Source organism: Equus quagga, chromosome 5, assembly GCF_021613505.1.
Source record: "Equus quagga isolate Etosha38 chromosome 5, UCLA_HA_Equagga_1.0, whole genome shotgun sequence".
Lineage (NCBI taxonomy): Eukaryota > Metazoa > Chordata > Mammalia > Perissodactyla > Equidae > Equus > Equus quagga.
In genome coordinates, this window is record NC_060271.1 from 101,494 (window position 1) to 245,672 (window position 144,179).

Sequence of the window (144,179 nt, forward strand, 5' to 3'; positions counted from 1 at the left end):
CTAATCACCCCTTTTGCCCTCACCCCCTTCCCCTATGGTAACCACCAATCCGATCTCCATTGCTATGTGTTTGTTTGTCGTTGTTTTTATCTTCTACTTATGAGTGAGATCATATGGTATTTGACTTTCTCCCTCCGACTGATTTCACTCAGCATAATACCCTCATGGACCATACATGTGGTCACAAATGGCTGGATTTCATCATTTATTATGGCTGAGTATTATTCCATTGTGTATAAATACCACATCTTCTTTATCCATTCGTCCCTTGATGGGCACCTAGGTTGCTTTCAAGTCTTGGGTATTGTGTATAATGCTGCAATGAACATAGCGGTGCATGTATCTTTACGTCTTTGCATTTTCAAGTTCTTTGGATAAATATCCAGCAGTGGAATAACTGGGTCATATGGTAGATCTATTCTTAATTTTCTGCGGATACTCCATACTGCTTTCCATAGTGGCTGCACCAGTTTGCACTCTCACCAGCACCACACGATAGTTGCCTTCTCTCGATATCCTCTCCAACACTTGTTTCCTGTTTTGTTAATTATAGCCATTCTGACTGGAGTGAGGCGATACCTCATTGTAGTTTTGATTTGCCTTTCCCTGATAGCTAATGATGTTGAGCATCTTTTCATATGACTGTTGGCCATCCAAATATCTTCTTTGGAGAAATCTCTGTTCAGATCTTTTGCCCATTTTGTAATTGGATTGTTGTTTTTTTTGTTGTTGAGATGTATGAGTTCTTTGTATATTTTGGATATTAACGCCTCATCTGACATATGGTTTTCAAATATCTTCTCCCAATCGATAGGCTGTCTTTTCATTTTGTTGATGGTTTCCCTTGCTGTGCAGAAGCTTTTAGTTTGATGTAGTCCCATTTGTTCATTTTTTCTTTTGTTTCCCTTGCCTGGTCAGACATGGTACTTGAAAATATGCTGCTGATACCGATGTCAAAGAGCATACTGCCTATGTTTTCTTTGAGACGTTTCATTGTTTGGGGTCTTACATTCAAGTCTTTAATCCATTTTGTGTTGATATTTGTGCACCGGCTGTAAGGTGATGGTCTACTTTCATTCTTTTGCATGTGGCTGTCCAGTTTTCCCAATACGATTTATTGAAGAGACTCTCCTTTCTCCATTGTATGCTCTTGGCTCCCTTGTCGAATATTAGTTGTCCATAAATATGTGGGTTTATTTCTGGGCTCTCAAATCTGTTCCATTGATCTATGTGTCTGTTTTTGTGCCAGTACCATGCTGTTTTGGTTACTATAGCTTTGTAGTATATTTTGAAATCAGGGAGTGTGATACCTCCAGCTTTGTTCTTTTTTCTAAGGAATCCTTTGGCTATACGGGGTCTTTTGTTGTTCCATATAAATTTTAGGATTCTTTGTTCTGTTTCTGTGAAAAATGTTGTTGGAACTTTGATAGGGATTGCGCTGAATCTGTAGATTGCTCTAGGAAGTATGAACATTTTAACAATGTTAATTCTTCCAATCCAAGAGCACAGAATATCTTTCCATTTCTTTGTGCCTTCTTCAATTTCTTTCAACAATGTTTTATACTTTTATACGTTTTGGTATACAGATCTTTCACCTCTTTGGTTAAGTCCATTCCTAGGTATCTTATTCTTTTTGTTGCCATTGTAAATGCGATTATATTCTTAATTTCTCTTTCCGCTACTTAGTTGTTAGTGTAGAGAAACGCAACCGATTTTTGTTTGTTGATTTTGTATTCCATGACTTGACTGTATTCCTTTATTGTTTCTAAAAGTTTTTTAGTGGATTCTTTTGGGTTTTCTATATATAAAGTCATGTCATCTGCAAACAGTGACAGTTTCACTTCTTCTTTTCCAATATGGATCTCTTTTATTTCTTTTTCTTGCCTGATTGCTCTGGCTAGGACTTCCAATACTATGTTAAATAAGAATGGTGACAGTGTGCCTCCTTGTCTGGCTCCTGTTCTTAGAGGGATACCTTTCCATTTTTCTCCATTGAGAATGATATTTGCTGTGGGTTTGTCATATATGCCCTTTATTATGTTGAGGTATTTTCCTTCTATACCCATTTTATTTAGAGTTATTACCATACATGGATGCTGTATTTTGTCAAATGCTTTCTCTGCATCTATTGAGATGATCATGTGATTTTTGTTATTCATTTTGTTAATATGGTGTATCACATTAATAGATTTGTGGATGTTAAACCATCACTGAATACCTGGAATTAAATCCACTTGATCATGATGTATGATCTTTCTAACGTATTGTTGTATTCGAGTTGCTAGAATTTTGTTGAGGATTTTTCCATCGATGTTCATCAGTGATATTGGCCTGTAATTTTCTATTTTCTGTTGTCCTTTTCTGGTTTTGGTATCAGGATAATGTTGGCTTCGTAGAATGAATTAGGAAGTCTCCCCTCCTCTTCAAATTTTTAGGAGAGTTTGAGGAGGATAGGTATTAACTCTTTGAATGTAGGTAGAATTCACCAGGGAAGCCATCTGGTCCTGGACTTTGATTTCTTGGGAGGTTTTTGATTGCTGTTTCGATCTCCTTACTGGTGATCGATCTATTCAAATTCTCTAATTCTTCTTGGTCCAGTTTTGGAAGGTTGTATGTTTCTAAGAATTTATCCATTTCTTCTAGATTATCCAATTTGTTGGCATATAACTTTTCATAGTACTGTCTTATAATCTTTTGTATTTCTGAGGTGTCCATTGTAATCTCTCCTCTTTCATTTCTGATTTTATTTATGTGAGCCTTCTCTCTTTTTTTCTTGGTGAGTCTAGCTAAGGGTTTGTCAATTTTGTTTATCTTTTCAAAGAATCAGCTCGTGGTTTCATTAATTTTTTCTATTTTCTTTAGTATTTATTTTGTTTATTTCTGCTCTGATTTTTATTATTTCCTTCCTTCTGCTGATTTTGAGCTTTGTTTGTTCTTTTCCCAGTACCTTTAGATGTACTGCATTTAGATGCTTTTAAATTGTCTATTTGGGATTTTTCTTATTTGTTGAGGTAGGCCTGAATTGCTATAAACTTCCCTCTTAGAACCGCGTTTGTTGTATCCCACAGATTTTGGCATGTCATATTTTCATTTTCATTTGTCTGCAGGAACTTTTTGATTTCTTCATTGACCCAATTGTTGTTCAGTAGCATTTTGTTTAATCTCCACATTTTTGTGGATATTCTGGTCTTCTTCCTGTAGTTGATTTCTAGTTTCATACCTTTGTGGTCAGAAAAGATGAATGGTATTATTTCGATCTTCTTAAATTTATTGAGACTTGTTTTGTGGCCTAATATGTGATCAATCCTGGAGACTGTTCCACGTGCATTTGAAAAGAATGTGTATTCTGTGGTTTTTGGATGGAATATTTTATTTATATCCACTAAGTCCATCTGGTCTAATGTGTCACTTAAGGCAAGTGTTTCCTTACTGATCTTCTGTTTGGATGATCTATCCATTGGTGTAAGTGGACTGTTACTGTAAGTAACTGTAAGTGGAGTGTAAGTAGTGTTACTACTATTATTGTGTTGCTGTCTATTTCTCCTTTTATGTCTGTTCATAGTTGCTTTATATATTTAGGTGCTCCTATGTTGGATGCATCGATATTTACAAGTGTTATATTTTCTTGTTGGATTGTTCCCTTTATCATTATGTAGTGCCCGTCTTTGTCTCTTGTTACAGTTTTTGATTTAAAGTCTATTTTGTCTGATATAAGTATTGCTACCCCCAGTTTCTTTTCTTTGCCATTTGCATGGAATATCTTTTTCCATCCTTTCACTTCCAGTTTGTGAGTGTCTTTAGGTCTGAAGTATGTCTCTTGTATGGAGCATATATATGGCTCTTATTTTTTAATCCAATTGGCCACCCTATGCATTTGATTGGAGCATTTAGTACATGGACATTTAAAGTAGCTATTGATAAATAGGTATTTATTGCCATTTTGTCACTTTTTTTTCTGGATGTTTTAGTAGTTCTTCTCTATCCCTTTCTTTTTCTCTTGCTCTCTTCCCTTGTGGTTTGATGACTATCTTTAGTGATATGTTTGATTTTTTTTGTCTTAAGTTTTTTACTTATTTATTATAGGGTTCTTATTTGTGATTACCATGAGGATCCTATTTAATATTCTATGTATATAACTGTCTATATCGAGTTGATAGACTCTTTAGTTTGACCTCTTTCTAAAAGCTCTACTTTTTCACTCCCCTCCTCCCACATTTTATGTTTTTGAAATCATGTATATTCTCTTGTTTAGTGTGTCTCTATCCTTTACCCTCTTATCATTGAAATAGGTGATTTTAGTACATTTGACTTTTAACGTTCATATTATCTTCACAGGTAGTTGATCTGCTACGTTTACTATATTTTTACCTTTACAAGTAATTTTTTTGCCTGTTTTTTTTGTGTGTGTGTTTTTGATAATTTTTTTAATACCTATGTGTGGTCATTTCTTTCCCACTTAAATAAGTCCCTTCAGCATTTCTTGTAGAACTGGTTTCTTGGTGATAAACTGCTTAAGTTTTTTGCTTGTCTGGAAAGCTCTTTATCTCTCGTTCCATTCTGAATGACAACCTTGATGGATAGAGTACTCTTGGCTGTAGGTTTTTTCCTTTTAGAACTTTAAATAGGCTGTGCTATTCTCTTCTTGCCTGTAGGATCTCGGGTGAGAGGTCTGCTGATCACCTTATGGGCTTTCCTTTGTATGTCACTTGTGGCCTTTCTCTTGCTGCCTTTAGGATTCTCTCTTTATCTTCAATTTTGGACATTTTAATTATAATATGTCTTGGTGTGAGCCTCTTTGGGCTTGTTTGGAGCTCTCTGTGCTTCCTGGACTTGAATGTCTGTTTCCTTCCTTAGGTTAGGGAAATTTTCTATTATTTCTTCAAATAAAGTTTCTGCCCCTTTGTCTATCTCTTCTCCTTCTAGGACACCTATAATATGAATGTTAGCATGCTTGATATTGTCCCAGAGTTCCCTTAGACTGTTCTCATTCTGTCTAATTCTTTTGTCTGTTCAGCTTGTGTGATTTCCTCTAGTCTTTTGTCTAGCTCGCTGATCTGTTCTTCTGCATCCTGTACTCTGCTATTGGGTCCCTCTAGTGAATTGATAATTTCCAGTATTCTATTCTTCATTTCTGATTGATTCTTTTATATATTTCCCAGTTCTTTGCTGATGAGTTTCTGTGTTCATCCAGTCTTCTCCTAATATCTGTGAGCATCCTTATCAGATTTTGTTTGAACTTTTTGTTGAGTAGGTCACTTATTTCTGTTTCATTTAGCCCTTTTTGGGGGGTTTTGTCCTGTTCCCTTGCTTGGAAAGTATTCCTTCCTCTCCTCATTATGCCTATTTCTCTGTGCTTATTTCTATGTATTAGGTGAGTCCACTATGTCTCCTGATATTGGAGAAGTGGCCTATGTATGAGATGCCTTATGAGGCCCAGGAGTATGCTTCCCTCTTGTCCCCAGTCCAAATGATCCAGGAGTGACCCCTTTGTGGGCTACTTGTGTCTTTCTGCTGTGGCAGGGTTGCTTCCACTGCATGTACACAGGGAGTCTAGTCTTTCCTTTCCTGGCCAGCTGTTTGTAAATCTGGTTTGGGGAGACTCAGCACCATTGGCTACAAAGATTATCAGCACACTCCTGTTGTAGTTTTCCTTTAATTGGGTTGGTACCCAGTATAGCTGGTTGATAGGCTCAGGGGCTTACATTTGTGATAGGCCTCAGGCCTACAAGGCTGTTGTCAGTTCTCTTAGGAGTGCAGCTGAGTGGGGCTGGACTGAGGCACAGGAGCACTCAATTGTTTCAGGCTTTGGAAGGTGGGGTTGATCCTTTTTATGGCTATTTGTGAAGCACAGGTCTTCTGCTGCAGATAAGCTTCATCTCCCACAGGACCACACACACCCTCAACACAATCCTGGTCCTTGCACACTTCCCAACTCCCTGGAGCATACCCTGATGCCACTCTTCAGAGGCAGCCACCTCTCCATCAATGCCCCCAAGAGTCCACCTGGTCTTCACACAAGCCCTGCCCCACAGAGGTGGACACACTCCCCTGCCTGTAGAGGATCAAGGTCCCCAGTCAATGCAGGCTGAAAAGTAGCCTAGGGGCTTCCTGGGAGGTGGGGCCAGTCCCTAGGGCGGGTTGCCTGCCCTGGCTGAGCTGGATTAAGTCTGTGCTCTAGTGGGTGTGGCAGACCCCTGGGCTAACAGGCCAAGGGATCAACCTCAATGGCACCCACTGGGATCTGTGTCAGCACGCCTGGGCCAGGTCAGAACAATGGCCCCCACCAATGTCTCAGTCTCTGGAGAGACCCCTCCTCTCACTAAGATGCCTCCAGAGCACACCAGGTGTCTCAGAAGACTGTCAGCCTTCTCTCTGGTGATTTTAGGTTGCTGCAATGAGTGAGTTTGTGCATGGGCCCTTTAAGACCCGGGTCTTTTTGGCTTTAGGAAGATAGCTTTTCTAGGGGTATCCTCGCTTCAGTTAATAGCCAGCAAAGCCAGACAGTAAGACCCCCGTCTCAGTTGGGCTGAGTCTGAAGGATAATTATAGCAGTATTGGCCCCCATTCCAGGCCTCATTCCTCCAGGGAGGGCTGCATACCTTAGGGTGGCTCCCGCCTGGCAAGTTGAGAAGCTTTGCTACTCCCAAAGGTGGCTTTTTTCCTCTCCAGCAGGAATTTCTGCCTTTTCCACCTTAGTCAGGACTGTCCCTTCTTGTGGGGGTTCTTTTCATCCAGTTTTCAGTTTTCTATCCAGGGTAATTTTTCCAAAATAGTTGTAACCTGGTTGTGTTAATGGGAGGAGATGAGTTCAGAGTCTGCTTATGCCACCATATTGATGAGATCCTAATTTCCTCTCTATTGTCCACAGTTTGCCTGTTACTTCATTACTTTAGAACCTAGAATGTGTCGCATCCTTATTAGGTATTAGGAACACCAAGATGAAGAAAGAACAATTGTGTCCTTCCCTAAATTAGTGAATATTCTATTGAGTGGTGTGCAAGTTGTCTCTGTTTCTTTATCAAAGTTAGAATCACATTAAAGGTAGATTCCAGCACTTGGAATGAAAACTTCATATTTTATTTCAGAATTTTAGGATGTCTATTGTATTCACTCATTCATTCACTTATTCATCATTCATTCCATCAGTCAGCTGACAAATGTCTTTTGAACACTGACTCTTTCACGGATATTATTTTAGAGGTCGTTAATACAAACTATTTAGTCATATCATTTTCACTGATAAAGCTTATAGACTAGAAAATTCCAGACAGAAAGCAAAATGTTATCAGTATTTATTACAATATTTATTTTTGCTTGAAGAAAGATCACAGGATTATATGAAAAAATATATTTTCCATCCCAATAATTTCTAATAAAAACTAGAATTAGGACAAGGTGCATGATGAGTGCTTTATGAGTTTCCATAAAAAATTGATATTCAGTGTCATTACAACCATTCACATTTTGAATTTATGTTGTACATTCTCCGATTTTTATGGCAAATACATGAAGGCTTATCGTTGACACAAAAATTGAGGTTTTGCAAGCCAGCCCTGATGGCCTAGCAGTTAAAGTTCAGCATGCTCCACTTTGGTGGCCTGGGTTCAGTTCCCAGGCATGGAACCACATCACTGATCTGTCGGTAGCCATTCTGTGATGGCAGTCACATAGGAGAACTTCCAACTAGAATATATAACTATGCCTTGGGGCTTTGAGGAAGAAAAAAAAGAGGAAGATTGGCAACAGATGTTGCTTTGGTGAATCTTTCCCAGTGAAAAAAGAGGAAAAAAGAAAAAATATAATCTTATATTAATGAAAAAAAGAATGGAGGTTTTGCAATTAATTTTATTCATAATATTCACATTAAAATTGAACATTGGGGCCAGAATCCTGTGGTTTGTAACTGCTGGATTTTCTTCCATCTCGGGCAGCAGCATTTCCCAGCAAATGTAGGAGTAAAATTTGAAACACACAAACAAAAGGTAGAATCATGTGATTGTTATTCAAAATGATCACCTAAGAGAGTCCTTTGTCTACCTCCTATGTTTTCACTCTTTGGATGAAATTGTGAGTGGAGATTTGACTAGTGAGCACTCCACTTACCTTTCTTTCCCTGGGGACTGAGACCTTTACGTGGGAATCCTGGTTCTCATTCAGGGAATAGGGCCATAAATAAACATATTTCAGTGTGAAGGTCTTCAGGGACTTCAGACACGTAAAATTATTTTGCATGTTTCATGCAGCAACCTGAGGAATCGGTCTCAACGGATCTCTGTGTACAGTTAGGTTAAACCAAACAATTTACTTATTACTAGTTCTATACATGAAGACCAAGTACCTTGAAAGTTCTATCAATCCAAATCAGACTCAGGACTGAAATGATATCTGCTCTAGTCTCTTTCCCTGAACTGAAACCTCTGCTCACTGATTGCTAAGTGGAAGTGAAGGTGATATGACCTAAACAATAGAGTCCAGCATCTCTTCTGATAAATTAGACTCCTTGAACACTTATACAGAATAGTGAATAGTCACTACAGGGAGTATGTTTCACCTTAGTATAAAGAGGAATGTCATCTGCCTTTGAATTGGCAGGATTGATGGATGTTTTAGACTAGAGGATAATCTTCTTAAGTGTCTTTAGAACATAAGATTCTATGTCTCCAAGAAAGACTTAGTAAATGACTTAACATCAATAAAAACAAGCTTTCCTTTTGCCCAGAGTGATAAATCTTAGATAGAAGGATTCCCAGTGTCAACAGTCAGTCTCTATGTCGCTGGTGGACACTGAGAGCTCATATCGAGATGCAGTTTGTCCCTAATACAACCTAGCTTTAAATAAGTTTCAGACAAATTCTACAGTTAGAGACCAATGGAACATGCTCTTGAAATCATTTCAGAAGCTATTTAAAAATTAATTTCCGATATTATTTCCCATCCACAACTGTAACATAAAATGATTAACATTAGGTAGTTTTTACAGTTTTATTCATTGAGAATTTATTATTTTGTAACCTATAACATATTTCTTTTCATAACAAACTTGAAGAAAACTGTATGTGAAAAATTAAAATAAGTCATCAGGAACAAATGCAAAATCAAACAAGATTCTGAAGGAACAGGAGAAAACTGGGGCCGTTGTACAGAATCTTTATTTCAGTGACATATACTTACTGAATAAAAAGCAACCCTAGATTTGCCACCAGTTATATTTCAGTAGAAGAGGGAATTTTAATAGGTAAGGATATTTGCAAACAGGCCTGTTGATCTAGTGGTTATGACTTGGTGCTCTCACTGCTGTGGCCTGGGTTCATTTCCAGCCAGGGAACCACAAAACCTGTCAGTTTTCATACTGTGTATGCTAGTGCAGTTCTTTTTAGATTTGGTGGGAGGAGACAAAAGATACAGGATAACTGATGTAATGCCATCGGACAAGCTCCAGATACAAGCATTTTTTTCAAGGCTCCAGCTAGAATGTTGTCTAAGCAAAGATGCTGATGCTCCAGTCAGGGATATTGATGCTGAGTGTCTTCCTCAGATATTAACAATTTCTGATAGGGCTTCCAGTTATCCAGTATTGTGATATAATCACTATCTCTTATTATCAAGCCTCCATAGAGTGTTATTTGTGCTATACATAAGTGTGGCCTCATTTGACTAATATTGTACAAGAGACTAGGATTGTCAGAGTGGAAATTGCCCCAAGAGCAGACCCTGAAGCAAGGATTTGAGTATATGATGTTTATTTGGTAGGTGATTCTGGGAAGCAAAAATGAGGGAATGTAGAATGTGAGACGGAGAAGGGAGAAAGTTAGTGAAGTATGTAATAAAGTACAGATTACTGCTGTGAACAAGTAAGGATTCATCGTTTGAGATGCTTTGATGTATCCTTCAGAACACTTCTACACTTCTAGGAATTGTTTGAAACAAGACTAGCAAAGCTTCCCTGTTTATACATTGGTTCCTGGCCCTTACTGGTTGAGTACTGCTCCTTGACACATGAAATCTCAGGCAATTCCAAACTGTTTTGCATATGGCCTGAGCAAGCTCTCAACACACTCTGTCCTCAGGAAAAAGAAGTGAAGTGCTTGAAATGGAAGCTGCCAGCATTCTGGAAAATGTCTACCACGGCTGTAGGCCAAGTCAGATGTGGCCCAAAGTGACAATGGATGAGGAGACAGATGTGTCTGCTACCATCATGTTTGCAAAAGTAAGGTGATGGCAAAGCCAAAATAATATAGAACGAACTTTTAACTTAGGCTAATATGTCTACGGCACCACAATAATAGGATGTTCAGAAAAACTCCTGCATGTGGCTCTTTAATATCGTCTCCATCAGTGACTTTGAAGTCAATGCTGAGCAGTCTAGACACAGGCTTTCACATCCATGTGATGAAGAGCAACTATTCCTGAGAGACCTGCAAGTGATGTTTCCCCAGGAGAGCTTTTAAACATTTCACTAGGTCTGGGAAAGAATATCTAATACACACATTCAAGCAAAGTACACGGTGGAGAAAAGCTCTGGCCTCTAAATGTTTAGGATCGTCTTCGTAAGAGCCATTACACACACTGCAGCTCATGCCTTCACTCAGGCTCTCACACACCTATGATGAAGGAAAAATATTGGTGTCCTCACCATGCCAGGAGCTGGAAGTGACATTTTCCTAGGAGATCTTTTCAATATTTCACTAGGGAAAGAACATCTATAACACATATTCAAGGAAAGCACTCTCTGCTGAAAAGCGCGGACTTCAACTTGTTTCAGAGCATCTAGGTAAGTGCCTCACACATTGCAGTTCACAGACTTCACTCAAGCTCTCTCTCATATCTCAAGAAATTGCATTCCTGTTGAACTGAGCTTCCCATAGCTGCGAGGGGACTTCTTACAAGGAGAGCTTGAAAACCTTGCACTATTGCTGGAGCAGATTATCTGTAACTTTTGTACAAGGTGGGCACACGCTTTAGAAAATCTCCTGCTGGTGGCTCTTTAATATCGCCTTCATAAGTGACTTTTAATTCAACAGTGAGCAGTCTATACACAGGATCTCACACCCATGTGACGAATGGAAACAATTGTCACAGACTAGTTACTGGGAGGAACTAATTGGGAGTTTGTTGAACTTTTCTAAGTTCTTCAGACCAGGTGGGGGTTTGAGGCCCCACTGAAGTCCCTGAGTGTGTCTTTGTGTTGGGTCTGTGATTGAAGAAAGGGTCTCCTTCGATGAGGTTAAACCACCCCTGAAGGCACTGAGTCTGTGTTTGTGTTGGGCCTGTGACCAGAGGACGGTTCCCCTTAGATGGGGTCAAGCCCCCTCTGGAGTTGCTGAGTCTGTCCTTTTTGGTCATTTGTTTTTGTCGAGGATGTTAAACATCCATCTTGTTTTTCCACAGTCTGGCTTTTCTGGACTCCTAGGTCTCCTTTTGTTTGCCTTGCCCTCACTATTAATGGTCCCTGGGTGAAACCCAGCACCCACCAGTTTTCTTTTCCCTTTAAGGATTTAATGATTTGGCCTGGATCTCGTTTCAGGCTATTAAGGTGCTAAACCACTTCTAGGCACAGCCTTGTGGCATCTGCATCATCGCTAACCCACAAGTTGTGCCTGGAAGTTTGGAAAAGATGCTTGAATATGGGGGGAGCAAGCTCCATCCCAGAGGAAAGCCCATTGTGCTGCATCCTCCAGAGTTGGAAGGCCTTAGGTGTTCCCCACTGACCTGAGAGGAGATGATGCTTTTATTTAATTAAGCCTGGTCACAATATTCACTGGAAAATGGGGAAAGATGGCCAGAGAATGGGACCCTAGGTGTTAACACCATACTACAATTAGATCTAATTTGTAAGAGAAACAAGAAACAGGAATAAATTCCTTATGTCTGATGCTTCATGGTGATGCTGACCCTAATATGAGTTGCCCTACATTAAACCCAGCATAAATGGGGTTAAACCCAAAGCACTCTTTCTCTGCTTACTTCCTGGCTCCAGAATCCACTATCAGCCATGGAGACAAACAGCCAATGTCGCCCACCTGCATTCCTTATCATCTCCTCCTCCTCCCTGCAAACAGTGTCCCAGGCTGGTGGGAAAGCTCTGGCTGGCAAGGCCACTGACTCCCTACACCTCTCTACAGGCAGCCACATTCCTCACAAACCTTTAAAACCCTTCAGTTCCCCTCTTTTGGGGAGACGAGATGAAACGAGACAAATTTGAGGGCTCACTCTCATCTCCCAGCTGATGTCACCTGACATAAAAGCCCTTTCCTTGCCACAAGCCTTTATAATTGGCCCCTCTTGTATGGCGGGTAGGGAACGTTGTTTGTAGGCAGTAACAATGACACCCTGTTTCAATGGAGGGTTAAAGGGTGAATCTAAGACTTATCTTTCTGATGAGGAGGACCTGCTCCTCCAAATCAGGAAATGTGGGACTAAGAAAAGCACACCTCAGAATCCACCTCACTCACATACTCCAGCTTTGGTCTCACCACTAGACCAGCTGGTGAGCCCTGGGGAACCTCCACCTTATCCCCCTACATCACCCATGCTTGAGCCAGAGGCCAGAACAGGGCCAAGCCCCTTGCTGTTCACCCATAGTGATCCCCCTACAGGGAATTGGGCTCTGCCACAACCAAAAACCCTTCATCCTCCTCTTCGACATAGTATGACAAGATTAGGAATTAGTTACAAACCTGTGACATTGCCCTTAAGACAAATGTCTGGTGGTGAGGGGACACTTAATAATGTGCCTGTCCCTTTTTCTACCTCTGATCTGTATAATTCGAAGGCACACACGAAAGGATTGAGTGTTGAGCCAGAGGAGTTCATAAACCCGACAAAGGGAACCTTCTCCAGTCATGATCCAACCTGAGCAGATATTCAAAGCCTGCTGACTACACTCCTCATGGCTGAGAAAAAGTCATCTATTCTGTTCAAAGCTGGAGAACAAGCAGATAATGAAGATGACCCAGGATCCAACATCTGCAAGCCTAGTGAACAGGAACAGACCCAGGATGGAATCCAAATGATGCTGAGGATCAAGAAAAGCTAGGATATTTGGGGGGCCTGCTTTTGAAAGCCATGAAAAGAGTAAGCCAGCCACCCATAATATGGTTTAAATTAAGAGAGATCCAATAGGGCCCTGAGGAAAAACCCCTCTGCTCTTTGCCAGAGGCAGTGGGACTGCCTCAGGCAATACACTAACTGGGACCCTGAGGCCCGGGGTAGTAAAGTGATTCATAATCCCTATTTCAGATCTCAGAAGTGCTCCAGACACCTGTAGGAAACTCCAAAAGTTGGCTACAGGTCCTGATCCCAGTCCTACACAGCAATGAGAGGCTGGATTTAGGGTGCTCAATAACCAGCATGAAGCTGAGGATGAAAGGGAGACAACAAGATGAAAAGGCAAGCCACCCTGCTCGCTGTGGCCCTCCAGTCTCCTCAAGGTAACCTGGAGGGGAGAAAGAATATGCCATGGGTGAGTAACCCCAGTCCCCGTCAAGGGACCATAAGGCCACCAACAAAGTCGGGGGCTAATCAGTTTGCAGACTGGGCGTTGCAGTTGCAGGAAGGGCGTGTCCCCACCATCCCCAGAGAAAGAAGGAATTGAATAAGAATGAGCCATGGAAACTTCACTGGACTACAGATGAGATGTGATGGGGCTTTGGGGCTCCCAGGTTGGCTCCAGGAGTCCCAGATGACTTTGGCAGGAGGAAGAGAGCATGTTGAATCTTTGCTCAATACTCAAGCCATGTCCTCAATGTTGCATGCCCAAAAGGGGAAGCTTTCTGAAGGAAAGTGTGAGCTAAAAGAGGTCTCAGGAAAAGGAGAGGCCAAAACATTTCTGGAGCCCTTGACCCATGAAATAGGATCAAAACGGCTGAAGCATTCTTGACTGTATGTACCAGAATGCCCCCTTCCCCTTCTAGGGAGGGAGACGCCATCTAAGTTTGGGGCCTCAATAAGCTGGGAACAAGAGAAAACAGGGACCCAAGTACCCAAAAGTCGGGGAGGTGAGCTTATGGCCCTATGACAGGGTACACCAGTTCCTGAGAAGGAAGAGATTCCCCTACATGTTTTAAGCAGAGCTAAGTCAGAATTATGAGCACAAGAACAGGTGGAGTGAGTAGCTGGTGCCACGCCAGGAAAGGTAAAATGGAAGCAGGCAGGTCTTTGGTCCTGGGTAAAACATATACCCCTTGAAGTCAGAAGCCATAAAGAGGAATTTTTCACATAATCAGTAAGTTTTTAGAACAGGCAAATATAGATTTGTTCAAGACCTTAGTGCTTTCAATGCTGCACAGTCCTGGAATTATAATAGTAAATATCTTCATTTTGTTTCTGGCACACAGCTCCTAAAACTCCTGGAATTGCCAATATGAGAGCCATAGGGGAGTCTTCTGTTAGGTAGATAGTGTCAGAATTAAGTTAAATATGTTCAACTTCTTAGCCAGTAAGGGATAGAAGTTGTCTAAAGGGGATGGCTGGGTTTTGCCATCTTTTGGTCCCTGAGTTTGGATTCATTGCTAAGCCTCTCTGATAAACTACAGGGGCAGAAACAGACCCCTTTGAATGGGATAAGCTGGCCACCATGGCGAAAGGATGGCCTCCATGCTTGAGAGCTGTAGCTGCCACCTGCCTGTTAATCAAGAAAGCAGAACTGACTATGAGCCAAACTATGATGGTGTCGAACCCCCCATCAAGTCTCTAGTCTACTACAGACTAAAGGACATCTCTGGCTATCCCAGAATAGAATACTACAATATCAAGCCATGCTGCTAGTTTCCCCTAAGATTTCTTTAAAACTCTGTCATACCTTAAACCCAGCTACCCTGCTCCTTGATTCCAATAGGCCTATTAGCCATGCTTGCCCAGCAGGGATTGTTCGCCACGAGGTCTCCAGAGTGAACCATGGACTTTAAACATGGGCCAGAGATCCTTAAAATGCTAGAATTGGTCCAGGGCCCCAAGGAAGTAGATGGGCTCCACTGTAAAGGCCATCCAAGTGGGGAATCAGAGGACATAAAAAGAAATAACATGGCAGCTGCTGCTGCAAAAAGGGCCACTATGTCAGGAGATCTTTTCCATTTACCACTAATTCCCACATTGCCCTTCTCTGAATTTACATCAGTCTATCCCCCAGATGAAGTAAGGGAAGCCACTACACATGGTTATCAGTGGTCCCTGATAGTCAAGGGCTGGATGATAAACAAATGAGGGAAGATTCAAGTCCCCAAACAGACAGCTTTGGGGCTCCTTAAGAGTGCTCATGCTGTCTTAAAACTTGGAAAAGCAGTTTGTCCCAAGATCAGCTAAATCCTACTTCAGTAAGGCCTCACTTGATGTTACTAATCACACATTCTGACCTAAATTTACAAGGAGCCACCCCTTGGATCCACCACCCAGGGGTGAAAATAAAAGATGCCCACCCCTGAACATCAACAGAGATCATCACAGACAATTGAGAGCTCTGAGTTTTCCTGCAAACAACCCTCTGATTATAACCTTTATTTCAGCAACACTATCCAGATAAGAAATGACTGGCTAGGAGAGGGCGACGTCAGCAAAATGGAGGAGTGAGCTGACGCAGGACTCTCTCCCCTCCAAACTACAACCAAAACAGAACAACTGAATTTCAACCAATAACTCTAATAATACAGAGATCGTCAGAGACCCACAGCACACAATGGTGGAGGGTGGAGAGGCTGGAGCGCCCCTTGGAGGAGCTGGAACGGGGTAAGAGAGAACGTCGCTCCCTCCCCCTAGAGACTGGGATCGCTGTGGCAGGTGAGGGAAGGAGCAGGGGAGGGGCCACACAACTGCAGGATCATCCTGGACTCCCACTGCCCACGTTGTGGAAATCCACTAATGGGGGAAAGCTTTCACATGCGGGGACACCATCAAACCAGGGCCCCGGGAAACCAGAGAGCGAGAGCTGAGCAGAATCCAGATCAGCGTGCAAGAGAAAGTGTCCCTCCTCCCCCAACCCGTGCTGTGCGCTGCCATTGCGGCTGAAGGTGGAGGGCTCAGAACACACGGCTCTCGACCCCCATCTAGAGGCGACAGGCTGTAACAGCAACCGAATAATACCATCATGCACAAAAACTGCTCCTCTACCATTCAGCAATTTTTAAAAGCTCCAGACCAGAAGGAAAACAATAAAAACACAGAATTAAGTCCTGAGGACTTGGAAATAGGTAAACTAAGTGAAAATGAGTTCAGAGTAGCTATAATAAAAAACTCAATGAGGTAAAGGGAAATATAGAGAAACAAGTCAACGAGTTCTGGAGTTACTACACAGAAGAGATTGAAACTATAAACAAAAAACAATCAGAAATACTAGAGATGAAAAATACAATGGATCATATAAAACAGAAGACGGATTCCCTGAATGCATGTATAGACCCCATAGAGGAGCAAATTAGCAGAATCGAAAATAGAGAGGCTGAATGACTGCAGACAGAGGAAGAAAGAGAACTAAGAATTAAAAAGAATGAAGAAAATCTCAGAGAAATAGCGGATTCAATGAGGAAATCCAATCTAAGAATTATCGCAATCCCTGAGGGCAAGGAAAGGTAAAATGGAGCAGAAAGTGTGCTTAACGAAATTATAGAACAGAACTTCCCAAATCTAGGGATTGAGGGAGAAATGTGTGTGGAGGAAGCTTTCAGGTCTTCTAGACTTGTCAATGTAAAAAGACCTACTGCAAGGCATATTGTAGTAAAAATGGCAAAATGAATGACAAAGAAAGAATACTCAGTGCAGCAAGACAGAAGAAAATAACCTACAAAGGATCTCCTATTAAACTTTCAGTGGATTTCTCTACAGAAACCTTACAAGGTAGGAGAGAATGGAATGACATATTCAAAACTTTAAAAGATAAAAATCTTCAGCCAAGAATACTCTATCCAGCAAAAATAGCCTTCAGATAGGAGGGAGAAATTAAATCTTGTCCAGACAAACAAAAGTTTAGGGAATTTGTAACCAAAAGTCCTCCACTATGAGAAATCCTCAAGAAGGCTCTCATACCTGAAAAAAGAAAAACAGGGAGAAAGGGGTCACAAACCACGGAGTAGGGAGACAGATAGAACCAGAATAGGATAGCAAATATTCAACTATAGCATTAGGATAAAGGGAAGGAAACCACCAAAGTAAAGACGATCTTACCACTCTAACTACAAACTCATAACACGAGTTGGAATAAGAGATGTAAATAACAATTTAGGAGGGGAAGAGCAAAGGGACTAAATCAGTCTAGGCCAAGTAAGAGCCCACCAGAAAATGGACTATATTATACATGAGATTATAAATACAAACTTCAGGGTAGCCACTAAACTAAAAAACAGAACAGATACACAAAACATAAATAAGGAAAAATCTAAGAAATGCAGCATACGAAATTGCAGAAGTCAATGAGTAGACTAAAACACACAGGATGAGAAACAAAGGTAATGCAGGAAAACCAGATAATGAGTAGAAGAAGGACAGCATTAAGCCTTGATGCATCAATAATCACCCTCAATGTAAACGGACTGAACTCTCCAATAAAAAGACACAGAGTGGCAAAATGGATTAAAGAACAAGATCCAACAATCTGCTGCCTCCAGGAAACACACCTCAGCCCCAAGACAAACACAGGCTCAGAGTGAAGGGGTGGAAGACAATACTCCAAGCTAATAGCAAACAAAAGAAAGCAGGTGTTGCAATACTTATATCAGACAAAACGGATTCCAAAATAAGGCAGGTAAAGAGAGACATAGAGGGACAATATATAATGATCAAAGGGAAACTTCATCAAGAAGCAATAATGCTTATAAATATCTATGCACCCACACAGCAGCACCAAAGTTCATAAAGCAATTATTAACAGACATGAAGGAAGATGTTAAAAACAACACAATAACAGTAGGGGACCTCAACACCCCACTCACATCAATGGACAGATCATCCAGACAGAAAATCAACAAGGAAATAGTGGAGCTAAATGAAAAGCTGAAACAATTAGACTTAATAGACACATATAGAACACTTCATCCAAAAACAGCAGAATACACATTATTCTCAAGTGCGCATGGAACATTCTCAAGTGTACAACATAAGTTGGGAAACAAGGCAAGCCTCTACAAATTTAAAAAAATTGAAATAATAACAAGCACCTTCTCCAATCATAATGCTATAAACATAAAAATTAATTACAAGAAAAAAGCTGCGAATGGCACAAGGATGTGGAGACTAAACAATATGCTATTGAACAAGCAATGGATCATTGAAGAAATTAAAGAAGAAATCAAAAAATACCTGGAGACAAATGAAAACGATAACATGCCATACCAACTCATATCGGATACAGCAAAAGCTATATTAAGAGGAAAATTCATCACAATACAGGCACATCTTAACAAACAAGAAAAATCCCAAATAAGCAATCTTAAACTACACCTAACTGAATTAGCAAAAGAGGAACAAACAAAGCACAAAGTCATCAAAAGGAGAGAAATAATAAAAATCAGAGCAAAAATAAATCCTATTGAAACAAAAAGGTAGTAGAAAGGATCAATGAAACAAAGAGCTGGTTCTTTGAGATGATAAATAAAATTGACAAACCCCTAGCCAGACTTACAAAGAAAAGAAGGGAGAAAGCTCAAATAAACAAAATCAGAAATGAAAGAGGAGAAATAACAACAGACTCCGGAGAAGTACAATGGATTATAAGAGAATACTGTGAAAAACTGTATGCCAACAAAATGGATAACCTAGAGGAAATGGATAAATTCTTGGACTCCTACCATCTCCCAATGCTTAGTCAAGAAGAAGCTGACAATTTGAACAGACAAATCACGAGGAAAGAGATTGAAACAGCAGTCAAAAACATCCCAAAGAATAAAACCCAAGGACCAGATGGCTTTCCTGGGGAATTCTACCAAACTTTCAGAGAGGATCTAATACCTATCCTTTTCAAGCTATTCCTAAAAATTAGGGAGGATGGAACACTTCCTAACACATTCTACGAGGCCAACATCAAGCTCATACCAAAGCCTGACAAGGACAGCATGAAAAAGGAGAACTACAGGCCAATATCGCTGATGAACATAGATGCAAAAATTCTCAACAAAATTTTGGCAACCAGAATTCAGCAATTCATCCAAAGGATCATAAATCATGATCAAGTGGGATTCATACCAGTGACACAGGGATGGTTCAACATCCACAAATCAAGCAACGTGATCCACCACATCAACAAACTGAGGAATAAAAACCACATGATCATCTCAATAGATGCCGAGAAAGCATTTGACGAGATCCAACAGCCATTTATGATAAAAACTCTGAACAAAATGGGCATAGAAGGTCAGCACCTCAACATAATGAAGGTCATATATGACAAACCCACAGCCAACATCATACTCAATGGGCAAAAACTGAGCGCCATACCCCTGAAAACAGGAACGAGACAAGGATGCCCTCTATCACCACTCTTACTTAACATAGTACTGGAGGTCCTGGCCAGAGCAATCAGGCAAGAAAAAGGAATAAAAGGAATGCAAATAGGGCGTGAAGAAGTGAAACTCTCACTGTTTGCAGACGACATGATCTTATATATAGAAAACCCCAAAGAATCCATTGGAAAACTTTTAGAAGTAATCAACAACTACAGCAAAGTTGCAGGGTATAAAGTTAATTTGCATAAATCAGTAGCATTTCTATATTCTATTAACGAACTAACAGAAAAAGAACTCAAGAACACAATACCATTCACAATCGCAACAAAAAGAATAAAATACCTCAGGGTGAATTTAACTGAGGAAGTGAAACACCTATACAATGAAAATTACAAGGCCTTTCTGAAAGAAATGGATGATGACATAAAGAGATGGAAAGACATTCCATGTACATGGATTGGAGGAATAAACACAGTTAAAATGTCCATTCTACCTAAAGCAATCTACAGATTACGCCATCCCAATCAGAATCCCAATGACATTCTTCACAGAAATAGAACAGAGAATCCTAAAATTCATATGGGGCAACAAAAGACCCAGAATTGCTAAAGCAATCCTGAGAAAAAAGAACAAAACGGGAGGCATCACAATCCCTGACTTCAAAACATACTACAAAGCTACAGTAATCAAAACAACATGGTACTGGTACAAAAACAGGTGCACAAATCACTGGAACAGAATTGAAAGCCTAGAAATAAAACCACACATCCACGGACAGCTAATCTTCAACAAAGGAGCTGAGGGTATACAATGGAGAAAAGAAAGTCTTTTCAACAAATGGTGCTGGGAAAACTGGAAAGCCACATGGAAACAAATGAAAATTGACCATTCTTTTTCACCATTCACCAAAATAAACTCAAAATGGATCAAAGACCTAAAGGTAAGACCTGAAACCATAAGGCTTCTAGAAGAAAGTGTAGGCAGTACACGCTTTGACATCAGTTTTAAAAGGATCTTTTCGGACACCATGTCTTCTCAGAGAAGGGAAACAATAGAAAGAATAAACAAATGGGACTTCATCAGACTAAAGAGCTTCTTCAAGGCAAAGGAAAACAGGATTGAAAGAAAAAAACAACCCACTAACTGAGAAAAAATATTTGCAAGTCACATATCTGACAAAGGCTGAATATCCAAAATATATAAACAACTCACACAACTCAACAACAAAAATCAAACAACCCGATCAAAAAATGGGCTGGAGACATGATCAGATATTTCTCCAAAGAAGATTTACAGATGGCCAATAGGCACATGAAAAGATGTTCATCATCGCTGATCATCAGGGAAATGCAAATCAAAACTACACTAAGATATCACCTTACACCCACTAGAATGACAAAAATATCTAAAACTAATAGTAACAAAAGTTGGAGATGTTGTGGAGACAAAGGAACCCTCATACACTGCTGGTGGGAATGCAAACTGGTGCAGCCACTATGGGAAACAGTATGGAGATTCCTCAAAAAATTAAAAATAGAACTACCATACGACCCCACTATCCCACTCCTGGGTATCTATCCAAGGAGCTTGAAGTCAGCAATTCCAAAAGTCCTATGCACCCTAATGTTCATTGCAGCATTATTTACAATAGCCAAGACATGGAAGCAACCTAAGTGCCCATCAACAGATGATTGGATGAAGAAGATGTGGTATATATATATACAATGGAATACTACTCAGCAGTAAAAAAAGAACCAAATCGTCTCATTTGCAACAACATGGATGGACCTTGAGGGAATTATGCTAAGTGAAATAAGCCAGACAGAGAAGGACAATCTCTGTATGACTCCACTCATATGAGGGATTTAATAATGTAGAAGAACAGATTAGTGGCTACCGGGGGAAAGGTAGGGTGAGCAGTGGGCACAAAGGATGAAGGAGTGCACCTACAACACTACTGACAAGCAATAATGCACAACTGAAATTTCACAAGATTGTAACCTATCATTAGCTCAATAAAAATTAAGAAAAAAGAAAAAGTAATGACTGGCTCTCCACCCTAGGCTCTGCCCCAGATCCTAACCAACCCCATACCACTGAGGCACGGCATGTTTCCAAGGAGATTGCACATTTCTTGGAGGTGAGACTAGGTCCATCAGAGAAGGATGGGCAGCCCAGTATGGAGACTATAAAAGAGCTGGTAGAACCTGGAGGGAGGGGGCAAGTACACGCAGATTCTAAATGTGTACTAAACGCATTGAAGCTATAATATTACAGAGTTGTTATGAACAACTTGGGGCTATGCCTGAGTTTGGGGCTAGGCCCCAAACCTATTTGAGATTAGCTGGAAATTCTGCTCCTTTACTGGTCCCTATGACAATACCCGTGCTCTGCAGGAAGCAGTTACAGAAGATGGACCTTCAACCTGTGCCCTTTAAGAATGAGGAGTAGTATAAAAACTAGAGGAGGGTTTTTGTCACTGACTAGATCCCCCCAGGAACTCAAGGGTGGGTATGATATTTTAACTTTTTCCAAATTGTTCTTTTTCCTTCTGCTATGTTAAGGAGATGCCATCACCAACCACCTGGAACCAGACCAGGCCTCACCATGAGAGCTTGCCTGTGACCTTTGCGTTTGTTTTAAGGCTAACATCGCTCCAGGAGGAGCTTAGGCCTTATTGTCATCACCTGCAGTGTATGTGGAATCACATTTTCCAGCTGAGCTTGTGCAAGGGGATTCCCACCTCTCCCTTTTGAATATTCACTCCCCATCCCAAATAAATGTCCCTGCTTCCCTTTGTTTGGGGATGCCATGGCTCTAGAAGTGATTCCTCATGGTCTCCTATTTGCTGCAAATATACTTTGCTTTGTGAGACAACTACTTCTGGTGTACAGTCTAATTTAACTTGCCAGGCAAGTTAGAACCCACTTCAGTTTCCATACCACGATTCCTGAGCTAAGCTTGTCAGGAGCTGCAAGAGACATTTACCTAGGACAGCTTTTCAACATGTCGCTGAAGTCTATAAGCTCCATTCAAGGAAAGTACACTGTGTAGAAAATCCCTGGCTTCCAGCTGTTTCAGATCATCTAGGTAAGTGCCTCACCCATTGCAGTTGACAGCCTTCACTCAGGCTCTCTCTCCCATGTCATGGCAGCATGTTCCTGCTGAACTCAGCTGCCCATAGCTGTCAAGGAATTTCTTCCAAATAGAGATTCAAAACCTTTCACTACAGCTTGGACAGATTATCTGTAACTTTCATTCAATCCGGGTACACAGTTTAGAAAATCTTCTGCTTGTGGCTCTTTAATATCATCTTCATAAGTGACTTTTAATTCAATGCTGAGCAGTCGACACACAGGGTCTCACATGCATGTGAGGAGGGAAAACTATTGATGAGCTGGAAGTGACATTTTCCCTGGAAAGCTCTTAAATATTTCGCTACAGCTGGGATAGAGTATCTATAACACCAGTTCATGGAAATTATGCTGTGCAGAAGAGCTCTGGCCTGTTGCTGTTTAGGATCATCTTGGTGAGTTGCTTTGCCCACACTGCAGTTCACGGCCTTCACTCAGGCTCTGTCCCAAGTCAGGGAAGCTGCTGCTGCTGAACTCAGCTGCTCAAAGATGGGACGGGGCTTCTCCCAAGGAAAGAGTTAAAAGTTCTCACCACTGCTGGAACGGAGTGTCTGTAAGATCCACTCAGTGAGGGATCACGGGGGAAAAGAACTCCTGCTTGTAACTCTGTATGGTCTTCTTGAAAAGTGACTTTTATTACATTGCCATTTAGTACACAGACGGCTCTCACTCCCATGTGATGAAGGAAAACTATTGCTGCACTCAGCTGCCCGGAGCTGTGAAGGGACTTCATCCAAGTAGAGACTCCCAACCTTTCACTACAGCTCGGACAGGTTATCTGTAACTTTCATTCAATATGGTCCACCGTTTAGAAAAACTCCTGCTTGTGGGCTCTTTAATATCCTCTTCATAAGTGACTTTTAATTCAATACTGAACAGTCTACACACAAGTTCTCACACACATGTGATGAAGAAAAACCTTTGCTGAGCTCAGCAGGCAGGAGCTGGAAGTGACATTTTCCCAGGAGAGCTTTTAAACATTTCACTACAGCTGGGCGAGAATATCTATCAACTCCATTCAGTGAATGTACACCGTGCAGAAAAGCTCCGTCCTGTAGCTCTTTAGGGTCATACTGATAAGTTTCTTTACACACATTGCAGTTCACAGCCTTCACTCAGGCTCTCTCTCCCATGTCATGAAAGCATGTTGCTGCTGAACTCAGGAAGGCTTCCTCAGTGGTGAAGGGTTGCCTGTAGCTGTGAAGGGACCTCTTCCAAGGAGAGATCGAAAACCTTTAACTATCGCTGGGACTGATTATCTGTAACTTTCGTACAATGTGGGTACACGGTTTTGAAAAACTCCTGCTTGTGGCTGTTTAATATCCTCTTCATAATTGACTTTCTTGTCTTATTTTTTTACGGTGGTATCATTGGTTTATAACATTAGATAAGTTTCAAGTGTACATCATATTTCAAATTCTGTGTAGATTACCGCATGTTCACCAGCCAAACACTAATTACAATCCATCACCACACACACGTGCCCTAACACTCCTTTTGTTCTCTTTCCTCCCCCCTGCCCCTGTAGTAACCACCAATCCAATCTCCAATGCTATGTGTTTGTTGTTGTTTTTATCTTCTACTTCAGAGTGAGACCATATGGCATTTAACTTTCTCCAACTTATTTCACTTAGCATAATACCCTCAAGGTCCATCCATGTTGTCACAAATGGCTGGATTTCATTGTTTCTTATGGCTGAGTAGTATTCCACTGAGCATATATACCACGTCTTCCTCATCCATTCATCCCTTGAAGGGCACCTAGGTTGCACAAGTCTTGGCTATTGTGAAGAAGGCTGCAATGAACACATGGGTGCAGGTATCTTTATGCATTTGTGCTTTCAAGTTCTTTAGATAAATATCCAGCAATGGAATACCTGGATCATATGGTAGATCTATTCTTAATTTTCTGAGGAATCTCCACACTGGTTTCCATAGTGGTGGCAACAGTTTGCACTCCCACCAGCAGTGTATGAGGGTTCCTTTTTCTCTACATCCTCTCCAATACTTGTTGTTTCCTGTCTTGTTAATTATAGCCATTCTGATGGGAGAGAGGTGACATCTAATTGTAGTTTTGATTTGCCTTTCCCTGATAGTTTATGATATTGAACATCTTTTTATGAGCCTGCTGGCCATCTGTATATCTTCTTCGGAGAAATCTGTTCAGATGTCTTGCCCATTTTTTAATTGGATTGTTAGTTTTTTGTTGAGATGAATGAGCTCTTTGTATATTTTGGACATTAACCCCTTTTCTGATATATGGCTTGCAAATATCTTCTCCCAATTGTTAGGCTGTCTTTTCATTTTGTTGATGGTTTCTTTTGCTGTGCAGAAGCTTTTTAGTTTGATGTAGTCTCATTTGTTTTTCTATTGTTTCCCTTGCCCAGTCACTCATGGTATTTGAAAACAATGCTAACACTGATGTCAAAGAGCGTACTGCCTATGTTTTCTTCTAGAAGTTTAATGGTTTCATATCTTACATTCAAGTCTTTAATCCATTTTGAGTTGATTTTTGTGTATGGTATAAGATAATGATCTACTTTCATTCTTTTGCATGTGGCTGTCCAGTTTTTCCAACACCATTTATTGAAGAGACTTTCCTTTCTCCATTGTATGTTCTTCGCTCTTTTGTCAAAAATTAGTTGCCCATAAATTTGTGAGCTTATTTCTGGGCTCTCAGTTCTGTTCCATTGATCTGTGTGTCTGTTTCTGTGCCAGTACCATGCTGTTTTGGTTACAATAGTTTTGTTGTATATTTTGAGATCAGTGAGTGTGATATCTCCAACTTTGAAGAAACACTTTCTGAATTCCCTGTTTTGCTTTTGGCTTTAAGCCTGTGATACAAGGTATGCTCCTTCTAGGGTGCAAAATCAGACTGAAGTTGGCAAGACAAAGAAAACAACCCACAGAAATCAGCCCAGAGATCATTCTAAGAACACATCATACGTTAGAAAGCCTTTCCCTTTCTGATATATAAAGATTACTGGGACTGATTCCGAGCTCTACAGACTCTAACAGCTCTGTGAGTGTGTGAGGAGGATTTCAGTCTGCCCAGGAGACCTTTCTCTTCCCTCTCTTTTGATAATTCCACTGCCTGCTTCAGGAACTGCCTCCCCAAGTCTGTGTGTTCCTGCTGAGACTGTCAATCACAGTGCGTCTTTCTCTCACCTTATAATGACACTGTGCTGAGGGATGTAGGTCTGGAGCAGCCCCAGGTCATTTTTAGGGGCCCTGTAATGAAATTTCTCTGCAGCATCCATTAGGCCAATTTGAAAAGAAAAGTAAAAATAAATGGATATAGTGTAAGTGCTGGCAGTTCTAAGCCCCAGAATTGGGCCCTAAGACCCTAGTTCCTACAGCTCTTTAGACTGTATGAGGCACTCCACAGTCCTTTAAAACTAGTGCACTCAAGTTTTTGCTTAGAATGGTGTGGATTATGCTTCTTTTGTCATTTGCACCTGAAAGAATCCTGAGAAGTTAAATAACTTGTCAAATTTCCAATGGCTCCTAAATAGTAGAGTCATCCTTCAAACCCAGGTCCGTCCACCTCTACATAGTAGGCTCTTCCTACTATGCTAATTTATTCTTTACCCTACAGATGTTGTATTCTTAAAGTCTAGTTTCCTTTAAGATCAGATAAAAAAGGAAAAGAGGCTGGGGGAGGCGAGGTGGTCTGTCTAAACCCAGATTGCTTCCTGGTAGTAGGAGGAAAGTGAAACCAGCAAATATAGTAATATCCAATAAAAATTTATTTAACCCATTTTGCATGGTATTTAGTGCATATGAGCAGGAACTCAAGCTGGCAATCATACAAACTTCTACCCAAGTGCAAATCAAACATGTTAATTCTAGGAAAAAAATGGGATCAAAGTATTTTCTCTTCCTTCTGCTCTATCCAGTTGTAATGATTACATTAAAAAACAATCTTTAATACCAATGACACCAAATAAAGTGTTTAGGTTTTCTAAGTTGAATAAGAATACATCCATTTGTTTCCATTTAAAGACTACTTAATTCACTCTCTCACCAGCATATGCAAAGACAAACAAGCCCTGAAATGATGCCAGCAGTGGAGAAACTTAAATTAATGGCTTATTTTTGATAATTACTTTTAAGTCTCAAATCAAATGTTTCCTCACTTTATTTTAAATGCTTACTTCGTTTCTTTTATTATACTGACATGATTTGAAATTATCTTATTACAACCTTTTTGTTTTATTCACTTATTTGCAGGGATCTTGCCAGTTTCATTTGCCATCATATTCAACACCTGGCTTAGAGAAGCTAGAAAGTATTTAATTTTTAAAAGTACATTCTTCCAAAATAAAAGTCATTATTTTGATACCTATAAAATACACCAATAGTTTTAAACTAAAGGATGGATTATTCTGTGTTCTCCTATTAAACTGGATGTAAACCTCTTGAAAGCCCAGGTGTGAGTAGATGAGAGAGGCAACTGCATTCTCTAGTCCAGGGAAGCAAATGCCCAGCCAAGTCCCATGGTGCCCAGGCAGTGAGGCAGGAAGGCTTCCTGCTGCCAGGAGCAGCTCCCCATTCAGCAGCATTTCACAGGGACTCAGCACAAGGTTTTGTCTGAAGAAAGGGCTCCACTGCTCAGCAACACAGGCTTAGGACAGGGGAGCAGAAACAACTGTGTCTGGGGAGTTGGGAGCAAAAGAGAGCTGAAATTATTCTGTGTTCTGAATTATATTTATTTTTCCCTTTCAAAGTCAATGTGCTGTAGGTATTATTAATGTTTTTGTAGTATAATAACATTATTTCTGCCTCAATTTTAAAGATGTAAACAATTATGCCTTTTTAGAATTTTACGGATAAATGAGACATTAAGTTTTCTAGAGTTGGTAAATTTTTGCTTTTTAGCTACATCAAAAATTAAAAGTAAACTTTATATTGGAGAATTTTAGAATCTTTGGATTCAAAGATTCCTCCTCCCTCTGTGTTAATCTTTTTTGTATTTGATTCCTTTCTCTATAGAGAGAGCATATAAAAACAGGTTCAGTGCTTGCTCCCTTTCCAGGTTGCATTTTGCCTTGAGTAGATTTAAAACCAGATTAGTTGTAATAGGATTCCAGGACGTGGGCAGACGTCTACTTGTCACTGACGATCTCTCTTGCAATCAGCTCCTTCATTATTTCATTGGTGCCACCATAGATTGGCTGAACTCGGGCATCCACATAAGCTCTGGATAAATCAGAAGATGATCAAATGAGTAAAAGATATTAGAAATTATGAGTTTTGCCGCACCAGGTAAGTACTAAAGTATTCATTTAATGAAATCCAAACAATAAAATTTCTTCATATGGGCCGGCCTGGTGGCTCAGCGGTTAAGTTCGCATGTTCCACTTCTTGGTGGCCCGGGGTTTGCCGGTTCGGATCCCGGGTGCAAACATGGCACCACTTGGCAAAAGCCATGCAGTGGTAGGCGTCCCACATATAAAGTGGAGGAAGATGGGCATGGATGTTAGCTCAGGACCAGTCTTCCTCAGCAAAAAGAGGAGGATTGGCAATATTTAGCTCAGAGCTAATCTTCCTCAAAAGAAAAAATTTCTTCATAAATTACTTTTTCTCAGTATGGCATTCATCCTAGATTGGCATAATTATAAAATTCTATTAAGATAGTGACCATCTGCATAGCTTTGTTTTAGTTTGCTTAAGAGACTGCAAATTCAAAATGCCTTTTATAAACATGTTTCATTTGGTTTAATTTTGTAAAATTCAGCACATATAATAGCATCCTAAAAAAAGGTTGTCTTAATTTCTTGTTATTTTTAATGTTTCCCAAAGAAGTTTAAGTCCAGTGGTTTTATAGAAAACAAAAGAAAGTACACATTTTCTAACCTCCCTTTAGATACCCACTACCATTACTGCCACGAGGGGTATAAATTGATGCTTCAGAAAATATCACTTCCCACAAAGTTAACAATTAACTTTTTTGGAATATGATTAATAGTCACCCCAGTAATGTATGAGATTAAAACACTGAGTGGCTGAGTCCACTGCTACAAGAAAATGTTGTCAGGAATTCACCTTTGGTGGCGATGACAGCAACTATGACACTGTGTAATTGGTTTTACCTTTTCTTGTCTTATTTTATCCTCTCAGCTCTGGGAACAGGGAGGATAAATATTACTGTTTTGCAGGTAAAGGAACCGAGAGGCAAAGAAGTTAATACATTTACTAATTAATGGCTGCTATTTAATGGTGACATAACAGAGCACTGGCCACTGGAGTGAGAAGGTGGGTGTCCCAGCACGTTGGCAGGACCTTTCTTATGACAGCACAAGACTGTCATTGGCCCAGGCGGGGAGGAAGCATTATTGAGCTTTGGATTTTCCTAGTAGACAAACACAAAGGCATTTTTTTAAGCATAAAATCTGGTTTTTTAAATTTAATTTCTGAGACAAATTAAATGTGACCACTCTCTAGGAACATAAACAATTCTGGTTATTCGTCTCAATATTCGTCATGGTACCATGCAAACAGTAAGCACTCAGTAATTATTTACTGACTTGATTTACTATATTATGAAGTAATTTTAATCTCAATACCTACTTTCTGATGAAATGTGAAATCTAGAGACCTTTGTGTTTTCAAATATGATTCTTCCTTTGAAGAGATTCCACTGTTGCCCACAGAATCCAGCAACTGCATCTACTGGGCCCACCTGGCTTTGGCTTCAGCAGGCTCAGGCTGGACCGGGCGAGGCATGTGTTTCACATTAAGGAAGTTCCAGTGGAGCAGGCAATAACAGAGATCAGTAGACCTTTCATAGGTTACTAATCAAATTCAGTCGTCAACTAAAGTGCAGAAAGCAAGGCAGCAGGAGGGTGTTTAGCCCCACAGGGATGACACTCTGTATCTCTGGCTGCTCTTCCCAGCAGGGCAGGGAAGGCCTGAAAAATGGCAAACTCTAGCCCCACTTCTCACAGGCCCCAACCTAATGAGTAAGACGGAAACAGACTCACGTGCTCAAGACCAGCCCCTTAAAAATAAACAAAAATCCCAAAAACAAATAAAACGAAACAAAACAGAAAAGCAAAAACAGTACCACTTTTATCTGTGAAAACAACACTCAGCAACACACACACACACAAATAATATAGCTTAATCTGAGGACACAAAAAAAACAATTAGAAAGACTTTTTTCTATCAAATCCAAGTCTGTATACTGCCATCCGCATACTGCCTAATATGTTGGGTTAGCTTTTTTGATATTATTTACTACTTTCTCTCATTATCTTATAAAAAGTTCCTTCCCAATGTTTTGGGGAGAAAAATAGGAGTCTAGTTTAAAAGTTCATACAATCTTTGAACTAATTAGCTGGCCAAGAAGGGGAGTATTATTTCTGAAACGAACTAGAAGTCTCTCAAATTGAAACCAGGGGTTTCAAATAAGCCATCAAGCTACAATTTCTGCGCTACTGACCTGGAGGAATTGCCTCCGAGAAAAAAGACCAAGACTGATGCTACACTCTAAACCCTGCAGACAGCCAACTCCTTCCCCTGCTGTGCCTGCCTAAGAACCCAGACTAAGCTAGACAAGCGCTGAGCCACCGCACGCCTCCACGCCCAGCAGAGGTCGTGACAGCACAGTGAGGTAAAAACCCAAACATCCATTATTATTTTACTTTCTTAGCATTGTGAACATTGTCAATAAGACGAATTAATATTGTGAATAAAACATGAAAATGCACAGGAAAAATTCCAGTGATGGTCGAATTTGTGCTAGAATAACTCAAGGTTTACTTCTGGTTTCATGACTATACAAAGGCAAAAAAATAAATCTACTTCTGATTAAGGCCCATTTGAAGTAGTTCTGAAAGGATATAGCAAAATCCAAGTCCAAGGATGGATTAACAAAAGAACTCACTTAGCTACCTCAGGTATACACTCCCCAGGAAGGGAGAAGCCCTGGCTGTTGCTGAGGTTTTTTTTCTTTTTTGAGGAAGATTAGCCCTGAGCTAACACCTTCTGCCAATCCTCCTGTTTTTGCTGAGGAAGACTGGCCCTGAGCTAACATCCATGCCCATCTTCCTCTACTTTATACGTGGGACGCCTACCACAGCATGGTGTACCAAGTGGTGCCATGTCCTCACTTGGGATCCGAACTGGTGAACCCCGGGCCACTGAAGCAGAACATAGCACTTAACTGCTGCGCCACCGGGCCAGACCCCTGTTGCTGAATTTTTATAAAAGGTTATAAATTATACGCACCCTGTGATTTAAGCTTTCTGACACCCAATGGCTACAGAAAATTAGTAAATTATATCTATGCTGGAGGTTCTGTTCTTAATGTAACTTTAATAAAATGTTTATTTTCCTCATTAAGGACTATAAGCATATCAAATGTTTTCAACTACACTTGCCAAAATGACAAATATGAAAGTCAGCTTGAATACTAGTTTGATAATTTTTCCCTTTAGATACTCTGTATTTAGATTCACATTAGAAAGTTTTTAGAAGCCCGTAGCACTCTCATTCTCAGATTCAGAGCTAAATTGGACTTCTCTTCTTCCTTGGTAAAATTTTACCAACTGAAAATATTACTAAATAAGAGGAAAAATATATTTCCTAGAGTGATGAGGAGAAATGCCATGGGGGGATTATCAAGGAAAGACTGTGGCGGGGCCCAGCCCCATGGCTGAGAGGTTGAGTTCACACACTCTGCTGTGGTGGCCCAAGGTTTCTCTGGTTCAGATCCTGGGCGTGGACATGGCACCACTCATCAGGCCACGTTGAGATGGCGTCCCTCGTACTACAACTAGAAGGACCCACAACTAAAATATACAACTATATACTGGGGGGATTTGGGGAGAAAAAGCAGAAAGGAAAAAAACCCGAAAGATTGACAACAGTTGTTAACTCAGGTGCCAATCTTTAAAAAAAAAAAAAAAGACTAGAAAAGACTGTGGGAAGAGGGAAAGGAGAAATTATGATGATGGAGGAAGAAATACTGAAGATGCTGCCCCCTATTGACAACCTGGGACAATTTTGAACTAACAGGAGTATTCATACATGATACAATAAAAAAAGCATGCATTTAATTTCTTTTAATTTGAAGGACATAAAAATTCTAGTTGGAAAAAACACTTCTGATTTGTTTTTTAGAGGAAAATAAATAATCAAATATTTAAGATATGACAACTTAGATCCTTTTCATAAGCAGGTTAGTTTTTCTGTAGTGCCTTTTATTTAGTTTTAAAAAAGTGATATTTTGAAAGAAGACATATAAATGACCAACAGGTATATGAAAAGTTCAATGTCACTAATAATCTGGGACATACAAAGCAAAAGCACAATGAGTTATCACCTCACACCTGTCAAGATGGCTATTAACAAAAACACAAGAGACAAGTGTTGGCGATGATGAGGAGAATTGGAACACTTGCACACTGTCGGAGGGAATATGAAGTGGTGCAGCTGCTATGGAAAACAATGTGGAGGTTCCTCAAGAAATAAACAGAACTGGGGCTGGCCCTGTGGCTGAGTGGTTAAGTTTCCCCGCTCCACATGGCGGCCCAGGGTTTAGCTGGTTCAGATCCTGGGTGCAGACATAGCACTGCTTGTCAGGCCATGCTGAGGCAGTGTCCCACATGCCACCACTAGAAGGACCCACAACTGAAATGTACAACTATGTACTGGGGGGATTTGGGGATAAAAAGCAGGAAAAAAAAAAAAAGATTGACAACAGTTGTTAGATCAGGTGCCAATCTTTAAAAAAGAAAAACTAAAAAGAACTACCATATGATCCAGAAATGCCACTCCTAAGTGTTTACTGAAAAGAATTGAAATGAGGACCTCCAAGCAATATTAGCACTCACATTTTTATCGCAGTATGAATCACAGTAGCCAAGATGTGGAAATAACCTAAATGTCCATGGACAGAGGAATGGATAAAGAAAATGTAGTATATACATACAATGGAATCCTATTCAACCTTAAAACAGCAGGACATTCTGCAATCTGTGACAACCTGGATGAACCTGAGGGCGTGCTGCTAAGTGAAATGTCAGTCACAGAAAGACAAATACTACATGATTCCACCTATATGAGGTTCTAAAATAGACAAATACAGAGAATCAAACAGAAATGGTGGTTACCAGTGGCTAAGGGGAGGGGGAAAAGGGGAGTCGCTAATCAGTGGGCACAAAGTTTCAATTATGGAAGACAAATAAGCTCCAGAGATCTGCAATGCAACGCTGTACCTGTAGTTAACAATATGGTGCACTCAAAAATTTGCGAAGAGGGTAGATCTCATATTCAGTGTTCTTACCACAGTAAAATAAAATAAAATAATGAATAGTCAATGCAAATTAAAGGAAGAATAACAATCTATTTTTTGCCCATTAGATTAGCACAAAGTTTAAAAGGTGGTAACATTCACAGCTTAGGACGATAAGTCATCCTCAGACTTTGCATTTGAGTATGCGTTGCTACAAACTGGAGGTAATAATCTGGAAATGTATTAATATTTAAAATATGCATACTTTTGAACTAGCAATGCTACTTTTGGGGCTCTGTCCTGTGGTAATCAAAAACACATGTACCTGATAAATGTATAAAGGTGTCTGTTGTAGCATTGTTGTCATAGTAAAAAATGAGAAATAACCTGAATAATTATGGTTAATCAATAAAAGAAAATATTATTCAACTATAAAAAATTGATATTAGTCCTTCTATATAATGATTCGAATGAAGCCAAGCATCAAGCTTTAGGGTATTGGTGTCTTCACTTTCTTTAAAAATAACAAAATCCTAGGGGTGAACTGATAACATAGTTATTTCCATTGGCTTGAACACTCTGCAGTCAGTTGAAAAATGCAAAGACTTTGCACCTCCTTTCCCTCTATACCTAATGTACAATGTACAGGAAAGAAATTTTCCTTTTTCTTGCCATCATCCAGGAGAGTGTCATGCCACAACCATACTCACTTTGCAATTGGGAACTCCCACATGTATCCCCATCCTCCGTGCAGCTGGACGCAGTCATAAGCTACGCTGTTTTGTAACTCAGAGGTCCTAGACAACCAAAATAAAAAGCACAAAAGGAACACCTGAAACGGACTTTCATGAGGCGCTTCAAAGTCAGGAAACAAGTGATTTATGAGTGTTTAAATGCATACATTTGTCAAAAAATTAAAATTAGGCATATTAGTCAACCAGAGAAGATTGATATAAATTACAGATGAAATAAATCTCAGGAGAGTTTTCACACAATAAATACTGGCTGGGTTTTTGTTAAGACTGGAAACAAAATGTAGAAAGCTTAGATTATTAGATTTGGGCTACTTTAGGCCTGAAAAGGATATAATAAAAACTTGAATTTGGTCTAATTTATTTAGATTCTTTATATGATCTAACTTAACTGTATAATTTTACAGCCAACTATTTCCTTTTGCCTTTGTAATATGTCTTTTTTTTTTTTCTCCAAAGATGTCACTTCTTAACTGAAGGTTGCAATTCTGAATTTCAGTAACTAAGAAAAAATTTTTTTTTAGAGTTTTCAGAAATAAACTGAAAGTAGAAGTGAAAACTTAAGAAGGCAGACTACTCTTAAAGTACATCCCGTCATAGAGGAAACTTATTAAAGATTATTTGGGAATTATTATTCCTGAAGTATATGTGTATTAATATGAAGTACTTAATATAAGCAATTAATATGAGAAATATTCTTTTCTGATCTTATCACAGCAACCTTAATTATTAAAATCCATAAGATAACTGTAGGGATTTTTTTATCTTAACATAAAAATATTAGTTGAAAATTCTTTTCAACTTATTTTTCAATAGTGGGAAACATAAAGCAAAGATAAGTATAGACATATTTTCCTATTTAAAATCATTTTCAATTCAAGTCAAAGGACAGGTGAGGATATTCCTAAAAATACAGTAACAGTATAATAACAGACAAGATTCGGGGGCAACAATATTTGGAATTCTATAAAGTTTTGTATTTGTAAGTATTTTAGTGAAATATGTACCAGGCCATAACTAGTTGCTTCCTCTGCTTCAATATGAAATACCAATATGTCTATAAATGTGGAGTTTTCAAAGAATAATGAGGTCAATAGTTATCCAAATATCTTTTTCAAAAAATATCTAAATTTCTTTTTATACTTTTTCCAACTAGTCAAAGATCTTGCTGTAAAGGTAAATATAAAGTGTTTCCCCCAAAAGTGTAAGTTGCTAATAATTCCACTTCCATATCTATCTGGCAATTTTATTATTTTGGAATCACTGCATAAAGCACTATTCTGCATATTTCCCCGTCCTGCCTCTTACTGAACTGAACACAAGTTAGCAAATAAGGACAGGGATTTTTCTACGTTATTTTTGGGCTAATGAGATGTGACAAGGTTTGTTTTTAAAACAGAGGAAACCAAACCCACTTCCATAACCTGATTAAACTATGTTCTTGCATCTCAAAATACACAAAAGCCTTTAGGGGTCTTTTTACAATTAATTCATCTTTAATAACATTGCTAATCATGTTTAATACAAAGGAAAGTCTTTCTAAAATTAACAGGACATTTTCTCCTTTCACTTAATAGAGCAAGTGCGATTTTGATTGGATAGTCACTTCTTCCGAAATTTTTCTTTGTTTCTAGAAAACACCCAAAATAGAAAAATCCTGTCCAATCCACTCATTCCACAGATAGCAAAATGTTGGCCCAGAGAGAATTAAATTATAGTTATTTAGTGAAAGAACTTGGTCTCTATCTCAGGTCTCTAAGTTTTACTGTTCTTTTTTGGTCTCACTATACTGCCACTCCTCAGATAATCTGAAATTAAACTATTAGTTGAATGAACTTATCAGTCATCCTACTTCAGTCACTTATTATTATTTTTTTTTAAAGATTGGCACCTGAGCTAACAACTGTGGCCAATCTTCATGGATTTTTTTCTGCTTTTTCTCCCCAAATTCCCCCAGCACATAGTTGCATATTTTAGTCGTGGAGTCATTTAATATTTTATTTTCAATGGCAAGCCAAAAGTTAAATATCACTTGAATAATTTTTAGCACACTATAAATATGCTTAATAGGACTTTTCAGCATTTTTTTAAAAGTTGGCTCTTACTTCTAGTTTTCATTTACATAGCCCTCTTCCTTTGAGACCCTCAAGGCTGTTTCTAAAGTCGGAAGAACTCCATAACAGCCAGGGCAAACACCACCCTGCAATCGCTGTCGCGCGCATACCAGTATTTGGCCATGGAAGCAGTGGTGGAGTCCAGACGTCCCGCTTCATGCAGCTGGAGACAGCTGTCCACAAAAGCTCTGGTTACACAGATGTGAGTTTTCAACTCTGCTAGCTTATGCTGCACCGTCTTGAGTTTAAATGAAATGAAAGAAAAGAATGAGCATATTTTGAGTCACTTAGCACATCAAAAATTATATAATAAAAGATCTTAGAGCAAAACAAATTGGGATTCCTCAGGGGTTTTCCTCCCAAAAGAGACATAGTTAACTAAAAAGCTTAAATTTAAAAGCTACTATATTTCATTGCTAAGGAAACGTGTACTAAAAGAAAAGATGCAAAAATACATACGTAAATAACATCTTGTTTTAGATTTTAAAAATTAGACCATTTAGGGAAACTTCTTGAAAAACAGCATGACTTTAATGAGTGAGCACCATCTTGTGGTACAGTCCTTAGGATACAGCTGTCAAAAACACTGATTTTCCTCCCGGACCTAAATCCATGAAGAATTTTTCTCTATTAAGGAAATTAAGTCTACACATTTCTCTATTCTGCTTCTTTGTCTTGGAGTAAAGTAATAAAGTAACAAAATGGAGGGACAACATCAAAAATTTTATTTTTGTTTATTAGACATTATTTTACATTCCCAAGTATTTAATCCAGATCTGTAGAATGGAACAGCATAACAGAACCAGAGCACTCAAAAGATCAAAGTCCAGTTCCCGGAACCTCTCCACCTCTCCCCAGCCTCCCTCTCATGCTCTCAATAGTTTGTCTAGCACAGTCTCTAACTTGAACTGAATGGCCTGGAACTGTCAATGTTAACACACCTATATACCTCCTCCTGCTGGCCACAGACAATCAGTAGTATTCTTGGACATCATTCTATCTAGACCATCCTCAATTATTCTCAGTTGCCCTCTCTTCAATCAAATTTTCTTGCATTCCTGACTCTTGGCTCTCACACCTTGAACTTTGAGTTTACATCTGGTCTCTTTGGTACCAATTCTTGAACCTCCTGCAGGAAACTGGCTTGGATTTGAAATACTGGCTTTCCACCTTGAGTAACCTCCCAAAATACACCCTATTGTAGGTTCAAGGCCCAGCTGTGGTCAGCTGGCTCTATCTTCCTTCTGGAAATTCAGATGGAACAGAGTTTTGATCATTCTGCTGTGGAATTTATGAGTGAGAGCTTCACTGTGGCTATTCAAAGGCACGGAAGTTAGTGACAAAAGGTGGCACAGTGAAACTCAAAGGAGACGTGAAATGCACCCCATGCATGCAGTGGCAAGTCCAAAGCCGTGACTGAGTTCTCCGAGGGAGGTTTTAGGGACCAGATTCTCAGAGGATACTGGCCCTGCCTCTGCTACTGGTTACAGCAATGCTCAAACCACAAAACCAAACCTTTCCACGTCACTGTGGTGGGGACAGTTTGGGTGATTTCCATTTCTGGAAAAGAGTAGAAAAGGGGTCTAACGAGACCCAGGACCAGGCAAGCCCAGGGTGTACCAGGTGGAGCAGGAGCTCTGAAGGGCAGATGCCTCACAGGTGTGTCAGCATAGCTACTGTGCTCATGAAATCCAACCTGCTGCCTCTCCCTCGGGCTTACCCCTCCCTGTTCTAGAAACAATGTCACTGGCATCCAATGATCCTAAACCAATCAGAGGGCAGGCTGGTGTGACTCTTTTTCCACCTCTGTACCCTGGCCTCTAATTCAGAACATGCTCAGTTACATCCAAACTTTCTTTCCCCCTCATTCTTTCCCTTACTTTTTCTATCTTCTTTTCTATTCATTTATATCTAATTAGGCCAAATCTTTACTCTGTAGTCAGCACAAAGTTTCTCACTCTCACCTCACAATCCAAGTTTACTTAGAGAAAATCTAAAGATGGAACAAGACATAAAAAAGTGGAGAAACACTCCTCTATACATTGAAAACAGATGAGTATATATTCCACGAAAACCCCTGAAACTGAGCTCTAAACCTGCTCCTGGCTTAGTTCAATGACACTATCTATGATGCTTCATTCGGAAAATAAGGGGGAATCTGATAACTCTCAAGATACTTTTGCCCCCTCCTCCTGTGATGACACATTTGAGAATTTATGCACTATTTACAGTGTGAGCGAATCAAGGTCTCTAAGCCCAATTCTCTCATGTGAGACCTGTTTCTTTGGGAATGCTGGGAGCTTGTAGAAGCTGAAGTTAAATTTCAGACCAGGATGGGCTCATTTAGAATTCTTGCTTCAGTAAATTCAGTGAAGTCTACAGGCTAGAAGGAATTAATGACTCCAAGAGTATGTAATTTACTCTCTGGGGATAAAGAGATGAAATACTTACATGTCCTTGGCATTGAGTTGGGTGTTACTAAACAGATCTGGTCTTTGCTCTTCACTGTAGACACTGCATCATGCTCTCAGAAATTATTCTCTAATGAATGGTGGCTCATAATTACTCTTTCTGAATCATCAACATGTTCACAGCAGTATTTTTTTTAACATTTATTAATAGCTGCTAATACATAATACTGCTACTCATATTAAAAAAAAATTCCCCTGAAATTACTAAGTGGGTCAGATACAGTCTCTTTCAGAGTTCTGAAGGACAGAATTCTTAGAATCATAGAGTTATGGAATTGGAAGATGCTTTAGAGAGGCTGTCGAGCCCAGTACTCCCTTTACACAACACCAATAGTTGTACTCTACTAAATTGTGACTCACAAATAAAATATAAGAACTTAAGTTTACCACCTAATTTTATAGTTAATTAACCCCACATTCAAGGTCTTAAGAACTGGATATTCCCTTTCCGGAGGAAAGTCAGGAAGAAGTGTTATTTTTCACTTCTCCTATTCCTTTCCTAATACTTTGTGCCCTTAGAATCAAGAGCACGTACCACACAGGAGGTAACTAAAGCTTTCACTAGAAAAGGACATTCAATTTTCGCTTCATTATCCATAGATGAAGGCAGTGTGGGGGAGGTCTATCTACTTTAAATTTCTGCATGGTAAAACTAGCGTATGGATTAAGAGTGTAGGTTCCAGAGTCAGAATATTTTTATAATCTTGGGCAAGTTACTCAACCTCTCTCTGCCTAAACATCTTTATCTGTAAAATGAGGATAAATATAATACTTACTATATAGAGATGTTGTTAAGAAAAAAAATGGAGACGACCCATTTAGCACAGTGCCTGGCACACGGAAAGTGTCAATAAGTGACAGACATTATCATTATTTAATATTTAAATTTTACTATTTTACTGTCCATTCCATGGAAAATCATAAGGTTTGACATCAACTACGGAGAGTATGGATAAAAAGAAATGAAAATCCTGTAACTATTGCTACTTAAGTAACATGGTCTCCATTCTAGAAAAAGACAACTGTGAAACTCACCCAAAGTGTCGAGAGGCTCCAAACATTCAGAATTCAAGGATCACAGATAGGAAGTAAACTGAACAGTTCTATGGTCATAAAATGACATTTGGCCAAGTGTAATATGACATTTAAAGGTCTTCTACTTCAATTCAATAACTGGAGCCATGTGAACCCAGCTGTAGAACAGAGGAGCAGGCGCGCACTGGCCTTGCATCTCCTCTGAATACACACTGAGACTGAACAGGAAATGTTATTCAAAGATACCTATTTAGATAAAGCAAGAAGATCAGAAGAAATGTCTCAGAAATCTCAGAACCGATACATTTACCTGGAAAACAAACTATTCATACCAACCATATATCTGTGGAAGCAGAATGCTACTGCCACCTAGTGAAATTTTAGTAAACTACCTTTGAAAGAAGGCAACTATAAAATGACGCTTGCTTTCAAAAGGATTAAAACTACTCTCTTTTTGCTATCAAAATACATAGACACACACATACATATACATATATATTATTAAGTAAGTATTTTGGAAGAATCTTTTTCTACTATGGGAAAACATTATGCCAATTTTCTATTTTCTTCATAGTTAAATGTGAAATCACATTTAAGTCCGAGCTATACAGGCAATATGGGTAACATTAGTCATCTTTGTTGCAATTTCATAGGAAGTCCATAAACACAGGAATTTTAGACTTCCAAGGGGATGGAAATTATGTCTATTTGATTCACCTTTTTTTAGTATCCAGAATAGGGCTAAAGGCATGAGCATTTTAATACACATTTTTAATGTGAAAGTGGTGGTGGTTAATTTGAGAAGCAAATGATACTAATCCTACTTTGGGTACAGTTGGAAAAATCACAGAGTGATATCAGTGGTATCACTCCTTTCATATTTCTAGGAGGCTGTATTTCCAGAGTTAGACCTATCAAATTACATTTCAGCACACAACCTTTAGAAGGCAATCAATATATATGTGCCCAGTGAAACAAAAAAGAATAAATCGTGTATGTCAGTATGTCATTTCTCCATGGGAGACTGTTGGCATTTTGAGTAAGACATCAGTTGCTATACAAAGCTCTCTCTGAATTACAGGACATCTAACAACACTGGCCTCCAGGGCACTAAACACCAGTGACACCCCTGTCACAGTGCACCCCTCCCCTGACATTTCTAAGTGCCTGGGGGAAAAGGGCGGTCACTGAGAATCACTGATATGTGTAAATCAGTCATGCGTAAATGAAAGGGAACATAAGATATAACATCCTTGCTCTTAAGGAAATCAAAATTTAGGCAAGTCAAGCCATATTGTTTTTTAAAATGTTTTCTTGAGTAAGTGTGTGCCTAATTTTTATAGATTCAGAACAACTGTCTTTAGATCTATGTCAGAAAGAAAGTAAGGATGGAAAGAAGTTTTTTCAGAATGGAAAAAACTTGATGAACAGTTACTAACAAATAGTTGCCAAGATGACACGGAGTAAGTCCAGATTAGGGGTAAGAGGAATAAGTTGACAAAAAGACTCCCCTTATTGGAACAAAATGGAGGCAGGCATTAGGTAAGGGAAAAATAACAATAACGCTAACTTTAATGAGAACTTACTTTACTAAGCAGGCAATATTCTAAGCACTTTCTGTGTATTATCTCATCTAATCCTCAGAGTAACTCTACGAGGTAGCTACTGGTGTTATTCACGTCTCACAAATAGGAAAGTACTTCTGGGAGAGAACACAACCTGCCTAAACCAGAGAGATTCAAGCAGCTGTGCTAGGATCTGTACCACGCCTGAACTTAATTTCCATAATGATGGTCCTGAAAAGCTACCGAAGTGTGTCATCTCCCCCTTTCCCTTCACAAAACCTTTCAGCCAAGTCATTCTACTTAACACCATGTCCGACATGTTTGCAGTAATCGTCTTTGCTGTAGACATCTTTGCCTCAAGGATTTTCACTGCAAACATTTCTGCTGCATATAATTGGCAATAATGCAATTTTGCATAAAAGATAAAATAACTGATGAAGTTTGGTTAAGACAAAATAACTGGTGGACAATTTGATTTTATTTCTCCATTGGCACAGTACTCCCATTTTATATTTTGGTCAAATTAATAAACAGAAATTTCATTAAACTGGAATTGGGAGACCAAAAGGGGAGCTCTCTTGCCCTAGGATGATAGCAGAGCCCCACAGCAAGAAGAAAGACTTCCTCTTCCTGACCAGCAAGAAGCTCAGCCAATGAAAAGCTGCTACACATCAGCTCTCCACTCCGCCAGGGGACTCTCTGTTTACAGCAGCCCTCCCAGCTTCCCCTGCTGCGGGGGGACTTGCACATGCTCGCCAGGGTTGCAGACCCTGAATTCTAATTCTTTGTTGATCCTGAATAAACCCAACTTGGCTGGAGAAATAACTGGCTGTCTATTTATTTAAGGTCAACACATTTGGTGGCTCAAGTGTATCAAGGGATCAAGGGAAGGGATCAAGTGAATGAGGATCAAAGGAAGACCCCCTCATTCCATGACCCTGAGGCTGGTGAGCAAACAGGTGCAGTAGCCACAAAAGAGCCCAGTGAGGGACTGGCCCCATGGCTGAGTGGTTAAGTTCACATGCTCTGCTGCGGCGGCCTAGTGTTTCACCAGTTTGGATCTTGGGTGCGGACACGGCACCGCTCATCAGGCCATGCTGAGGCGGCATCCCACATGCCACAACTAGAAGGACCCACAACTAAGAATATACAACTATGTAGCAGGGGGCTTTGGGGAGAAAAAGGAAAAAACATCTTTAAAAGAAAAAAGCCCATTGAGCACACTGCTTTTCTCATCAGCTCTGGAGTTTGGGGTAAATATTTCTCCTGGATCTGAGCGTCCTCCCTCTTGACCTCCGAGGCTCTCCAGGCTTTACTCAAGATCTGTTTTAAGGCTTTGCCCTTTTCTGGCTCAGGCCTTGTTTCTCTGCAAGCAGTTGGGTGGCCCTTTAAATCAGGCTGTTCTTCTGAACTGTGCCGGCACTCACCCGCTTCCTTTTGCAATTAGATTGCTTCTGCACTTGGAACTGGTCAGCCTTTGCTGCAAACTCTTGGATTGTTCATTGGAACTGCGCTGGTTCAGCTTCCAGCCTGAGTCCCTGGGCAGCAGACTAGCCCTTGGAACTGCATTGATCAACCTTTGGTCCAACTTCCTTGTGAACCCAAGTGTTCTCTGGAACTACATTGTCCCTTGGAATTTCATTGATATGACCTGTGGTCCATCTGAATGAAACTGGACTGGTCTCTTGGGACAGGCTGGTATTAAGACTACAGGCCATTTGAGCTGTTCAAGCTGTTTGACTTGCAAGTTGTTTATTTGAGAATTATTCCTTTTCTCTAGAGAAAATCCTCTAAGGAAATGGGATCTCAGTCATCTAAATACTTTGAGACCAGCCCCACCACCAGAGGGACTCTGGCCAATTTGATGTTTAAGAACTACTGGTCCCCTGCATGCACTTTTTTTAACTAAGTGGGTGAAACTGACCAAAAGTAGTCTGGAATTACAATGGCCTTTATGTGGAATTTTCCATCTCCTCAAACTCGTTCTTCTCAAAGAACTGTAAAACTGTGGCTCTAAAATTAAGCAAATGAGTGGTATATTTAATTGGTACCTGGAGGCTTCTAAACACACACACAAAAGTCTAAAATGCCTCACTACAAGATACCATGTCTAAACTAACTGAAATAAGTAAAAACCTGAAGGAGAACAAAATGGCTTCTGCAGCCTCACGTTCCCCTCCTCCTCGTTCTTTGTCTCAGGCACCATTTTGTTTGTCTTCCCAGACTCCTCTCAGGCTCCATCCCTAGCCACCATTTTGTCCCACACCTCACCCTCGCAGCCCTTTTGTGCTCAGGCTCCACTCCCCTGTCAGTTTCCTCTTTTCCCTCTGCCTGCCCCTCTAAAATTGGACCCTCTGGGGATTCAAGTGCTAAATCCCCAATTACTATTTCTAAGTTAAATAAAGCAAATAAACAACTAGAAGGAAAGTTTAAAATAGCAATTACCCTAGACTTTAGTAATAGACAAACACACTTCAAAACTCCAAGGAGAAAACTTGCTTTTCGTTTCTGTTTGTTGAAGATTCTTGGTAAGTCACACATCCTACTCAAAAAGGGGGAAATGCAGAAATTAACGAAAGAAACCTCAATTAAATTGGAGTCAGGAAGACCTGAAGGGGGAGCTCTCATGCCCTAATATACATCATCAATTACTCCAAACAGGAAAAGACTATGCTTGCCTCTCCAGCAAGAAGTGCAACTATTTTACTACTGAAGGAAGTTTTCTATCCCCTCCTGGCAACAGCCCAGTCAATGAGCAGCACAGCCAATGAGGAGCCATCATCACCCTAAACTGTTACTTTCCTCCAATGGATGTTTGTTTAGAACAGCTCCTTCCTAGTCCTACTAATTGTCTTTAAGGTTTTGTTATATATCTGTAAGGTGGACTAGATCCTAAATTCTTCTAGTTTCCTTAAATGTCTGGCTACAACATTCCAAACTAACATTTCCAATATTTTACTACACTTGAAATATCTTTGGAAAGGACTATACCAGGTCCTCCTCACTACCTAGAGTTCAGCCAACCTTCAGGGACTTGAGCCTTAGGCACAGATCTCATAGGTAAAGAAGGCTGCACCTGACATCTGGTCCTGTACAAACCCTGGGGATCTCCGAATCAAATTGGCTAGGAAGAGAAGCAGCTGGCATCTGAGGCAGAGAGCTTTCCCAAGATGACTGGACCAGGCCTGTATACCCTCTTCCCACTGTTGCTTTTTACTTTACTTTATCTCTCTCTCTTTCTTGGAAGGACAATGCTCTTGCCCACATTTCCCAATCTTCTGCCAAAAGCAGAAACCCTGCTGATTGCTGGATTTGCCTATAGAAACCTCAGTCTGTCCAAGACAGTAATGACTCTTTAGGAATTTCGCTGGGATTCCAAATGCCATTGTCTGTTTAAGTTGTTCCACAGGCCTGTTTTATAGTCAGGGTGCTAAGCCTGCCTAAACCTGTACCTTGTTTCAATTTAACTCAGCCTTGGGAGGGAAAGAGAAGATATTTTGAATATTTGTATGAAAACTTTGATGGGACCACTAATGTATCTTGGGCCATCTGTAAATTTCTCAATATACCCATATATTTTGGCAACATCTCAGGATGTAACAACATAACATCTGAGCCTAGGTTAGAATATGTTAATACCTCTATACTGTAGCTGCCCCTGATGCAGGAAGGGTTAATAATCACTGGAAAAGGCTTGCCAACAAACTGTGACCTGGAGGTGAGAAGGCCAGTTAGCCAATGACGGGTAAGACCTCCAGGGGGAGGCAACCGAAGCCAGGCATCGGTTGCCTGGGGGCACAGATGGAGACACGATATCGGAAGCAGGAGGGTCCGTTGCCTAGGAGGTCTTGCATGCTCTGAGATAAAATATACGAGCACAGCAATAACATGATAATATCGAAACAGAGGCCAAGGGAGGGCTCCTTGAGAAATCACTAAGAATTCTTTGCATTCGCTAATTACATTGTCCAGAACACCTGTGTATGTTTAACAGCTGTAAGCTATGTATATATTGAAACGCTGGTTATAATAAACTCAGAGTGGCCATCAGCCCTCTCCACATCTATCCTGATGTGTACATTGGATTGCGACACCGACATATACCAATGAATGATTCCATAGATACCTTCACTTATGTGGGAGACTTACGTACACCCTCTGGTTATACTTTCATATGTGGAAGTTTTGATAATAGCCCTTATAATTGGGCAACTCACTACCTTGACAGCTGGAGAATACAAAGACAGTGTGCCTGTGCTGTATTAACTGTCCTACTCTCTTTACATAACCAAACACAGGCCTCTCACTGGTCTGTCCCATTAAATGTCTATAACCGCCTTAAACAAGAACCTCCAGGAGGTGTGTGTGATTCTGGGTTTGCCTCTGCAGGAAAAGCTTTCTTGTCGTGGATCAGAGTGAGTGCCAATGAACAAATGATCAGGAATCTCTCTGTGACATCAGATGAGTTGGCTGACTCCACAGCCAAAGCAAGTTCAGCTCGGCAAACACTTAACTCACTGGCCAAAGTAATTTTGAATAATTGTATAGCCCTTGATTATCTAATTGCTGAGCAGGGACGTGTCTGTGCAGTGGTGAACACCTCCTGTTGCACATGGATAAATGCCTCTGGGGAAGTAGAAACCCAATTACATAAGACTAGAGAGCAAGCACATTGGCTACACCAAGCTTAACCTACTAATCCACTGTCTTTTGATTTGAGCAGCTGGTTACATTCATGTCTGGGCTCCTGATTTAGAACCATCCTGCAAACTGGGCTTATAATATTGCTTTGAACTTTACTCTGTATATTTGTAAAATTCTGTACTTATTGCCTGTTGATGCTTTGTAAAGATTATGTACCTAATAAGGTGATGTTAGTTCAACAATTTGAAATGATTTCTGTTGCTTATGACCTTAGACAACTATAGACTTTAAGTAAGAAATTCATGAGAGTTCTGCCTCCTAACCTTCCTTGTTATTCTAATATGCCCTAAATGGTTTCCAATGACTATGCACCTTCTAACATGGAACACAACAACCAAGAGAGGTCCTTCCTGGCACTGAGGAACAAGACCACTCTGTGCAGAGAACCTGACTGTTGACCAGCAATGCTTTCAGACAAAGATCTTGATCAAAAGGAGTAAATGTGGAAATTAATAAAAGAAACCTCAACTAAATTGGAGTTGGGAGAGCCTGTAGGGGGAGCTCTCACACCCTACCATACATCATCAATTACTCTAAAAGGAAGAGACGGATGGCTTGCATCTCTGGCAGGAAGTGCAACTACTTTACCACTGAAGGATTTCTCTCTCCTCCTGGCAACAGCCCAGCCAATGAGAAGCCATCACTACCCTGAACTGTGACTCTCCTCCAAAGCACTTTAGTTTAGAATAGCCCTCCCTACTCCCCTTTTGCTCTATAAAAGCAAGCCCCTTCCTTTTTCTCTCCAGATTTGCCTATGGTTTGCCATAGCATGCACATTCCAAATTGCAATTCTTTGCCAATCCCAAATAAACCCACTTTTGCTGGAGAAATAACTGGCTGCCTATTTGCTTAAGGTTAACAGTATCATACCTGGATTTCTTTCTCCTGAAAGGGGGAAATAATATTATAATTTGAAAGTAGTCATCAGAGCCAACCAGGTGAATTAAGTGACCCTGTGATATCTTTTATTTGCTCTGTCTCTGACGGTACTAGAGCTGATTCTGGAAACACTAATCATTTGTCCCTACTGAATCAGCTACCACTCTCCTTAAGGGAAAAGTCTCCAGTTTACATTGCTAAAATTCATAGTGCACCTTCCAGCAAGATTCAAATAGATCCCTCAAAACTTCTCCCCAGAATTAACCAATACCCTATAAGTAAAGAAGCCTTTCGAGATACAAAGCCTATAATAGAAGATTACAAGGCTCAAGGCCTCATTATCTCTTGTACTAGTCCCTGTAATCCTCCTATAGTTTATCTGTGAGAAAGCCCTATGGCAGAGGATGGAGATTCATCCAGGACCTCCAAGCAATAAACACCACCATTATCCCTTGACACCCTGTTGTTCCTAACCCTCATACGCTACTAACATCATTCCCACTAGAAGCAAATTCATTACAGTTATTGATTTATGCAGTGTATTCCTTAGTATTCCAGTTGATGAAGTTAGTCAATACCTTTTTGCCTTCACTTGGCAAGGAAAACAATTCACCTGGAGGGTAATGCCTCAGGGCTTTACTGAGAGCCTTTCTCATTTCTTACAGATCCTGAGGGCTGTCTGGATGATATAAAGTCCACCAGGGCTTCTACATTTGTGCAATATGTGGATGGTTTGCTTCTTTGCTCTCCCTCCCAAGTCTCCTCACAGGAAGACAGTATCCACTTGATAAAGCTTTTAGCCTTAAAGGGACATAAGGTCACCAAGGAGAAAGTGCAGTTTTCCCAAACTCAAGTTCGATATTTAGGGCATCTGACATCAGAACAAGGTCTACACTAAATCCAGACAGGCTTCATGGTGTCCTAAGTTTCCCCAAACCTAAAACTAAGAACCAACTAAAAGGTTTTCTTGGGATAGTTTGTTACTGCTGAAACTGGATTCCAATTTTCTCTTTTACAGCCAAACGTCTGTATGTTTCACTAAAGAACAACCACCCCAACCCAATTTTACAGGAACAACTAGACAACATAGCCTTTAAGGCCTTAAAGGAGAGTTTGATGAACCCTCCTGCCCTTGACCAACTCAATTATCAGATTCCCTTTTTCCTCTTTGTATATGAAAAAGAAGGGAATGCCCTTGGGGTGCTCACCCCAAAACACAGGGACCACCATGAACCCATAGGGCATTATAGCCAGTAACTAGATCTTGTGGCATGGGGATACCCCCCTTGCCTTAGAGCCACTACTGCCATTGCTCTTTTGGTGAAGGCCACCAAGAAAATTGTTGTTGGATCCCCTTTAACCATTTTGTATCTCATGCAGTAGAAGCCCCCCTGAATTCTCACCACACTCAACTTATTTCAGCCAGCCACCCCATCTCCTATGAAATCCTTTGGTTAACTGCTCCTCAACTCTTTTTATGTTGTAATAACCTTAACCCTGCTACTCTTCTCTTCTCTTCTCTGTTCCTGACAAAGTCCCTTATGACTGCTTAACACTGACTCCTCCTGATGATCTGCAGGAAACCCCTCTGGGTAATGCCGACTTCTCATGGTTTACTGAGGGTTCTTACTTAAAGGGTGACCATGGCAAATATTGTGCTGGGTAGCCTATTGCCACTCCTTTTTATATCATTGAGGTCGCACCTTTACCTAGGGCTATTACACGCTCTTACACAGGCTCGTACTTTAGCCAGCGGCAAAACTGCCAATATTTATACTGATAGTGGATATACTTTTGGAGTAAGTAGCTCATGATTTTGGAATGTTGTGGAAGCAACATAGCTTCCTTACTTCCAGTGGAAATAAAATTAAAAATGGCCCTTATGCTCAGGAACCATTGGATGCTTTACTTTTTCCTGCCATTTTAATTATTATTAAGAGCCCAGGGCATTCTAAACCGACTCTTTAGAAGATAAGGAAAATCATCTTGCTGACATTTCCACAGTGAATGCAGCCCATAAAGGAACAAAGAGCAGCCAAACTAAGAGATATTTCCCCTAATGATAACTTAGAAAAACTCACTAGAGAAGCCAAACAATTGGGCTCAGAAAAGGAAAAACAAGATTGGAAATTCAACAATTGCTGGTTTCATAAAAAGAAGTCTGGTTCAGACTAAATAACAATGCGGTCCTACCAAAGACTCTAAAATTCCCGCTCCTGACCACTGTACACGCAAAAACCATTGGTCTACTGACAAAATGGCAGCACTTGTGAATCAATATTGATGGGGAAATATTAACAAAGCTGCCAAAAGTGCCTACCTCACTTGTCCCGCCTCTCCCAAATACAATCCAGGGAAGCTTGCTTGTACTGCTTTTGGACATTTTAAACTGCCTAATGGACCACTCGAGGTTTGACAAATGAATTTCCTACAGCTTCCCCTGTCTCATGGAGATAAATACACTGTAGTCGTGGTTGTGTGTTTTCTTACCTGACTGAAGCCTTCCCTTGCACACTGGTGCCGCCTCCTCTGCAGCCAAAGTCCTTTCAGGAAAGGATTATCCCACCTGGAGAGCTCCTCTCAAGCTTCATGGTGATCGAGGAGCCCATTTTACCAGTCAGGGACTTCAATGAGTCTGCAATGTTTGGCCAGTTTTACAACACTTTCACTGTACTTACCACCTTCAATCCTCTGGTTTAGTCGAACACACTAATAGAATTATCAAGACTCAATTGGCATAATTTGTAGAGACCCTCTAGACACCTTGGCCAAAAGCATTGCCATTGGTCCTTCTAAATCTCAGATCCACCCCCTCTGGAACTCACAAACTGTCACCCTTAGAGATAATCACAGGACGCCCAATGCACTTGGCTCCCGCCTCTTTTGACCCACAGCTGATAAAGGAGCTACACTCCAGTAATGCAAAGGCCTAATTGCTTCTACTAAAATAACCATGCTCTGGTGGAGCAGTCTTTCACAGTGCACTCCAGGGAGACAAAGACCTTAAACATCACACCTTGCAACCTGGAGATTCTGTCTATGAAAAAGACACTTCCAGAAGGACTCTCTTCAACCTCGCTGGAAAGGCCCCTGTGAGGTGCTGTTACTAACCCCTGTGCTGCCAAACTCCAGGGCCTAGACTCTTGGATTCACGTGACACACCTAAAGAAAGCACCAAGCCCTGAGTGGACCAACACATCATCTGCTGACTGAAAAGCAAAGATTTCCTGGAATTGAAGCAGGCGACCTCTGTTGAGACAGCTTTCCCAAGATGTCCAGACCAGGCACGTTGGAAGTTTGTCTGCCAAACCTTTGATGATGACTTAAGGCTTCACCTGATCTCCCATGCCTGTGATCTTGATAACACGTGGACTTTAGAAAAGAGAAATGCCTGTGAGTTCTCCCTTCTAGCCCTCCTTGTTACCTGAAGGTCAGTGACCTCAATAGGTTTCCAATCTGTGCACTTTCCCTGTGATACAACACCAAGGAAAAGTCCTTCCTGGTATTGAGGGACAAAAAGCTGCTCAAACGAGAAAAACCTGACTCTTGATCAGTGATGCTTTCAGAGAAAGATCTTGACCAAAAGGGGAAAAACGTCAAATTAATAAACAAGCCAATTCACATCAAACTCTCAATTCCTCCAATGGACTCTTCATTTACAACAGCCCCCCACTTCCTCTTCCCCTCTATAAAACAGTTTCTCCTCCCTTGCTGCTGGGGTACTTTTACATGGCTCTCCATGGTTGCAGACCCCAAATTGCAATTCTTTGCTGAACCCAAATAAACCCATTTGTGCTGGAGAAAGAACTGGCTATTCATTTGTTTAAGGTCAACATTATATAAATCTTAGCTTCACATTTCCCATAGAACTCTGGAATGTCTATCAAAGGACATGTGACAATACACCAAGAACAAACCACAGTGTAGAAGTCTTTTCATGGTGCCATACAAAGCTCAGTTACAAATATGCATCCTAGTATTTGGAAACTGATGCCTCTCTTAATGAAGGAAGAAATTTTAGTGAAAAATAAAAAGTGCAATGGATGCTGAGTGCGATGAATCAACAGGCAAAAAGAAAAAAAGTATAATACTGTGAATGAAAGACCTTGAAGACAAATACTTAGGTACAACTCACAAAATAAAATCAGTTCTTTGTGCAGTATTGCCATGATTCTAGACACATTTCAAATGTATTCAAATATTTTATATTTCACAATAAAGTTTTTTTATTCACTTTTCATTATCTCCTTTTTAATGTCTCTCTTATTTTTCATTATTTTACCTTTTACAACAAAATTGCCTTACAGCCAATTAGTTATGCAGCAAAAAGTTTGCCGCAAAAATGCTTGTGGCAAAGATGTCTACAGTAAAGCTGTTTATGGCAAAAGTACCTGGAACCCTTAAAACTTTTCAGGCAGATTTCCAACTCCAGGTTTTTTCCCAGTAAAATGTTTCACCAATTTGATGACTGCCTTGTTTATAAACTGTTCCTTCATTTAAGAAGAATCTAGAGAGTCTAAAATTGATTGGCATAGCTAGTGATTATGACCACCACATACTGAGTTCTTCTGCAAATACATTAAACTTTCTGGTAAAACCCAACCCTAATTAAACACAATCATCCACCTTCTCTCTCCTTGAACCTGGGCAGCTAAACCCTTCCAGTAAGACTGATGCACACAAAAACAGAAGGTACCACTATAAATTCATGGTCAGTAACCTCACCTGAGCCCTCGATACTGAAAGCAGGCTTATTGTGTTTCTCTAGTTAGTTCAGTCTCTCACTCTGAAAGGATATTTCAAACCTTCCTCACTCTCCTCAGACAGCTACCTGCCCTCTTCACTTACATCTCTTTCAAGAAGTGACTCTCCCTATTGTTATTTAAGGAAATGGCAGTCTTCAGAAGAAAGCTTTTGCCGTTTTCTACCAACAGAGCTGAACTCATGTCCATCCTTTCCTCTTTTCTTCCTGTTACAATGGAGGAAGCACCTCTCCTGTCCAGGTGGGAAGGCCTATCTTTCCATGTGCTTTGGCACCCACCCTCACATTTTCTCAAAGTTCATACCCAGTTAATCATCCTCTCCATATCTACAATCTTTCCCTCTTTACTAAATCCTTTCTCTAGGTATTAAAATATGCTCCAGCATTCTCATCCTAATAATAATAACAAAAAATTAACCATCTCCAAATATCTCACTTCACCCCAAAATATTTCTCCCTGACTCCTCCACCCAGTTACCACCCTTTCTCTCAATTACCATTCAGAGCCAAACTCAGGAAAGAGTTGCCTGCCATCAATATCTTTACCTCCTCATTTTCATTTCCTCCTCTACTCACTCTGGTCTGGCACCACCCCACACCAGTCAACCAATGGCTCTTATGAAATAACCTGCATATCATTCTGCCCAATCAGTACTCTTTGACCTTCACCTTATTTTCCCTCTAAGCAGCATCTGGCCCCGCCTCCTTCCTACTTGAAATCTCCTTTCTCTTGGCTCCTGTGACAACACTTACCTGATTTGCTTTCTCTTTTCTGGTCGTCCGTTCTCAGTTGTCTTTGTAAGCTCTTCCTTTCCTATTCTATCTTTAAATTGCTGCATATTTATGTTTATCCTAGACCCACTTCAGATGGGTAAACTGGTATCATCTAATACTGAACCATGACGACAAGCTTACCTGTAGATGTGCAACTGTTTTCCCAAAAGCTTTTCTTTGTTTAACATAGGTCCTCGTTTCTTCAAACATGAATTCACTGGCTGAAATTCCCAAGTCAGCAATCAATAGCCTTTCCTATAACCCAAAAATTAGGTCTTGAACATTATTCTAATTATAAAAGTGATTTCCACCTGATTTCAGTAATAATAAATGATATAAATAATCTTTATAAAACTCTTAAAGATTTATTTCTTAACTCTTTATAAGAAAAGGCTCCCATAGAGGTTTATAAGAATATTTTAACATATCTGTAATAACTCTCTAAAGCAAACCTTTACTTTTATGAATGATTGTTTTTACTATTTATAGATATATGTGTAATTTATTTAATTCTCTCTTCTCTTTACTCATCTATGAGAAAAAATTCCAAAGTTACTGACCTCTGCACATCACATTTCCTAACATATCTTTGGAAATCAACCTCTTAAAGTGCATAGCTTCAATTCTGCCTACTAGTGCAAAGGTATCCACAGTCAGTTTAATTCCATCTTGCTGGTGATTTTCATATTCTATTTCCATGCCACTGTTCCCAGCCCTTGTCCCCAGTTTCATGTTTAGCCCATGCTGTGGCAGTCACTACGTAGGTGCACCCTCTTGTGTTGACATGTGAGATCAATGATCACTCAGCAACCACACTCCAAAAGCACAGATGTGAGGGCTCACCCTGTGTGGCCAAAACTTTTCAGTCTAAATTTAACAGCTTTCCCCTTTGATTCCCAAGTATTATAGAAAAAAAAAAGACCTGCCAAATGCTTTGGCTGATACTTCCTTACATATAGCTAAGAATTCTTGACTTGTGGCTAAGAAGTTAAAATCATTGCAAGAAAGAATCACAGAACTGAAATATCTATTTTTCCCTACTCACTTATAAGCTTTGAATGGATACCCCTGGGTTCAGTTATTTACTTATCTAGCCTACAACACTCATATATATATATTTTTTACAACTTTGTTATACTCAAATGATTGGCTATATCAGAAGTTTTGTATGCACGGATTTATATAGTTCTATATTATTCTATTCCAAGTCCATGATCTAAGAGATAAAATCTTCAATACTTCTGACCTGTGGAAGCTCTCGCATGAGGTAATAGAAGCCTTTATTCTCTTCTCCAAGTAAGGCACTAGCTGGCAACCGTACATCTTCAAAGAATAATTCTGCAGTATCCTAAGAAGTCATATGATTAAGTACAGAATTATCTCATTTAAATCTCCCAATAACTCAATGAGATAATTATTATTTCCATTTAGGAAAAAAAACAAAACAAAAACAAAAACTGGAAACCACATTGGCGTGGTTCATGAACACAATTAGGAGGCGGCAGACTAGGGATTCAGGCCTAGGTCCATCCGATTCCACAACTTGTGGCTTTCCCACTGCCCCACCGCCATTCTAGTGCCCATGTTGCCCAGCTCTGTAGGCACTGAGGACTAAGGACTTCTAATGCATATGAAGTAAAACATTTTTTTTCTTTTTGGTAATGAAAAAATAAAATAATTACCAAATGGGGGCGGGCCCATGGCCAAGTGGTTAAGCTCGCACACTCTGCTTCGGTGGCCCAGGGTTTCGCCGGTTCGGATCCTGGGCGCGGACATGGCACCGTTCATCAGGCCATGCTGAGGCGGCGTCCCCCATGCCACAACTAGAAGGACCCACAACTAAAAATATACAACTAGGTACCAGGGGGCTTTGGGGAGAAAAAGGAAAAATAAAATCTAAAAAAAAATTAAAAAAAAAATAATTACCAAATAATAGAAAAAATATTTCCTGTTCTTATTTCATAATTTTCTTTAACCAATTTCATAAATAGAGGACCTATCAGCATGCAGTTAATTTTGCCATTTCTAAAGCAGATATTCAAAATTCACTTCCATTGCTCACCACCAGAAGGAGATACAGTTGCATAAATGCTGGAATAAATCTCCATTATCATTTCTGAAAAGCATATTTTGGGAATTCAGCATAAGAAGGTATGATTAGACCATATGTAGTTCTATATATAAGGCACAATCGTGCAAACCCAATTATTTATAAATAACAATTTGTTTATATTATGATTTATATTATGACTTACCTGGGCTTTTAGTCCCATTTTATGTAGCTTTCGTCCTTTGATAAATCCTTTCATTCCATTTTCCACCAGAAAAAGGCTAATGCCGTGGGCAGGAGAGCGAGCTTCACGATCTGTGACCGCCACTACGATCACAACATCACTCAGCCACCCGTTAGTGATGAACACCTGCAAAACCGCAATATATTGTGACAAGACATGCTCCGCACAACCCTCTGTCCTCTATCCAAGTATCTGCAGAGTTCATTATCCACACACGAGGTTATTACAGAGCAGGGGAAACACCCAATGCTTCAAAGATGAAGCCTATATGTTTTCTTTCCAGTATTAATATTGTAAATAATAATAAACATTAACAGATGTTATGTTTTTTCAAATTAAAACAAAATTGTCTATAAAAATGATAAACTGTATTTTAGAAAGAAGCTGCCGATAAGACAAAGGACCCTAAAATCTATAGTGCTCTAAACGGCACTATATCATTAGTCTTTGTAGTTTCAGATTTAAGTTTTGAAAAAGCATAGTTTTGATTTTCATGATGGGTGGCCTACTTTTTTCCAAATGGCCTAAATAAGGAAGATACTGATGCAGGAGGGATAAAATAACAAAAAACTCAGAGATATTAGATTATCAGGTGATATATACTCAGAAAACAAATATACCCAGAGCAAATATTAATAATTATCTTCTCATTCTGCATCTTTCTTGGGTCATCTCAACCATTTCCATGGCTGTAGTTGCCATCTATATTCCAATGACTCCCAATCTTTATCTAATGAAAATTTCTTGCTGGCTTCCAGACCTGTGTATCAATCTGCTTCTGGAGCGTTCCGCCTGATAACTCATGGGCAGAACATATTCCTTCCCACCCCTACTCCTATCTAGTCCTGAATATCAACCTATTTTCCCTACACCACTTTCACATCTTAAAATCTGTGAATAGCTCCTCATAGGCTTTTGGATAAATCCTAAACCTCAGCAGGGCATATAAAACTCATCACGAACTGTCACTAGCTTACCAGTCCTGCTACCTCTTGCCCCACTTTTCCCTCATTCCCCTTCCTCACATCAGCACTACTGAATTACTTGCTGTCCCCCATATTCCAAGGTCTTCCTTACCTACGGGTCTTTGGAAATCTTGTTTCCTCTACTTGGGAGGCCCTTTCCCAACTCTGCTAGGATGAGTCCTACTCATCCTGGACTAAGTTCAGACATCATTGCTTCCAAAAAGTCTTCCAAAATTCCCCAGGCTGGGTTAAGTGCTCCCATAGCCCTTGAATTTACCAAAATCTTAGCACTTATCAAACTGTATTCAAATGATCTCTTTTTGTCTCTATCCCTTTGAAATAGTAGAGGTACAAAGTGGTGTTGGTTACTCTCATCACCTAACATCCCTGCACTTTATGAGAAGATTTATGCTTCAAAATACAGAGTGTTGATACTTACAAATAATGGGAAATGGGCCAATGATGTTTGTGTTGTCTACATGAGAGCAAATGAAGGCAGTGGTGGTGGCACAGTTCTAAGTGATGCAACAGTAAAAGACCCTCAGCATCTCTCTGTCCTGGGAGCTCCTTCAGGGCAGCAGCCACTTCCTAGCTACACATCTATCCTCAGTGCTTAGAACAGTGTCCAGCAATAGGAGGCCTCAAGGATGTTTGTTGAATAAATGAGAAAACTATATTCCTCAAAATAATTCTGTACATCATGGTAAAAATATTTTCCTACAGTGTTGCTCCTTTATCCCACTCCCTGCTGGAAACCCCCAGGCCTCCCAACTTCCTACCTTTCTAAGATCATAATGACCATCTGCATAGCTGTCATAGTTGCATTCCTGAAATGGTACTTTCCTGTTTGTTTTCAATCACACAGCATCCAGGAATTAGTACCTGTGTGCTCTAAATCCATGGTCTCAGACGTGTATTAACTGTAGGTAATAAACAATGGAATGGAAAGAAAGGGAAGAGCAGACTACAGGGCAAAAAGTGTTCACTTGAACACTCTGATCTCCACTTGGTAAAGCTGAATGGAGTTCTCCTACAGTTCTTCAACATGATTACAGAAAGTTAACAGATTCTGAACGATTTCTGCAATAGCCTGACCTAATGTGAGTATTTCCACCATAATCGATCCCCTTTTCCAACAAAGCTATAAGGGAATTCTCTTTGTAAGAGGACACTCTTGATTTCCTTACTAATTATAACAGTCAAAACTTTTAATAGGGCTGAGATTATCCCTCCTGAGGGCCATCATCTTTTTTTTGGTATTGAAGGCCTATAACATACGCTCATGGTAGCTGTTATATAGACAGCATATCGTTATAAAGAAAAAGGAAAAAAACCTTCCATGAGACCATCATACAAATATCATTGTGAACTTCCTTTCTGGTCTTTTATCTTTTAAATTGAAATTATTCTATATTTTACATTCTATATGCATTTTCACTTAAATGTTAATATGATCTTTTCACTTAATATAATTATTTTCCTATATCATTAAAATCTTTGTCTCAATGCCTTTTTTTTTTAAGATTTGCACCTGAGCTAACATCTGTTGCCAATGTTTTTTTCCCTTCTTCTTCTTCTCCCCAAAGCCCCCCAGTACATAGTTGTATATTCTAGTTGTAGGTCCTTCCTGGTTGTGGCATGTGGGACATCGCCTCAGCATGGCCTGATGAGCAGTGCTAGGTCCACGCCCAGGATCCAAACCAGTGAAACCCTGGGCTTCCGACGCAGAGCACAAGAACTTAACCACTCAGCCGCGGGGCGGCCCCTATCTCAACGCTTTAATGGGTGCATTTTAGGTCATCTTATTGATGTACTACATTTACCTACTTATTCTTTTAAGTTCTTTCTTATTCTTAATAAAGTTTTTGAAATAGAGCCAGTGGTACTTTCCTGGGTGGTTCCCAGAGAAGACTGTGTAGAAATTAGTAACAGAAACCTTAACTAAATTGCAGTTGGGAGGGCTTGTAGGGGGCGCCCTCATCCTATCACACATGATCAATTCCACCAAACAGCAAGAGACAGAGTCCTGCATCTTCAAGAGGAAGTAAAACTACTTTACCACTGAAGGCAGGTTTCTCTCCCCTCCCAGCAACAGCTCGGGCAGTGAGACGCTGCTGCCCCCTGAACTGCTGCTCTCCCGCAGTGGACTTCAGTTTCAACAGCCCCTGCCTACTCTGCCTTTTGCTCTATAAAAGCAGCTCCCTTCTTTGTTTGCTGGGTTTGCCTTTGGTTCACCACAGCATGAACATTCTGAATTGCAATTCTTTTGGCTATTCCCAAATAAACTCCTTTTGAGGATAAAATAACAGGTAAATTTGCTTTTTAAGTTGACAAGTGTAACTGAGCAGATTGGGCCTGTTTAGAAAGCTGGAGTCACAGGAGAATATGGTTCTCATTTCACTTTTGACCAAATTTCCTGGTCTTCTGTCAAAACAAGCCCTGGGTGTGCAGAGTTAACTGGTTAAACATCAGAGTTAGCACTTGTTTATTATAATCCTTAGGATGGATAATTTAGACAAACACTTCTTAAAGTATATTTGAAAAACAGTAACTCAACATAGTCTCTAAAAAGAGAATTTCTTGGGGCATAAAACATACTGTATCCAACTTTTAGAGGTTCACAATGAATACCCCTCCATCAAAGAGTGACAAGTTGTGCACATTTCCCAAACTTATTTGATACCACAGATACTGTTTTCCTGATTATGCAACCAGATTATGGAACGGTCTTTAGAGCTGGGCTGCTCAAAATGTGTTCCTCAGACTGACATCAGTCCACAAACTGCCTTTAGTCCTTGACAGCATGAGTACGGAAATTGAAAGTGCTTAGAAAATTGTATAGCACTTTTTACCACAGCATTGGAGCTTGAGATTTTGTAAATACAAACATATTAGTCTAAAACTAATTAGAAAATTTTTTTGAATTTAAAAGAAAACAAAAATTAATCCTTTATCAGGCCTTGAAATATATTTTCAGAAGGACTGTCTTAGTGTAGCAAATGATCATCTTTTCCTCACTTAACACTCAGTCAACAACAAATATTTACTGAGTATATATACCAGACACAGTTTTAGGTTAAAAAAAAACAAAACCAAAAACCCTCTGCCATCCGTGCTATTAGACTCTAAGGGATATATTTCTTCCTAAGCCTGTCTGTAACCTTAATTGGAGGGGCTTTCCAATTTATGTGACTCTCAGAAGGACTGAAAGGCTCTCAAATTCTATCAAATATAGATTTCTCAGCTAGGATCTTCTGAAACTTCTTGATACTTATGAGAAAGTCTTTTCCCCAATTTCTCATTGCCAAGTTTATTAACCATTAACTATTGTTTCTCCCATATTTGGACAATGTGAGCCTTACCTTCCCTTCTTCTGGTTTGATAAGGGCTGTGTGGAAGCCAAAACAACACTTTCTGTATCAGTGAGGGAGCATACAAAATGGAACAGGAAGAGAAGCAGATGTCACGTAACAGCAATGTTGCAAAATTCTTATGTCTCCAAAACAAACAAATCGATCTGAGTGAACTCAAGTAAACTCAGTTCCTGTGTGAATCCATGCATCTGATGCAATCAGTGAGGAGGAGTCTTTGAGACGCTGTCACCCACAGCGTGGCTGGAGGGAAGGCTACAGAAGCCCGTCTTTACACACCTTGCTTCCATTGAGGATCCAGTCGCTTCCATCCTTTCTGGCATTTGTTCTTACTCCTTGCAAATCACTGTAATTGAAAATGAGAAGGAAAAATTCATTAATTGGTAAGAATTGAATTACACAAATACTGTTATGTAAGTACGTATATAATGTGATAATTCAAACCAGTTACACCATTCTAAAAATTGATCTCTAACTAATATTAGGAATGTTCACACAAAGGCACTGAAAAATCATGTCTGATGTATTATATTTTATACCACTTATACAAATGCATATTGATTAAGATTACATAAACTAGCCAGATTTTATAGGGCACAACGAGGCTCAACTAGCATTCAAGACCCCCAAATTGGACTCAGACGACATTTCACGGCCCACTATATCCCTGAGGTTATTTGCCAGCATCTACTAGCCTGCCTCTAGCCACCTTGGTCCCCTCCTGATCAAAAGTTTAGATTTAAAAGACTGTGTCTCAAATGGCACTTCTTCTAACAAGCCTGCTCTAAAAGTAGAATAGATTATTTTTATAAATATAATAGAACATTCACAACTAAAATACAAAAAATACACACAATATTCCAGATAAAGGAGAAAAATTATTTAAAAAATAATTTTACCTCCTGGAATGAACATTTTAAAAACACATCCTTTTAATATTTTTCTATGGAAACAGATACACTTATATATGTATTTTTATCAACTCAGAAGCATACATATGATTTTGATCTCTTAAAAATATCTAATGTTTTTCTATAAGATAATTCTTATTAGCAGCATAGAATTTCCTTGTATGGATTTATCATGATTTTTTTAAACAATCTCCTACTGTTGAACACTTAGGTAGCTTTCCATTTCCAAAATATCCTACATTGACTAGATCATGTATAAATAGTCCCCATCATGTACTGCTGTGAAAGTTTCCTGATTCCTCTTCCCGTGTAGGTCTTTGTATTCTGTACCCCATGGCACTCTGTTTATGGTTCTCTGTGTCAGGTTGAACAAGGACCCTCAGAGACAGCAGGTGCTAATCCCTGGAACTCGTCAGCGTGACCTTATATGGAAGAAGGGTCTTGCAGATGAAATTAATTCGAAGATCTTGAGATGAGGAGATTATCTTGGATTATCTGGATGGGCCCTAAGTGCAACCACAAATGTCCTTATGAGAGAGAGGCAGAGGGAGATGACACAGACTGAAGAAGAGCTGGAGCAAGGTGATCACGGAGGCAGAGGCTGGAGTGATGAGACCACACAGCAAGGGATGCTGGCAGCCACCAGGAGGTGGGAGAGGCAAGGAATGGATTCTCCCCTTGAACCTCTGGAGGGGGTCTGGCCCTTGGTTTGGGCCCATTGATACTGACTTTGGACTTCTGGCCTTCAGAACTGTGAAAGAATAAATTTCCGTTGTTTAAAGCCACCAAGTTTATGAAAATTTTTCACAGAAGCTGTAAGAAACTAATACAGTCTCCTAGAGCATTTACCTTGAATTTCAGTTATTAATAAAAATATCTCCTCTTTCCCACCTACCCCACTTATCAGACTCAGGTCTTTTGAGGAGATGGTGTATATCAAGGTCCCGTTTACGTGCCCCTCACCTAGCACAGTGCTTTGCACATAACAGCCACTCCGTAAACGTTAGTTGAATTACATTCTTAAAAATGCCAAGTGTGCAGAAAAGAGTTATTACAGCAGGCTTCAGGCTGCTATCCATGGAAAGGCCTGATTCCAAGTTTGGCTTCTGGTTGGCGTCCATGAATTCAGATTTCAGGAGAGTTCTCACCATTCCCAGAACTGGTGAGAGTGGCTCACAGTGCCTAAACTGTTTGTACCGACACTGTGGCTTATGCTGAACTCCTGCTTTCCTTCCGGCAGCCTCAACTCACGGTATACACTAGGCAGAAGGCGTCCATGTGCCAGGCTCCAATAAAGCCCCGGGCCCTGAGTCCCTAAGGAGCCATCCTGGGAAGCAGCATTCCACATGTTGTCACGACTCGCTGAAGGAGGTGAGCGGTGCTGTGTGACTCTGTTGGGCACGGACTCTTGGAGGCTGCTCCTGGGTTTCTGTGAACTTCAGTCCATGAGGCTCTTCCTTTTGCTGATTTTGTTTTGTACCCTTTCACTGTAATAAATTATAGCTGTGAGTACGATTATATGCTGAATCCTGGGACTCCTCCTAACAAATCATTGACCCTGGGAGGGGGTTCTTGGGGACACCTGACATTAGAAACAAGGCCACCTATTTGAAAGGATAAGTTAAATGACAAAAATCTGTGAATCATTCTGTAGCCTGGTTTTCAGCAAAAGGACGGATGCTCACAGGGAACATTTTAAAGCTGCACGCGGTTGTATTCTAACCTCACAATTTTCATCATAAATCAGTGTGAAGTATCAGTTACTCAAATCTGTACGTGGTTTACTAAAATTCTTCTTCTATCCAGGAACATATCGAAGGTAAAAATGATATAGCTCAGTTTGTGGAATTTTTAATAAACTTTTGAATGGTAAACATGAAGTATTAAAAATGGTTTTAAAATATACCACTTAGTGTTGCCAAGAATTCAGATCTTCACAATAATCCCATTAAGTGTCATTTTCTTGATTTCACTGATACAGACATTGAGGCTCAGAGATTGTGCTCACAATCACACAGCTGGTATCAGAGCATCAATCTGATCAATGAGCTTAGTTAAAATCCTTCATTTCTCATTGTTTGTTTTCCTCTTACATAAGGATCACAATATCTTTATATTTCCTACAGGTTATTGGGCAGGCCAAATATGGAAATCAGCATGAAAGCACACAAAATATTCTGGGATCATGCAGATGTACCTAAGTGTACATAATGGAGTCTTCTAGGTATGTGGAAGGGAAGGGCCAGGGAAGCCCTTGGTCTTTTGCGGTGAACTCAACCTCTTTCTGTGAAGGCCAGATCAAAGCGAGGACACAGGAAGCGGCCACGCCACCTCTGACAGTCCCCTCTTCTGTATTCTCTCCTTCCCAAGTGCTTTCTCTAGACTTCTCACCTCACCCCTCAACACTCTAATCCTCTCCTTCGTGGCAGCTTTTTCCACTCTCGCCGTCTCTTACTCACACGGCCCCCTGGCTCGTCTCTCTAAACATCAGACTGATCTGCTCTCCTTCCACTACTCCCACCAGCGTTCCAAACAATCTGCCTCTTCTCTCCATCCTCATCCTCAGCTTCCTTCTTAATTACATATTCCTAACCACAGACGAGGACAGAGAATTTAAATAAGCAAAAATCAAGCAAGCCTCTGTTTGTAGTGGAAGTTGGAGATAAATCAAGATCTCTCACTTATTCTGTTCCCTCTAGATGAGAGCCAACATGCAGTGGGTTGGAACTGGAACATGCTGACCAGAGAGCTAAGGTGATGTGATCAGAATATTGCGCAGTCAGCCAGTTATCTTAGAGAATTATCTTAAAAGTAAAAGAAGAAGATTAAATTCCTACTTCTTTTAGGTCACATTTTTAGGCAAGAGAAGTAAACAAAGGCCTTTTACTTTGGTAAAATTAAGTATCAGTACTGGCCTGGAATTACAGATTGTATCTGGAAAAGATAAATACAATTTAAGCATATTGCCAAGTGACACTATAGAATGTTAAGACATTTAAAAATAAACTTCAGTGTCAAAAAAGAAAATTTAAAACATTACAGCCTGATCTTTGCAGAAACAAGTCTTTGGATTTTCGATTACCGCCTCTGCCACGTCCTCAGGTCCTTCCTCTGCAGCCTCTGCCCCACTGGCCTGCAGGTCACTGCTCTCTTTCCCTAAACCATTCTCCTTACCGTGCTCGCCTGTTAAACTACTGCCCCTCTACACTGCCTTTCACCTCCCACCTCTGGAGAAGATCAGCCTGTGTTCTCAATACCATCTCACTGCCTTCCGAAGCAGCTTCCGCCCCTCATCTCCACTGAAGTCCCGATCAAAGGATCATGAGTGGCCTACCGTGACCTTTTCTCAAGTCTCAACCTCTCTGTGGCCTTCACACTACATTAACTTCTCACTCCTGTCCTATCGCCTTTTCAAACTCACTTCCCCTCATGCTCGTGATAGCACTTGTCGAGATTTCCTTCAAACTCAATCCTTCTGTCTCTGTTGCTGCATCCTGGACAGCTCCAAAGGAAACAGGACACGCAAGGTCTCCTCCTCGGCCTCCTTTCCATCCTTTCACTTCACCGCACGAGGAGCAGTTCCCGCCGTGTGGAAGTTCTTCACCCCATCCTTCCATAACTGGTTCCTTCTCATCTGTCAGATCTCAGTTTAAATATCACCACTTTTCAGAGGCCTTCCTTAGTGCTTCTACCTAAATTCGCTTTCTCTTTCCCTACCAAACACACATGCACCATTAGTCTCTAGCATAGCACTTTGTTTCCTTCACAGTACCTATCACAATTTATAATTATGAATATATTCATTTGTTTCTTTCATTCTCCTCAATAAGCACAGAGCCCACAACTATTTTGTTCACCACTGGTACACACCGAAGGCACTTACTAAGTAACTGTCAAATGACTGAATAAATGATCTTATTCCTTCCCATTGCTTCAATTCTTGCTTACATATGAATGGCTTTTAAAACCTATTGCTCCCACAGTCTGTCCCCAGAGTTCCAAATTCATATTTTTAACAGACTGCTGGACATTTCCGTTTGAATGTCACACCACATCTAAAATTCATCATGCCCCAAATTCAACCCATATCCTACCATTTTATTTTCATTACACTATGTTAATATCTCAAACACAACAGATATTACAGTCTGCTTTACTGTTATTTGCATACCATGATGCCTTATTTTCTTTTTTTTTTTTTCCTCTTTCTCCCCAAAGCCCCCAGGTACATAGTTGTATATTCTTCGTTGTGGGTCCACCTAGTTGTGGCATGTGGGACGCTGCCTCAGTGTGGTTTGATGAGCAGTGCCATGTCTGCACCCAGGATTCGAACCAATGAAACACTGGGCCGCCTGCAGCGGAGCGCACAAACTTAACCACTTGGCCACGGGGCCAGTCCCCTGAGGCCTTATTTTCTTATTGGAGTTTGAAGTTACTTGAGACTGTGAACTATGCCGTGTTCATCTGTGTATTCTTCCCAGCGTTTCGCTCAGAGTTTTTTAAAAGGAAATACTGAGAAAATATTTGCTATTAGAGCATTGCTTCCAAGACTTCAAAACCAATCAAAAGTTGAGTTACCTTCCAGCTCCAGGCTCGGTCATTGCTATGGCACCAATACACCTCCCTGCAGTCATCTGGGGGATGAAGTGCTTAATCTGCTCTTCTGAGCCATAGTTTGCAATATAGGGCATGACAATATTTGAGTGAAGACTAAAACCTGGGCCTGTACAATTTGAATATGCTCTTAGAAAGGAAAAAGAAGAAAAGTACAAAATAATTTTAAAGTACAAAATAATTTTGTTCTGTTTTTAGTTTCTTTGACTTTCAATTAAAAAACAACAAAACATTAAAGATCTTATCATGTTATGTGGTAACAGCCTGTCTTCCCCCAAACATATGAAGTTCCTAAGGTTTTTCTCTCTGTTTTTACTATTTTTTTAATTTATGGCTCTAACATAATAATAATACTCTAACAGAGCTCAATGAGCACTTATTTAGTGAATTACAAAATAAAACTTTAAAAAATATTAATCATCTACCACAGTATTACTCTAACACAGCAACAATTTTCACTTTAGCAAATTACCTTTGCCATAGGATATATTCTAACATAGCTGCAGCCATGGTGTAAATTTTGTACTTAGCTGTTTTCTTTTTAATTGATATGACATGAAAAAATCCCTTTTTTTTAATCACAGTTGTCACAATAATACTCAAGTAGCTGCAAAATATTACAAATTGCTAATGTACTGTATTGTACTAATGTACTGTACTTATTGATTCTCCCACTGCTAGACATTTAGATTGCTTCAAATCTGGGGGATTATGATCTAACATGACAATTATTGCAGTACATAGCTGCTTTTTTTCCTATCAAATTATTTTCTTAAGATAAATTCCCCAAAGTGGCATCCTAGATCAAAGAGAAGAAATATTTTCATTTTTTATATGTATCCATATTTTCAAACCTCAAAGCATTTATTGTTCTAATGTAAATGCCACTAATAGTATATGAGTATGTCACTTTCACAGCAACCTTGTCAGCACTGAGTCTTATGATTTTTCATTTTCCTTAACTTTTGTAGATACTCAAAATGATACGGCCAGGTTAATTTAATTTGCATTTGATTGGTAGTAAGGATGAACTTTTTTCATCTAAAAAAACCTATTTGCATTTCCTTTTTGATGAACTGGTTCAAATCTTTTGCCCATTTATCATCTGAAATTGTTATTTGTCCTCAAATATACAACTTTTAGTATATTTGATGGTAATATTTTTCCACTTCTTGGTTCTCTTTCAAATATCTTTTTAAATGAGGAAAATTAACCAAATGGGTCAATTAGAAATGAAGCTATCTCTTTAATTTTCAATAGCACCTATTCTAACAACTTCAAAGGGGATTTTCCTGTCTTTCTACATTCAAAACAATATGCAAGAGTACACAGGTGGTATAATCTTTCATGTTTTACACTGAATTCTCAATCTTATATGAAAATTGGAAAACATTTTTTTCCTCAGTTCAGAACAATGAGCAGTGTGCTTATAAACAAGACTCAATTTCAAAAGTCCCCATACTCACTGCTCCTCCCAGACCACAGCTGCTGCGTACACGTCCCCCCCAACGCCACCATGACGCTCTGCGACGTTGACGCCGAGCAGGCCTTGCTTCCCAGCTTTTTCCCAAAGCTCCCTACTCACTTCTCCAGCTTTCTCCCATCTGCAAATAACAAACATTTTAAAATTAGAAAACCTTTTTTCATATTATTTAAATGGTGATAATTTGAATTTATGAATGATTTTGTACAGGAATGCTCCCTTAATTTAAGATAACTGTTGTTGACATTGGCCATACCCTTGGATCTGCATGATTCTTTTACCCTTTCTCCTCCTTGTTCTCTTCCTTACCTCTTCATAGTTGCCACTTTCTTCCCCTGCCCCTGCTCTTGGCTACTTGCTAGACCTGCAAATTCATCCACTGATATTCATGGGTGTAGGTTCTCTCAGCTGGTACTCTTAGGCTGCAAGCTTAGTTGTGCCACACAGCCGTGGGGATTTGCCCAAACTGTCCCATAAAGGCAACGGCCCTCCACATATTTCCTTAAAGTGCTCAACTAAGGGGACGAGCATATACGAAAGCTGACAAGAAGGGGCAACCTCATCACAGTTTAAGCAGAAACCACAGAAGGGCAGAACCACCTTACAGTATGGCTCCGTCAAACGGACTTCTGAAAAGTTAGATGTTTGAGTAGGATTGTGCAACCTCTGCTTTCCTTCTTTAAAAATAAAAATGAGGAAAAAGATGGCTAGCTGGAGACAGGTAAAGAACCTGAGAATTCCTGTTTTTGCTTTCTGTTATTTTTCTAAGTAGTAGGTGGGTGTAGTTAGTAAGATATGGGACATTTGAAGACACTGATGAAAGGTAAATACGGGTACCTCAAGCAACCTTGAAAGAGAGAGTTTATCATGTGCTGCCTTGGCATATTTGGTCTATCGCCTAAAGCAGCTTTGGAAATATTTTATTATCAACCTCAAATTTGCCAACTTCTCTCATTTTTATTTCAAGTCCTCACCAACAATTTTTCTGGAATAAAATTTAAAATCAGTAAAGAAATAAACAAAAAAGATTCTCCTAGAGTGAAGTATATTACATTTCTTTTGTCTTTAAGAAGCTAGTTGCTTTTTACCAAAGATTAGTTACGTATGGCATCAGAATTTAGCTAGTTTTGGTCATTCTTATCAAGAAAGTATTAATAAAATCTTAATGAAAGCTATTTTTAAATAATTTTTAAAAACAATTCTAATTGCAGTAAAGTATCGGCACTGAGTAAATTTTGGAAACATAGCAAAACCCTATTTTAATAGAAATGACTGTTTTTTGGTCAAAAAAGTACATAATTAGTCATTAATTAATCAACAAATATCCAGTAATAACAATACTTTGAGGTAGCCAATTGCCTACCAAGATTTGCATTATGCTGGCCTTTTGAGCTTTTATGTATTTTAATTCATTCATAAAGCAGCAGAAGAAAGAATATGAAACTGATTAATATTTTGTGGCCACTTATCCAGAATTGTCAAAAATATTACTCTTAGATTGAGTTGCAAATTTTCAAATTTTCATTTTTTTTAAAAGATTGGCAACTGAGCTAACAACTGTTGCCAATCTTCTTTTTCTTTTTTCTGCTTTTTCTCCTGAAATCCCCCCAGTATATAGTTGTATATATTTTTTAGTTGTGGGTCCTTCTAACTGTGGCATGTGGGATGCCACCTCAACATGGCCTGACACCCAGGATCCAAACCAGTGAAACCCTGGGCTGCTAAAGCAGAGTGTGCAAACTTAACCACTCAGCCATGGGGCCAGCCCCTCATTTTTTTAAATTGAGGTATAAATGACATATAAAATTATATTAGCTTCAGGTGTACAACATAATGATTCAATATTTGTATATATTGCGATATGACCACAATAAGTCTAATTAACATCCATCCCATACATAGTTATAAATTTTTTTTTTCCTGTGATCAGGACTTTTAAGATCTACTCTCTTAGCAACATTCAAATACGCAATACAGAATTAACTATAGTCACCATGCTGTACATTCCATCCCCAGGACTTATTTATTTCATAACTGGAAGTTTGTACCTTCTGACCTCCTTCTTATTTTTTAATTGTATATTTTAAAATTCACTTGTAAAACTTAATCTTACAGTATAATTCTGAAGAGCGGTAAGAATGTTTATAAAGCATGAAACACAATATCTTTTCTGCAGAACACACAGCATTCTAGGAAATGATGCTTATTGTACCCCTACTGTACATTAAAGGAAAATGTCCACTTACTCTGCGTGATGAGGAATCACTTCTTCTTGAAAAAACTTCCTTACACTTTCCCGGAAAATGTCATGCTCTGAAGAGAAGATTCTTCTAATTCCTATATCTGTTAATTTTTTAGCAGAAGGAGTTTCTAGACGTTCCTCCCCTCCGGAATGAGAACATCTTCGAAATATATACATTAAGAGAACTCAGTGAATTGTTACTCTTCATATCCAAACTAATGTGACTGAACAACATGGGAAAACCCTGCTTTTTTTCCCCCCGAGACACTTTAGAGGCAGGTAGAAAGAGCCTGAAATTTGACCATCCTGTTCAGATTTGACTACCACTGTTGATAGGCTCTAGCTTACCTGGATGAGAATAAGAAGTAGTTCACCATTGCGGGGGCCTGGCATTGGCCATGTCAAGATATGTCTCTTTGGCATGAGGATTATTTGGGGCTGGTTACTTTTAATAAACTGGGACAGGGAAGGAGGCTCTGAGAGGTGAAACTTGCTTGCCCTTTGTTAGGAGACATTTACATTTGTAAGGATATCTTCTCCATCTGTAAAGGTGTCTCCCTCTCTGTACCAGGAAGAACAGGCTGGGATGACCTTATCTCTAGAAACTCTTAATGCCAAAGGCAAGGACGTAAATCTGCATTTGTTTACTGCACTTGTGTGGTAATCTCCCATGATTGGCTCCCCCTCCACCCACAACATCCTCCTTTGTCTTTAGCTGGATATGATATTTAAGGTGGGGGCTTCAGCGATTTTGGTGAGTTGCTCAGCTTGCCTGAGCCTCTCCCATGTATACATGTTATAAAGCTTTGTTTAATTTTCTCCTGCTATTCTGTCTCATGTGAATGTAATTCGTTCCCTGCCCAGAAGAACCCAGAGAGGGTAGAGGAAATGTCTTCCTTCCCTGCACCATCTATTCAATTCACACTCTACTTCCAAATCCATAAAGAGGGCATCATGCCAGAACCAACCACATGTTTGAGTTGAGGGAAAATAGTGTTCTCACACAATGTGGATTAAATTATGTAAAATACAAATATTACAATCAAATAATACTAAGTTTGCATGTCAGGTACAATGTTTAAGATAATGTAAACTCCCCAAATTAATATTTTATCCAGAATCATACAATTTCAAATGGTAGATGTAGAAGATACAAACTATGTTGATGTTATTGCTACATTACAGAGCCAATCTGGCTGTCAATCAAAATTAGAATGCCCACCAATCTCTGCAAGCATTAGTACGGAATTACTCAAGATCTTTGGAAGCTGACCCGTCAGCCCCCTGCCCCACCCTGAGCTTAAACTGAGACTGCTATGTAGTCCTTTAGTTCAATGCTCTTCAGATTTTTCCCCTGGGATAGTCTTGAAAAGATTTTGCAAACCTGTGTACCACTTTGTACATTTTCATGCTCACATACAAAACACTTTTTCATATACTGCCAACAAACGTTTTTTTGTTTTGCGTGAAATTCTACTTGGGTTTCTCTCTTTCTTAGTTGGACCCTACTTTTTTCTTTACTTTTTCTTTCAGTCTTTGTCCAGAAAAAGATTAGTCTTGTTAATTGGCAATTAGATTGTTTCAATCTTGTTTTCCCCTGAAATGGATTATCTTGTTCTGGTTTATGTACCTTTGCTCAAGGCTGCGGACTGAATTGTGTCCCCAAAATTTGCATGTTGAAGCTCTAGCTCCCAATGCAATCATATTTGGAGATGGGGTTTTGAGGAGGTAATCACAATTAAGTGAGATCATAAAGGTGGGGTCCCAATCTGAGAGGATTGGTGGGTTTATAAGGAAAGAGATCTCTCTGTGCACAATCACCAAAGAAAGGCTCTATCAGGACATAGGGAGAAGGCAGCCATCTACAAGCCAGGATGCAAGCCCTCAGCAGGAACTGAATTGGCCCACACCTTGATCTTGGACTATTCAGCCTCTAGAATGATGAGAAATAAATTTCTGCTGTTTAAGCCATGCAGCGCATGGTATTTTGCTATGGTGGCAAAGCTGACTAAGATACTTAATATACATTTTGTATCATTTTGCTTTAAGTTTATTTTTTATATGCAAATTTTAGTTGAGTTTTATTTGTTAACACAATCTCAGATGTCCCTGAAGTGGTAACATTTAGTTGTGAATAGTATTATACAATTTTTATATCTGGTTTATTTTTTGTCTTCAGAAACATTTTTCTGGTTGCCACTCTGTCATCCAAATCACCTTTTTTTTTTTTTTTTTTTTTTTTGAGGCAGATTAGCTCTGAGCTAACATCTACTGCCAATCCTCCTCTTTTTGCTGACGAAGACTGGCCCTGGGCTAACATCCATGCCCATCTTCCTCTACTTTATATGTGGGACGCCTGCCACAGCATGGCTTAATAAGCGGTGCATAGGTCCATACCCAGGATCTGAACTGGTGAACCCTGGCTGCCAAAGCGGAGTGCATGAACTTCACCACCACGCAACCAGACCAGCCCCAAATCATCATCTTTAATGGTATCTCCATTCACTGATTCAACAAGTACTTTCTGAGCGCCTATTACATGCCAGGCACTGTTCAGGTCACCTGGATACACCAGTGAGCAAAACAAAGATCCCCATCTTCAGGCTTACATTCTAGAAGGGCAGACTGAATAACGCTAAACGATAAAGAAGCACATTATATAATAAGTTAGAAGGGGATAAGTGCCCTGGAAAAGAACAGGAGAGCAGGGATCAGAGTGCGTGTCTGGGCCAAGGCGGGGACAGAGGCCGCAGTATGAAGCGGTGCAGTCAGGAAGGGTTAGCTAGAAAAATGAGACTTGAGCAAATGCTTCAAGATGACAGAGTTAAGCATGTGGATTTCCCGAGTAAAGGAATTTTAGGACAGGGATACCATTAGAGCAGAGGCTGTATGCAGGATGGTACCTGACCTGTTCTAGAGAGAGCAAGGAGGCCAAGTGTGGATGGAGGGAACTGAGCAATGAGAAGAGTAGCAGATGAGGTCAGAGATAACAGGGAACCGGGACGTGGAGGGGCCTTGCAGACCACTACAATGTCACATCAAACAGACCAAAATTTACTATATCCCATAACTGAAGTGATTGGTTCCAACTTCTTGCTCATAGAAATAAAACTATAATGCATACAGCTTTTCCATACTTGGGACTCTTCCTTAAGGAAAAAAGTGTGCTGAGACTTGAGACTAGAAAGCTGAGGCTTTAAGACACTAAAGCATTTGTCAAAATAATTAGTAAATAATAGAGCAAAATTTACATTCAAGTGTGCCTGCATCTTAAAATTTTATATCCCATGTTATGTTAAGGAAACCTTCCTAATATTTGTAAGTAAAATACACCAAGACACAGAAAAGTGAAAGAAGTGCCAGAAAGAATAACGACTTTCAGGTCAGTCAAAGGTGTTCAAGAGAGAACATGCAGAGGGAAGAAAGTCAGATTTGGCAGCAAGTTTGTGGGAACAGCCATTTCTTACTTTAAAGACAAGGAATCTGCACCCAATGAACTGGCCCTTTTCCTCTCTAGAGCCCAGGAAATCTGTCCTGAATAAACTGGCTATTGATTTTCTGAGGCAAAACTGCTGCTAATCTAACAGCAGGCTTTCATTATTATTTTTAAAAGCCTCATTAACATTATAAAAGGGACACAGTCTCCACCAACACCTTCAGCAACACTTGGAAGCTGGTTATAAATACACCATCTTGGACCTTACTCCAGACTACTGAATCAGACTGTACTTTAACATCCTTGAGTGATTCACACCCACATTAAAGTTTAAGAAGGCTGTTATAATAAAACTATTCAGAGGGGCCCTCAGTGCCTCCTTTTTCCAATATTCTCTACATGAGAGTAGATTTTCTTCCTATCCTTCAACCAAAATAACTTATCCCAACAGACGATGTAGAAGCAGACAGGAGAATTAGGCTGTCTTCTACTAAGCCAGACATTAAGGGATCTGCAAAAATGTAAAACAATGATACTCTTCTTATTTTTTCTTTGGAAAAAATTATTTTTCATGAAGATGTTATTTATGTTAATATGTAATGGACTTCTTAGACTTATTATGGTTACTTTTTTTTTTAAGATTTTTAAATTTTTCCTTTTTCTCCCAAAGCCCCCCAATACATAGTTGTGGGTCCTTCTAGTTGTGGCCTGTGGGATGCTGCCTCAGCACGGCTGGATGAGGGGTCCATGTACACACCTGGGATTCGAAAGGGCGAAACCCTGGGCTACTGAAGCAGAGCGCAGGAACTTTACCACTCGTCCTTGGGGCTGGCCCCTATTATGTTTACTTTTTTTTTTTTCTGCTTTATCTCCCCAACCCCCCACCCCCCGCCCTACACAGTTGCATATCTTAGTTGCATGCCCCTCTAGTTGTGGGATGTGGGACGCTGCCTCAAGGTGGCCTGACGAGCGGTGCCATGTCCGCGCCCAGGATCCGAACCCTAGGCCGCCGCAGCGGAGCGCGCCAACTTAACCACTCGGCCACGGAGCCGGTTCCATATTATGTTTACTTTTAAGTAAACTAAATATTTGTAAAATTTCTCAGTTTTGTAGATATCTGTTGATATCAATATCGATAGACACAACTCACATAAACAAAAAATCTTTGGGATCCTCTAATTTCAAGAGCACGATGGAGTCCTGATACCAAAAAGCTTGAGGATCACTGTCTTACGAAGCTCTGAGCAGAGCTTAGAAAAGCGCGTGTACCCTAAAGCCAAGTCACCTCGGGGAGGCCTCCCCAGCCCTCCTTGGAGCAGAAGGCGCTGTCCCCGCTCGCTAGGCATCTTAGAGCACAGCCCAAAGCTGCAGTGAGCAATTTATCCGACTTGTTACCCTCTCAAATAGCGAGTCCTCAGGGCTGCCAGTTTATCATGTGCCATTGGGCAGCTTTCGATCTTAGAGACACTGCTTAAGTCACTGAGCCACTTAGCAGCTCTCCACTAATTCCTCTGCATTTAATGATTAAAGCTTTTGTCACTAAATCTCCAGTTAGCGTCCTTGCCGGATGGGGCCGTCCGCCCAGCTCGGCAGGTCAGCCTGCGGCGGGCGGGCACGGTCTCAGGTCCGCGCGGCGCGGAGACCGCTCCCCCTAGACCGAGGCCCCGCTCGCCCGCCCGGCTCTGTGCAGGGGGCTCGCGGCTCCCGCGCCAGGAGACAGGGGCAGCCGCCGGCCCGCCGCGCCCCGGGAGGCCGGGAGGGAGCCCGCCGCGCGCCGCGCCCGGGAGCGGGGGGAGCCGCGGGCCCTGCGGCCGGGGGGCACTCACCGCGCGGGCAGAGGACGCAGGGCCCACCCGCCGGGCCGCAAGCGCAGGCAGCCGCGGAGGAGGCGCGCGGCCATGGCGGGGACGGGGCGGCCGCGAGTCCTTAGTGACCCGCCAGGAGCCCAGCTGTCCGCCTGGCTCGCGCGGCCCCGCCCTGGTGGCGCCCGCCCCGGGGGCCGAGCCAGACGGGCCACGGTACGCGCAGTGGGCGGGCGGCGACACGCCCGGCTGGCGTCCTATCGCCCGGAAGACTGAACCCGCAGAGCGGTGACCGCCGCAGCAGTCTTCCGTGTTCGGCTCAGCCGCCCTTTCCGAGCCGCGGCGAGAAGCGGCTGTGCGCGCCCGAGCCTCCCGAGGGAGCGAGCACAGGCCCGTGGAAAGTTAGCTGAGGTGTGCTCTGCAACGTCGGGAGGTGACTGACTTCACGCGGACAGCTGTGCAAACACTGCTTTCAAAGAGTTGTGCTATTGTCATTCTTTCCTTGCAGAAATTAGTGTCCGCTTCCTGGAAAAAAAGATTCAACTATATTTAAAAACTTCAGTTCTCCAATAATATTTCATTTGAATTCATCTTGCCATTTCCTGTTTCTTCATTCATCAAATGCTGTTTTATAATCTACATTTCAGTTGAATGAAGTCTGAGACATTGCGATTTACGGATTTCGTTTTTTGGTAAAAGGAAATCTGCGCAGGCGGTTAACTCGTTTGGGGTCTGCAGAGCACATTTCTGCAGGACTTGAGGGCATTGTAATAGTCAAGGACAGTTATCGAGGGCCTGAAACGGTTCAAGCGAAAAAGACGTTTTGTGTGAGAAATCAAGAAATAACTAACAATGCAGAATATAAAAAAGAAGATTAAAAGAAAAAGTTTCCTTCCAAACAGAAGCATGTGAGTATCAGTTGGCAGGGGGAGCGCAGGGCTCTGGACAGGCTTGCTAGAATTCTGGACTTGCTGGCTGGCAGTCTTACCTACCTGGACCATTAGGAGTTTGTGTTGTCGACGAACCAATCTATAAATGAAAATTTGGGTGAGTTTATTCCGAGCTTAAATTTTAGGATTATAACCCGGGAGAGTCTTTCCACAAAGGAACAGAGCACTCCAAAGAAGCGGGGGTACACAGGATGGTTATATACCCTCAAAGAGGGTGTTTCACATATGATTGAAATGTCCCTCCCACAATAGTCACAAGATTGCCCTGTGGGCACAGCACTTGATGGACACAGCAGGTAGTGGGTCTGCTGTCTTGGTGGGTGTAGCAGGAGGCAAGTCTATTGTCTCCAGCTGGGCGGTCCCAGGTGAGCACAGCAAGCAGCTTCTAGCCTAAGGAAAGACTCTTAATCCTTAAGGAGACACCAAATTGGGAGGGGGAGGAAAGTTGCACCTTTATCTCAAGGGCCTTTTGCTCTTCCCATAGGGAATCTCTAAAGCAGATATACAATGCCTGCTCAACAGCCTCGGGCAGGCCCTTTTAGAAAGACAAGGTCAGGCTGAATTAGGTTTATACCAAATGGCTTCCTCATATTCTCCAATATATCCTATTACTTGCCATTTTTATTTGTCAGTGTCAGGGTATTTACTAGCTTCATGGGACCAAACTCTTTTTCCAGATCAAGTAACCTGCTAGTATGGGGCAATAAGAGACCCTTCTCTGCATGGTCTTGCTAAGCCACTGAAAAATGAAGATGACAATAAGACGCTATTTCAGTGTGCCTGAGTGGTCTGAGAGTCACTCCAGCAGCAGCACTTGCTGAATCAGAGTCTCTGACGATGAGGTCCAGATATAGTTAACACGTCTCACAACGGATTTTGTTTTGCAGTCTTGATTCACTTTATTTTTCTTGTATAAAAACACTATGTGGCAGCCACAGCTACAGCTTGGATGCTCTACACCGAGACTCTGCTGTGGGTCTTGACTAGTGGGTCTTGACTAGAAGGTCAGTGAACTTCTCTTAGGGAGATTCGTGAAGACCATCTCTTTCCAGAGTGGTGGGATGAGAGCTGTGGATCTTGGAGAGGGCAGCAAAGGGGGCCTTGGCAAAGTTGCCCAGGGTGGCAGCACAGCCTCTGGCCTTGGTGTAGCAGTTGTCCGTACCACTCATCCTCAGCAGCTCCTTGAGCCCAGGTGCCGGGATGATGCCAGTGCCTCCAGGGGCGTCGATGAGGCACACCAGCACAGAGACCCCAAGAGGTGTCTGTCACCTTGCAAGGGATGATGTGGGGCTTGCCAAACTTGATCCACTTGTGGCCTCGCCACCCTGCGTCTATGGAGTTGTGGGCCAGGACGGTGGCCCAGTGCATGGCAACGGCTACCTCCCTGGAGCACTTACCACCCAGACCAACATGGCCATTGTAGTCCCTGATGGTGACAAATGCTTGAACTTGGTCTGCTGGCCAGTGCAGGTTTGCTTTTGTAGGGGCCTAATCTTCCAAACCTTGTCTTTGAGGGCTGTCTCCAGAACAAGGTTGGTGACCTCAGACTCTTTGATGGGGAGAAGAGATAGACCTCCTGCAAGGACTTTATCTTCATGTCCTGACCATGAGGCCCAGCTTAGTTATGAGGAGCCACCTCTTGTCCTTGGCTTTGCCTCAGAGAGCTCTTTGATGTCAAGCCCTGCCCAGACCATGTCCCTTCAACCCTATTGTGTATTTCCTAAGAACAAAGGAGTTTTCTTAACAACTCCAGCACAGCTATCAAATGTAGAAATTTAACCATGATATAATATTCTTTTTTTTTTTTGAGGAAGATTAGCCCTGAGCTAACATCTGCTGCCAATCCTCCTCGTTTTGCTGAGGAAGACTGACCCTGAGCTAACATCCGTGTCCATCTTCCTCCACTTTGTATGTGGGACGCATCCCACAGCATGGCTTGCCAAGCAGTGCCATGTCTGCATCTGGGATCCGAATCAGGTTAATAGAATCTGCTTCTGGAATATTTTCAAGTCAGCTTCAAGTGGACTTTTATACAAAGGTCATTAGAACACTCAAGAGGACACAGAGCTGGGTTTTTTATCATGTAGTATGAACTGTTTTGTGCTTGCTTGCAAATACATGTTTAATACATTCTGTACAAGGGGTAGAATTTGGTCTGAGACTTGCTTTTATTATAACCTGTCGTCAAAGTGTGAGGAAATGGACAAGTTTCACCAGTCTCAAGTACTGGTGGTTCTACCTCTACTCTTTTTCAGACATTGCTTTCTTTACATTCCCACTATCCCTGAAGGAGGCTGGGCTTGTGCTGTTGCCTGGCATTGGGCCCGGCATTGGTCACAGTGCTGGGTGTGTAGCTGGAAGCTGCAAAGCCGAGGACAGTGGCTGTACCAGAAGGGAATACAGCTAGGGTGGCAGCAAAAGCTGACCAGGTGCTAGTATGGGTGCCCAAGGTGGAAGGTGTGGGTGATGAATCCCCAAAAGCTGCCCATGTGGTGCTGCCCAAGGCTGGCTGGCCTGGAGCAGTAGTTGGAGCCCAGACTGGCACTGGAGCTGCCAGTTGTCCTTACTGGGGAGAGCTGTAAATGGTGGTGGCTCCGAGCTGCTGCCCATCATGGGCCCCAGATATGGGCTGGGCAGTGGTTCCAGGCTTAGCAGAAAGTGTCAGAGTTGGGGTGGGGCTGCAGAACCTCTGTGCCAGCAGCTGGTGGTGACTGTGACTGAGGCTGTGCTGTCCCTGGGGGCATCTGGAGGGCCTGGGCAGAAGGGAAGAAGCTCTGACAGGAGCCATGGGGAGGCCCTGAGAGGAGAGGCTAGGGGAATGAGTGGTGTCCCTGGGGGTGACCTCCATGTCAGAAGCTGGCTGGGGAGTCAGGCCTGCAGATATGCTGGAATTGAGAGGAGGAGTGATTGGCAGGCCGGTGGAGAGAAGGGCACTGGGATTAGTGAAGAGGGGTGGGTCTGTAAGGTGAAGACAGGAGAGTCTATGCACATGGGTGTGGGAGACTCCATTCTGGAGTTGCTGGGAGCTGCCGGGGGAGCAGAACTGGCACCTGCTGTGACTGAAGCCTTGGGTTGCACATGGCCTCCTCCCCCCATTCAGAGGGGGCCCCCACATGGGCTTCAGCATGGAAGGGGAGGGGATGTTGCAGCAGCTGCAGGGGCAGGCCAGTCAGAAGTTGGGCTTCTGATCGCACACTCCATGCCTGGTGTGGGGGCGGGAGCAGGGGCGGAGGGGTTCGGGGACCTAGCAGACAGGTCAGCCCTGCCTGATCCTGGGGAGGCAGCAGGGGTCAGCAGGGTGCACAGGGCTGAGGCAGTGAGTATGAAGAGGAGCCTGGAAGGGGCTCTGAGAGAGAAGAGAGGTATGGTGAGCTGTGTCTCCTCCGAGGTAGAGGATGCCCAGTACTGTCCGCTCTATCAGAGTCCAGGACGGCCACAGGGCCCAGGAAGTCCCAGATCTTCCTGCGTTTCTCCAGCTGTGGGTCATGCTGGGGGCTGGAGGGATGGGCTGATGGAGGAGCAGTCCCTGCAGCAGGCAGGGGGACAGCACAGGACGGCTGCATGGCATCGCAGTCCCAGGTGACCTTGGTCTCACCCTGCAATGCGCTGTTGATGCGCTGGAGCGCTGCTTCCTTCTCCAAGTCTAGATCTTCAGCAGTGACTCAAAAACCCAGCTCGGGGTGGTAGCAGCCTCAGAGGGTTCCCTCACCCGTGTGGCCCCAGAGGAACCTTGCATATTCAGGACCTGCAACTGTCAGGTGTGGGTGAGCAGTTCCTCTGGGTTTGTGTCTGCCCTGTTGTTGCCTCTGTATCCTTTGCCTGCTGGGTCTTTCTCTGGGAACGCTCTGAGGCTGCAGAGGGAGACCAGGACCCTCCTCGCTCACTTTCTTTGAGGCCCTCTGGGGCAGCCAGGTGTGGGATGTGACTGGACCCCTCCTCCTCTGCACTGGCGGGAACCCTCAGGGGGAGCTATATGAGCTCATGATGGCATTTCATTTGGGGCTGGAGCTCATACAGGAGGTCTGGGATTTCTGGTTGGATCTGTCTTCTGAGCTTGTGGTGTGGACATTTCTTTGCAGAGGCCCGGGCCCGGTCACAAAAGAACAGAGGCCTCCCTGGGCCCCCAGGGACCTGAAAGTGGGCTGTGCACCCTCAGTGCCATCAGGGCCCCTTTCCTGATTGGCCTGCCTCTCTGTAACTGCCTGGTCATCTTCTTGTTTTGGAATCTATTTCCCACTCTCTCCAAGGCCCCCAACAGTCTTCTCTGTGCAGCCACCTTGGGCACACCTGGGTGTTGTGGGTGGCATTGGGGTGACTCCCTGCTCCTGGACCACAGAGTGAGGCCTTGCCCCCAGCAGATGCTGAGCTGCAGGATGTCTTGGAGGTGTGAGCAGACAGCACCACCTTCCTCTGATGGCAGGCCTACAGATGGAGGTCAGGACCCCAGAAAAAAGGCAAGGTCTACAGGATCATGGAGCATCCTTTCAGAGATGCTATGAGAAAGCATGGATGCAAGGTCACTGGACACCTGTGGGATGGCCTGGGAGTAGACCCAGGGTCAGGGACAGCTGGGCACCCCGGCCAGCCAAGGGAAGTCAGTGGGCACAGTGAGCGGACTGGAGGTGGCCATGCCCTCCTGTCAGTTGCTGGACCCCAGTGCCCGGGGCAGGGCTGAGGGGCACAGCCTGCCCACGGAACAGTGCATAGAGAACTTGGGGGAGGTCTGTCCTTCAGTGGAGATCTGGGCTCCGAGGTTCTCCTTCAGCTGCCAGCTGGGCCAGTGCCAAAGTGCGTGTCGTGTGGCCTGTTGCTGGGATGCAGCCTTGGAATGTGTGAGGGAAGAACGGGCTCATGCGAAGATTCTGGAGGGAAGGGTGTGTGTGCAGAGGACTTGGGAGGACCTGGGGTGGGACGTACTCCTGGGAAGGTAACCAAGAGAAATCACTTGTCACAAAAACTGTGTGTGCTAAATGTCTGCTGCCTTATTAAAATTTCCTCGCATAGGACTATTGAGGTTGTCCAGTTTTTCTTGAATGGATTTGTAACGATTTTTAGTTGTCCTGGGAATAACATTGTGTATATGAATTGTTCCACAGTTTAATTAGACTTAGCATTTTAGCAGTTAAACAAAATGTTGAAGCCCTATAGCCACACAGATTCTTCTACCTTCCACTCTGTTAGAGATGTCACACATGTCACCTTTATATGATTTGAATGCCACCCTCTGAGACTGTGGTGTACTTTTTTCATTCAAAAGTCATATGTGTATTAAATAATTTAAGAGGAGAGAAATAGGCCCTCACTGTTATCCAGAGATGACCATTTCTGTTGCCCTTCCTCTGTTCCTGAGGTTGCAGGCTGCTCTGTCATTTCACCTCAGCCTGAAGAAGTTCCTCTCACACAGTATTTTATAGAAAGTTGTCTGGTGTTGAATTCTCCCAGGTTTCGCTCATCTCCATCAGGTTTGGTTTTGGTTTTGGTTTTGGTTTTGGTTTTGTTTGGGTTTCTTTTCAATCCTTAAGTTGATCTTTGTTCCATATCATATCTTGGCATTGACCTGATTGTTTCCTTGCAGGAATATTTTTCAGCCACTTGTACATTTTGTAAGGATTAATTTATCTGAAACTAGAGAATGTAACCTGTGTGTCCACATAACGATGACATAGAGACTGCAGGGTAGTACATGGTGCTCAGAGCACGTGGAGGAGTGAGCTCCCTGGCCTGCCTCTCTGCGTGTGAAGTGACAGCGACATCTCCCATCCTGGACACATGAGGATGTCTCATCCCGACCGGGCGATGGCGTTCACAGCAACCCATGCCTGTTACTACAACTGTTAGTAGTATACTTTCTTATACTTTAGAAAACATCTGCCCTTTGATAGTCACTGTGGATCAGCTTTTCAAGGAGCCAGTGATGCTGTGAACCTTAATGAGTGATATCTTTGTTCTCTTTCATAAGTTTGTTCCCTGGGATTAATTTGTGCATCAGATTTTCAGTCATGTTTTTTGTTGAATAAAATGTGTGCAATCAAGAAAATTGGTTTGTTCTAAAAATAGCATTTGTGCACATATTTCAAAAACAAAAGAGGTCATATTCACCAATTCTCTCCTTTCCCACTAGCACCACAGTAAGATCCCCTTTCCCAGCCTCTCTGCTGTTCAGTATGTGGCCATGCAGTGTGGTCCTCAGCAAGGAAATGGGGTGGGTGTGATATTGGCCGTGTATGGGCCCAGGCCATAGAAACGTGCCCCAAAATGTGCCACATATTTCCCCTTTACAACTCAGTCGAATAAACCCAAGGAGCATACCCAGAGTTGAAGCCACATATTGATGGTGGCAAATCCACAAATTGAAGGTAGCTGGGTCCCTGAGTCTCTGGTTGGAGGAAAATCAAAATGTGAGAAAGTACCTTTGAAATATGTTAGAGGAATGTGTCGACAAAAATAATCTATAACCAATCTATAAATGAAAATTTGGGTGAGTTTATTCTGAGCTAAAATGTGAGGATTATAATCCGGGAGAGTCTTTCCACAAAGGAACACAGCACTCCAAAGAAGTGGGGGTATACAGATGATTATATACCCTCAAAGAGGATGTTTCACATATGATCGAAATGTCCCTTTTACAATAGTCATGAGGCTGCTCTGTCAGCACAGTGATTGATGGAAACAGCAGATAGGTCTGCTGTCTCGGTGAACACAACAGGGTGACAGGTCTGTTGCCTCGAGCTGGGTGGTCACAGATGAGCACTGCAATCAGCTCCCAGCCTAAAGAAAGATGCTTAATCTTTAAGGAGATGCCAACGTTGGGAGGGGGAGGGAAGTTGCACCTTTACCTCAAGGGCCTTTGTTCTTGTCATAGGAAATGTCTAAACAGATATACAATGCCTGCTCAATGGCCATGTCAGGCCCTTTTGGAAAAAACAAAGTCAGGCCAAATTAGGTTTATACCAAATGGCTTCCTCATATACTCCCATATCTCCTATTGCTGGCCATTTCTATTCGTCAAATGTAAAGCCTTAACAAGACATAGGAATGACAAATTGAAATGGTAAGCAATAGGATATATGGGAGTATATGAGGAAGCCATTTGGTATAAACCTAATTCGGCCTGACTTTGTTTTTTCCAAAAGGGCCTGACATGGCCATTGAGCACATGCATTGTATATCTGCTTTAAGACATTTCCTATGGCAAGAACAAATGGCCTTAAGATAAAGGTGCAACTTCCCCCCACATTGGCATTTCCATAGGGATAAGCATCTTTCCTTAGGCAGGAACTGATTGCTGTACTCACCTTTGACCACCCAGCTCACCTGTGACCACCCAGCTCGAGACAGCAGACCTGCCACCCTTCTGTGTCCACCAAGACAGCAGACCTACCTGCTGTTTCCATCAATCACTGTGCCAACAGAGCAGTCTCGTGACTACTGTAAAAGGGACATTTCAATCCTATGTGAAACATCCTATTTGGGGGTATATAACCACTCTGTGCACCCCACTTCTTTGGTGCCCTTTCTTCCTTTGGGAAGAAAGGCCCCGGGCCATGGTCCTCAGACTTCAGCTCAGAATAAACTTTCCCACATTTTCATTTATAGATTGGTTATGGATTATTTTCATTGACAGGAATATACTTTCTGATGTAGAAAATAAACAACAAAAAGTAAAGAGATGTGCAATGCAGAATCTACAGATGAAAATATCAATCTTTATGAGAAAAAGGCTTATAATTAAAAAAATTATAGATATTTTAATTTCACCCTTTGAACAGAGATATATAAAATTGAACTAAATGCCTTCAGATTTTGCATTTTAATAGGAAAAAATTTATTTGCAGTGAAGGTAACTAATTTACCAAAAGCAGCCACTGTCTTGGCTCTTTAATATCGTGAAGCTTTAAATTCTAATATATTTCATCTTAAATGGTCTTAACCAGCATGCCATGGCTGGTATTTTAAAAATCATCCTTGTGTTTGGATCCTGTGATTCACAATATTTCCTTATCACATTCTCATAAAAAATTTGGTAGTGGCCTGGATTTATTATTTTTTTTCCTTTTTTTTTAGGAAGATTAGCCCTGAGCTAACTACTGCGAATCCTCCTCTTTTTGCTGAGGAAGACTGGCCCTGAGCTAACACCCATGCCCATCTTCCTCTACTGTGTATGTGGGATGCCTACCACAGCATGGCTTTTTGCCAATCGGTGCCATGTCCACACCTGGGATCTGAACCGGCAAACCCCAGGCCACCAAGAAGCAGAATGAGTGAACTTAGCCACTGCACCACCGGGCTGGCCCCTGGATTTATTATTTTTAACAATACTAGTCATGCTGATTTTCACATTGATTGTAAGCAAGGGGAGAGACCTTCTAATAAGCGTGCATCATTACACATAGTCCGGATTTCTCCTTGAGAGTTTTCTTAACAACTTCCACTTGGTTGACAATATCATCCCGTCATGCTAACTGCATAAAAAGTCTGTAACCTATTTGCACCAAGATGCTTCTGATTTAAGCATGGTGTGTTGCCTAATATGATTTTATATTAAATACGAATACATAATATTTGAATTTTTATGTATTATATACAAATATTTTTTCTTATATATATGTGCACACATATATTAGTACTTGCTAAGTGTCATTAATTTGCACAAACAGTGGCTGATTGGGTCTGATCTTGATGACCATTGAGTAGTCTTGCATATTAAAGTACTTTTTAGAATAGACATGAGAATATCCCATCTGCTCATTGAATTCAAAAAACATGTTTGTCCTTTGTTCAGTATGTTAAAGGTTACCATAGTTTAATTCATGGGAGCAGAAATTTTGTCCATGACGGTTATGAGCTGAACAAGGCCAGATTTGGCATCATCAGATTCAGTGGAGGAATAATGGCTTCTCCCTCTTTGTTCACCTGCCATAGTTGCACCTGGATAATATCTGTGACCGTGAACGTTTTTGTGTCAACAATTACCTTTTTCCAGTTTACTATTAATTATCTAAGGGACATCAGATCCATTTTTTCTTTCATTTCAATACAATCAACGTCTCTCCTCTGAGGTGATGGCGGCATTCTTCACGTGAGCACATACCTGTCCTCTGACGTGTTTGTTCATGATGGGCTGCTCCTCTTGTACAATCAGAAGGCACAGAAAAGTACTTACTTTTTATATTCTCAGCTGAATTTCAGATCTAACCTGATCTCTTAGGAGCACTACATATATTTTTTTGAATTGTATGAAACACTTAGGGACAGATCTCTTTTTATCTTTATCTACATTGTTAGCTGTATGGACATGATAATGATGTGTAAGTTGAACTAAATGAGGAAGCATTCCAGGGTTTGAGCTTAGAGTAATTCCGTGTCAACTTTTAAGACGTAACTTATTTCTGGCACAAAATATAGCAACATCTAAAGTCACTTGCAGGATGGTCTGCCATTTTTGGTTCCCTGATTTTGTCACTTTCTGCTATCACCTGGGAACCAGGGAGTTTTAATTTTTCCTAAACATCATGACTAGAAAACATCATGAAGAAACATTGAATCTTCGTGGTCACAAGTTCTATTCTCATTATTCTAATCTGAATATTTGACTTGCACATACTTGATTCATTCTATTAATGCTGAAATGTAAGCAAGGAAACAGAGTAAGAACAAACATCCTTGGAATAAGTGAGTCGGTCAGTGAACCATTAGTCATTCTGTGGTTTTTTATGAAGGGAAGGATTCGCTGTGAGCTAACATCTGTTGCCAATCTTCCTTTTTTTTCCTCCTCAAAGCCCCCAGTACCTAGCTGTATATTCTAGTTGTAGGTCCTTCTAGTTCTGTGTGAGCCACCACCACAGCCTGGCAGCTGACAGACAGGTGGTGATGTTCCACCACCAGGAAGCGAACCCAGGCTGCCGACACGGTGAGTGCCGAACTTTAACCACTAGGCCATCAGGGCCAGCTCAAGTCATTTTCTGTTTTTTTAAAAACTGCTGTTTTGAATATGTTCAGGCATGAAGTGAAATAGACTCATTAAAGTCTGAATCCTGCCTTACATTGATGGTGATGAGCTTTTTAGACAGTGAATCTAGGACACAGCCATACCAGTAAAACAAAAACAAACTCCAAATAATATAACATATAAATAATTATGCATAGGTGCATTAATAATTTAACATAAAATATGTAAAATAGGCGCTTATGGAAATTTTGTGTTATTCTGGGTTATTTACTTCTTTATGTCATAAATCCTATTTTTAAAAAGCAAAACAACTGAACTAGGTTTCAGGGGAAATTAATAGTAATTACTAGTAAGACAATTTAAAAATAATGTTAGAAAAAAATATAAAAGTGTTGTTTAGTGCATTTTTACTTTAAAATAGCTTCACTTTATGGAAGATTGGAAAGATGGCCCAGGGTTTCCCAGTCACCTGTGGTTTCCTGTCTTGCTGCCATCTCACAGCATCGTGGTGCATTGTAACAATGAGCTGATGCTGATACATTATTTTTAACTATAGTCTTTTTTGCCCCAGATTTTCCTGGTTTCACCTTTCTCTCCTCTAAGATCTCATTCAGGACACAACATCACATTTAGTAGTCACGTCTCCTTAGATGCTCTTGGTGGTTAGAGTTTCTGAGACTTTCCTCATTTTTAATGGGCTTGACAGTTTCGAGAATACCTGTCAGGGATTTCAGAGAGTGTTCTCCAGTTGGGCTTTACCTGATGTTTCCCTCATGATGAGCCTGGAGTCACGTGTCTTTGAGAGGAAGGCCACAGAGGGCAAATGTAGTTCACACTCCTGCTCAGGGCCACATGCTCCGAGGTGACTCCTGACCGTTGCTGCTAACCTTGATCACCTGGCTGAGTTAGGGTTTCTCAGGTTCCTCCATGTAGGTTGCTCTTCCCCCAGTCCATTCTGTTTGTGCTTTTTGGAGGGATGTCACCATGTGCAGCCCACATTTAAGGAGGGGGAGTTATGCTCCACCTCCCTGATGGCTGATCCAGGTCAGTTATGTGGGGTTACACCTGAGAGAGTCCTGCTCTCCCATATTTGTGTATCTATTCATTTTTCCAGAAAGTATCTGTAAAATAGACAATACATTTATTAAGAGAAGCTCCACCTCAGTAGTGATGAAAGAGACTGGATCCAACCATCTGTGCCTGGAGTGGTATCTGGCACAGAGTCTGTGCTCAATACATACGGTGGATGAATAAGGCTGAGAAGATGTGAGGAGAGCACACATAGTGTGCACAGTGGCAAAAAAGACTCCAGGCAGAGGAAGAGCAAGGTAAAATGTCACACAGAAGGGCCATCCCTGGCTGCTTTGAGGACCATCGGGAATTCTGTGTCCTTGGAGTTAAGTGAGCAAAGGAGAGAGTCCTGAAGGATGTAGACAGACTTGTCAGCCATCCTAAGGACTTTGGCTTTTACTCTGGGAGAAATGAGGAGCTCGTGGAGGGTTGTAAGAAGAGGAGGGATGATGTCTGACTGTCTCTGGCTGCTGTGCTACAAGTGGACTGAGGGGCAAAGGCAGGAGTGGGGGCCAGTTAGGAGACTGCCGTAGGAACCTGGCAGGAGCTGAGGCCGGGTTGTTAGCCGTGGAGAGGGTGATGAGTGTTCAGATTTTAGATGTGTTTTTGCAGGTAAAACCAGGGCCAGTTTCATGGGTGTGATGCCTGTGCTGTCACACAGGTCCTTTGCTCAGAACTGCCCAGGCTTGGTTTCATGCTCTGCTGTCACTATATTGGAGTTTTTTCCTCCTCCAGCTTTATTGAGATACAATTGACATATAACAGTGTGTAAGTGTAAGATGTACAAAATGATGATTTGATGTACATAAATGTTGTTAAATGATTACCACAATAAGGTTCATTCACTCCTCCATCCCCTCACGTAATTACCATTTTTTTGTGGTGAGAACATTTCAGATCTACTCTCTTAGCAACTTTCGAGCATTTAGTACAGTATTGTTAACTATAGTCACCAAGCTGTAATGTTAGATCCCCTAGAAGTTATTCATCTTATAACTGGAAGTTTATACCCTTTGACCAACATCTCTTCATTATCTCTACTCCCCCACCCCCATCCCAGCCCCTGGCAACAACCATTGTGCTCTCTGTTTCTATGACTTTGGCTCTTTTATATTCCGTATATAAGTGAGATTATACAGTATCTCTCTTTGTCTGACTTATTTCACCTAGTATAATACCCTCAAAGTCCATCCTTATTCTTACAGATGGCAGCATTTCCTTCTTTATTATGCCTGAAGAATATTTCATTTTATTATATACCCCATGTTCCATATTCGTTATTCAGTCAATGGACACTTGGGTTGTTTCCGCGTCTTAACTATTGTAAATAATGCTGCAATGAGCTACGAGTGCAGGTATCTCTTTAAGATCCTGATTTCATTTCCTTTGGATATGTACCCAGAATGGGATTGCTGAATTACATGGCAGTTCTACTTTTAATTTTTTAAGGTGTGTAATGTGTTGATTTGAGCCGTTTATGTATTGCAGTATAGTTACCACCATAGCTTTGGCTAACATCTCTATGGCATCACAGAATTTTATTTTTGTGGCAAGAACATTCAAGATCTAGTTTCTTAGTTATTTTGAAGTATATAATACAGTATTGTCTGTAATCATTGAGCTGTGCATTAGATCTCTAGAACTTACTCATCAAGTTGGTACCCTTTAATAATATTTCCCCAATTCCCCCACCCTCTAACCCCTGGTAACCGCCATTCTATTCTCTCTGTCTATGAGTTTGGCTTTTTTAGATTCCATGTGTAAGTGATATCATTGTCTTGTCTTTCTCTGTCTGGCTTATCTCACTAAGCATAATGCCCTCAAGGTCCATCCATGTTGTTGCAACTGGAAGAATTTCCATCCTTCTCATGGCTGAGTAATATTCTTATATTCACACACACACACCCCATTTCATCCATTGATAGGCACTCAGGTAGTTTCCATGTCTTGGCTGTTGTGAGTAATGCTGCAATAAACATGTGAGTGCAGCTATCTTTTCAATATTCTGTTTTTATTTCCCTTGGATATATTACTGGGGCATATGGTAGTTCTATTTTTAATTTTTTGAGGAACTTCCATACTGTTTTCCATTGTGACTGAACCAACCAGCAGTACACAAGCTTTCCCTTTTCTCCACATCCTTACCAACACTTATGTCTTGTCTTCTTGATCAGCCATTCTAACAAGCATGAAGTGATACATCATTGTAATTTTGACTTGCATTTCCCTGATGATTAGTGATGTTGATCATTTTTTCATGTACCTATAGGCCATTTAGATGTCTTCTTTGGAAAAATGTATATCCAATTTCTCTGCATGTATTTTAATTTATTATTTTTTTGGCTATAAAGTTGTATGAATTCCTTATATATTTTCTATATTAACCCCTTATTCAATATATGGTTTAAAAATATTTTCTCCAAGAGAGCATGACATCAGCATCATGGCAGAGTGAGCTTGTCTGGGACTCTCTCCCTTCCAACATACAACAAAAAGGAGGAACCATATTCCTAGAGAAAATAGACTAATAGCACAGGAATCCTTGTAGAGTCACAGCAGCCAAACAACGGAGGGTGGAGAGGCTGGAGCCCCCCTTGGAGGAGCTGGAATGGGGTAAGAGAGAACTTTGCTCCCTCCCCTAAAGACTGAGATTGCTGCCACGCGAGACTTTCTGAGAGAAAGAGTTGGGGAGGGGTTGCATGTCTGCGGGATCACTCAGGACTCCCTAGCGCCCTTGCAGCCTAGAGGGAAGCCTTCTAACAGGGCAACAGATTTTGTGCAGGATGACCTCATCAAGCCAAGACCCCAGGAGACCAGACAGCAAGAGCTGATCAGGAAACCAGGACTGCATGCAAGAGAAAGTGCCACCCAACCTGTACTGTGCCATCTTGGGTGAAGGTGGAGGGCTCAGAATATGTGGCTCTTGACCCCCATCCAGTAGTGATAGGCTGTAACTGCAACTGAATAATATCACAATGGAAAAAAGCTGTTCTTCCAGCATCACACAGTTCATCAAAACTCCAGACCAGAGAGAAAACAATAAATACCCAGAATTCTGTCCTGAGGACTGAGAAATAAGTAAACTAAATGACAATGAATTCAGAATAGCTATCGTCAAAAAACTCAATGAGATAAAAGAGAATATAGAGAAACAATTCAATGAGTTCGGGAGCTACTCACAAAAGACACTGAAACTATAAAAAAGAATCAATCAGAAATACTAGAGATAAAAGACACAATGGAAGAGATAAAACAAAATACACATTCCCTGAATGCTCATGTGGACACCATAGAGGAGCAAATCAGCATAATCAAAGATAGACACGTTGAAATGCTCCCGACAGAGGAGGAGAGAGAACTAAGAGTAAGAAGAAATGAATAAAGTCTCTGAGAAATATCCAATTCAATGAGGAAATGCAACATAAGAATTATAGGTATCCAAGGTGGTGAAGAGAAGGAGAATGGAGCAGAAAGTGTGCTCAAAGAAATAACAGCAGAGAACTTCCCAAATCTAGGGAATGAGAGGGAAATGTGTGTGGAGGAAGCTTTCAGATCTCCTAGATTTGTCGATGTAAAAAGACCTACTGCAAGGCATATGGTAGTAAAACTGGCAAAAATGAATGACAAAGAAAGAATACTCAGGGAAGCAAGGCAGAAGAAAATAACCTACAAAGGAACTCCTATCAGACTTTCATCAGATTTCTCTGCAGAAACCTTACAAGCTAGGAGAGAATGGAATGACATATTCAAAACTTTAAAAGATAAAAATCTTCAGCCAAGCATACTCTATCCAGCAAAAATATCCTTCAGATAGGAGGGAGAAGTTAAATCTTTCCCAGACAAACAAAAGCTAAGGGACTTCATAGGCACAAGACCTCTCATACAAGAAATCTTCAAGAAGGCCCTCATACCTGAAAAAAGAAAAAAAGTGAGAAAGGGGGTCACAAAACACAGAGTAAGGAGACAGATAGAATCAGAATAGGATAGCAAATATTCAACAATAGCATTAGGGTAAAGGGAAGGAAAACACCAAAAACAGACAATTTTGTCACCTTAACCACAAACCCACAAGTTGGAATAAGATATGAGAATAATAACTTAGGAAGGGAGGAAGAAAGGGACCGAATCAGTTTAGACTAAGGAAATAAGAGGCCATCAGAAAATGACCCATGTTATGCACAAGATTCTGAATACAAACTTCAGGGTAGCCACTAAACTAAAAAGCACAACAGAGACACAAAAAATAAGGAAAGAACTAAGAAACAAAGCGTAAGAATGCAGAATTCAATGGGTAGACCAAAACACACAGGATGAGAAACAAAGGAAATGCAGGAAAATCAGAAAATGAGTGACAGAATGACAGCATTAAGCTATCATACATCAATAATCACCCTCAATGTAAATGGATTGAACTCTCCAATAGAAAGACACAGAGTGGCAAGATGGATTAAAGAGCAAGATCCTACAATTTGTTGCCTCCAGGAAGCACATCTCAGCTCCCATGACAAATACAGGCTCAGAGTGAAGGGGTGGAAGACGGTACTTCAAGCTAATGGCAAACAAAAGAAAGCAAGTGTCACAATACTTCTATCAGACAAAGTAGACTTCAAGATAATGCAGGTAAAGAGAGACAAAGAGGGGCAGTCTATAATGATCAAAGGGACACTACAACAAGAGGAAACAACACTTATAAATATCTATGCACCCAACAGAGGAGCACCAAAGTTCACAAAGCAACTATTACCAAATCTAAAAGAAGATATCAAAAATAACACAATAATAGCAGGGGACCTCAACACCCCACTCACATCATTTCACAGATCATCCAGACAGAAAATCAACAAAGAAATAATGGAATTAAATGAAAAGCTAAAACAGTTGGACTTGATAGACATATATAGAACACTCCATCCAAAAACAGCAGAATACACTTTCTTCTCAAGTGCGCATGGAACATTCTCAAGGATAGACCATATGTTGGGAAACAAGGCAAGCCTCTGTAAATTTAAAAAAATTGAAATAATGATAAGCACCTTCTCTGATCATAATGCTATAAATCTAGAAATTAATTACAAGAAAAAAAGCTGAGAAAGGGACAAAGATGTGGAGACTAAAAATTATGCTATTAAACAAGCAATAGATCATTGAAGAAATTAAAGAAGAAACCAAAAATATCTGGAGGCAAATTAAAATGATAACATGCCATATCAACTCATATGGGATACAGCAAAGCTGTATTAAGAGGGAAATTCATCACAATACAGGCACACCTTAACAAACAAGAAAACTTCCAAATAAGCATTCTGAAATTACAAGTAACTGAATTAGAGAAAGAAGAACAAACAAAGCCCAAAGTCAGTAGAAGGAGAGAAATAATAAAAATCAGAGCAGAAATAAATGCTATTGAAACAAAAAAGGCAGTAGAAAGGATCAATGAAAGAAAGAGCTGGTTCTTTGAGAAGATAAATAAAATTGACAAACCCCTAGCTAGACTTACAAAGAAAGGAAGAGAGAAAGCTCAAATAAACAAAATCACAAATGAAAGAGGAGAAATAACAAAAGACTCCGAAGAAATACAATGGATTATAAGAGAATACTATGAAAAACTATACGCCAGCAAAATGGATAACTTAGAGGAAATGGATAAATTCTTAGACTCTTACAACCTCCCAAAGCTAAGTCAAGAAGACGCAGAAAATCTGAACAGACCAATCACAAGGAAAGAGATTGAAACAGCAATCAAAGCATCCCAAAGAATAAAACCCCACGACCAGACGGCTTTCCTGGGGGAATTCTACCAAACTTTCAGAGAGGATTTAATACCTATCCTTTTCAATCTATTCCAAAAAATTAGGGAGGATGGAACACTTCCTAACACATTCTATGAGGTATCGTTCTGATACCAAAACCTGACAAGGACAGCATGAAAAAGGAGAACTACAGGCCAATATCGTTGATGAACATATATGCAAAATTTCTCAACAAAATTTTGGCAACCCTAATTCAGCAATACATCAAAAAGATCATACATCACGATCAAGTGGGATTCATACCAAGGACACAGGTATGGTTCAACATCTGCAAATCAATCAATGAGGTACACCACATCAACAAATTGAGGAATAAAAACGACATGATCATTTCAAAAGATACAGAGAAAGCATTTGACAAGATCCAACAGCCATTTATGATAAAAGCTCTGAACAAAATGGAGATAGATGGAAATTAGCTCAACATAATAAAGGCCATATATGGCAAACCCACAGCCAACATCATAGTCAATGGGCAAAAACTGAGTGCCATCCCCCTGAGAAGAGGGACAAGACAAGGATGCCCTCTATAACCATTCTTATTCAATATAGTACTGGAGGTTTTGGCCAGAGCAATTAGGCAAGAGAAAGGAATAAAAGGAATCCAAATAGGGAGTGAAGAAGTGAAACTCTCACTGTTTGCAGACGACATGATCCTATATATATATATATATATAGAAAACCCCAAAGATTCCATTGAAAAACTATTAGAAATAATTAACACCTACAGCAAAGTTGCAGGATATAACATCAACTTACATACGTCAGTAGTATTCCTATACTCTAATAATGAACAAGCAGAAAAAGAACTCAAGAACACAGTCCCATTCACAATCACAACAAAAAGAATAAAATACCTGGGTAAATTTAACCAAGGAAGTGAAAGACCTATACAATGAAAACTACAAGACTTTCCTTAAAGAAATGGATGACTACATAAAGAGGTGGAAAGACATTCCATGTACATGGATTGGAAGAATAAACACAGTTAAAATGTCCATACTACCTAAAGCAATCTACACATTCAACGCTATCTCAATCAGAATCCCAATGACATTCTTTACAGCAATAGAACAAAGAATTCTGAAACACATATGGCCAACAAAAGACCCAGAATTGCTAAAGCAATCCTGAGAAAAAAGAACACAGCTGGAGGCATCACAATCCCTGACTTCAAAACATAATACAAAGCTACAGTAATCAAAACAGCATGGTACTGGTACAAAAACAGGTGCACAGATCAATGGAACAGAATTGAAAGCCCAGAAATAAAACCACACATCTATGGACAGCTAATATTCAACAAAGGAGCTGAGGGCATACAATGGAGCCAAGAAAGTCTCTTCAACAAATGGTGCTGGGAAAACTGGAAAGCCAGATGTAAAAGAAAGAAAATTGACCATTCTTTTTCACCATTCACCAAAATAAACTCAAAATGGATCAAAGACCTAAAGGTAAGACCTGAAACCATAAGGCTTCTAGAAGAAAATATAGGCAGTACACTCTTTGACATCAGTATTAAATGGATGTTTTCAGACACCAGGTCTTCTCAGACAAGGGAAACAATAGAAAGAATAAACAAATGGGAATTCATCAGATTAAAGGGCTTCTTCAGGGCAAATTAAAACAGGATTGAAACAAAAAAACAACCCACTAACTGGGAAAAAATATTTGCAAGTCATATATCCGACAAAGGGTCAATCTCCATAATATATAAAGATCTCACACAACTCAACAACAAAAAATCAAACAACCCAATCAAAAATGGGCAGGGGACATGAACAGACATTTCTCCAAAGAAGATATACGGATGGCCAATAGACACATGAAAAGATGCTCATCATCACTGATCATCAGGGAAATGCAAATCATAACTACACTAAGATATCACCTTACACCCATTAGAATGATAAAAATATCTAAAACTAATAGTAACAAATATTGAAGAGGTTGTGGAGTAAAAGGAACCTTCATACACGGCTGGTGGTAATGCAAACTGGTGCAGCCACTATGGAAAACAGCATGGAGATTTCCCCAAAAAAATTAAACATAGAAATACCATATGATTCAGCCATCACACTACTGTGTATCTATCCAAAAAACATGAAATCAGCAATTCCAAAAGTCTCATGCACCCCTGTGTTCATTGCAGCATTATTTACAATAGCCAAGACGTGGAAACAACTTAACTGCCCATCACCTGATGATTGAATAAAGAAGATATGGTGTATATATATACAATGAAATCCTATTCAGCCATAAAAAAGGATAAAATCGTCCCATTCATAACAACATGGATGGACCTTGAGGGTATTTTGTTAAGTGAAATAAGCCAGATAGAGAAAGACAATCTCTGTATGACTCCACTCATATGTACAAGTGAAGCATATAGACAAAGAGAACAGATGAGTGGTTACCAGGGGAAAAGGGGGTGGGAGGTGGGCACGAAGTGTGAAGTGGTGCACCTACAACACGACTGACAAACAATATTGTACAACTGAAATTTCACAAGGTTGTAAACTATCATAATCTCAATAAAAAGTTAAAAAATCTCCCATTTTATAGCTCATCTTTACGTTTTCTTGATTGTTTCTTCTGTTATGCAGTAGGTTTTTAGTTCAGTTGCAGATTTTTGCTTTTGTTGGTTGTGCTTTTGGCGTCATAGCCAAAAGAAATCATTGTCAAGATCTGTGTCAAGGAGCTTCTTCCCTGTTTTCTTCCAGGGTTTTATGGTATCAGCTCTTAGATTCAAGTCTTTATTTCGAGGTAATTTTTGTGAGTGCTGTAAGATAGGGTCCAATTTCATTTTTCTGCATGTGGTTATCCCATCTCCCACCACCACTTGTTGAAGAGATTATCCTTTCCCCACTCACAATAGCATCAAAAAAAAAAAAAACAAATTAAGAATAAATTTAACCAAGGAACTGGAAGATCTGTACAATGAAAACTGCAAGACTTCAGTGAAATAAATTGAAGAAGACACAAACAAATGGAAAGATAGCCCATATTAATGGATTGGAAGAGTTAATATTGTTAAAATGTCCATACTACTATAGATGCAATGCAATCTCTATCAAAATCCAGTTGAATTTTTCACAGATACAGGAGGAAAAAACCCTAAATTTGGTATGGAACCGCCAAAGACCCCAAATAGCCAAAGCAATTATGAGAAAGAACAACAAATTTGGAGGCATCACACTTTCTGATTTCAAACTATATTACAAAGCTATGGTAAAACAGTATGATGCTTGCATAAAAAGAGACACATAGACCAATGGAACAGAATGGAGAGCTCAGAAATAAACCCACACATATACAGTAAACTAATCTTTCACCAGGAGCCAAGAATACTCTATCAAGAAAGGATAATATCTTCAATAAATGCTGTTGGGAAAACTGGATAACCACATGCAAAAGAACAAAACTGGACCTCTATCTTACAGCACTCACAAAAAATAATTTGAAATGGATTAAAAGACTTAAATGTATGACTTGAAGCAATAAGATTTCTAAAAGAAAACACAGGGGGAAAGCTCCTTGACATTGGTCTTGTCCCACAAGACCGCACAAGGACAGGCAACAAAGCAAAAACAAACAAGTAGGACTACAGTAATCAAAAAACCTTCTGCACAGCAAAGGAAATAATCAAAAGAATGAAAAAGCAACATGCAGAATGGGAGAAAACATTTGCAAACCATCTTCTGATGAGAGGCGATTACCAAAGTATATAAATAACTCATACAACTTAAAAGCAAAAAATAATAATAATAATCTGACTAAAAATGGATGGAGAATCTGAATAGACATTTTCCAAGAAGACATACAAATGTTCAACAGGTACATGACAAGATACTCAACAAAATTAATTGTCAGAGAAATGTAAGTCAAAACCACAATGAACCTTATATCTGTTAGAATAGCTACAGTCAAAAATAGGAGTTAACTAATGTTGGCAAGGATGTAGAGAAAAGGAAATCCTTGTGTAATGTTAATGGGAACGTAAATTACTACAGCCACTATGGGAAACAGTGTAAATGTTCCTCAAAAACTAAAAGTAGTTATCCAGTTTTCCCAGTGTCATTTGCTGATGAGACTACCCTTTCCCCATTAAGTGTTCTTGACTGCCTTCTCAAATATTAGTTGACTTTACACGCAGAGGTTTATTTCTGGGCTATTTTGTTTCATTGGTCTATGTGTCTGTTTTTATGCCAGGACCATACTGTTCAGATTTACAATAGCTTTGTAATACAGTTTGAAGTCAGGCAGTATTATGCCTCCAGACTTATCCTTTCTCAGAATTACTTTGGCTATTCAGCTCTTTTGTGGTTCCATACAAATTGTAGAATTGTTTTTTCTCTATCTGTGAAAGAATTCTTGGGTTTGGGTAGGGATTGCACTGAATCAACTAGACTAGACTAGAAAGACAATAGAAAGATCAACCAAACTAAGAGTTGGATTTTTACAAAGATAAACAAAGTTGACAAACCTTTAGCTACATTAACCAATAAAAAAAGAGAGAGGACTCAGATAAATAATATTATAAGTGAAAGAGGAGACATTACAACTTATACCATGGAAATAAAAAGAAACCCAAGTGACTACTATGAACAATTATATGCCAACAAATTAGATAATGTAGAAGAAGTGGTTAAATTCCTAGAAACATACAATATACCAAGACTGAATGATGAAGAAACAAAATCTGGAAAGACCAATAGTGAGTAAGGAGGTTGAATCAGTAATCAAAATCCTAAAATTTATATGGAATCACAAAAGATCCCAAAACACGAAAATATTGATGAGAAAGAAGCATCACACTTCCTGATTTCAAACTATGCCATGAAGGTATAGTAATCAAAACAGTATGGTACTGGCATAAAAACTGAAATACAGACCAATTAAACAGAATAGAGAGCCCAGAACTAAACTCAAACATATATGGTCAACTAATATTTCACGAGAGTACCAAAAGTACACAATGTGAAAAAGATAGTTTTTTCAATAACTGTTTTTTTTTAAAAACTGGATATCCACATGCAAAAGAATGAAATTGGACCTTTACCTTACACCATATACAAAAATTTACTCAAAATGGATTGAAAACTTAAATATAAGACCTGAAACTGTAAAACCCTCAGACAAAAACAAAGGAAAATCTCCTTGATGTTGATCTTGGCAAAGATATTTTTGGATAGGACACCAAAAGTTCCTTGATATTGGTTTTGTCAATGATAATTTGGATATGACCCCAAAAAGACAGACAACAAAGGAAAAAATAAACAAGTGGGATCCATCAAACTGAAAAGCTTGTGCACAGCAAAGGAAACTATCAACAAAATGTAAAGGCAACCTAAAGAATGGAAGAAAATATTGAAAATCATATATCAGATAAAGTATTAGAACCTAAAATATATAAGGATCTCATACAACTCAAGAGCAAAACAATCCATTTAAAAAATGGGCAAAGGACCTGAATAGATATTTTCCTAAAGAAGACATACAAATGGTCAACAGGTTTATGCTCAACATCATTAATCGTCAGAGAAATGCAAATCAAAACCACAATGAGCTATCAACTTACACCTTTCAGAATGGCTATTATTGAAAAGACAAGAGATAACAAGTGTTGGCAAGAATATAGAGAAAGGGAAGCCTGTGTACTGTTGGTAGGTATGTAAATTGGTGTTGCCATTAAGAAAAACAGTATGGAGATTTCCCAAAAAATTAAAACTAAATCTACCATGTGCTCCAGGAATCCTACTACTGGTTATATATCCTAAGTTAATGCAATTTTTCTCGAGGAGATATCTGCACTTTCATGTTTATTGCAGTGTTATTCACAGTAGCCAAGATACAGTGATACCCTACATGCCCGTTGATAGATGAGTGGATAAAGAAAATGTGATCTATCTATCTATCTCTCTATCTAATATGGAATATTATGCAGGCATAAAAAGAAGGAAATCCTTCCATTTTGACAACATGAATGAACCTGGAGGCTATCATGCTAAATGAAATAAGCCAGACATAGAAAGACAAAAATTGTATGCTCTTACTATGTGTGGAATCTTAACAATTAGAACTCACAAAAGCTGAGAGGAGAATAGAGGTTGCCAGGACCTGGGAGTTCTGTGAAATGGGAGAAGTTGGTCATTGGGTACAAACTTTCAGCTATAAGATGAATAATTTCTGGGTATTGTACAGCATGGTGATTATAATTAGTAATATGGTATTATGTTCTTTAGATTTGCCAAAAGTTAGATTTACAAAAAACAGTTACTCTGTGAGGTAATAAATGTTAACTAGCTTGACTGTGGTAATCACTTCGCAATGTATACATATATCAAACCATCACATTGTACACCTTAAATAGATACAGTTTTGTCATTATACCTCAATAAAGCTGAAAAAGATTTATTCATTTAGATATCATTATTAATATGGAGATAATTTATAGGAAATCAGGGTGACTGGTGTGAGGAGATTGTAATGTGTGTACTTCTCTTTGAGTTTCCTTGTTGAGGAGAAGAAAGACCTGGCCAGATTGGACCAAAAAACAAGACCCATATATATGCTGCATACAAGAGACACACTTCAGACCTACAGACACTCACAAACTGAAAGTGAAGGGATGGTAAAAGATACTCCCTGCAAATGGCAAAGAAAAGAAAGCTGAGATAGCAATACTTATATCAGACAAAATAGACTTTAAAACAAACACTGTGACAACAGATAAAGAAGGGCAATACACAATGATAAAGGGAACAAGCCAACAAGAGGATATAACACTTGTAAATATCTATGCACCCAACATAGGAGCACCTAAATATATAAATCAATTATTAACAGACATAAAAGGAGAAATAGACAGTAACACAATAATAGTAGGGGAATTTAACACTCCACTTACACCAACGGATAGATCATCCAAACAGAAGAGCAATAAGGAAACATTGGTCTTAAATGACACATTAGACCAGATGGACTTAGTCAATATATATAGAACACTGCATCCAACAACTGTAGAATACATATTCTTTTCAAATGCTCATGGAACATTCTCCAGGATTGATCACATATTAGGCCACAAAACAAGTCTCAATAAATTTAAGAAGACCAAAATAATACAACCCTCTTTTCTGATCACAAAGATATGAAACTAGAAATCAACTCCAGGAAGAAAATCAGAAAATCCACAAACACGTAGAGATTAAACAAAATGCTACTTAACAACGATTGGGTCAATGAAGAAACCAAAAGAGAAATAAAACACTTGGAGACAAATGAAAATACAACATGCCAAAATCTATGGGGTACAGCAAAAGCTGTTCTAAGACGGAAGTGTATAGCAATTCAGGCCTACCTCCATAAATAAGAAAAATCCAAAGCAAAAAAAATGTAATAGTGCACCTAAAGGAACTGGAAAAAGAAGAAGAAACAAGCCCAAAATCAGCAGAAAGAAGGAAATAATACAAATCAGGGCAGAAATAAATTAAATAGAGACTAAGAAAACAATAGAAGAAATCAACAAAACCAAGAGCTGTTTCTTTGAAACGATAAACAAAATTGACAAACCTTACCTAGACTCACCAAGAAAAAAAGAGAGAAGGCTCAAATTAATAAAATCAGAAATGAAAGAGGAGAAATTACAATGGACACCTCAGAAATACAGAAGATTATAAGAGAATACTATGAAAAGCTATATGCTGACAAATTGGATAATCTTAAAGAAATGGAAAAATTCTTAGAATCATAGAACCTTCCAAAATTGAATCAAGAAGAAATAGAGAATTTGAATAGACTAATCACCAGTAAGGAGGTTGAAAGAGTAATAAAAAACCTCCCAAAAAATAAAAGTCCAGGACCAGACGGCTTCCCTGGTGAATTCTATCAGACATTCATAGAAGTCTTATTACCTATCCTTCTCAAGCTTCCAAAAGGTTGAAGAGGAGGGGAAACTTCCTAAGTCATTCTTCAAAGCCAACTTTACCCTGACACCAAAACCAAACAAGGACAACAAAAAAAAAAGAAAATTACAGGCCAATATCACTGATGAACATCGATGCAAAAATCCTCAACAAAATTCTAGCAAATCAAATACAACAATACATTAAAAAGATAATACACCATGAGCAAGTGGGATTTATTCCAGGGATGCAGGAATGGTTCAACATCCACAAATCAATCAACGTGATACACTACACTAACATAAGGAAGAATAAAAATCACAGGATCATCTTAATAGATGCAGAGAAAGCATTTGACAAGATACAGCATCCATTTATGATAAAAACTCTAAATAAAATGGGTATAGAAGGAAAATGCCTCAACATAATAAAGGCCATGTATGACAAACCCACAGCTAATATCATTCTCAATGGAGAAAAACTGAAAGCTATCCCTCTAAGAACAGGAACCAGACAAGGATGCCCATTCACCACTCTTACTTAATATAGTATTGGAAGTCTTAGCCAAAGCAATCAAGAAATAAAAAGAAATAAAAGGGATCCAAATAGGAAAGGAAGAAGTGAAACTGTCACTGTTTGCAGATGACATGATTTTATATATAGAAAGCCTTAAATAATACACAAAAACCCTTTAGAAATGATAAATGATTACAGTGACGTTGCAGGATACAAAATCAACAAACAAAAATCAGTTGTGTTTCTATACACTAACAAGAAAGTAGCAGAAAGAGAAATTAAGACTACTATCCCATTTACAAGGGCAACAAAAAGAATAAAATCCCTAGGAATAAGCTTCACCAAAGAGGTGAAAGATCTGTACACCAAAAAGTATAAAACATTGTGGAAAGAAATTGAAGAAGACACAAAGAAATGGAAAGATATTCCATGCTCTTGGATCGGAAGCATTAACATAGTTAAAATGTCCATACTTCCTAAAGCAATCTACAGATTCAACTCAATCCCTATCAAAGTTCCAACAACACTTTTCACAGAAATAGAACAAAGAATCCTAAAATTTATATGGAACAACAAAAGACCCTGAATAGCCAAAGGAATCCTGAGAAAAAAGAACAAAGCTGGAGGTATCACACTCCCTCATTTCAAAATATCCTACGAAGCTATAGTAACCAAAACAGTATGGCATTGGAACAGAAACAGACACACGGATCAATGGAACAAAACTGAGAGCCCAGAAATAAACCCAGACATATATGGACAACTAATTTTCAACAAGGGAGCCAAGAGCATACGATGCATATTCATTAACATAGATTTATAATTACTGTTTATGCATTAGTATTTTGTCATATAGGAAAATAGAAAAAAATAGTAGTTCTACACCAGAAAGCCTTTAATGCTGTTTTTTATATTTGTTATGCAGTTACCTACAGTATTATGATATATATTAATATATATTAAATATGTGCATTGTAACTTAAGTAAAACCACTAAAAGAATAGTAGTAGTTTCAATCTAAGACAGGAATGTGGAGGATGGAATCAGGGTTGCACTCATATTGCCTGAATCCCCATGTGGAGGAGCCAAGATGAGTGAGGGCAAGTATATGCAGAGGGTGGGGAAGGAGTACAGAGGGAGGATGTGGGCTGCTAGGGGCTAGTGTAGGTATTGAAGAACCAATGCTAATACACCTAACCAAGAAGTATCTATCAGAAATCACATAAGGGTGCCCGTGTTTGTGGATACAAGAATCTCCATGTAACATAAGTCAGGTTCTTCCAGGATGTGGCATCAGGGAAGGACCTCAATAATACCTCTATAGACCAGGTCTAATTCAAGTATAAAATCATAAAACACTATGGCTTTCAATTTGTTATCTGTGAAATGAGGATATTAGTATCTTCCTTATGGTCATCAGTAGCTAAAGCCTTCTTGCTATGACCCTAGGAAAAGAGAGAGCTTCCCCTGTTTGTCTTAGATTGTTCTTCATGCAGGTGTGGTTTGAGCTGGCAGATTCACTACCATGTGAAGGGTTAGGATTTCATGACTGGTGTATGTAGGAGTGGTGGAAAAGAATAGAGTCTCATGGCTTCTTTTTCTTTCCTCAGCTTTGTCTGCTTAGTTATCAGACTTTCCTTTGGTGAGAAGTCTAAGGAAGACAGGAGGTAGCTGAGCTCGTGAGAATGCAACCACAGGTGAACTTGCTCTTATTCCTTAATTGATGCTTCTGTTACCAGCAAATGGGTAGGTTTCTCCCATTGGCCTGGATCTTCTCAGAAATGTCAGTCTGTTATGTTTCAGTAGGGTTCTGGGAGGCTTATGGCAGGTCCAGGACTGATAAATAAATAATCTCCTTCCTACATTTACACTGACTTAGTCAATTCTCCATTAAAAATGTCCTTGCAGAGAAGAGATGTGAATGGTTGTTTTTGTCTTTTTCCTCATCCAGCCCGTAGCCTTGTGGAGAAATGTCATTCATTAACCATGTTAGTGGCTACAGTGGCCTTAGGCATGTGTTAACACAGGCGTGGGATGAGTAAGAGTGAAGGTTCTATTCCAGTAGGGGGAGATATTTCGTCAAGTGAGTTCAATCAATCCACTTCAATCCAGTGAGTTCAATCAATCACAGGGGCTGGGGTGGAGGCTGTGCAGCATTGAGGTGGTAGGTTCAAGAGACGATTAGACCAGAGAGAGCAATGAGGAATCATCTATTTATTTTCACCAATTTTGAATTTATTAAAGTTTTATAAAATATATGTTGACATTTTGATAACTTAAAAAAAGGTAACTAGACCCGGCCCTGGTGATCTAGTGGATAAGGTTCAGCGCTTTCACCGCTGCGAGCTGGGTTCATTTCATGGTCTTGGAACCCCACCACCCATCTGCCAGTTATCATACTATGGCGGTGGCTCACTGAGAACTACACTAACAACTAGGATACACAACAATGCACTGAAGCTTTAAAAAAAAAAAAAGATAAGTTTTTCTTATTCCCTTCCCAAAATCCAGTTTGTCTCTTCGTAATTGACTTTTGATCAAATTTGAAAGTGAAACAATGTCTGGAGAGTATTTTATTAATTTTAAAAGCCTGTGTGTTGAGAAGGAATATAGTAAATAGAATAAAATTTCAGATTCTGTGGCCATTTTTGGTGAACTGGAGTGACCATGTACAATTGAGAGGCTTCTGTTACCTGTTAGCAGATGCGTAGGATTAAACTACAAGAGAAACAATGATAACTGATGCTTGGAGGTCGCAGAGAAAATTGGCAGTGGAAACCTCACTGTGGGATGGGGCAGGCTAGGGCCATCCTTCTGTGTAGAATCATCAGTGTTGTGTTGCTGGACCATCTGTCCTTCTATCTCATAGTGAACACAGGGAATGTAGAGATGAGAGAGAGAGGCTGCACCTGCCGATCCATGATCTCTCTCAAGTCTGTCCAGTTCTGCAGAATGGTCAGCACTGTTTCATCATGCTCCACCTTTGAATAATGGTGTACTTATTACTTATGCTTACTGAATGTTTGTTAGAAAGGAAGTGCTCTGCAAATTAGCTTGTTGGATCTGCCAACATTTGTAACAGGTTGTTAAACCATTTCACAAAGGAGAAATGTCACAGGCGACGGATATTGCTGGCTCTGTGATTTACTTGAAACTGATAATAAGGAGAGTCTAGTTATGATACTTAAGTTCAAAACTTGTACTATATTATATATACCAGACTAGATTTGAGATTTACCACTTTATTGGGGAGTCCCATTTTTTTATTGACTTTTGTTGTAGTTTTTCTATCCATTATTGAAAATGGGATATTGAAGTTTCTAAATATTATTATAAAACTGTCTGTTAATTCTATCATGTTTTCCTTCACATATTTGGACTTCTTTGTTATACACACACATATTTATAAGTGTTGTATCTTCTTGATGAATTTTCCCATTTATCAATATATAATGTCCTTTGTCACTTTAATATTTGTGATTTAAAATCTCAGGCACCACAGCTTTCTTTTGGTTACCAGTTGCATGAAATATTTTTATCCATCTCTTAACTTTCAAACTATTTCTTACTTTGGTAGTATAGCGTCTCTTGTCTCTTAATGCTTGTGGACAGCATTAAGTTGAATCATATTTTTTTTTAATCCATTACACTGTTGGTGGAAATGTAAATTGGCACAACCATTTCGGAAAAGTGTATGGCATTCCCCAATCTTTGCTTTTTAATTGGAGACTTTAATCCACTTCTATTTTGTATTTTATTGATTTTTTTCTAGGGTCCTGTTTTTCTTTTCTTCTGATTTCCTTTTCTGTATATTTTTAGTCATTTTCTTAGTGGTTATACTGAGAATTTCAATTAATCTCATCAATTATAACAGTCTAGTTTGAATTAACACAAATTTAGATGGAATTTCGTACAAAAACTGCTCCTCTTTGGACCTCTTACTCCTTTTATATTTCTTTTGTCACTTATTACATCTTTTTACATTGCATATTCATTAACATAGATTTATAATTACTGTTTATGCATTAGTATTTTAAGTCATATAGGAAAATAGGAAAAAATAGTAGTTCTACACCAGAAAGCCTTTAATGCTGTTTTTTATATTTGTTATGTAGTTACCTACAGTATTATGATGTATATTAATATATATTAAAGATGTGCATTGTAACTTAAGTAAAACCACTAAAAGAATAGTAGTAGTTTCAATCTAAGACAGGGAAAGAATGGAATAACAAAAAATATTTAAAAGAAAGTTAAGTAGGAATTATTTTTCACCATTCACAAAAATAAACTCAAAATGGATCAAAGACCTAAAGATTAAGCCTGAAACAATAAGTCTTCTAGAAGAGAATATAGGCAGTACACTCTTTGACATCAGTTTCAAAAGAATCTTTTCGGACACCATAACCCCTCAGATGAGGGAAACAATAGAAAGAATAAACAAATGGGACTTTATCAGACTAAAGAGCTTCTTCAAGGCAAGAGAAAACAGGATTGAAACAAAAAAACAGCCCACTAGTTGGGAAAAAAATATTTACAAGTTATTTATCTGACAAAGGGTTAATCTCCATAATATATAAAGAACTCACACAGCTCAACAACAAAAAATCAAACAACCTGATCAAAAAATGGGCAGGGGACATGAACAGACATTTCTCCAAAGAAGATATACAGATGGCCAATAGACACATGAAAAGATGCTCATTATCACCAATCATGAGGGAAATGCAAATCAAAACTACACTAAGATATCACCTTACACCTGTTAGAATGGCAAAAATATCCAAAACCAAGAGTGACAAATGTTGGAGAGGCTGTGGAGAAAAAGGAACCCTCATACACTGTTGGTGGGAATGCAAACTGGTGCAGCCACTATGGAAAACAGTATGGAGATTCCTCAAAAAGTTAAAAATAGAAATACTTTATGACCCAGCCATCCCACTACTGGGTATCTATCCTAAGAACCTGAAATCTGCAATTCCAAAAGTCCCATGCACCCCTATGTTCACTGCAGCATTATTTACAATAGCCAAGACGTGGAACCAACCTAAGTGCCCAGCAACTGATGATTGGATAAAGAAGATGTGGTATATATACACAATGGAATACTACTCAGCCATAAAAAAGGACAAAGTCGTCCCATTCACAACAACATGGATGGACCTTGAGGGTATTATGTTGAGTGAAATAAGCCAGACAGAGAAAGACAAACTCTGTATGACTCCACTCATAGGTGGTAGTTAACATATAGACAAAGAGAACTCACCAGTGGTTACCAGGGGAAAGTGAGGGTGGGAGGAGGGCACAAAGGGTGAAGTGGTCTACCTACAACATGACTAACAATAATGTACAACTGTAATTTCACAAGGTTGTTAACTATCATAATCTTAATAAAAAAAAAGAAAGTTAAGTAGGAGGGAAAAAGAAATCTGGAATAGGCAAGACAAAGAGAATGCACATAGAGAGATGAAGATTTAAACCCAAATATATCAGTAATTACATTAAATATAAATGGACTAAATGTTCCAATCAAGAAGCAAAGATCATCAAACTTACTGCCCATGGGTCCTGTCCCCATGCTGGCAGCTCTTACTGCACATAGATCCTGTCCCCATGCTACTCCATGCTATTCTCCCAATAAAGGAGCACTTCCGCCAGACCTTGAGCATCCAAGAAATCTTTCTTTCAACTCCTCAGCTTGCTGAGCGTGCGTCATCATTGCAGTCAGTTATTATTGGGCACTTATTTATAAGATTCATGCCAGGAGATAATTAACCAGAAATTGGGGAAATTAAGGTGCTGTGTCCCCTGCCTGCCTTTTTCTCCCTGGGAGAAGCCAGGGCTTTGGGATTTGATAATATCAGCATCAAGACCTCCTGGTTCTCTTTCCAGGTGATTCTCAAGAGAAACAAAAACAAGAGGGAGTGAGCAGGCAGGACAGCAAGCTGTGTGAGCAGAGGTTCTGGGAAGCCTTCCCCTCCAGAATGACCAAGGATCTCAAGTGTTAGACTCTGAGGTTGTTGTCCAGTTACAATCTATTCGAGTGAGGCACAGGTATGCTGCGCTGCAGGGAATGGTCAAGGAAAACAAATACATGTGAATTGGCCTTAAAACAAACTAAAGCGGAAGGAGGATAGAGTCATAGCTGCACTCAGTCATGTGGGTTCCGAATGAAAAGACAGAAGCCTGGACTGGAAGACAAAACGGATGAATCGGGGTGAAAGAGGGAAGGAAAAGCCTGCAGTTGAAGAGCCATGAGCTGGGCCCTCTGTCAGTCCAGTCCCATCAGGTGGTGTCCAAGCCGCATTGTGCCCTTTCCCAGGCTTCTGAAGTCCACCTCCATTTCTAGTTTAATGTCTCCTTCATGACACTCGCTTGTTTTCAATAAATGTTAACCTCTGTTAATCCCCTGTCCAGAGTGCTAAGAAATGACTGTTACTTAAATAATCCACAGTCATCAGGGGCAGCAGCAACAGCAGCGTATCAGTGTGTCCTAAACCCAGAGATCAAGAGGGAAACAGTGAAACACCTTTCAGTAGAGCCAGCCCGTTAATGAATGAGGCACATGGAGAGTACACAGGAGGCCCTTTCCAGGAGAGCCAGCCCGTTAATGAATGAGGTGCATGGAGAGATTATACAAACAACATCCAGAATGATCCTCTGACCACCCCATGTGATTCATTCAGTCATTCATTAGTTCATTTGACAGTTTTTGAGCATCTGCTCAGTGGTACATCCAGGGCTGAGTCCTAAGTACTGACTCTGAGCTCTCCAGCAGCCTTGTGTGTGGCAGGTGAGGCCGACCCATAAATCATTAAGGAAACATAGTAGTAGAAGGGCATTTTCACCTTTTAACCAATTATGCTAGTGCCAATTTCATTAGAAAAATTGGAAAACCCTGTTTTTTTAAATCAACTAGTTGACTGGCTTGAGCTGTGAAGTCAATCACAGTCGTTCAGGAAGCAGACTGCTACAGCTGGAGCTGTACCTGAATGTTTAGCAATTCTTCCTGTGTCAGATTTGCAACCATTAGCAGTTAAACTTATCAAATCTGAGTTATTAAGTCAATATTAATTAACAGGTACTTGTTAATCATGTGTGGAATAAGGGAATGAATATTTCATTCAATCATTCACTGAGTAATTATTCACAAAATAATCCATTTCATTCCTCCTCAGATTTTAATCTACATACGCATCATGTGCTGATCTTGTAAAAATCCAGTTGGCCTGGAATGGGGCCTGAGGTTCTGTGTTTCTAAGAAGCTCCTAGGAGAGGCCGATGTTACATGTCCATGAAACTCACCTTTAGGGACAAAAATGTCCTCAGTAGACAACAGTCAGATAGGAAGCTACTGAAAGTTATGGCTCCTGCCGTTTGTCACATTTCTGTCATTATCAGTGTGATCTTGGGAAAGTTACTGAACTGTCTTTGACTCTTGCTCACCTCATCTTTTAAGTAAAGAGGATGGTACCTACCCCACTCATTGGTATGTGAATCAAATGATATAATGAGTATGGAAGTTTTCTATAACTTGATAGTATTCTGCATATATATTCCCTTATTATCCTTAATTAGCATTATTATTATTAGTCTTTAAGTAGAGGCGATTAATTAGGAGGATCTTTCTGTGAAGTCATAGTAACTTGATTGGCAAACTAATGCAAATGAGCATTCTGAGATCTGAAGCCTTAATGAAGTCCTTGCTAGGACATACAGGCACACACGTGTGGCATGTTTCTTAACCACTGAAACAGTTAAATATGGGACCCAATTTTGCATGGTTTATACAAGATACTCTTCCATTGTGGCATATTAGTGTTTACAAAGTCATTGTAAAACATGAGATGTCCTTGTATAACAAAGGCCCACAGGCAGTATTGTATGGATAGCACAGAGAGAGGTTAGAAATTGATGATTTATAGATCAGGACATAACAGCCATCAACTCTCCTGACTTCCCAAGCCATGTTGGGCAGTTTCCCATCCCCTTTTGGTTGTCGGCTGTGTTTGTGTCATTGGCGATACCTTTGCAGGCTGAGCAGGACGTGTACACTCTTGGAAGTGCCGTCTGGAGATTCTCCCAGCATGACTGGGAAGCCAGGGACAGAGTGTTGCTGTTCATCCGTCAGAAGCATCATGTGTTCTGATGTCAAACACAGTCCTTGGCATTCACTGTCACAGGACAAAGGGTCTGACTCTATTCCCACATGCCAGTGCCCACTAAACACTAGATGGTGTTGCATTCATTTGAGAAACATATGTACGTTAACTTTTGCATTTACAGCAGGCCAAGTATTAGACTCTATGGGATTTGGAAAGGTTGGGAAATGATTTCAAAGAAGAGCTGCAAATATTTAAAGATTCGAGAAATAAGATAGATGAGAATAGTGGAAGAGAAGGGAAAGCCAAGGGCACTAAGCACACTTTCTGGGAACATTTGGAAGTGACCCCCACACCCTGCATTAGATCTAATGGTTCTTTTCTTTACACCTTCTAAGAATTTGCTTGTATTCATCTTTTAACATGTATTTAATTCCATCATATGTGTGGTTATTTATCACTTACTTCATCTAGCATGTTGTTTAGACACATGCCTTGCTCACTCTGGCATCTCCCAGAGTGTGAGAAATAGTGATTGCTTTCAGTAAATGCTTGTTGAATAAATGAATGGTGAGTAAATGAACCACCATTGTATGCATGTAATTAATAGAGATTTAGGAAGTGTCTCACCATTAATGCAAACATAGCTGACAACCAAAAGGTGATGTAAGGACATAGAAATTGTGTTGGAGGAGACTAGAACTAAGAGTTTCTGTGCATAGTCTCAGATTATTATCATGGTGTCATTGGCATGTGGAATAACAAAGAGATTCAGAATTGTTTACTGAGAAAAGTATAAAATTTACTTGCAAGAAAACTTCTATTCAGGCAAGTTGACGTGCCCCATTAAGTCAAGAAGACATAGTTATCTCTGTATTTACCAAAATAAAACGTCTGTGCCATCCCCATGCCTCGTACCTCTGAGCACATTGCTGCTCTTCTCTTAAACGGCAACACACCGCCTTCTCCTCACGTTCTCCAGGGGAATCCAGTCTCGATGTGAGAGCCGTTAGTTGATATTGACACCCTCTCTGGGACAGCTGCTGTGCAGGAGGCCTGGGTCAGCTGTTCCCGAGTGCACCCTCCCTCCACACTGAGACTGATCTGTCTGGTCCCCAGTGGTCCCATGACTGCTACATCAGGAGGACATCTCTCAAACTTTACTGAACTTGACTTATCTGCAGCAATTAACCTGGTCGACCACTCTCTCCTTGAAAGGCTCTCCGCTGGCTTCCTGTGACAGCGCACTCTCCTGGTCCTCTTCCTCCTCTCAGTCCCCCTTCTCAGTCTCCTTTTCCTTTGCTGCGCCTTAACAGTTGGTGCTTCTCAGGGGTTTGCATCCCCTCTTCCCTCCTCAGGCTATACTCCTTTCAGTGCCCTCCTCTTCTCTCATCATTTTAAGTATCATTTATGCCCCTTCATATATAATGTGAAGCTTCATAGGTAATGCTCTCCAGATTTAGTTGATACTGCATTTTCAGTTTCTAAACTGTAGCTAGTATGTGCATGAAGAAAACTCAGTGTTAAAATGTGAGAAATAAAAAGTATAGGCAAGCAGGATTTTGTGGTTGGAAACCAGGCATCCATCTATGAGCTGAGGTTAGAAACCCACAGACTTGTCTGATGATCTGCCCACCCATTCCCGTGACCCCTTCTTTCCTGACCCTCCCTGAGCTGCTCTCTGAGCTTTGCCTAGACTCTGCTGTTGGGAAAGCTGACAAGCACTTCTTTCTGGCCAAGAGAAGCTGTCAAGTTTTACAGAAATTTTTCACCATTCCAGAAGAGTTTATGCTTTACCAAAAGACTTCACCTTGGGGCCCTTTCAAATAACCAACTCTCCAAGGAAATTTAATACCTGATTCAACTAATCACAATTAGACTGACTCACATTTGGAAAACATGTCTGTCATTCTGCCTCACTTTATGTAACTGATGTGTCCCTGAAATTTGTACAGATCAGGTAGTTGCAAGCTGAAAGATAGTTCAAATCTGTTAATCAGTTTGCTAAGGAAAACAAATACTTTTGTCAAGTAAATAGTAAGCATCTAATATATCTGTTGTGCAGACTTGGACTTTGTGTACTCAGTGTCCTTAGTTTTGGAGGCACACTCATGTACAGTAGTGGGCAGGAGAAGGAGGAGGAGAGAGCAATGCTTGTTCAGGACCTGCGGCTGTCAGGCGTCGTGCCAGGGACTGTGGCCTGCCGTCTTCAGAGCGCTCAGGTGCGGCTTGGTTTGGTTTTGTGTGTGACAGGATCTAGGCCAGAAAAGCAGTACTTGTTCCACAGTCAAAAGCATTTTTGCTTCCCCACATCGAAATGCCTTTGAGTTTGCCTTTCCCCCACCGCCATTACCCAGGACATTCACACCTGATGGACTCCTGGGTGTTTCTTTCCATTCAGTCTCTTCCCACCCTCTCCTTTTCCTGAGACAGATCAGAGGGACGGATCTCTTGGTCACGATTTCTACTATTAGGTGAGTTACTGGCACAGCAATAACTATTAAATATGTGTAACACGTAAAGTAGCCTAACTATATACATATGCATGTGTGTAGTATACACACCTGCACACAGACGGAGAGAGAGTTAGTGTTGTTTCCCCTCCTCGGCTGCTGTAACTTAGTTTAAGTGATAAGAACCACTTAGGGCCCCTGGGAACTGATTCCTTCCATGTCTGCAGCTACATGCAGGTCTCTCTGCTCCCATCTGGTTGCAGGACAGCCTCTTAATTCCACTTGTCACAAAGATGGGGCAGTCTGTGGGCCACACTCCCATCTCTTTGACTAGAGTTTCTTAACTGGAGGTGTAATGATATGGGACAGGGCCAGAGAGTGCTTGCCTGCACTCACACTGAGAGAAGAACTGGGTCGTCCCATCCTCCAGGCCATCACCTTCCAGCCCTTCCTACTTCTGCTCCCTGGCCACTCCTGTGTGCCTGCAGATGTGAACAGCAGCACATGTGTTAACCTGGCAGCTGCAGCAAGCCGACCCCAGGAAGCAACAGGACATTTCCCTCTGGGCGGCCTTAGCCTGGGACTTCCTGTTACTGAACCTGAAGTGAGTTCGCTCAGCCATTGTGCAGCAAGCCAATCTCTGACACTGGGTGTGGTGGAAGAAAGTAGGAATTTTATTTTTGCACAGCACTGAGCAAGGAGAGAGGGCAGCTAACGCTGAAATCCCAAACTCCCCAAAAAACTAAAAGGAAGGGTTTTTATTTGGGGTTTTAGGTAGGAGAGAGGGAACATATGGCCTTGCTGGTCGGAGCTTTCCCACCAGCCTGTCTTCAGCCTTGAGACACATGCAGAGAGGAGGGAGCCCATGACCTTGCTGGTCAGCAGCTTTCCCATTCCAGGTGCTTGTCCTTGATGGTGTCTGTCTCCATGGTGGATAGTGGATTCTGGAGCCAGGAAGCCAGAGAGTAAGCAGGGAATGAGTGTTTTGGTTTTAACCCCATACACGCTGGGTTTAATGTGGGGAAACTGATATCAGGGTCGGTATCATTCCCTTCCTTTCTTGTGTCAACAAAGCCTTCCTTTCCTAACTCACAGGCCACAGAATGAGCCAAATTTCTATTTCCCACCTTCCCCTCTGGATGGAAAGGGTCCTCTTAGGCCGGTTATATAGCTAGATTGTGTTGATTTTACTCTAATGGCTCCAACTCCTAGAAAAAGGCATAGAGGATGTGAACAAAAGTATCTGAGAAATAAACACATACACGAACTCTAGTTCTTATTCCAGAGCACTGAGTAGGAGCCTCATTGTGTCTCACCTGGTGTAATGAGTTAATAAATTGCACAGCAGCTACGGAAATATGTCTGTTCTCTGTGGAGGATGGTTAATAACCCAACAGCTAATGTAAGTGGATGTTTACTTAGGAAGTGATGGGAACCCTGCAGTTGCACAAAATAAGCTGACCCAAATTAAAGGAATGCAAACCATGAAGCCCTCATGCCTGTTTAGTTGTTCAGGGAAGAGTGGAGTAGAAGGCTGAGGCAATAAGCCAGTGTCAGATAGCCCACACTGTGTTTCATTGGGTACGCACATGCACAGCCGAGCACACAGGCATAAGTCAACACGTACACAGTCGGTTCCTGTCCACTGCACTTCTGCCTCGGGAGCACAGGAACCTCTGCCTCGTGTGAGCTTCTGCTTGACATGGTGGCCTTCCTCACCACTGAAGGCTGACCCAAATCCATCACTCCAGCCTGTCTCCCTACCATCTTGCACAGTTCATATTTGACACTTAGTCATATCACTGTCCTCGGCTTCCTCCTGCTTATCCACATTCTGCAGAAGTTGTCCAAAACCCATTTCCCCTGTGAAGCCTTATCAAGTGTCTGGTGATTTTTTTCTCATTTGAATTCTCAATCCCTAATTATCTTTAATACTCTTTTTTCACACCATTTTCTGTGAGGCGCTGTTATGTCTCTTGATACGTGTAGAGATCTTACCTCCCAAAAGTGGACTATAAAGTCTGGAAGACGTTATTCAAACTTACTCTTCTCAGGAAGATTTCATCTCCCAGCACATTGCCTGGGATGGAGTAAGTCCTAAGTAGGTTGATGCACAGGAATGAGATGGAGAAACAAAGACACTTGTGCATTGAGACTAGTTAAGCCACTACTTTTGGACCAGAAGATTTACTAGCAAAAATTTATCCCATCATTATTTTTGTTAAGGAAGATGGTCAGTTAGTCTTATTGGGGTGAATTTCTGATGGGCAGGTAAAGGAACTGTAGGTAGAATCTCAGTTAATAGAGTGAGGATTGACCAGGGGAAGAAGGTGACTGCCACTGCGGAAGTGCTGTGTTTGCATATATGTGTGCCGCTTTACGCAGCGCGCTCACTGGTTAGGGGACTTGGACGGAGACCGGAGGGAGTGAGGAAGCAAGCCACTGGCTTCTTAGAGAGAGTCGGAGGCAGAGTGTGCAGCAGGCCTACAGACGGAGAGTGGGAGCGTGCTTGGAGTGTTGGAAGAGTAGAGAGAGGCCAGCATGTGCTGAAGAGAATGAACCAATAGTACTTCATAAAATCAGAGAGTTAGCTAGGGCCTAATCATGCAGGACCTTGAAGGGACTCTGGTTTTTACTCTGACTGAAATCAGAAGCTATTGAATAGTTTTGATCAGGGGAGAAAATGTGTATTCAATGTTTGAAAATCTTGCTGTAAAATTGGGTCTGTTGCCAGCTTTAGTTCATGACACTTATCATCATTGCTACATGCATGGCACTATTTTATATCATTTTTTAGAAAAAAGCTGTACTTGAACTTATCATTCAACCCAAAACTGTAGCCATAACTTATATTTACCTATAATTCTTAATGGTAATTCTTTATTTACTGTAATTATTCATGGTAACTTGACTTGTTTTGTACTTCCCTGGGAAGTGGGATTGCTGGATCATATTTAGTAGTTCTATTTTTAACTTTTTGATGAACTTCCATACATTTTTTCATAGTGACTTTAGCAGTTTACATTTACAAAATAGATGATTTTTAAAAATCTTTCTTTCCTGCTTTTTCTCCCCAAATCCCCCCAGTACATAGTTGTGTATTGTAATTGTGGGTCCTTCTAGTTGTGGCTTGTAGGATGCCACTTCAACGTGGCCAGACAAGCGGTGCCATGTCCACACCCAGGATCCGAACTGGGGAAACCCTGGGCCACTGAAGCGGAGCACATGAACTTAACCACTCAGCCACAGGGCCAGCCCCAAAATAGATGATTTTTAAAAATTTTTATTGAGTTAATGATAGGTTCCAATCTTGTGAAATTTCAGTTGTACATGATTATCTATCAGTCGTGTTGTAGGTTCACCCTTCGCCCTTTGTGCCCACCCCCCACCCCACCTTTCCCCCGGTAGCCACTAATCTGTTCTCTTTGTCCACATGTTTAAATTCCTCATATGAGTGGAGTCACACAGAGATTCTCCTTCTCTATCTGGCTTATTTCACTTAACATAATTCCCTCAAGGTCCATCCATGTTGTTGCAAATGAGACGATTTGGTTCTTTTTTATGGCTGAGTGGCATTCCATTGTATATATATATCACATCTTCTTTATCCAATCATCTGTTGATGGGCACTTAGGTTACGTCCATGTCTTGGCTATTGTAAATAATGCTTCGATGAACATAGGGGTGCATGGGACTTTTGGAATTGCTGATTTCAAGCTCTTTGGATAGATACCCAGTAGTGGAATAGCTGGATCATATGGTATTTCTATTTTTAATTTTTTGAGGAATCTCCATACTGTTTTCCATAGTGGCTGCACCAGTTTGCATTCCCACCAGCAGTGTATGAGGGTTCCCTTTGATCCACAACCTCTCCAACATTTGCTACTATTTGTTTTAGTTGTTTTTGTCATTCTAATGGGTGTAAGGTGATATCTTAGTGTACTTTTGATTTACATTTCCCTGATGCACAGCGATGATGAACATCTTTTCATGTGCCTATTGGCCATCCGTATATCTTCTTTGGAGAAATGTCTGTTCATGTCTCCTGCCCATTTTTTGATCGGGTTGTTTGATTTTTTGTTGTTGAGCAGGGTGAGTTCTTTATAGATTATGGATATTAAGTCTTTATCGGATGTATTACTTGCAAATATTTTTTCCCAGTTGATGGGTTGTTTTTTTGTTTCAATCCTGTTTTCCCTTGCCTTGAAGAAGCTCTTTAGTCTGATGAAGTCCCATCTGTTTATTCTTTCTATTGTTTCCCTTCTTTGAGAAGACATGGTGTCCAAAAAGATCCTTTTAATACAGATGTCAAATAGTGTACTGCCTACATTTTCTTCTAGAAGCCTTATGGTTTCAGGTCTTACCTTTAGGTCTTTGATCCATTTTAAGTTTATTTTGGTGAATGGTGAAAAAGAATGGTCACTTTTCATTCTTTTCGATGTGGCTGTCCAGTTTTCCCAGCACCATTTGTTGAAGAGACTTTCTTTTCTCCATTGGATGCCCTCAGCTTTGTCGAAGATTAGCTGTCCATAGATGTGTGGTTTTATTTCTGGGCTTTCAATTCTGTTCCATTGATCTGTGCACCTGTTTTTCTACCAGTACTGTTTTGATTACTGTAAAGTTGTAATACATTTTGAAGTCAGGGATTGTGATGCCTCCAGCTGTGTTCTTTTTTCTCAGGATTGCTTTAGCAATTTGGGGTCTTTTGTTGCCCATATGAATTTTAGGATTCTTCGTTCTCTTTCTGTAAAGAATGTCATTGGAATTCTGATTGGGATGGGATTCAATCTGTAGATTCCCTTAGGTAGAATGGCCATTTTAACTCTGTTTATTCTTCGAATCCATGTACGTGGAATGTCTTTCCATCCCTTTATGTCATCATCCATTTCCTTCAGAAAAGTCTTGTAATTTTCATTGTATAAGTCTGTCACTTCCTTAGTTAAATTCACCCCAAGGTATTTTATTCCTTTTGTTGCGATTGTGAATGGTATTGTGTTCTTGAGTTCTTTTTCTGTTAGTTCACTATGAGAGTATAGAAATGCTACTGATTTATGTAAATTGATTTTATACCCTGCAACTTTGCTGTACTTGTTGATTACTTCTAGAAGTTTTCCTATGGATTCTTTGGGGTTTTCTATATATAAGATCATGTCTGCAAACAGCGAGAGTTTCACTTCTTCCCTCCCTATTTGAGTTCCTTTTATTCCTTTTTCTTGCCTAATTGCTCTGGCCAAAACCTCCAGTACGACATTAATTAAGAGTGGTGATAGAGGGCATCCTTGTCTCGTTCCTGTTTTCAGGGGGATGGTGCTCAGTTTTTGCCCATTGAGTATGATGTTGGCTGTGGGTTTGTCATATATGGCCTTCATTATGTTGAGGTGGTGACCTTCTATGCCCATTTTGTTCAGAGTTTTTATCATAAATGGCTGTTGGATCTCGTCAAATGCTTTCTCTTCATCTATTGAGATGATCATGTGGTTTTTATTCCTCAGTTTGTTGATGTGGTGTATCATGTTGATTGATTTGCAGATGTTGAACCATCCCTGTGTCCCTGGTATGAATCCCATTTGATCATGATGTATGATCCTTTTGATGAATTGCTGAATTTGGGTTGCCAAAATTTTGTTGAGAATTTTTGAATCTACGTTTATCAGCAATATTGGCCTGTAGTTCTCCTTTTTCATGCTGTCCTTGTCAGGCTTTGGTATCCATGTGATGTTGGCCTCGTAGAATGTGTTAGGAAGTATTCTATCCTCCCTAATTTTTTGGAGTAGCTTGAAAAGGATAGGTATTAGATCCTCTCTGAAAGTTTGGTAGAATTCCCCAGGAAAGCCACCTGGCCCTGGGGTTTTTTTCTTTTGGATGCTTTTGATTGCTGTTTCAATCTCTTTCCTTGTGATTGATCTGTTCAAATTTCCTGCTTCTTCTTGACTAAGCTTTGGGAGATGGTAGGAGTCCAAGAATTTATCCATTTCCTCTAGGTTATCCATTTTCCTGGCATATAGTTTTTCGTAGTATTCTCTTATAATCTGTTGTATTTCTGCAGAGTCTGTTGTTATTTCTCCTCTTTCATTTCTGATTTTGTTTATTTGAGCTTTCTCTCTTTTTTTCTTTGTAAGTCTGGCTAGGGGTTTGTCAATTTTGTTTATCTTCTCAAAGAACCAGCTCTTTGTTTCATTGATCCTTTCTACTGCCTTTTTTGTTTCAATAGCATTTATTTCTGCTCTGATTTTTATTATTTCTCTCCTTCTGCTGAGTTTTGGCTTTGTTTGTTCTTCTTTCTCTAATTCAGTTAGCTGTAGTTTAAGATTGCTTATTTGGGATTTTTCTTGTTTGTTAAGATGTGCCTGTGTTGCGATGAATTTTCCTCTTAATACAGCTTTTGCTGTATCCCATGTGAGTTGGTATGGCATGTTATCATTTTCATTTGTCTCCAGGTATTTTTTGATTTCTTCTTTAATTTCTTCAATGATCTATTTCTTGTTCAGTACTGTATTGTTTAGTCTCCACATCCTTGTGTCTTTCTCAGCTTTTTTCTTGTAATTAATTTCTAGCTTTATAGCATTATGATCGGAGAAGATGCTTATTATTATTTCAATTTTTTTAAATTTGTAGAGGCTTGCCTTGTTTCCCAACATATGGTCTATCCATGAGAATGTTCCATGAGAAGAACGTGTATTCTTCTGTTTTTGGATGGAATGTTCTATATATGTCTATTAAGTCCAACGGTTTTAGCTTTTCATTTAGCTCCACTGTTTCTTTGTTGATTTTCTGTCTGGATGATCTGTCCATTGATGTGAGTGGGGTGTTGAGGTCCCCTATTATTATTGTGTTGTTTTTCACATCTTCCTTTAGGTCTGTTAATAGTTGCTTTATGAACTTTGGTGCTCCTGTGTTGGGTGCATAGATATTTATAAGCATTATTTATTCTTGATGAAGTGTCCCTTTGATCAAAAATAGATGATTTTTAAAGAGACATGATAGTTACAATAAAAATTGTTGAGAAGTGTGGCTTCTTTTACTTTTCAGTAGATGGACTCATAATGTTCAATATCATAACAAAAATGCTTATCTACATTCTTTCCAACATTTATTTCTTTTCTGCTAATTAATTGTAGCTTCAACAGGATGTTAATTTTTATGGAGATGATGACACATCTATCAGTGTTTAAGACATTTCTTGAACACCTATTTAATGCACAAGTAAGTGCCAGCATCTTCTCACATCAGTGACAAATTACAGAGATATCCTGATGGTATGCTTGCCTGATTATTGCTTTTTTTCATTATTGTTTCCTGTCTAGTCACTTAGAGAACTCAGGAATTGTTTGAGAGATGAGTTACAGTGAAATTCAACAAAAATACTATCTTTGGATGGTGTTATTCTCATATGCATCAAAATAGCTTGCAGTAACATATTTATGATACTTTTAAAGCTATAAGCTCTCTTTGTTAGGTTTTAATAACCCTAGTATGAGATTTAAATTATTTTAAATATGACTCAGAGGAACTGTATATACTGTAAGCCAGTGATGTCAGAAGAACTGTAGCCTTTTATTAGCAATTATGATTTGTAGCAATATTTCTTGCCAATTTTCACAATTCCTCTTCCTGTTTTTTTTTTTTTTTTCCTTCAACCAAATCTTGAACTAGAGCTTTTGCCCCGGGATAAATCTGCACCAGGCAACATGAAGCAAAACTTCTGTCTGGCTCCATGCTTTAGCTCTTCCTGGCTGGAATTCAATTATATATAAGACAGCTTGCTCTTTCAAATTCAGGAGATTAAAAAACAAGAACCAAAAAAAAAAAGGTTTGCTTTTGAGGAAACACTTGTAGATTACTGATCGGTATTTTTTGAGGCTAGAAACACCTGGGAATTTAGAAGAGCCCACTTGATAACTTCTCCCTTTCATATGTAACCAGCGTTGAGAAATCCGAATGATAGATGTGAGATAGTAATGGTATTGATTATTTTTCATCAGTCACGTCTTCATTCATTTCAGATTCTCCTTCTCTGAGCCTTGAGTGTATCTGAGTGGAAGCAGCAGCTTTCTGCCACTTTCATGTATTGATTAGTCCATATCAAAGCAGTTCATTCTCACATTCAGTTAAACAATTCTGTTTCTCCAATGTTCCCACCTCTCAGATTGGCCTCATCTGCAGTGTAGATGGTATAATCTGCTCTTTCACTCTTACTACCTTCTTTCCCTGTATTCCTTGTTCCTAGAGGGTAAAAAAAAAGGCATTAGGGAAATAGGAGTCAACATATGGAGTCTGTTGCTGTTACCCATGCTCAAATGCTGAATTTCTTTTAGGTTGGATTTGTGGGTTTATGGAGACTGTCTGTTGGGATCCTCACATTGAATGGTTTAGTGATGTGGGACATACACTCTGTCTAACCACCATAAACCTTTCTTCAGCCTTACCATTTCACCTTCACCCATGGGCATGCACTGTGGTCTATCATTACTCAATCTCCTCTCTGTGGAGGATGCTTCCTGGGACAAGGTCCTTTAAAGAAACTTTGCATAAGGTCAATTTCCAGAATTTCCACTGGCACATAGGAACTCAGTGTGCTAGAGATTGACTAGTTTTTCTCCAAACCCATTTCCTTTTCTTTCTGGGCACAAAGATATTCTGCACTGCCCAGCTGTCTTTGAATTTGATATGGATATGTGACTGAGTTCTGGCCAATGAAATGTGAGTATAAGTACCATTTCCAGACCTGGCTCACTAAAACTTCTCATGACAATCCTCCATGTTCTTTTAACATCTGTCTCCTTGAGACAGATGAGCACAGAGACCTTGGAAAGCATCTTTGAAAATGATTGAACCACAAGATGAAATAATCTGGGTCCAATTTAATAAGAGCTGCTTGTCCCTTTGTAACTTTCATGAGCAAGAAATAAACACTATCACACTTGAACCTTTATACACTTTGGAGTTTGTCATGGTGGCTAGTAGTACTTTAACTAATTCACTCGTGCATTCTAGCTATGCTGGTCAGATTTAGCAAGTAAAAATAAAGGGCATCAACTCAAAGTTGAATTTCAGATAAACAGGCAATCATATTTAAAATAAGTATGTCCCATGCAGCATTTAAGACATTCTTATACTAAAAATTGTTATCTACCTGAGATTCAAATTTAACTGGGAATCTTGTATTTTATGTCACCGCACTAAAAGGTGGACACATGTGGCACTCCCGATGTTTCCCTCTCATCATTCTACTCTTCTCCATCCTGAATCTAATTTTCAGAAATGTGTAGAAGAGAATAAATGTTTAGCCTCTACATTCACATATGCTTTGAAACTCTAAGGGGAAATATGCCAGTCTCTTCCAACAACTCTCCCACCCAGTCTACTCCAGTGCCTGGCACAAGTCTCCAGCCCCGCGCCCATCTGTCTGAGAATGTTGTATGAACTCTGCCTTCACTGGGCCCCCTTGTCTCCACGCAGGGTGCCCTGGGATCCCAGTGAGCTTTGTATGGGGCAGAGAATAAACATAGTTCTCAGGCATCAGGCAGCTGAACACTCCAGTGAACTCTCCCCTCTGATGAGTTGAGCCTTTTTCTTAGTCAGGCTAGAAGGGGCAGTGAAAGTGAAGGAAGCAGAGGTCTCATCATATCTTAGTAGTCCTGGAACTGTGTATCTAGAAGCCCCTTTAGAATGTGGAGAAGCTTATTACCTATTGTTCTTTTTGAATCTTCAGCAGGAATTCTGAGACAACAGGAAAAGTTCCAGTCTGTCTCCAATTAAATATCCTTAGATCACCCAGAAAATTGGGAAAATTTGACACATATTTGCATGCTGTCAACGTCACTTCAACAAAACAGCATTAGACAGGGAGTGATGTCAGCATCATGGCAGAGTGAGCTCTCCCCTTGAACTCTCCCTTCTAAGATAAAATGAAAAGGATATTTATACACCCACAGAGGACATTCACACAGCACAAAAGACACCTGAGGGACCCACACAGCCATACATCTGAAGGTGGGGTTCTGGATGCTCCAGAAGAAGGGGAAGGTAGTAAGGGGGGTTACTACCTTCTAGTGACCCTGGGACTGCACACAGCTCTGAGAGGAAAGGGGGATGGGGCAGCCCTCTACAGGGACACTATCACTCTCTGAGTTCCATCACAGCTCAAGGGAAACCCCCATACACAGAGGTGACTAAGCTATTGCAGGGCTGTCTTCATCAATCTAGCATGCCAGGAGAACAGATAGTGAGGGCCCATGGAGAACATCCTTGGGAGCATGCAGGCAAAAGAAAGTGCCCTCCTCCCACTGTTTCAGCTCTGCCACAGAGTGAAAGGCACCCAGCAGCTGGAGCTTTGGAGCCATGGGTCACGGCAGGCTAAGAATACACAGCTCCTGAGCCTCACCCAGTGGTGGCAGGTGGAAACTGCAACCAGGTACTATCACTATGCAGAGTCAAAAAACCAGACTGTCAAGCAGTATGAAAAAATATATTACATCTCCAGATAAGAAGGAAAATGGCATGTACCCAGAAATCAACCCTGAAGGCACAGAATTTCATAAACTAAATGACAGAGATTTCAAAATCACTGTCATAAAAAAACTTAACGAGTTACAAGAAAATACAGAAAGACATTTCAATGAAATCAGGAATTTCTTCACAAAAGGGATTGTAACTATAAAGAAGAACCAATCAGAAATGTCAGAGATGAAAAACACAATGGATGAGATAAAGAAAAATCTAGATTCCAGAAACAACAGAGCTGATAGTATGGCAGACCAAAGTAGCAATTCAGAGGAGAGAAATATAGAAATGCTTCACATGGAAGAGGAGACAGAATTAAGACTAAAAAGAAATGAAATTCTCTGACAAATATCTGACTCAATTGGGAAATGCAACATAAGGATTATAAGCATTCTGGAGGGAAAAGAGAAGGAGAATGGAGCAAAAAGCTTGTTCAAAGAAATAATAGTAAACTTCCCAAGCCTGGGGAAGGAGCTGGAAATACAAGTGAAAGAAGCCAGTAGATCTCCTAATTATATCAATGTAAAAAGACCTTCAAGGCATAAATAGTAAAGCTGGCAAAAGTCAATGAGAAAGAAAAAATGTTAAGGGCAGCAAGGCAGAAGAAAATAACCTACAAAGGAGGCATTATCAGGCTTTCAGCACATTTCTCAGCAGAAACCTTACAGGCTACACAAGAGTGGAATGATATATTCAAAATTCTAAAAGACAAAAACTTTCAGCCAGAATACTCTATCCAGAGAAAATATCCTTCAGATATGACAGAGAAATAAAAACTTTCCCAGATAAACAGAAGCTAAGGGAGTTCATTGCCACAAGATGCCCCCTACAAGAAAGCCTCAAGAAGGGCCTCATACCTGAAAAAAAATATGAAAGGGGCTGCAAAGCCCTGGGCAAGGAGTTAAATAGGTAGGCAATAATCAGGAAATTGAAGCTCTCTGTCAGAACAGGTTAGTAAACACTTAACTATAACATTAAAGATAAAGGGAAGAAAAACACAAAAATAAATGTAATCTCATCATTTTAATCACAAACTCACAACACAAGATGGAATAAGATATGACAATAATAACTTAAAGGGAAAGAGGTAAGGAATAGAATTGGCTTAGTCTAAGGAAATAAGAGGCTATCAGAAAGGGGACTATCTCATCTATGAGATTTTTTATATAAACCTAATGGTAATCACTAAACAAATAATTAGAACTGAGACACAAATGATAAACAAGGAGAAAACTAAGAAAACCATCATAGAAAACTACCTAACCGAATTGGTAATCTGAAGTACATGGGACGAGAAACAAAGAAAATGCAGAAGAACTGGAAAATGAGTGCTAAGATGGCAGCATTAAGCCCGCATCTATCAATATTCACTTTAAATGTAAATGGATTGAATTCTCCAATAAAAAGACACAGAGCAGCGAGATGGATTAAAGAATAAGACCTAACAATATGCTGCCTCCAGGAAACACATCTCAGCTCCAAGGACAAACACAGGCTCAGAGTGAAGGGATGGAAGATGATACTCAAACCTAATGGCAAACGAAAGAAAGCAGGTGTTGCCATATAGCAGACAAAGTAGACTTTAAGGTAAAACAGGTAGAGACAAAGAGGGGTAGTATATAATGATCAAAGAGACACTCCACCAAGAAGACATAACACTTATGAATACCTATGTACCCAACACAGGAGCACCAAAGTTTGTAAAGTAACTATTAACAAACCTAAAATGAGGTATTAACAACACAATAATAGTAGGGGACCTCAACACCTTAACACTTACATTAAGAGATAGATCATCCAGACAAAAAGTCAACAAGGAAATAGTGGAATTAAAGGAAAAACTAGACCTGATGGACTTGATAGTTATACTTGGAACACTGCATCCAAAAACAGCAGAATACACATTTTCTCAAGTACACATGGAACATTCTCAAGGATAGACCATATGTTGGGAAACAAGGCAACCCTCAATAAATTTAAGAAGATTGAAATTATATCTAGAATCTTTTCTTACCATAATGCTAGGAAACTAGAAGTCAACAACAAGGAAAAAGCTGGGAAAGGGACAAAGATGTGGAGAGTAAACAACATGCTACTGAACAACCAATGGATCATTGAAGAAATTAAAGGAGAAATCAAAAAATATCTGGAGACAAATGAAAATGAAAACACACCATAACAATTCATATGGGATGTAGCACAAGTGGTCATAAGAGGGAAATTTGTAGAAATACAGGCCCACGTTAACAAACAAGAAAAATCCCTAATAAGCAATCTTAAACTACACCCATCAAAATTAAAAAAGAAGAACAAACAAAGCCAAACTCAGTGGGAAGAGGGAAATAATAAAAATTAGAGCAGAAATAATTGAAATTGGAACAAAAAAGACAGTAGAAAGGATAAATGAAACTAAGAAATGGGTCTTTGAGAAGATAAATAAAATTGAAAAACCCTTAGCCAGTCTCACTAAGAAAAAAAGAGAGAAGGCTCAAATAAGTAAAATTAGAAATGAAAGAGGAGAAATTACAATGGATACCACAGAAATATGAAAGATTATAAGAGAATACTATGAAAAACTATATGCCAACAAATTGGACAATCTAGGAAAAATGGATAATTCCAATGACGTTCTTCCCAGAAACAGAACAAAGAATCTTAAAATTCTTATTGGGCAACAAAAGACTCCGAATAGCCAAAGAAATCCTGAGAAATAAGAATAAAGCTGGATGCATCACAATCCCTGACTTCAAAATATTCTACAAAGCTATATTAATCAAAACAGCATGGTACTGGTACAAAAACAGACACACAGATCAAAGGAACAGAATTGAAAGCCCATAAATAAAACCACACATCTATGGACAGCTAATCTTCAACAAAGGAGCCAAGAACATACAATGTTGAAAGGTAAGTCTCTTCAATAAATGGTGTTGGGAAAACTGGGCAGCCACAAGAAAAAGAATGAAAGTAGACCATTATCATTCTCCACACACAAAAATAGACTCAAAATGGATGAAAGACATGAAGATAAGACCTGAAACCATAAAACTTGTGGAAGAAATTATAGGCAGTATACTCTTTGACATTGGTCTTAAAAGGATCTTTTCAAATACCATGTTTACTCTGCCAAAGCAAACAAAAGAAAGAATAAATAAGTGGGACTTCATCAGACTAAAGAGCTTCTGCAAGGCAAAGGAAACCAGGATTAAAACGAAAAGACAATCCATCATCTGGGAAAAAATATTTGCAAATCATATATCCGATAAGAGGTTAATCTCCAAAATATATAAAGAACTCACACAGCTCAACAACCAAAAAACAAACTACCTGATCAAAAAGTGGGTAGAGGATATGAACAGACATTTTTCCAAAGAAGATGTTCAGATGGCCAATAGGCACATGAAAAGATGTTCAACATCACTAATCATCAGGGAAATGCAAATCAAAACTACACTTAGATATCACCTCACACCCGTTAGAATGGCTATAATCATCAAGACAAAAAACAAGAAATGTTGGAGAGGGTGTGGAGAAAAGGGAAACCTCATCCTCTGTGGGTGGGAATGCAAACTGGTGCAGCTACTATGGAAAACAGTATGGGGGTTTCTCAAAAAATTAAAAATAGAAATACCATATGACCCAGCTATCCCACTACTGGGTATTTATCCAAAGAACTTGAAATCAATACAAAGAGACCTATGCACCCCTGTGTTCACTGCAGCATTATTCACAATAGCCAAGACATGGAAGCAAACCAAGTGCCTATCGACTGAGGATTGGATTACAGAAGACGTGGTAAACATATATATATATATATATATATATATATGACGGAATACTACTCAGCCATTAAAAAAGACAAAATTGTCCCATTCACAACAATATTGGATACACCTTGAGGGTATTGTGTTAGGTGAACCAAGCCAGAAGAGAAAGACAAACACCATATGAATTCATTCATATGTGTAAGTTAAACAAACACATGGACAAAGAGAACAGTTTAGTGGTTACCAGGGGGAGGAGGTTTGGGGCGTGGGCACAGGACATGAAGGGGCACATTTATATGGTGAAGAATATATATATTGTTTTCAAGTCCACATGGAACATTTGCTAAAAAATAAACATGTTGGGCCATAAGGAAGTTTCAACAAACTTCTGATGATTTAAGTAATGAAGTATGATCTCTGAACAAAGTGTAAATTAAACTTGAAATCATTTAGCACAAATTATTTAATCACAACAGAATTAAGCTATTGAAAACAAAGCGTCACTAAACATTTATTCACTCCTTATTGAAGTCTTTGTGTCAATTCATTATTTTTTTAAAATAGACTTATTTTAGAACACTTTAAATCTATAGAATTATTCTGAAGATAGTACTATAGTTCCCAAATACTCCACACCCAGGTTCCCGTATTATCAACACTTTAGGATAGTATGGCTCATTCATCACAATTCATGAACCAATGTTGATAAATTGTTATCAAGTTCACACTTTACTCAAATGTTCTGTTTTCTCCTAATGTCTTTTTCTGTCCCAAGATTGCAACAAAGACACTACATGACATTTAGTCTTCATGTCTCCTTAGACTCCTCTTAGTTTTGACAGTTTCTCAGACTTTCCGTGTTTTTGGTGACCTTGACAGTTTTGAAAAGTACTGGTCAGATATTTTACTGAATGTCCCTCTATTGGCGTTTGTCTAATGTTTTTGTCATGATTAGACTGAGTTATAGGTTTTCAAGAGAAAGACCAGTGACATAAATTGTCATTCTCAGCACCTCACATCAAGGAAACGATCTGTGTGACATGGTGAGCCGAGCTTGACACTTGGCCTGAGGCAGTGCTCAGCAGGTCTCTGCTGTCAGCGTCCTCTTTTCCCTCACCTTCCCACACTCCGCTATGTGGGCAGAATCCCTATGTGCAGCCCACACTTAAGGAATGAGGAGTTATACTCTGTCCTGCTAAGGGTGAAGTATTTGCTTCAATGATTTGAAATTCTTCTGAATGGGAGATTTCTCTCTTCTCCCCAATTTATTAATTTACCCAATCATTTGTTTGCATCAATATGGACTCGTGGGTATTTATTTTATGCTTTAGGTTAAAATTCAATACTGCTTTATTTATGTTATCGCTCAAATCTTTCTAGCTTTGAACATTGGGAGCTCTTTCAGTTGGGTCCTGTTTCCAGAAATTTGATATACTCCTTTATTATTTTTTGGTTTTGTTTTTAGCACTTACTTTCTCTACATGATGCTCCAGGATCATCTTGTATATTTCCTGTCCCAGTCCTCAAATCCTCCATTTCTCCAAGGAGCTCTGGTTTGTTCTAGTGGGGAATAGTATTAGAAACCAGTATCTGGGCACTTGGTGTGCTTGTTGCTACTAGAATATTGTTGCTTCTAGGCCCTTTCAGCTGAAAGAGCAAGGAGAGCTATGTGTGTATCTGACCCATGTACATACTCGTGTATCTAAATATTTCCATATGAAACCATCTTTATTTATGTCAAGCTAAATATGAAGGTGATGGTGGTGATAGCAGTGATGGTGAAGATGGTGGTGGAGGTGGTGGTGGTGGCGGCAATGGAGGTGGTGGTGATGTATTTATAATTAATAAATGGCCAGAGTCAGGAATCCTGTCCCTCATACCGTAAAGAAGCCACTGAGAGAAATGTTGGTAAAATCTGCCAATCAACACTGCTTTTTCTTGAAACTTGTAATCTTTCTAAAATCTTTGTCTCTGCCATTTTTCATGACTTTCCTGCTTTAGTCATGAGTGCTTACTGTGTGCTGAGTCCTTTGCACACGTCAGCTCATTCAGTCCTTACAACAACCCATTTTACAGATGGGTACTGAGACGCAGATGTTCAAGGGCTTGCCCTGGGTCACAGTGAGTGGTGTAGAGCCACTGCTCTCCCACTGTGCAGTTTTCTTGATCACTTTTCTTTTTTAAAAAGCTTTTTTCCTAAGTCTCCCACTGGCACCAAAATGAAGAGGTTTGCCAGCTCCTACTCTAGGTAATTGGTAGAATTTATCTCGACAGTCACGTGGAGACTTCAGACTGTGTCCACCAAACCCTGTTGACTTATTGGGGCCCTTTGTGTTGATTGGCTTAGTGATCACTTCATAGAGTAATGAGTTCTTTCATTTGGAGTGTTTGCAAAGAGGCTAGATGACCACATCTTGGGGTTTTTATAGAGAATTTGTACACATTACCTGGGATTTGAACATCATGCCCACCAGGATTCCTCCCAGGTGTGTGATTCTCTGATGGGAACTTAACCCTTGTCCCATCTCCTCTTCCCCTTGCATTGCTCAGAACACCTAGCCAAGTGAGGCTTAAAAAGACTTGTGTGTATGATAAAAATTTCCAAATGTCAGAGTTGGAAGGAAGCCTTGAGATGATTGAGTCAGGACTGTCATTTGGCATCTGAGGCCTGGAGAATGTAAGCAAATTTAATAGGGTCTCCTGCTGTTGCTATGGAGCCCACAGTCTCCAGTCCTAAAATTTTTTCATCCACCAAATAAAGGGAATATGTCACATAGCTATTTACTCATTCCATCAGTGTGACTTCTAGTTTTATCGCTGATCAAAAGTTTAATCAGTGAACTTAGAACAGTGTGTAGCACAGAATAGGTGTCCGATACTCACTGACTGGATGAAATCCATGACCCCAGAATCCTTGAGGGTTTATAACTGTGTAGTGAAGTCATTATTATCTTGGCTGTGACATTAATAACATGCTAAATAAATATGCAAACTCTCCATTGCTCAGCCCCACGATGGGGATGCCACACTGTCCTCTGGTCTAAGGATTTCCAGGCATTCCTTCCAGCTCATGTTCTCCCCTCTGTGGCCCTCCATCCACATCTCACAAGTTCCGTGGATGTCACCAGCCAGTCAGAGCCTCAGAGCAGCATGAAATATCCAGAGTTATCACTGATATTGCTGCAGCCCAGAACCCCCCTGGCCACGTGGGTCGGCTCTGATGCCTCGTCTGGGGAAATGCGTGTGTCCAGCAGGCTTCTTGCAGCATTGAAGCCTGCTTGTGCCCTCCTGCCATCTCCACACTGCTTCCCAGCCTGGCTGCTCCTCACTCCTGGAGAAGCACCCAGAAGACCCCAGGAAACAGACCAAGCCTGGCTGTCACTTGGTTAGAATCAGTGCAGTTGATGCAGTCAGGTTTTGGTTGCAGTGCCCCACTCTGCTCCTCACTGAGCCTCAGCCCTGCAGGTGGACTCTTGTCCCACAGGCCTTCACCGCCATGCTGGTCAGCAGGTGGTCAGCTGCTCTGTGCAGCATCAGAGATGTACACCATCCTGGTGGGTGTTTTCCATCTGGTGAGTGTCTTGCAGTCCCCAGATAAACTGGGAAGCCCCTTTGCAGGCAGGCCCGCTGAGGAGAGGGTCAAGCTCTAGCACATTACACGAAGCAGCCACAGTTGGGGTGGTCTGTCCCAGGCCAGCAGCCCAGTCCCCCCACAACGGTTACTGGGGCAGGTGGAGATGTGGGAGCTCCATGTGTCACAGACCCTGCCGCCTGCTTGCCCAGCGTGGCCCCCAGAGCTTCCCTGGTGAAGCCCACACAGCTGCCTGTGCCCAGAGCACTTCTCTGGCTCCTGTCCCCAGGCTGGGACCATCCAAATTTGAATTGCCAATAAGTGTCTCAGGCCTACCAAGTATTGAGTTGGGGAAGGGGAGACAGCAAGGTCTGTAGGGGCTTGTTGTTAAATTCCTGTGCCCTTCCTCCTGTCCCCGAGACCTGGGTGAGGCCACTGTTGTGCTGGCAGGATCTGCTGCTTCCACAGCCCACTGGCTGTCCAGGAGCTACAGACCAGCCTCAGGGCCCAGCAGCCCCAAGGGAACATTTGTCCAGCTCAGTTCAGGGAGTCAGCAAGACCCTGCTGGACTCTGCACAAAAGGGCTGCTGTGCTCAGAGTTTGTAGACTCAGAATCTGAAACTCCTCAGGCCCTGCCCGCCGCAGACTCACGCCCTGCCCAAGCCCTTGGGTTGTCAGTCTGCCCCTTCTTCTGCTTCCCCTACAGCAGAGTGAACAACACAGGCTCTCCGCCCAGCCCCTGGATGGCCACCCGCCATGCACAGAACCTGCACCTCTGTCCCAGCCTTTCAGATAGCTCCTCATGGGAACACCATCCAGTGATGGAGGAGGAAAAGTCTGAGGGAACTGGGAGTGATGGTGTGCTGGCCAGCAGCAAGCCAGCCTCCTCTGTGTCCCGGGGCATCTTGGCACCACATGTAGCTGGTTGAAAGAAGCTCATTGTCTTATTGCTCTTCTTCTAGGAAGATGATGAGAGGCCAATTGAGGAAATCCAGAAGGAGGCTGAAGAGGAACAGAAAAGAAAGAATAGAGGCAAGTGCTCCCTTAGCACAGGCCTGTGAACTCCATGTGCTCAGGGGAGGAGGGGACCCCACTGCTGGCCCTCCCTGGAGGTCCTGGCTCTCCAGCCAGCCAGGGACAACCCAGGGAGTGCTATCCCTCAGGTGGCCACAGACATACTCTACCTGTGTGTCCAGCTTCCTGTGGGAAAGGTCAGAAAAGCTTAGATACAGCTTCAGCATCTCCTTGATGGCAAGGCGGTCTCAAGAGGTGGGTTTGAGCTTGGGAAACAAGTAGAAGCCAAACCAGACTGAAAAGATGGGGAGCCACCCTAACCCTTCTGAGGTTACAGGGAGTGAAATGGAGTTTCTGCGAGTGGCCCTCTGGGCCCTGGCTCTGAAGGAAAGTGTCTCACAGAAGCTCCACCTGTTCTGAGCTGGTAAACACTCTGCCTTCCAAGGTGATCGCTGTGGACTGTAGTATTCACTCAGAAGAATGATTTTGTCCTTGGTGATGGTTGCTGTCTGTGTGTGCTGCGTTTTGTGCTTTAATCGGCCTTGTTGTGGCCTGATCACACCTCCTGTGTCCACAGGTAAGAATGATGCTGAAGGTCAGAGGTTCCTGGCCTTGCCTCGTGCTCCAGGCTCTCAGGCCCCCAGCTCGGGCAGGTGGGACCATGGTCAGGATATGGAGCCCTGGTCCCAAACCAGATCCAAGCATGGTTGGCTTTAGCTGTTTCTCTACTAAATCCCATCTCCTTTTCAGAGAACACCTTCAAATGCTTTGGGCCCCTTGGAGAAGCCTCCAGAGAAAGTCCAGAGGGTCAAAGCCTGCCTGAGGCTCGTCCTGCAGAGCCTGCACAGCTGCAGATCCCCCAGTAAGTTTTTGTCCTTCCCTCCCACCCCGACATGCCCCCTTCTGCCCAATGCGCGAGACAAGTAGAACTTTGCCCCCATCCATCTGCCCCTGGAGCACAGCCTGCCTGTGCATGTTGGCCCTCAGCCCGGGCACGGCTTCTGACGGCCTGGGGCCCCGCCCCTCCTGGAGCCCCTGAGCACCCCCAGCCTGTTCCAGGTGGGGTTTGGATAGATGCCCCTGTTGCCTCCAAGGCTGATGGCTCTGCCTATGCCTTCTGAGTAGGGATGACAGACTTGGCTCTCGAGCAGACAGGCTGGCTTTCTTCCCACTCCTTCCTGGGAAAGGCCACTGTCCCTTGAAGAGCGGCCAGCAGGCCAGTGGCCTCTGGGTGCCTGTAATGGGATTGATCTGGTGCTCGCTGGGCCAGAGATGAGGGGGCAGCCAAGCCCTCTTCCTGAAGAGTTCTGCCATCCTAGCGGCGGCGCAGTTGCCCTGGCCACAACACAGCCCGTCTCTGCTCTGCCACTCATGCCCCTGCAGAAAGAGGTGAAGGGAAATGTCTGCCTCCATCCCCTCCCCCTGGCAGACAACAGAAGTGTAGCAGTGAAAACCCAGGCAGGCCTTCCTTACTGCAGCACAGTCTGATCCATAAGAATAAAGCTGGAGTCAGAATCGTGCAGGTTGGAGAGGGCTGAGCCATCTGAACCAAGGCTGGGTTGTGCCACGCGCTCCCGCTGAGGCCTGCCTATGGTGAGACATGCCCTGCTGCCCGGAGCCACAGCTGTGCCTGTGGTTGATGGGTTCAGGGCCCTGCTGTCTCTCATGCCTTGCTCTTAGGGGGCCAGCCCCTCACAAAGTCTCACGGTTGGTTCAAGCAAAGAGGTCGCAGAGTGATGTCTGTGGGCCTGGGAGCATCCCTTATGGTGGGGAGTCTGTGGACTGTGCCCCTCAAGTCCTGAATCCCAGGCTGCCAGCAGTGACCATTCAGGGGTGTCTCTCCTCTTCCCTCTTGGCCCACTCAGATGAGGCTGCAGAGAGCCATCTCATGCTATGGTTTCTGTTTTGTAGTTGATCTAAACTCAGCTGGGCAGCGAATGAGGGCAGGATGGTCGAAGCTTTGGCCAAACAGAAGATCCTTTTCAGGAGGCTGTGACAGAGGCCTGGGGGCTCTCCCAGGCAGCCCCATTGCTGGGGAGCCCTCTCTGCCACCGATCAGGTAATGAACAGCTTTTCCCCTAAGGTTCGGTGGGGACAATGGGTTCCCCAGGGGGACAGATGACCTGGATTGTGCTCGGCACCCACCTGAGCAGCAGCCCCCACCAGGTGCTCTGCAAGCCAGACAGCTGCTCTTTCCTGAGTCAGATGAGTCTCACTCTGGGTCTGCGTGGGAGTCCCCGCCATGTTCCCACTGGCCTTTTCCCGTCCAGCGCTCACCAGGCTGTTTGAGCTGCACCTGAGGCCTTGCCCCACCCCGAGCCCTGTGCTCTGCCGTACTTCACCCTCCTGCCCGTGTGCAGAGCAGAAGCCTGCCTGCCCCTGCATTGGCCTCCGTTCCTGTTGACGTATCTCTGATGGCTGTAGGGTTTCCAGAAGTTCCGAGTGCACACGCACAGACCTTAGAGAGGAGGGTGAGCCTGATGGCTGACCCCCTGACACTGTGTCCTGCCCTCCTACAGCAGGATGCCTGTATTTCCCAGGCCTGCCCATCACTGTGGGGACCATAGCGTGGCACCCAGCATTGCACAGTTGTTGAAGGTCACTGCTGAGCGTTGTGAGCCTAGAACAAATCTCTGTGGGTCTGTGAAATGACCCTCCAGGCACCTCAGTGACCCTGAGGCAGGACCTGGACCCCGGGCTCCTCGAGAAGCCGTCTGTGCCAGAGATGCCCGTGGAGATCAACCCCTGTCTGAGGGCCACGGCAGGAGCCCCGGGCCGCTGGCACCTTCCCTCTTAGCCACAGCGCCTGCTCCACGGAGCCAGAGGCTGTCCAGCAACCGCCCTGTGCTACTTACCTTAAACCCAGAGAGAGGAATCCAGTATTTGCACTTAGCAAAAGGTTTAAAAACGTATAAACAAATGTGTAAAAATAGCAAAAATGGTTGGCTTACTAAATCTATGTATTTCTGGTAGTAAAATACATTAAACAGCTCTGTTTAAAATACTGTTTGTAAAAAGTTTCTATCCTGTGTGACTGGGCCTTGGGGATGAATGCGTGTGCCCTCTGCTCCCTCCGGTGCACCTGCGGGCTGTGTTTCTCTGCAGGGCATAGGCAGGCAGGCCCTGCTGCATCCCCACGAAATTACAGGGGCTGCACAGACAGAGCCCAGCAGATTCCTGGGGAGCGAGGAGATCTGAAATCACACTGCTCCTGGAGCTGAGGTTGGGCTGCTGCTGGAGAACTGTAAGATTTGATCCCAAGGTAGAGAGCCAGAGCGGGCTCGTCCCTTGGGGAAGGAAGAATTCTCACCCTCCCCTGCCCTGGAGGAAATGGGGATCCTTACGCTAACCTGGAGTGGGTGGCTACCTAGGCCTGGGTTGGGCACAAAGGTCTGGAGAGCAACCTACAGAAGCTCGGCCAGCAGAAGGTTGGGTGAAACAGGAGGAACCTGGTCTTCTGAGAAAAGAGGAAGCTCTGAGAACAAGGAGTGCTGGGCCGGAGAGCCACAGCCTTGGGTCCTTGCCCTGCTGGCTGGTGAACCTGCAGCCCCTTGGGCTCCAGCTGCACCCCTCAGGCACAGCCTCTTCCCTGCAGAGTCCCCTGGAGCCAACTGCACAATAGATCACAGCACCTCCTACTGCGTGCCAGGCTGGCAGGAATTGGACCCAAGGCCTGGGGTTTGGGGACACCCTGGGCAAGGGTGGACCACAGCTCAGGCTCTAACTGAGCTCAAAATTTTAATAAAACATGAGGCTCACCTCCCCTGCTGTTTGCAGCTTTTAATTGGATATCGTTTTTTTGCATGCCTGAAAAAAGTATACTAAAATAAATCCAAGATGAAAGTTACCTTCCTTCCTAGCTTCTAAACAAGTAACTGTTTCTAAATTTATCCATGCCATCGAGTCCTTGTTCCTGTACGCATTCTATATTTTGCATATTTGCAGCAATTTCATGGACTATTCTGCAGTTTCAGTAGGTAGGTACATACCAGCTCTTTTCCCAGTCTGCTACAACCTTTTTTTCCATCCTTCATTCTGGTAACCAGTCATATTCCTCCCGCCTCCCCACCCACCTGCGCACATTTCAACCTGCACGCTCGCGGGTCAGGGCTGTGGGCCTTGGCGGTTATGAAAGTGGTTTCACTGCAACTTGCTTTGGTCCCTTCACCTTCATGGAGTGCCTCCCAGGCCTGTGGATCTACACAGCTCTAATGTGTCCTTTTCCTGTCTTCCATGAGCTTCCTTTGTGTGGATTTGCCACAGTTATTCAACCCATCCCCTGTTAGGGAAAACTCAGATGCTTCCGATGCGTTGCCCCACACACGACACCTCTGCTGTTTCAGCAGACGTGTTTCCAGTAGTGAGCGGTGAATCAAAGGATGGGCTTGTGTGGCTACTTCAATGGCTTTTGCCAGATTCCTCTCCTGCAAAGCTGAGTCAACCCACCAGTCAGAGGTGAGAGCCCTGGCCTGTGCTCTCACCCCTCCTGTCATATCTCTGTGACCATAGACCCTCAGCTGTCCTAGGGCCCTCTGGAATCTGACCTCATGGAGGTGTCGCTTGTATCGACACCTCTTTCTTTAGATAGAGAGGAGTCTTTGCAATTCTAATGTCCAAACTTTTATTTTTCTATCAGAGTGTCTCTTTTAAATATACATCTGCCAATTATAAATGTTTTAAATATAAAAAATTGAAAACACAGAAAACTATAAAGAAAAAGTAGAAATGTTTTGTTACCCAAAGGTAACCACTGATAATACTTTTGATGCATTTCCTTCCAGTGTGCTTTTCTATGACATACTAGTATGTTTCACAAACCCAGTGAACTGACATGCAGGCTTCCATCCCATCTTGAATGTGGGCAAGGTCTGAGCAAGTGCTTCCAAAACACAACTGTTAATGAGCTCCTTTCTGGGAGCCTCTTGTCGCAGGCACCATTAGCCTTCTCTTTCTTCGGACTTCTTGGAATCACTTTCTGAAGGCTGCTGCACAGCGACCCTGCCCAGCCTGTTGGCCCTTTGTTCCCATGACCCCTGGGGGGAAGTGGTCATGTCTAAAAGCCCCATCTGTGTCCTTCCTCTTGGTTAGGATTAAGTCAGAGAAGAAGTGCCTCTCCTTGCTTCCTCTCCCTTCATCAGCACATTTTTGGAAAAGACAGCCCAGAACTGATCACTGTCTTGGCTTTCTTTGACGTAAAATGTGCCAGTTCAAATCCTCATGAGAGGGATGTGGAGCCAGCCCAAGTTGTCACCAGGGTCACCTCTGCCCCATTCCGGGCCTGCCTGTCCCTAAGTGGGGATGGGGAGAGCTGGGTCCAAGGCCGTCCTGGGATGTCTGTGTTCAGAATCCTCCCTGTGGGCTCTGCAGGCATGCACATCCCAGCTCTGCCACCTTCTAGCTGTGTGGCATGAGCAAGTTACTTAAGCCCCCTGCTTGACAGTAAAGTGAGAAAAATTATAGCATCTTTCCATCAAGTTGTGAGAAGTAGGTGAGATACGAGCTTGGCCTGAGGCTGGCACAGGTGAGGGCAGAGTAAGGAGGAAGGGTGGGCTGTCTTCTGATTCCCTTCTCATTTTCTCTTAGAATCTTCTCCCAGGTGGGCCCCAGGCTCAGGCCTGTGCAGATCCACAGGCATGTTGTCTCTCACTACTCTGTGGTGGCTCGTTGGGGACAAAGTGCTTGTCCTCCAGATGGGACAAGTCCCTTCCACATGCCCCACATCTCAGATATGTCCGAGACTGCGTCAACCCCCACGCAGGAATCACAGGGCACTGAGTCCATGCCCCAGGCCCTGCACGTGGTGCACGTCCTTCCACACCTGTGCCTGTGCTGCTGAGCAGTACAGGCCTGGGCTGGGCCCTAGGAAGGTGTCACTCAACTGGACAGTCTTGGGGCTGTCAGGTTCCCCAGGAGGGGTGCAATATCTTCACTGAATTATTATAAATAGAACAGTCTATCAATCTATATTTTATAAAAAACATGTTCTAAAAATTATGTAGGATGGTATCAAATTTGTTTGCTACTTTAAACACTGAATTTCCAGATATAGAAACCAAAAAATGCAGTGCATGAAAAACACTAAGCCAAGATTACTTTAAATGTCTACATTTTCATAAAATTACTCAAAGGCTCTCAAAAAATAGTGCCCATTTAGTTCAATGCCAATTACTCAAATTAAGACTAGAAGGGTTAATTAAAATACAAGTTTAAAAAGTATAACAGAAACAAGATGAGGACTCCATTCTCATTATAACTGGCACAATATCTTTCCACTTTGCCATGTTTTACTGTTTGCCTTGCCACTCCTAGAAGTAGGCATACAGGTTATTTCTGTTAGGAGTTTGAAGGATGCTGCGCAGGTTGTGTACAAGGGGTCCTGACTCACAGAGTCTGGGCTCAGCCTTGTTTTGTCCATAGTCTAGCTGCTTGATCTTAAGTAAGTTAATTAACCTACTCTTCCCAATTTTCTCACCTGATACACAGACACACAGACACACACACATATATGAAGAGAGAGAGATTTTAAGGAATTAACTCACACAATTGTCCTGGCAAGTCCAAACTTCTTGGAAGGCTAGAGAAACAGGGAAGAGTTGATGTTTCAGCTCTGGAGTCAAAAGAGAGTCGACTAACAGCATCCTGTCTTCCTCAGGGGACCTCAGTGTTTTTTCTATTAAGGCCTTCAACTTACTGGATGAGGCCCACAAATATTATGGAGCGCAATCAGCTTTACTCAAAGTTTACTGACTTACATGTTAATCTCATCTAAAAAAATGCCTTCATGGCAATATCCAGCATGGTGTTTGACCAAATATCTGGGTACTGCGGCCTCTACTCAAGTTAACACATAAAATTAGCCATTACAATAAGTCAACCCAAAATTGCTCTTTAGCAGTTTCCCCCTCGTCTTTCTTAAGAGCACCAATACTCATTCATTGTGTAAACCAGCAAACTCATCTTCTCCTTCTCCCTTTAATTCATACACATCCTCCTGCTTCATTCCTCTTCCATCACCCATGATATCCAAGAAATCAGTAAGCACCCCTGACTGACAACTCTTCTACAAAGATCACCAGAAACATATTTTCATCAAGCAAAACTGAGTTTTTCACACTGACTTTAGCAAGAGAGAACACCACCTTGAAAGGGTCTCAATAGCATCCCAGGAGAGCAAGTTAGGGAAAGGCACTTACCGCTTCTGGAGTCTAGGTTCAAGTGGTGTTAGGTGGGCTCTTCAAGATGGGGAATTGACTGGAACCGGGCCAAATTCATGATGTAATACTTCAGGATGGACGGACTCGATATTGCAAGAATTCTGAGGAGTGTTTGAAAGCAAACGGGTACCGGAGCAGCAGGATGTTTGTCCAGGTGAGCAAAATGCTATCTTAATGGGAGTTCTGTTCGCCCAGATGAGCAAACTGCTCAAATAAGTTTGTGTGTAAGGACTTCCTGATGCAAATGGGCAAAAATGAAAGTAATGCTTGGTCTGCAGCATTCCCTTCCTGGTAAAGAACTTCCTGGAATAAATGGTTAAGTCATGTTGACACAAGGGGTCTGGATTCTCGGTTCAGTTGCGTCTCCTTCTTTGCCATCTCTTTCTTTTCTGCCGTCTAGTCATCAGCTGCCTTACTTCTTTCTCTCTCCTGGATGTTTAAAAATGTTTATATTTGGTCTTCTAACTTCCCATTCAGACCTACCTTCACAATATTTTCTCTAATTTGCTAGGAAAAAAATCTAAAATGCCAATCTTATCCTGCAATTCTCATAGTAAAATCCTTTGATGTCTCTATTTTCCAAAGGCACCAAAAAGGATAAAAGTCCAAGCTCATGATAGTAGTTCTCACTGTCTGGCCTTGGTTTATTTCTTCAATATCTTCTCTAACCAAACATCTACATATAACCTTTGCCCTAACCATAAAAACTTAGAATTTCCCCATACTCCATGTTAATTTCAGGCAGATTTGCTCTTCAGATCCTGCCAGTTTTCCTAAAATAATGCCTTTTTTCCCACCTTAAGAACTACTGATCATTCAAAACCTAGTGTAAACATCTCTTCCTCTATGAAGCATTTTCTGGATTAACTCTATCAGAGTTGACGAATTCACTGTTTGTTTTACTATTGCATTTAGTTCACAGTTCCTTTAGCTGTTATATGTAATGATTTATGTTCATATTTATCTTATTCTATTAGACTGACAGCAACTTGAAAGGGGCCTCTGTATTTCTCTGTGCTCAGTCTAGCACGTAACTTGGCAAAGAGTAGGCACAAAATATTTGTTGAATAAAAGATCAATGAGATCTTTATAAAAAAGAAATTTAATAGAATTATTTTACTGTTAGGAGGTCTCTAAAACACATTTGTCAGTAACAAGATACTTTAGATATATGTAATTAGATATATGTAATTACATCCTATATTCTGGGGATGAAATCTAGACACTTCATCCACTCCTCAAGGTCTACATTTTTATGATGTCATATTCATATTTCCATCTTCATATTGGAAAATAAACTAGAAAACAACTGTTTTAACATGTTACACAACACATCATTCTGTCCAAAAGAAAGAAAATCAGCTCAGGTGTAGAGGAATTTCTAGACTGTCCTTTCAAGAAATAAAATCTAGATTCTAAAGCATACTAATAAAACCTGACATAAAATTCAGATATTTTTATACCCAATGTTAGATTTCTAATGGCATGTTCATGTAATCTAAAGAGCTAAATTAAATTCGCAAACAATTGACCAATCTACGTATATAATGGAGGGTTTACTATGTGTCAGGGCTGTGGCTCTGTGGTTTGCAAAATGTGTCAATCAATAAAACACCTAAAAAGCTTTTTCAAAAGTAGCCCTTGGATCTATTTACTCAGTGATGTGTATGTGGCTGTGCCTATGTGTCTGTGTGTCTGCGTGTGTGTGTGTGCGTGCACTGATGTTGGATGTAGGCAAACAAAGAAAATACGTGCTGTGAAAGAGTGAGAAACCAGCGGTAAAGTGTGACCTGAAATGAGGAAATTGAGCCTGGTCATAATCCTTTTAAAATATTTGGGATTTTGTATACATGAGATAGCCTTGAACTTTCTTCACTGCCATCTCACATTTTAAGAGATATTATTAACAAACACACTTCCCAGGTATTTACCAGGCACCAGACAACTGAATACATTTATATAAAAGGAAAGCATAAAGTCTAAAAAGATTAGCTACAGTATGTACCAAACTTATACAAGAAGAAGAAGAATTCCATTTGTGAGGGAAAATGATAATTTCATTTTTGATATTATGAATCTGAGCTGATCCTGCATCAGAGATTTCCTATCATTAGAAGTGAAGATAAGACGTAAGGTAGTAGCACATTCAGAAATTATTTCTATAAATGCAAGTCTGAAAGCATGAGAGAAGATTATTTCTCACAGAAAGTAAAACAGGAGATCAACAGACCACAATTTCATGTTATGAAATGCCCACGATTGGGATCAAGATAAAGGGGAGGAGATGGTGAACAGATAAACCATTCAGGTGAGAGGAGAAACAGAATAGCACATTGTCAGTGAAATATTAACATATTAATATTCAGGTATTAAAATAGGGCTTAAATTTCAGTTCAAAATTGTCTCAAATAAGGAACGTGTACATATATTTTATGGCACTTAAGGCTTCTATCCTCATATTCCCATGAGATTATACCCTGAAGAATGATCCACATTAGAATACACAAGTTAAAGAACAGTGATCAAGCACTGAGCTTTGATAAAACATGCCCACTTCCCAATCTTCTACAAAAGTAGAAATGACAGTAAAGCCAGTGAGACAGAAGATGTTTACAGATGGTAAAGGTACCAACATGTAACAGAGAGAAGAGTCAACTCTGGTATCAAATTACGTCAGGAGCACAGGGAGCTTCCACACCACCTGAAGCAAAGGTGTTCTGGATGAACTATTTGACCAAAAACTTGACATTCATATTTGTATGTTTACATGAAAATAGGATATTTAAAATGACGTCAAGTGGGAAAAAGCTCATCAACTTTCTTCTCTAAGCTTGACCAAATTATTGACAAGCAACCAGGAAACTGTTGGTCTAAAAACCATTTGCCAATAGAAGAGAAAGTGGTTTGAAACCAAAGCAGAAGGAAAAGTAACAAAGTTGATAGCTCCTGCATAAAAGTTCTAGTCTAACAATTTAGTTAATTCCCTGACTATATTAACTATCATTTATTGGGCACTTATTGTATGTAAGACACCGTACTGGGCACTGGCTTTTAATTTACAGTCTCTGTCACCAAGAAATTTACAGTCATGTTGAAAAATAAGCCAAAGGCACTTATAAATGTCAACGTTTTAAAGCTAGAAGGAAGTGGGGCCGGCCTGGTAGTGCAGCGGTTAAGTTCACACGTTCCACTTCGGTGGCCGGGGTTCACCGGTTCGGAACCCGGGTGCAGATATGGCATTGCTTGGCAAGTCATGCTGTGGTTGGCATCCCACAAATAAAGTAGAGGAAGATGGGCATGGATGTTAGCTCAGGGCCAGCCTTCCTGAGCAAAAAGAGGAGGAGTGGCAGCAGATGTTAGCTCAGGGCTAGGCTTCCGCAAAAAAACAAACAAACAAACAAACACTAGAAGAAAGTTTAGTGAACATCTATTAAAATTATCTTTTGGAGTCTCAAAACTGCTAAGTAAATCCTTTATTGCTAGCAGGGATGGGCTTAAGTTTTATATGTTCTAGGTTCTCATCAAGAGACGTGGAAAATAAATTATGAGTTGATATTAATTATACTATAAAAACAATATAATATCTATTCCAAGATGACGCATAATTAATTCCTTAGGCAATAATACAGAAAACTAGTGCAATTAGTTTAGAAAAGAATTTTGTGTTGAATGAAATATCACATTTTACCCTTCAAATTAATTACTCTCTGTGGTCAAATTATGAATGAAACAAATGAAAAATTAAATCAATTCATAAAGTGGAATTGAAGGTAAAGAGTACCTCGTTGAATCAGTTATGTCAACCTCACATCATGAACACAAAGATTTTTGTGCAGAATAACTCTTGTACAACGGTATTTGAAACAGCTTTTCACACACACAAGCAAAGCCTTCCATTCAGGGATGTGTGTTGTCATCACAGAGAGTAGTCAGCAAGCCCAGTCCACATGCCCTGTGCCTCTCCACGCTTGCCACATCCCAACCACTATTTAGTATGTAAGGGGCACATTTTGTGATGAATGAGATATGTTTATTAATCTTCATTAATGTTTGAGAAGTAGATTCCATTTCTGGAGGGTTTTTGCAAAGTTCACAATCTTGTTAGGCATATGGAGAGAGTAACTCAGGGAGAAATTGAAGAATGTGATAAAAATATTACTAAACATCCTGTCTCACTGCAGTCAGAACTTTCTTCTAATCTACATGCTACATACCACAAAGATGGATGTGAAAACAAATCTTTGCTGTGGGTGGCCTTATCTTTTCAGCCAACACTTTCCACATATATCCGCAAATGATATGTATCCAATCGATCCTCTGAAAAAAATTCTCAGGGATCTTTCTCAAAATATTTGCCGAATTTCTTTCTAAATGTTTAATCTCATTACAAAATAATCTAATTCCTACAAATAAATTATCATTTTATAAAAGAAATTAATAAAAAAATTCAGCCTTATTTGTATTACTAAAAATACACAGTCATCTAAGTGTCCAACAATAGGAGAATAGTTAAGGAATTCATGTTTTATGAAATTGATAGATTCTTACTCAGCCAACTATCAGAATAGGGTCATGGAGAAAAATGAAAAGCGTTTGCCATGTAACATTTGGGGAAGACAAGTAAATATATGGTTTTATGTATATTCTGATTATAACTGAAAAACATGCATGGAATTATAGGAAGGCTAGAAATATTAAAAAGGAAATTATGCTCTGCTGTTGGGTTCAGCATAACATTTTTCTTTAAAAAATATGGTTTATGTTGCCATTATCTTCTAATGTATCATAATCAAAACTATAGTGAAATTTTATTTTTTATTTTAGAAAACACTTGGTTTTTGTCTCAAATCCTCTGTCTTTGTCTGGTCACAGCTGTTGTACCACGATGAGCTGACCTTAGTAAAGTGAATAACACGAGTGGTTTGTAGGTCTGTTAACTCTTGACTTCCAACTGGACTTTTTGTTTACTGAGGTATGTTTGTCAAGAGCTCTAGTTCATCACAGTGTTTTACAAAGACTAATTGTTACAGACAACTAAAAATATTTAATCCTCCAAGAAATGACATTGTAATTTGCAAAAGATAGTTACTGGAAAGAGAATATCTCAACTAAATTTTTAATTATAAGACTGATATAAAGTTCTAAGCAAATGTCATCTATTATGTTGTTGACCTTTTCATGGCCTTCAGATGTAGGAAGTCAATAATTTATGTAGTGAATGATGTTTGCAACATTCTGCAATAGGCATTAGGAGGAATGTGGAATAATATCAAGCTTCTCTATAAATTTGATTTTCTACAGCATTAATAAATCAAGCCAAGTTTTTGCTGTTTGTTTCTCAAACAAATTTTTTTTAAATGTGTGAAGGAAATACTTGGAGTGGTTATATGTTTCATACAAATGGATTAGCATGCAACTAAACCAAGATTAGAATATAAATCAGTGCATTCATTCTAGTATGTTTGTGTTTTCTCTCAAAAGAAAAACCCAGAACCTGTGGTAGTGCTGTGGCCTCCGTCCACTGGTGTTACTGCCATGAATCCCATGAGTATGTTACGTGACGTGGCAAAATTAAAATTACTAATCAGCTGATCACAGACGCGAGAGATTATGGATTATCCAGTGGACCTCACCTAATCTCATGGACCTGAAAAGCAGAGATCTTTCTCTGGCTAGAAGCAGAAAGCAAATGAGAGATTAAAGGCATGGGAAGGACTTGATATCCCATTGCTTATTTGAAGGTAAAGAGGACCACATGGACAGCATGAGAAAGAAATGAATTCTACCAACAATCAGTGAGTTTGGTGGTGGACTCCAAGCCCCAGATGAAAAGTGCAGTCCAGGCTGACACTGATTTTAGCCTGGAGAGACCCTGAGCAGAGAGTCCAGGCGAGCTTCTTTGGACTCCTGACCTACAGAAATGTGATAGTAAACGGGTGCTGTTTTAAGCCATTAGATTTTCGATAAATTCTGGAAATGGCAGACATAGAAGTTAATACAGTATTTGTCCTCTTGACCTGACATGGGGAAAACAGAAATTCAGACAAAGATTTACGGTTGATTAATTTCTACCTTCTTTTTCTCTGTGCGTCTTCCTCTTTCTTTCTCAAGCCGTCCAAGGACAATTGGCTGTATTATAGTTCCCTACTAAGGAAAGCTCTTTTGAGACATGTGCACATGTTGAACACCAACCCCATCAAAACTTCCTTTTTCTTTAAATCTGGCTGATCTAGAGAGAAAGGTAGACAGTGCTTCACAGATTTACCAGTGGTATTTCCATTTCAGATTTGGATACGTGAAGAAACAACTCAAAAGTAATGAATCTGAAATGGCAAAATTTCCATCGTTCTGATAGACAGATGGGGACGATGCAAAGGGATGGGTGGGTCATTCCCAATACGCCTAAAATGCCCATGGGCCCACAACATCGGCAGCATCTGGAAATGTTAGAAATGCAGAATCGCAGTCTCGACCTGAGAACTACAAAATCAGAGTCTACATTTAAACAAGATCTCCAGATCATGAAGATACAATAAAATTTGAGAATCACTGCCTTAGATTGCACCATATGAGTGAGATACTCCTTCACGGTTTAGAACATCCCTGCTAACGGCATCCTCTCACTGATATGCATAGAATTAGGAGATCCCCTAAGGTTCAATTTCAGAATCATTGCATATATGGAGCATTTGTTTTGTGCTAGAGATTCTAAGTGTTTATATTAATTCTGCCATTTAAATGTCATAACTAACATGAGGTAGATACACTATTATCCATATTTAATATAGGAAGAAAGTAAACTTAAGTAAAAGACGCTAATTACTTGATGTACAACCACTTCACCAAGATTGGACTCAAGGCAGGCTGACCTCCCAGCACCTGGAGAACTGCAGCTGGTCACTACACCACAGGGCCGTTTATGAAGCTTTATATCAATTCTAAACGGCCAAACCAGCAAGTGTATCAAAACCTAAAATTCCACCTCCCAGTTACTATCCTATGCCATCTGAAAAGCCAAACAAAAATCTTGGCAATCTTGGTGCCAGCCCAGTGGCAGCAGTTAAGTTTGCACGTTCCACTTCGGCGGCCCGGGGTTTGCCGGGTCCGATCCCGGGTGTGGACATGGCACCGCGTGGCTGCTGTGGTAGGTGTCCCACATATAAAGTAGAGGCAGATGGGCACGGATGTTAGCTCAAGGCCAGCCTTCCTCAGCAAAAAGAGGAGGATTGGAAGTAGTTAGCTCAGGGCTGATCTTCCTCAAAATAAACAAATAAATAAACAGACTTGACTTTAAAAAAATCTTAAAACAGTCCCAGATCCTTCACATATTATTTTACATAAATCATTAAAACAAAAAAAAAAGATTTTATAGTTTTATGTAATAGCCCTGTTGTCTCAGTTTGATGTTTCCATATTTCCTCTGAAGGAGAAGAAATATATTCCATGAAACAATCTGAGTATATTAATTAAACCACATATTACAGCAAGAAAACTTTATTGTATATAACAGAAAGGGAAGCGTGTGGCTAAGGTCACGCAGCAAATTAGGGGCAGAGCCAGGATTTGGACTCAGGTCTCCCTTGCTCCAAGGCCCGTGTTCTTTCACTGGCTCCAGTCGCCCCTTCAGCCCCAAGAGACCTCCTGTTCTAGGTCACCAAGCTCAACGGAGGCAGCCAGCTATGAGACATATTCTGCTCCTGCCTGGTGACCAACAGTGCAAGTTGAGAAGATTAGAAGCATTGGCTGAGCTGGAGGCTGGTGGCTCTGAGCTCCTGTGGCACATCCTTCATCTAAAAGTCACTGACATGGTGCCCATTTTCTTCACATCCCCAATCCTACCATCTCCTTCCATAGGTCTCAGGGGGTGGGAAAAGCATTAAACTCATGTGGCCTCCAACCCCCAGCATCCACCTCCTTCTCCTCTTTCTGACAGCTTCAACAAATATCAGCCCAGTAATAACACTGACCATGGCTGGGCTCCCTGCTGAGCATTTTCATGCGTGATAATATCATCTAATTCTCACAAGAGTCCCCGTGAAGTGGATACAATGATCATCCCCATTGTTCAGATGGGAAAACTGAGGCTGAGAGAAGTGAAGGGAACAGGCCAAGAATTGCCTGTGAGTTTGAACCCAGGTCTCCGAAGGATGGGTGGAGGAACTAGGAACCTACTCAGAGGAAGAGAGGGATCATGGGACGCAGTGCTGACTGAATATTTCCAAACTTCAGTTCTTTTGTCTTTAACATGGAGATAATTATATTAATATCTTCCACCAGAGTGATGGTGAGGGAATGTGTAAGTCACTTCTTAGAGGTGCTTGATAAGTGTTCATTATTATTACCGTGATTGCTTCTATTCCCAACTCCAGGAAGACTT

General features: G+C 40.8%; 1 protein-coding gene and 1 pseudogene across 1 annotated transcript; both read right to left on the reverse strand.

The window, feature by feature from the left end:
- Positions 1-26,299: 26,299 nt before the first annotated feature.
- ACADL (acyl-CoA dehydrogenase long chain) lies at positions 26,300-73,145 on the reverse strand. Its single transcript, XM_046663325.1, has 11 exons — positions 73,000-73,145; positions 67,742-67,897; positions 65,479-65,616; positions 63,977-64,141; positions 58,767-58,833; positions 54,113-54,277; positions 53,104-53,205; positions 51,999-52,112; positions 35,778-35,905; positions 33,512-33,598; positions 26,300-27,760 (listed from the first exon to the last, which is right to left on the reverse strand). Exons 1-11 carry the CDS (start codon positions 73,071-73,073, stop codon positions 27,667-27,669), a joined length of 1,290 nt encoding a protein of 429 aa, XP_046519281.1. The 5' UTR covers positions 73,074-73,145; the 3' UTR covers positions 26,300-27,666.
- A 1,763-nt stretch (positions 73,146-74,908) lies between these two features.
- Positions 74,909-77,488, reverse strand: LOC124240062 (40S ribosomal protein S2-like; annotated as a pseudogene).
- Positions 77,489-144,179: the final 66,691 nt, after the last annotated feature.

Excerpts from the sequence above, each read along its gene's own strand:
- ACADL (XM_046663325.1), bottom strand. The coding sequence starts at position 73,073 with ATGGCCGCGCGCCTCCTCCGCGGCTGCCTGCGCTTGCGGCCCGGCGGG. Across the intron at positions 67,898-72,999 it reads CTGCGTCCTCTGCCCGCGCG|ATGTTCTCATTCCGGAGGGG; the intron begins GTGAGTGCCCCC and ends TATATTTCGAAG. Across the intron at positions 27,761-33,511 it reads TGGGAGTTCCCAATTGCAAA|AGCTTATGTGGATGCCCGAG; the intron begins GTGAGTATGGTT and ends TGATTTATCCAG.